The sequence below is a fragment of the Siniperca chuatsi genome, linkage group LG17 (genome assembly GCF_020085105.1).
Source record: "Siniperca chuatsi isolate FFG_IHB_CAS linkage group LG17, ASM2008510v1, whole genome shotgun sequence".
Taxonomy (NCBI): Eukaryota; Metazoa; Chordata; class Actinopteri; order Centrarchiformes; family Sinipercidae; genus Siniperca; species Siniperca chuatsi.
This window is the reverse complement of record NC_058058.1, coordinates 7,231,313-7,363,174: the sequence shown is the minus strand read 5'-3', so window position 1 is coordinate 7,363,174 and position 131,862 is coordinate 7,231,313. Positions and strand designations below refer to the sequence as shown.

The window sequence follows — 131,862 nt, the reverse complement described above, 5'->3', positions numbered from 1 at the left end:
TGGTCCAACTAAACGCAAACCGGATGGAATAGCATGCCGCTGCAAGATGCTGTGGTAGCCATGCTGGTTCAGTATGCCTTCAATCTTGAATAAATCCCCAACAGTGTCAGCAGCAAAGCACCCCCACTCCATCACACCACCTCCTCCATGCTTCACGGTGGGAACCAGGCATGTAGAGTCCATCCGTCCACCTTTTCTGCGTCGCACAAAGACACGGTGGTTGGAACCAAAGATCTCAAATTTGGACTCATCAGACCAAAGCACAGATTTCCACTGGTCTAATGTCCATTCCTTGTGTTCTTTAGCCCAAACAAGTCTCTTCTGCTTGTTGCCTGTCCTTAGCAGTGGTTTCCTAGCAGATATTCTACCATGAAGGCCTGATTCACACAATCTCCTCTTAATAGTTGTTCTAGTGATGTGTCTGCTGCTAGAACTCTGTGTGGCATTGACCTGGTCTCTAATCTGAGCTGCTGTTAACCTGCGATTTCTGAGGCTGGTGACTCGGATGACTCTTGGTCTTCCTTTCCTGGGGCGGTCCGCATGTGAGCCGGTTTCTTTGTAGCGCTTGATGGTTTTTGTGACGGCACTTGGGGACACTTTCAAAGTTTTCCCAATTTTTCGGACTGACTGACCTTCATTTCTTAAAGTAATGATGGCCACTCGTTTTTCTTTACTTAGCTGCTTTTTTCTTGCCATAATACAAATTCTAACAGTCTATGCAGTAGGACTATCAGCTGTGTATCCACCTGACTTCTGCACAACACAACTGATGGTCCCAACCCCATTTATAAGGCAAGACTGTGCAAAGCAGTAATCAAAGCAAAAGGTGGCTACTTTGAAGAACCTAGAATATGACATATTTTCAGTTGTTTCACACTTTTTTTGTTATGTATATAATTCCACATGTGTTAATTCATAGTTTTGATGCCTTCAGTGTGAATCTACAATTTTTATAGTCATGAAAATAAAGAAAACTCTTTGAATGAGAAGGTGTGTCCAAACTTTTGGTCTGTACTGTATATAATTTAATCTGTGTAATCTATTAAAAAAAAAAACAACCCTGAACAATGTACATAGTTCCCATAGATATGACAACTTCAAATAGCTTGATTTGTCCTAAAAAAACAAAACCCAAAAAGATTCAATTTACTATCATAAGACAAACGAAAGCAGGAGGTCTTCACTTTTGGGAGGCTAAAACCAGTACACTTTTTGATTATTTTTTTTTGCATGAAAGTACAATTAATCAATGGTTGAAATTGTTTCAGAAGAACTTTCTGTTGACCAACTAATTGATTAGTTGACTTCATTATTTCAGCTCTGTGTGAATGTCATTATTCTGTATATTCATTTATGTAAATGGATAAACTTTGGCCCTTCATCCTTTTCTTTCATTAATGCCATTAGAATATATTTCTCCTAACTGAGAATGTTGAAATCAAGGAACAAAGAAAGTCAAAATAAATAAAATTAAGTGAGTACAAGTCTCAGTTTATTCTTATTTAAATGTCAATGTCACTGTTATTGTTTTCCCTTTAGTTTTGTCTTGGATCAGCCTTCATTACCTTTACTTTCATTACTTGCCTTTTGTGTTGTAGTATTGCCTTCAGTAAGATGTTTAGACAGTGTACGTCACGGTACTTGTAAATGTTTTATGATCAATAAAAAAAAGCACAGCTCAGCACATTGTAAACTATACATAATAGTCATCAAAACATACTGTACTTAAAACTGTCCTTGATACAAAAGAAAAGTCCCTTAAAATAAGCTGCTCAACAAAAAATATAATACTAATACTATGATATTTATTATTATTTATTTATACCACGCAAGGAATTTGAAGTGTCACAACAGCAAAAGGAAGTACAAGAACAGATGCATAGTATAGATAAGTAACCATAAAAAACTAGAAAACTATATACATTATGTGCATCTACTGTATGCAAGATAAAGCATTCAAAATAGAAAAATAATAACTATAAAGTGTATTGAGACACAAAATATCAGAAATAATTGACTACTTTTGCACTTTATATTTTAATCTTTATAGTTTTGTGTGACCATGGATCCCATCTGCAGCGTTTCTGCTGCTCCAGCTGGTTTGACTGTCCAGGTGTGTTTCCCTGGGGCCCGTGCCGCTGTTTTGGACAATCTGAACCGCCAGCGGGAAGAGGGCAGGCTGTGTGACCTCTCCATCCAGGTGCAAGGTCAAGTGTTCAGGGCCCACCGCTGTGTGCTCGCTGCATCCTCGCCTTACTTTCATGACCAGGTAGGCCAGGGTACATCAGTGTGCAATATACTGGTTCATTCCTTTATAATAAGTATTTTTGTTTTGTGGCCACTTAAACCCACATTTCTGTCCAGATGTCCGAAACCGAGTATGTCTTTGTTCATTCTCTCAACAGGTGTTACTGAAGAATGTTACAACTGTTTCTCTACCCTCGGTTATGGACCCAGTGGCGTTTGAGAGTGTCCTGAGTTCTGCCTACACAGGCCAACTGAGCATCGTGCACGACGACATTGTTAACTACGTCACTGTGGCCAGTTTCCTCCAGATGTGGCACATCGTGGACAAATGCACTGAGATCCTGAAACGGCCCCGGCCCCCGGAAGTCACTCCTGGAGAGGCCGCTGCAGCTCACCCGGGCACTGCATCTCGCCAGCAGTCCCCAAGCAGCACAGACTGCTTATATCTGGAAAGGGAGGGAAGACGGAAAGAGAGGAAGCCCGATGCCTTGCCCCCCTTAGCTACATGGAGGCGCCCGCAACAGTTTCCTAGATGGGGGCGCCCACGGCCCTCATCAGCCCAGCACTTAGCAGACTCTCAACTGGACACTCTCCCTGGCTATGCAGAGAGTGATTACGCCAGCTGTGAGGAGGCATGGGTATCAAGCCATGCCAAAACTAGTCACTTTGCTCATGATGGACCTGGTCACAATACCCGGCACCATGGGGGGTTCCCTAGTGGTGAAGTTTTAAAGCAGAAAGTCAGGTTTCAACAGCGGGGAGCACCACCGAGCACTGATAGACTGCTTGATAAGAATAGAGAGAGCGGGGACAGTGATGAAACACGAGAGAAGAGAAAGAACGAGAAAAGAGAGATTGAGGCAGATGAGGGAGTAGGAGAAGAGGCGGTGGAGAAGAAGGAAAGCTTTGCTCAAATGGGACACTGTGGTAAGATACAAAAGCCTCATTTTACTTTAAAGACAAATAATATGTCTGTAAATTCTTATTTAGAGATACCAGACACACTAATAGCTGTATGTATAAAATTAAAATGTAAAAGTCGAATTATACTTTTTTCTTTTCAGTGATTATGGGCATAAATATAATTCTTTCCTTTACTACACAGCTGGAACAAGGGTCATTTCTTTAAACTAGGTCACTTATGTAGTAGAAATGTGCAGTTATTTTCAGTGCCTTATGGCCCGAGAAAACTTAGAAAAGGGCTGTAGATTTTCCTATTGCTATAAAGCGGAAAATCCTACAACAACCAGAATGCTTTGCGTGCGGCGCCTTCCAGACCGCTCCCAGGCCACTCCTTTTATGGGTACTTTCCACAGGGGCTTCCGCTCAAGGTGGTGTGTTTACGGGCGGCAGGTGGGGAATTCGTTTCCCAGGCTAGTGACCTTTTAGCAGAAAGAGGTTGGCATTGACCAGTATTATATCTCTTTACCGAGACTTTTGTTCATTTACAGCAAGTTTTTTTTACTCATCATGGAGTCCAGTTGTATTGTACCAGTGTGTAAAGATCACTGTAGTGAGTTACGGATCATTGCACACGTACCGAGAGCTACATGTTTTCTATCTAACCTTTTTTCTTTTTATTTAATAAAATAAGCCAAAGTTTTCAAATGTTAATTGTTGTCTTTATGAAATACAAAAAGTTTATTATAATTAGTATCAGGGCTGTCACGATATGAGATTTTCACTACACGTTTGTCATGGCCAAAAGAATTCACGATAATGTTATTATCGCGATATCTATATAAAATTTGAAAAAAGTAAGCTAGCTAAAAACTAGCTAAAAGCTAGCTAGTTACTGCATCCTCTTTCTTTTTTATGCTTTATGGCGGGTGGCAACCAGCGTTAAGATGCATTACCGCCACCTACTATGACGAAGCGAGAACGGAAAGCAACGGAAATTATTTAAGAGCGCTGGATTATTTACAAAATATTAACGTGTATTATTAACATGATATCAATATTTAATTTTAAAATATCACAAATATTGTTAATACCGGTATATCGTGACACCCCTAATTAGTTTAAGTTGGTAAAATTTAGATTTAAATTAGGAATCTGATAAAAAAAAGTAAACATGATTTTGAATCTCACCAGGCTTTCTAAGCCAGCAGTTCCCTCACAGTGACATTTAGATCAGTAACACCAAAAAAGTATTGTGATTAGATATAAATCCTTATAGTGTGGCTGTTCTTCTATGCAGGGTTCTGTATTAATTCTCCTTCTTCTGTGCATAATCTAAATTAATATACTGTAGATATATGCGTGTGATTTTGTTTTACATTTCTCCCACAGGCTTCCACCCAATTTCAAATGACAATGAAGGTGCCGGACAAGCTACGGGGAAGGCAAATGTGGAGGAGATAAAGGAAAAATTGCAGAGAAATTTGGTAGGAAGTGATCTCTCCTCAGGCCCGCCCAGTGTTCATGCTTGCCAAACAGGGGAAGGAGTTCCAGGCCCTTCCTGTCCAGCTTCTGCCCGGCCGCAGTGGCAGACAGGTCCCTGGTCTCAACAAGAGCAAAGGCTGCAGGAAGGAGAGGGTGGCAGCTACAGTAAAGACGAAGATGAAGATGAGGAGGAGGAGGAGGAGGATGTGGACTTTGAATGTTTCACAGAAGGGAACTTTAGCAGAGACACATATGATGAGATTGAAGATGGCACAGGACAGGTTTCCCAGAGGCCTTTAGTGCCTGCGTCTCCTGACTTCACCATGGCAGGCTCAGAGGTGAACTGGCCCTCCACCAGTGTGGGACAGGGTGGCTTGTTGACCCCTACCTCAAATCGCCATTTGTCTCCATCCTCTGCTACATTTCCACCACCCTCTTCACCCCCAACCCCGTCTTCGTCATCCTCAGTGTCCCTCGCTGGCGCCCCCTACACGGGCAAAGTACATTTCTGCCACTGCGGCAAAGCCTACACCCTGAAGAGTATGCGTGACCGGCACGTGAAGATGCAGCACCTCAATCTACGGCCCTTCGGCTGTCCTGTTTGCACAAAGTCCTTCAAGATGAAGCACCATCTAACCAAGCACCTTAAGACTCATGGAGGGCTGCGGCCCTACGAGTGTGGCCTGTGTGGGAAGAAAGTCATCTGGAGAGACAGCTTCCTCAGGCATCAGGCCCGATGTGAGAGACTTGCCTCCAGCTCTTCAGTTAACCGCAACAATGCAAGCACAGCAGCAGCGGATATGGACGACAGCTACAATTATGGATTTGAAGACGGGGAGGCTTTTCTCGCAACGGGAGGACAAGTGAAAGTTGAGGAGGTGGATTTTCATGGGGATATGGAAGACGGGGTGGGTGGCCTGTTGGGCAGTGTGTCTGGGATTGTGGAGGAGCTAAGAACTCAGTCACAAAATTTGGACACCGGTAGTCATGTTTTTAAAGAGGAGGCGAGCGAGAGCTTTAGCGGAAATTAAATGTTGATGTGAAACATAGGTTTACAGCACTTAAACTGTATGTACATAAATACATACAAGAAGGACAGTGAAACATGATGACTTGAAAAGTCGACGGACACAAATCATCGAAGGCTTCTTTTTTTATGTGCATTCTTTTCATGTCATGGGTATTTTGGAAAAATAGGAACAATCATATGCTTCATTCAAGTGATTCTTTTTCATTTGTGCAGTGCCATGGAGGCCCAGTTCTTGTTTAGTGATGCTGTCAACTGTATATCAGTAACAAGCCGTGTTGTGAATGTACTTCTTGAGCCCAAATTAAAGTTAATTTTGCACATAAATGATTTGCCACTGGTCTGCATTATAAAATAAATACAAGGTTATAAAAATGTTTTCTGTGCCATATTGATGTCTCTTCTACTATGTAAAGGAAATAAATCTTGCTATATATGGTAATAAAACAGTTTTGATTTTTCTGATTGATTGTGGAATGTTGGGATTTATTCTATAACACTCATTCTAGAACATTGTGGGTCATTCATTTTAGTGGACCATTCTAGAACACTGAGGCTTATTCTAGAACACAGGCTCATTTTAAAACATTGTGGGTCATTCTAGAACGCTGTGGCGCTGAGTTCCTTTGCAGCACAATGGCGGAGCACCAGAGGTCTCCCTTGCTCAACACTGCAGCATCCCTTTCCTGTGCTTAAATTGTGCAAAAGGTCTTCACTGTGTTTGAAGAAAGCATCCTCCATCAATTGTAAAAGACCCAGAGACCTTGAAAGATGCCATCTAATGAATGGGACTTTCATTTAATGTATTCAGGTGCATTCAGCGGGCAACCTATAGATATTTCCATTTCAATGGCAAACATGAGGTCGTGACAATCAAAGAGCCACTCTACAAAGAGGTGCAACAAAGAAAAAAAGGTATTGCATATGGCACTGTATGCAACCAGTCAAATTAATACAGTATAGGGAATTACACAGTTTTCAAAGTCTTATATCAGAAGTCTTTTTGAGATTTTAATACATTTGTATTGATATTTCCTCATACCAGACATCTGTATGGCCAGTGTAAAGACGAACCATAGTGAAATGCTCAGGGTATATTTAGCCCTTTATGTGGATGCTAAAATGTGTCAAGAACAGGAGAAATTACATTTCACCTCCTTTTTGTGTGAAGTGGATTTCGCCCCACTGAGCCAATTATCACAGGAACGTTGGAGGAGGAGAGATGGAGCTCTTTGCTAATTGTGGTTTAGGGGCAGTCGTCCTTGAAAAGTTCTATCTCAGCATTATTTCTAATGATGAGAAACATTGTTTTTCCCACTCCTGAGTATCGTCCTTATTAAATGTTAGGACAAAATGTACAGCTTGATGTAGTTGAGATCTTTCAGTCTGTAACGTTAGAACACTTTGTTATTGGGATTATTGTCTGAGTTACATGATTGGCCTCCAGAGGATATTTCAAGAGTGTGTGGGAGTCTGTTCACTGGTGGATAATCATACGTCATTTCTGCCCTCTTCAGTTATTCAGCTGCTCAGTAAACCTTGAAGCTGGTTGAGACATGATGTTGCAGCGTCCACTATCAACATGCCCGTCGTTTAGCTTAGCTTAGCATAAAGACTGGAAGAAGGGGGCTAGCCTGGCTGTAGTTCGGCACAAAACCTCCCTGTAAAACAACACATTTTTGGTTTAACACTTTATTTACACTAAACAAACAAGGTATACCGTATTAATTAGTGAGCTTTGGAGGTGCTGGTAAGCTAGCCAGGCTAGATGTTTCCCCGTTTCCAGTCTTTATGCTAAGCAAAGCTAACGGTCTCCTGCCTTCAACTACTTACCATACAAACGGGAGAGTGGTATTATCTCCTCAACTCTTGGCAAGAAAGTGAATAAGCATATTTCCCAAAATGTCAAACAATTTCTTTAAAGCAAATTGAAAATGAAGGTTGGTAAATGTGTATCATTCTGTTTTGGCTACAAAAATACCTAAAATGTGAAAAAATGGACGTAATAAAGACAACAGAATTGTCAGATTTTAAAACATTTATTAACAGAGAGAAGACATAACATGTTTATTTCCAATTAGGCTGAACATTAAAGACAGAGTTTTACATTAAGAGGAAACAAAACACTCAGTTTTCTAAGTATCAGTTCCTGTTACTGTAGCACCACCACGTCAGCAACCTTTACAGTGATTTTGACTATTCTGTTAAAGTGAACATACAAACAGAGCATGTACAAATGAGAGTGGCAATGTAATTTATCATGAACAAAATAAAATCATGCATCAGAACATTTGAAATCAACATACTGCCCTTCAGTACTACACCATCTCGGTGCTTCTGCCGTAAACCTTTGAACCACTTGCTATCTGACCGTCAAATAAAGCTTTTGTCTGTCATCTTCTAAATAAAACACAAATAACATTAAAACTTCAAACTCAATTTAAGATGCAAACAGATAACTCACGATAAATGAGATAGATGGAAAAGCTACTATGCTATAGCGAGCAGACCAGTTGTTTTTAGGACATTTTTTAGTTGTATTATTTAGTTGTATGTAAGAGTGCATTTGAAAAGGGCATTTTTTTGGATAGACTTGAATGATATCATACTGTACATGTTTATTAATTACACTGAAACATAATGAAATGACATTAAGACAATATTAGAGTGCACACTACTCATATACTGCAGGTTTCCCGTTGTATTTTCAAATGCATTTCTTTGCAACATACGAGCACAACAACGACAAACACTCTTCGTCTAGACTTCACATATGAAACAAAAACAATGATTTGTTTGGTGTGTGAGTTGTGTGAAAGCAGCGAGATACATAAAGCGTCACTCATGTACAAAATGCAGATGACAGGAGACAAATAGAAAAACAAACATCTGCCATGAACGAACCTCAGACAGCAGACAGCAGACACTAGCACCATGAGATCAAGATACTCGAATGGGTGATTTTTACAGTAAGATATTTTACTAAAAGCATGACCAAACCTCTTATAAACAGCTAAATAATGACTGAGACAAGATATGCTTAGAAGTAGGATTAAAAAGAAAACTGGCACAATGACCATCTACATGCCTGGAGAATGGATTTCATACTGTGTCAGTGTGGTCTCACTGTCTAACATACAGCTTGTGTTAGTGGGTTAACATTTTTTGAGGTTGTGAGTCCGCCGCTTGCAGATCTTTTCCTCCTCCTTTGTCTTGTCCCGTCGGCGTTGGATCTGTGCTTTGGTCCTCAGTGGAGAGCTTAGAAGATGGTGCTCCAGCGTTTGGGGGGGGGACGGGACTTGGTTTCTCCCTGGAGAGAAGAAGGACGATGATGATGTGGCTGAGGGCAACATTTTCTATCCCCAGAGATGACATGTAAGAGCAATCTGGGGGTGATGTAGTTTTCAGCTAAAACTGTGCTGAAAGTTCATGAAAGATTTGATTGTCAAATGCTTCACATTTGTTGGGATTCAAGGAGACCATCCACACTGAAAATAAACCCTCAGAAGAGTCGAGGTAGATGGAATATGTAGAAAAATAATCAATGAATACATGTCTGAGAAATTTAATATTTGGGTTTACATGTAGTGTCACTGTAAAAATACAAATGTTGCTCTTAAGCTCATTAGTTTATTATGATGACAGGCTGCTGTGAAAGCGTGTCGATGAAAGAAAATGAGTGAAAAGTATTCCAACTGAAATGGTGAGTAATTATACTGTATTTATTCATTACTCACTGGTCTCTGATGAGAGCATCACTGTTGCGTTTGGTCAAACACAGACAGGAAACAGTGTTCATGAAGCCCAGTTTTACAGATAAAAAGAGGAAATTTTTGAGTAAAACAAGGAGGCAAACATGCGGTAAGCTCACCAGGTTGAAGATTCTGGACAGTGTGCTTTGGTCTCTGCGTCTTCTGACTGGCGACTTTGTGCTCTCGGCACGTGGCGACGAGGCCTAGAAAAAGATGCTCTATAAGCACGGATGGAGACCTGAAACCAGGGCCTGAAACAACGTTTGCTGCTTTGTCATTGTATAACCTTTAACCAGACGTTTAATTCATTTTACATTGATGGCCTTTTTCTCTTCACGAGATGAGACACATTTTACCTCAGAGCATCAGAGATGTCCCACTACTTTAACAAAATGCCAAACAATTACCACAAAATTGCTTAAAAATGTTATAGAGAATAATTGCTGTTGTTGGACAAAAAACACATATCCACAAAAGAATACATCTTTCAAAAAAAGAAGAAAAGACAGCATACTTCCTTATTAGTGCCCAAACTTTTGCACTTTTTGGATATTTTGCAAATGTATCTCTTTGTTTACCATCCATCCTCTTTAATTGCATTGGGATCGACCTTTTTGTATTTGGATCTATGTTTTCATTGAGATTTAATGCACTTTGCTACAAGCTGAATTTCCACAATAAAGGTGGACTGATGTGAGGTTATATAAGTTTTAGAAATTATACACATATTATAAAGGTCTAAAGGTCACAAAATAGTTTCAGTATATAACCCTAATTTCACACGTAAGCTGTGGGGAAAACAACAAAACTGCAGGTATGTGGTTTCTCTGCAACAGCAGCAGTGTGATGTGGAAGAAACAGTTGTCTATGTTCTTTGATCTGTTGTTGTGAGAGAATAAGATGACATGGAGGAAAACATGAACATGTGACAGGACCAGACTCAGATACAGCAACCTTCAGGGGAAAGAAGATGGATGACAAAGACAAGGTAAGGTCCACGGTGAAGTGACTGACACTGAGGAAATGAGTGGATAATCACCATCAAATGACACACATATGGCTGTCCACAGTCGCCGGACAGATGAGAAGACGCAAAGAAGGTGGGAAGTCAAAATGGATCGGTGAGTCATCTCTGGCACAGAGGGGATGGATGTGTTACAGAGAACTAGAGGTGTGAAAGAGAAGAGGAGGAGGAGGGTGATGCAGGTCAAGAGGTCCTAAGAGAAAATGTTTACCGGTTGTGGTTCATAAATAGTCGAGCAGTTTCAAAGTCATCCAGAAGCAGCGAGTCGCTCTGGATTGAAGCAAAGAAGGGGGGGGGGGGTTGAAATGTAATAAATTTACCAATAAGCCAATACTTGTTAGTGTCAAAAATGAATAAATCAATCTTTTTGACTGATCAACCAGTGAATGAAAGTGATTTTCTGTGGCACCCAACAAGCGTGAGCTGCTGTAAGATTTGCCTTTCAGCTGTAAATGCTGGTGAATCAGCATCTCCTTTTGAATATGTCTTGATTCCACATGCTCAGGTATAAAAGATATTTTTCTTCAAGGTGCAAAGCAGTGAAAGACAAAGTGAGAAAGGGACAGAATGAGCGTGAAGGTTAGGTAACAGGTGCCGTGCAGACAAAGGACACATTGCGGAGGAGCTCTCTACAGACAGAAATGGGATCATTAAACACACACACACACACACACAGAGCGGTGCATTCAGCAGTGGGGCTTTTGTTTGATTGAAGGTAAGATTGTGTGACGTACCAAGCCCAAGACATCTCTCCACTGGACATGAAAAAAAAAAAAGACAGTGACATGATGAGATGAGAGTGTAGTGGAACACATCTGAGAATCATCCAGTGGCTTGATTAGCAGTGATGTGGTGGTAAAGTAGACTCCCAACATTTTTGGTTTGTGACCCCTTAAAATGAGTCAATAGAGTGACTTCCCCCCCTAACGCTTTCCCATTTTGGTGACCAGAAAAGATAAAACTATCCCAATTATGTTTGACAAGAGAAAAGTCAATATAAATGTATGTGGCAGAACAATGTTTTTATTTCTTTTCTTTTCCTAATAATCATCTTGTGACCCCTCAGATTTATCGTGTGACCCATCGGAGTTAATGGACCAATAATCCAATAATTACATAGTAGCTATACATAGAACAACATAAAAGTAACACTAAAATCATTACAATACAGTGATTTTTTGAAATATCCCCATCCACAACTTAAGCCACTATGTGTAGAATTTTTAGCTAGTGGTGTGAAATATCTTTTGCATGGATTGTAATGAAATTTGGTGCAGATGTTCATGGTCCCCAGAGGACGGAGCCTAGGCTACTAACTGGTGATCTCTTTGGTGACTTTTTATCTAGTGCCACTAATAGGGCGAAGAGTTCAATTATCCAGTGAAATATCACCACATCTACAAGATAGATTACCAATAAAGTTGGTACATTCATGTTCCCCACAGGATGTATCCTAATGACTCTGGTGATCCCTTGAATTTTCCTCTAGCGCCATCATCAGGTCAAAATTTCTATTTGCCCAGTACTGTGGCTTATGACGATGAAATATCTACTAAACTAATGACATTCCAATCAGTTGTGCTACTAGTGTTAAACTAGTGTTTAGTGCTAAATAACTAAACATTAGCTAAAAACCAGTGTTTACTGCTAATTAGCTAAACTAGTGTTTAGTGCTTATTAGCAAATGTTAGCATGGTAGCAAACCAAACTAAGATGGTGAACATGGATTATACCTGCTGAACACCAGCATGTTAGCATTGTGACTATGAACTTGTTAGCACGCTGTGCCTAACCACTAGTGTGGCTGTAGAATCTTAGTCTTGTTATTTGACTATAGCATATTTCAAATTGTTTCGTGGCATACATTTTTGTTTGTAAAAAATACGACAATGCCATTTTATCAGCTGCCTGAAGTGTCCCCGGGTCAGATCCACATGGGGGAGGGGGCTAGCGGCATACGTTGCTGTCTGACACAGCATCTTATGTGATGCTACCACTGGATGGTTATAAAATCCCACACATAATGGCTTAAAGGTATCCAATGTATCCTACCCCAAGGTATCCAATGAAACCCCAAGTGGATATCCAATAAAAAGCTTAAAACAAAACACCATTTTTAAAAAATGCAGATATTATATATATATTTGACATTGAGAAATATGATGGAGTACATTAGAATAGACTCAGAGAGTCATAGAGTCATAGCTAAAAAGTGATGAGAAGTCATCTCTGCTTCTTCACCCTGCGGCTACACCTCTGGAATGATCAATAAAACAGATATTGTGAAAAAATGAGACTCACCCTGGATTTAGGACGAGGAGAGGACCCCTGAGAAAAACCAAGCAAGAACAACAACGGAATGACTGATTGCACAGGGCAGGAAAACAGAACAACAAGCTGTTTTTAAATGAACAAATGATTGAGCTGCTGATAGAAACTTTCCTTTTTTTATCAGTATGTAAATGTCACGCAGCTTTGTGATCAGCGTGCTGTTTTTGAAACGCTGGAGTACTATTGATGCCAAAAGTTTGATCCAAAGTAACTCAAAAGAAAACACTGACAGTTCAACACTCATACAGTATAAACTGGAGGAAATTGGTTTGTTCTGTGTTCTGACTTATGCAACTCATGGCGGTCTTGTAGTGTAATACATCAAACTCAAAATCAAACAAAAAATGACTTTATGCACATGGTTAAAGGTATGTAAAACATGCGTATGATCTATGATATGATGTGTACAATATGACACCATTTAATCCAAGAAACTTACGATGCTCCTGAAGAAATGCACCACAGCGTTTTCATTGGTCCGGCGGCGAGCGGAGGATTGCTGGGGTGAGGTGGCCAGGTGACCCCGGAACGACCCCTGTGAGGATCAACAGAGGTCAAGTAACTGTATGTGTTTACATATACCACAAGAGCGAGTCATGCTACTGTGAAATCAAATTAATCAAATCAAATGTCATCAGTGTTTTTAGCCCCTTAAGCACCATGTAACTCAACAGCATTGAAAAATATTTTTATGCAGTATATTCATGATGGATTAGCATGGCATGAGCTTGAATAGACATCAGTTCTTTCCTGAAAGTTGGTCCCAGCTGCACCATACCTCCTAATATAATAATTACAGTAATTATAATCATTTCAAGGCCCTACTGGGTGTTAAGTCTCACATTGTGAGAGAGGAACAAAATTAAGTAGACAAGAAGTACAAGAAAGGACTCGAACCATGTTCTATGATGAGAAATCTGCTAATTGAATCAATTAAAGTTCATTAAAATACAAAACGGAAACAGCATGAAAGATTTACAGTAAGAGAGTGAAGGGTGATGTAGTCGAATACACTATGATACCACATTCAAGAGCTGTATCAGGTGTTGAGAGAGAACAACCTCACACATCTGACCTTCTCTGCCTGCACTGCTGACAGCTGATTCATCCTGTCAAATAAATACACTGATGTCTGTTTATCCTAATTAATGTGTATTTTCTGTCACTTGTCTTTATGTTTCATCAATGTAAATCAATAAACCTAAAAAGATACCTATATAAATTCCTTTCTTTGTGGTTTTGTTTTGGCACTTTATATTATATTAAAAGTGCAGGACAGAAAGCCTGTAACATATGAGGGAACAGATCTAAGTGAATACACACAATTTGAGATCTGACATGCTTGTGCTGCACCTACTCAGAAAAACTTGGATGTCAGATGAAAGGGGTCTGTACGAGAGCAGCTCTGACTCCCGAGGGCCCCTCCCATCACAGAGTGTTGACTCTTGAACTTGAAAGAGGTTTTGTCTGAGGTTTTCTATCTGCAGCTTAGGGCCAGGCCGACAACTAAATTTACCTGCACCGTGGTAAATTTTAGCGTAGCTTTACTTCTTCCTTCTTCTCACATCTCAGTGGGTAGACACATTATTTCTTTAACTTAATTTACTGCAAGTTAAAACTTACAATCTGAACTCAGATACAATTGTTTTTGAAAAAGATCTGAACTGAAGAATAACTACAGTTTAAAAAAATCAGGTGTTAATGCTTGAAGAAAGGTTAATAGTAATATAATAATGATATTATAGTATGTATTATAGTAATGATATTTTACAAACATGATGTGTTCAAGTATGTTAATGCAGCAACACATCTGTATCACTAAAGCGTCCCCTTAAAGTTCAGTATCTAAACAGTTACATCCACTTAAATATTTGGGTCCCAGTCAGCAGTCCAAATAATTTGATTTTCATGATTTTAAGGAACTGTTTTCAACTCAGATCAACTTTTATGAAAGATAAAGATAAAAGTAACGGAAAGACTTGGCTGGCAAAAAGAAATAAATCTATCAGAGAAAAAGAGTTCTGAGCATGAATTTTCTTTTCAATGACATTAAAATCATGTAGTATCTTGCTTCTTACAAAATAAAGTGTGGGCCAGGAGGAATTTTGCCTCAGTATTAAATGAAATGAGAGAATCGCCAATCCAAATCTCAAATAAGGAGTGTCTGGCTGCTCCCTTTAAAGGAGCGGAGAACTATTTTCTTTCTACCGATAGTTCCTACATGAAACTGCTCACAACAGATCTGTGGATTATCTTGAGTAACCGGGCCATGATTTCTGGAAAGAGACATTGCTGTTGAGTTTTTCAACGGCAATTTGAGCACCACAAGCCGAGTGCCATACAGTCCCATTATATTCAAAAAAGGCAGACATCTCTATGGCTGATATCTCCAAAACTCACAGCAAAACAATCTAGATGGATAAAAAGCACTACAGGTTAGAGGAAATATATGTATTATTTATTATGGGGTGAACTGTCCCTTTAAGCAGCTACTTTTAAAAAGCCCTTCAGCGAGGTGCAAAACCCCAAACTGAAAAATGCACTTTTCTCTCGTTAAAACTAGTATTTGCTCTTGCAGGGTGTTACTGTAACTGTTTTTAGTTCAGTTTAATTTGTCATTAAGTTGTATTTATTATTTCCTAAAAAAAGTCTTCTGAAAGCCATGGAGACAAGTTGAAGGAGATTAGAAATATGCTGTCTACCGAAAACCATCTATCTCCAAATTTGGTGATTTTGATTTATTTATTTTTTGTTCCCCAATGGGTTGAGAAAATGCTCTTACATCTTAAACTTTATTAAAACTTATAAAGCCAGTAGATAATCTTAAAAAATGCATTTTCACAAAGCTGAAAACAGAGCAGTTTTTCCTAGCTCATGAAAAGCATCACAACAATCCTTAGTAAATCAGATGATCAGGTAATTTATATGGAGGAGCTTAAATTCTTCAGTCTTGGTTTTAGCTTCACTGACTAACACTAGAATAGCTAACAAATGTTTCCAAATCCAACAAAGCACTAAAAACAAGTAGAATATAGCACAGTATTGTAGTACAATGAGGAAAAATTATCAAATTCTTTTTACGCTAAGTTAAAGTTTTATGAGGCTTCGGGAGCAGTGAAGTTTAACTGGAAAGAAACCTGAAGCATCTCTTTAAATGCATCGATGCTCACCTTGCTCCTTTTCTTTTTGTCTCCTCCAAAGAACTTGCTGATCTGATCCATGAGACCAGGGTTCTTCTTTTTCCTCCCGAGCCCAAAGGTGCTCTGCCCTGAGGTGCTTGCCGTAGCCATGCTAGCAGTTGCTGAGGTTGGGTGGGGTTGACCTCTCACTATCTATTCAGCAGTCCTCTTCCAAGCAAGTCCACAGTCCACAGTGCCAACACGAGGCTCTGCTGCTCCTTCAGGGTGGTTTGCAGCTCTTCTGACGTGCAGGGGCCGTCTTTGAAGGTGCCTTGACCCTCCTCGGTCCCAGGGCACCATGGGACATGAGGAGGGTCAGGTGGGGTGTGTGTGTGTGTGTGTGGGGGCTGCTGGTGGTGTGGTTGCAGTTGCAGTGAGGTCCATGGCTCTGGCTCGGTTCCAGGCATTCTTTGGAGCTTCAGTGGCTGTGTCAGTCACTGCCGCCCTCCGCATGGGCACGGCCATTGTTCCTCTCCCCATCTGCTTCACCCCGGCCGCAGGGACAACAAGGGTTATCTCTGAGTCTGCACTCACACCCCGATGCAAAGCAGCCTGCAGCTCTGTGAGCCCATTGTTGAATCAGCCTCATATATTTTCTTAATGGATTGTGTTTAAATTAGATGTACAGTCACCCAGATTAACACATGGAGAGGCGCAGATGAAAGGGAACGCTTGTTGTGTGAAAACCTGTGAACATGAGCCAAGTATCTGTGTCTGCACAGTGATAAAATAAACTTGTGGTGACTTTGCATGTTTGGACTTTCTCCATTTTTGTGTTTTCAAATTGAAACAAATGATATCCATACAACTCCGGCTATTACTGCAAGTTTATGACTAATGGAGCTGCAGAAGTTGTATTTTGTCCTTGAAAAATTTAAAATTGAATCAAACTTGATTTACTGTAATGTAATGGTAAAGTTGAGTTGGCCACTAAAGGCCGACATAATGTACTAATCCAACTGTCATGCTCAACATTTAAGCTAACATGGACAAAAAGTCTTAAAAGTGCTCAGAGTAATGGAAAGTTTGAACATCTACAATTCCATGACAACTGAGCAGACTTCATGTATTGATGAAGGTGATATGTGATATGGTTAAAAGTTCCACAACAAGTGAGTAAGAGGACCTTGAGTGAAGACTGTTTTGGAAACCACTGTTTCCAGGGTCAGGAATGTCAAGCTCAACATTTATTTTATAGTGACATTTGGTTAAGGTTTCTGTCAGTCTCAGATGCATAATTTCAAATATCTTTGAATGTTTGTGTAACTTTTGATTTAATTTGCCTTTGTGCCACATGACAACACTACAAGGAGTCCTAGATATGGTGTTTCACTCGTCGTGGCCACAGCAGCCAGTGAACAAAGCAGGATCTGTTGCAGGGTAAGTTGTGTTAGAAAACACCCATGCAGCATCAGAATATTAATATTTTAGAACAGATGCCTTTTGTTATATCTATTTCTTATTTCAAGCCAGAAAGTAACTTTTAGAGAGGAAAAAAACTCCTGTTAAGCTGAAGGAGTGTGGCAACAGAATAATCTGTTTTCACAGAATATATGACAAATAAAAGAAGTCTTTCAAGAACATTTCAGAGGTGGAAGCTGCAGAATTTCAGAAATACATTTTATCCTGTTATCCTGTTGCTTTTTTGATGTTGCACAAATCCAAATGAGCATAATAACAAGAGAAAATTTTAATTCTGAAAAACTGAAATAAACTGATTTGTTTTGACTCTGCATTCGAGTGGCAGCAAAACAGTCAGAGGTATGCTGGACTAAAATAATAATCAGTAAATATGCCAGTCCTCAAAATACTAAAGTGCATGAATACGTGTGGCACAATTTCTATATAAAACACTAAGAAAGCAGACAAGATGAGAGAGTAAAAGAGACACAGGAGAGATGATTCTGGCAGGATTTGATTCCTGTCTGACAGAGCCCATGTTGGGAACAGCCATATGATCTGAGACACACAATGAATAATACTTGACCTGATTTCCGTGTATGGACTCTCACAGAGGTACATTATGTGCTAAACCTGGAAACGAGATAAAAAATAGAGGAGGTTTTGCTCTGTGTGAGAGAAATATCACTTAAAGACACAAAAAGAGTAGTTTCTCCACTGCTATGCTGTAGTATCACTAAGCTTCATTGCAGGATAATGCTGGTGGGGTTTAATCATGTTTCTCTCTTCTCCAGTCCTCCTGCTGATGTCTGCACACAGTCACTGGAGCAGGATATATCTCAACAACCATTGGATGGATTGCCATGAAATTTGGATCAGACATTCATGGTCCCTAGAAGATGAATCCTACTGACTTCCCTGTATTTTCCTTTAGTGCCAGCAGCAGGGCAACACTTTAACTTATCCAGTGACTAAATGCATTGGCACAAAATTTTGTACAGACATTCATGGTTGAATGATGCTTTTGCTTTGTCATTTTTTTGGTTTTTAGTGAAATATCTCAAAAACTTGAGAGAGATTGGTATGAAATACTGTACATTAATTCATGTTCCCCTCAGGATGAACTGTATATCTTTGATGATCCCATGACTTCCAGCACCATCTAGCGCCATCATCAGGTCAAAATTTCAATTAGTCCAATACTTTGGTTTATGACCAAATACCTGCAACGCTAATATTAGTATCTAACATGCTATCAGATGGTGAACATGGTAAACATTATACCTGCTTAACATCAGCATGTTAGCATTGTTATTGTGAGCATGCTAATGTTAGCATTTAGCTCAAAGCACCACTAGTCTAGTGCCTCAAAGAGTCTACAGCCACTTCAGAGCCTTAGTCTTGTTTTGCCTGACCTGACTGTTTTCATATTTTTATTTCACATTATTTGACACCCAAAAAAGGAAATGAAAAAGTCTTGTCAACAGGAAAAATAAACAAATAACTTAATGTCATATCCACGTCTTGTTGTTTTTAACATTTTTGTCAGCCTGGAAACACAAAACAAATGTTCATTTCAAGCAAGGTTTGATAGAAAAGGATTTCTTCGCAAAGTGATTAAAACTACATTAAAGTATTCATTTGCAGAAAATCTAAGTAAATCTATAAATAGAATTATTTATGGCATGCTTTGCAGGATTGCTGAGAGAAATCCAAGTTACACATTAGCTGAATTTAATGGACTTTAATGGAAAACAGCAGTGTCCTTCTATAACATTGTTCACATTTAGCTTCCTTTTTAACATTGCTGATGTATTTTTAGGTTGGTGAATCATTTGAACCAGATCTACGAGCACCAGGTGAACCAACTGTTAGTCACTATGATACAGGCACTAATACAAAATTATTCATCCTTTGGCAACCACACATGACTAAAATACAACACATTCAGCATAAATTAGACACAATGATTCAGAGAAAATCAAAATCCTCGTAAAAGTGGAGAAACTCGAGGCCTTTATTTGAACTCATTCACTGAGGAATCCTGAATATGAAAGTGGGTGAAATGTTCATCTAATTATGAGAGCCCCATAACATTGAGGTCTATGGGGCCAACATGGCTGCCCAGTTTCCTGTATAAATAGAGTAAAATGGGAATAGACTCAGAGGAAGACATGTTTGTCCACTCTGCCTTGTACACAGTGCTCCGTCTGTTTGTCCTGCAGGTCCGAGCCGCAGCGCAGCACCCACGGGCCTGACAGAAGTAGGGTACAGGAATGCAGAGAGTGGGCTGACCACACTGCTTGTGCCCTCGTGTCCAGAAGAGTCTTGGATTTGTTCCTGCAGTTGGAAGGTCGAGGCTGAGCGCATGGGAAACAATAGCGGCCATGCAAGAGAGCTGTGGGACACAAACACGGGAGATATCCTTGAACCCCAGCAGGAATGTCGATCTAGACCAAGACTCCCACTTAGAGAGGCAGCTGAATATCTATCTGCTACTGGAGAGAGGGAAAAAGAAAGCCTTCCTCTGTTCCATCACATGTGCAGAAAATGAACATGACAGTTTGGCTTGTTTTACAGTACTTAGTTTGATGGCTTCTGCAACTTCTGTGAGTGAGAGGTTCCCAGAATTAGTTTGATTCTGTCATGTTTTCATCTACAGAGAGCGTTGAAGGTCACTTAAGTTGAAAGTAGTCACAGATGAGCCTAGATTTTGTTTCCCTTCATATAAATGGTTACTTTTTAAACAAAGACACATTTCAATATTAACAAAACGATCATCCCACCACCAAAACAAGACACAAGATTTGAACCTGCTGTTCAGTTCAAGTTTAAGTTTTAATTGTCTGGCGCCATCTTGACTCCTATATCTACGATGACTTATTAGGGCCATTGTAGGTTAAAAAAAAATACGGAGCCGGGGGAGGGGGGGAGATTAAAGTAATAAATTTATGAGAAAAAAACTTGGATGTTCTCTGAGATTAAGCCCGGCTGTATATGTACATATACAGTATGTACATATACAGCCGGGAACCAACTAGGTCCAAGGGTAAAATGTATTGTTGTGGTAGGATTATAATGAAGAAGGGGGGCCTACAATGACCCTAATACACCGTCGTATATATATCACTCTGAAATTTAATGACCAATCATTGTAATACAGAGACTCACACTAGATAACAACTAAATCCAATAATGTTTTATGATGTTTGAAAAACTCCACCACTTTGGTCCAAATTGAACTATCTCAACAACTATCGGCTGGACTGCCATGAAATTCTGCACATAGGGTTGTGAGCAGTTTCACGTAGGAACTATCGGGTTGAAAGAAAATAGTTCCTACATGAAACTGCTCATAACAAATCTGTGGATTATCTTGAGTAACTGGGTCATGATTTCTGGAAAGAGACAATGCTGTTGAATTTTTCTATCTATCTATCTACATAAAAACAGAGCTTTGTTTTTTCATTCAGTGATTCAGGCTGAGTCACTGTGACCTGGCCTCTGGACTCTGAGGATATAGAGACAAAAACATAAAGCAGCGTCATGGTTTTGTCGGCTTCATTTCAGAGGGACGGATGTTCATGGAGGAGAGGAGCTTGATTCTCTTGACTTTACCTGTGAAGCAGCAGCAGAGGAGAGTCCAGATGAGGACAGAGATCAAAGTCATGTTTTTGATGAGGAGGATTTCTGTGGCTTCTGTTGTCATGAAGGACAGCTGTCAGTCATCCAGTGTTCAACTCTCAGGACTATAAACTCTCCCAGAGCACTGGAGCATGGTGCTGCTGATGCAAAGTGGCTCTCTATGGAAATGCTCTAACTGACTCCAACAGGGACTTGGATTACTCTGATGATGCTGTCTATTAATGGAACAATACTTATTTTATTATTGGTCTGACATTTGAAATTTTATAATTCTTGAAGGCTTCACAGTGTCGTTAACCAGACTAAAATCCACTCCACTAAAGAATCTTGTTGCACTAAAAATGTAACTTTTATTTTTTGCATTCATTTCAGTTCATTGTATAAAACTACTCTGCATTACTCTGTATGAAGAAAATATTTTATATTAAATAAGTTAAATAAGTTTTAATATTTTGGCTCAAGACCTCTGGCAATAATTTTGTGTGTTTAATGTACATGGCTATTACTCGATCTTTCCCCCAGACTAATGATTTTAAAGTCATTCGACGTGTTTAATTGTGAAAATTTTATCAGTTTGAAAAAGTAGTTCAGTAGTAAACAATATTCATTTGAATGTTTCACTGTTCAGTGATGATTCCTGCTTACAGTGATTCAGATTTTCTACACATTTGTTTTAATGAAAACTTTAAAGCCTTGAATTCTACAGATAATTTCAGACGGTACTGATTGTTGAAGTGTCAAAATGCTTTGTGCTTTTCTGTTCAAGTGTCTGTCTTTCCAGTCCAGCAGGGATGACTGTGACTCAAGGTGAAATAGCAATACTTCTATCTCAAATCGTGGTCCACTAATTGGCTTTGAGAGTGAAAAGCCTTTGTGTTGTCGTGTCTTTGTCACCCTGGCTGACCTCTTTGTGTTGCATCCCGTCCCCTGTAGCCTATAGATAGATGACAACATAGCTATGATGCTCAGCAGCTGATGTCACCATCCAGTGGACACTCGGGCCAAGAAAAGTCACTTCCTCCATTTGATGAAACAACATCTAATTGTGTCTCATTTTACATTTTGTATCTGATAAATCATGATTAATAAAGAACCAGTGCCTTTAAAGCTGACATGTCGTCAAACCTTGATGTACGCCTGATTTTCTGAGGCATTTTGTGTCTTTGTCTCGGGAAATTCCCATTGTTTGAACTAATAAGATCAACTGTATGATGTGAATGGTTTCATTTCCCACAGCGATCCTTTTGGCTGGTAAACAACTCAATGCAAATGTCTTGGTGGTCCAAAGCCAATGATTCCATCAGCATTTGGCAGGAGCTGCCGCACAGGACTCGAGCATAATGCCATCATTTGTTTAGAATCTCAACAATATCATGCTCTCTTGTTTCAAACGGAGGGCCAGAGGATATTTTTGAGGCACTGCTGCTGTAAATAAAGGATTGTTGCAAACAGGAGAGTGAGAGAGAAATGGCCTTTTCTGATTTTACAGTAAATGTGATACACTCTTTATTTATTTTACTCTTCTTTTAGCCCTCTTCTACGTCTTTGCATCCACCTCTGGAGGTTCAGTATCACCATCATATGTGAAATAAAAGCATGAACCTTGGTGCACTTCAAATGGATGTAATTTCAGGCATTTCGGGTGTCAGCCATCTGAAAATGATCACGACTTTCTCTATGATATAATATGTCATTGTGACATAGATGGTCATAATATACTTCTAGTCTTTCTGTCACTTTTTTTGTTTTTATTTGTCCATAACATGTTTAAATTAATTCTTAAAGGACAATTTTATGGTTTCAGGTGCAGGAAACTATTCATATTAAAATTTGTGTTACTTCTATCTGATTACTCGACTAATTACATATTTCATTTCTTACTTTACAGTAAACTCTCCTTCTCTTTCTTTCTCTTTGCTCATTCTTCTGCCTCACACCTGTGAAATAATATGCAAATGAGATTTTCTCACAGAAATTCACACCGTCCTTTGATTGTCACACCAGATTTTTGATTGCCATCCATGGTGCTTCATAGTCATTAGATTCACGGATGTGTTTTCACATATCTCCTGCGCTGGGTAAAAATGGCCTGTTGTGCATCTGGTAACCCCACAGAAAGTAGGTGCAGGTGAGCATCCATCCAAATCTCTTGATGACTTTCGTATCAGAGCTTCCTGTCATGTATGAAAACAGTAAATCTCTCTCAGTATTGGAGGCAGATCACATGCTCAGGGTTCACTGGGTTTTGTGCAAGTGTAGGCATTGTTGGGTTGTTCCAGTCTGGTCCAGTCCACAAGAACATGACTGAAACATGTCGTCAGCTTAACACATTCATGAGATTGGCATGGTCAGAAACAAAGTACAGCCATATTGTTTTTATAATAATACAACTTAGCAGTATTTTCAGCTTTTATGCCAAAAAACATTTCACAGATTTCACTCATGTGCTGGCGATGATTTTCTGGGCTCATGTGACGTGTGGTTGAAAGCTTTGGGCCTGTTGTTTTCATTAATTCTAACACAACAAACATCTGCAGTATCCTGGCATTTGCAGTGTCCTTGTCATTTTTTTTTCTGAAGAGGGAAAAATATGTCCAAAGAATAGATTTGGAGAAATAATTTAAAACATTATCAGCATGACTCAGCATAGTTAAAGAAGAGTGAAAAGAACTCTCCTTCATAGGCAGGCCTCTGAATGCCTCTGATGCTGAAATTATATAAATACTTTGTATCTTAAGGTGGACGCAGACTTTTTAGCCTTCATCAGACCAAAAAGGCAATAATTAGGAACTCAATGTGGAGATGACGCCTCAGATTCTTCTCTTAAAGCCAAATCCTTAATTTTTTTTACCATATACATTTGAAGTACGTTTGTATTCATAAGATGAGTCTACAGCCATGCACTAAATGCTAATGTCAGCAGGCTAACATGCTCACAGTTACCACACTAACATGCATATGTTTGGCAGGTATAAAGTTTACTATGCTCACCATCTTAGTTTAGCGTGTTAGCATGCTAACATTAAATAATTAGCACTAAAGACAAAGTACAGGTTGAGGCTGATGGGAATATCATTTGTTTTGTAGATTTTTGGTCACAAACTCAAGTATTGGACAAATTACAATTTTGACCTGATGGTGCCGCTAGATGAAAAGTCAAAAAATTCCTAAAGTTATTACAATTCCTCCTGAGTGGGACATAAATGTTTGCACCATCTATCTAGCAAATGGTGAGATATTTCCCAGGATAGGTGAAAACTTTAAGCTGCTGGTGGTGCTAGAGGGGAAGTCACAAAAGTCATTAGAATCCATCATCTGGGGACCATGAATGTCTGTACAAAACTTTAATGGCAATCCATCCAGTAGTCGATGAGATATTTCAGTCTGGACCAAAGTGGTGGACTGACCGACCAACATTTCCATCCCTAGATCCACACCGCTAGCACGGCTAAAAACTTGCAAAAAAGAAGAAACAAACAATTAAAACGAACTCAGAATCAATAAAATCAGACTTATAATTTATCTAAGAACCATTTCTTTACCAAGAGTTTAAAACCATTCTGAATCTGCTTTTGATTCAGAGATCCTGGAATATTGTTTCAGAGACCTGCAGTCATGTATAACATGTTTTTAGCAAAGAAGGTGGATAGTGTGCACCTCCAACTCCAGTTGGTTACAGGTGCAGGACAAAAAATCAGCATATAAAGGAAAAGGAGTGTATCACACACAGGTTACAGTCCTTTCATTCAGGTTGTGTTATGTTTTTTCTGTGCATAGTTAAGCATTTGGGGATAATGGGTGTTATTTTGTATCATCTGATGTCCCATTGGATCTCCTAATTGTAAGTGGTGCAGTCATTTTATGTCTGTATACATGTCCTGCTTTTTGTTCACATTGATGTTTGCCTGATGAAGACCTTGTAGGCTGAAACAATACATCATTAAAAATATTGAGAACATGCTGCTGCCTTCACAACTGAGAATTTTTATATGAATTTCTCAGCTGAAGATGTGTCTGACATTTAGAACAAGTAACCTCAGATGCCATGTTTGAAAAACAGCAAGTTCCCAGCACAAATGAATATTTCACTTAAATACTTCATGAATTGCCATGTTGCTTCCTACGGTATGTTGAATATACAGAATATGTAAGCGGGTGTGTGTCACTGAGTAAACAAATTTAATCTGCATTTGCTTCAGTGGTAGAGCTCAGTGGCCAGGCTCGGGTTGTACTGGGCAGCTCCCAGTGTGTGTTACTGTGTTGAATTTGCAGACGCTGCTTCAACGCAAAAAAAGCAAATAAAGGTTTAAAAAGAAATTGCCTCTGGTTCCAGACAACATCTGATAACACAGTATCACTGATGGAAGATGGATCACATTGTAATGACATGAGTGTAGAGGCAAACCTCTCTCACTCCCTCTACTGCTGGTGTGAGGAACTGCGCTGTGCGGGACAGCACAGTAGGTGGACAAAATATCAGCAACACCTGATTTATTTAACTCCAGGAACCCTTCAGTGAACACTTACTTTGTTCTACTGAGACTGTGTTAGAGAGGTGTTATTTCGACTTAATGGTAATCAACACCTCTCTGACTCAGAATCTCAACAAAAACTCAACATAATACACTTTGATTTGATTTGACAACATTTGACCCAAAAATTAAAAATCAAACTGGACTTTCTGTACAGAATTAAAGGCTGTCTGTCTCTTCTAAACCGTAAAACTTTTGTTCATGTCTGTACTTGATTACGAAAGACATTTTGATAAACAGAATTTTGTACTCATCATTGTTCTCTGTATCACAAAGTTGGATGGACTTCGCTCCTGAAAAGACAGAATAATCATCTCATGATATTCATCTATAAAGGTAAATACTGTTAAATCTTCCAACCTCATATATCTTCTCTCATTTAAGTCTTGTAACTACATTTCATGATCCAATCTACTTAACCTTATATCCCCTATATACTGTAGGTACTAAGCTATACTAGTTTCAGGTACTGTGCATCCTTTAGAAGGGACTAGTAAGATGCAAGCTGCCCTGAAACTAGATTCTTTCATTCCTTAAATATTTTAAAGATTTTCTAACTGATGTTTTTTTTGTTCGTGTAATCTTTTTTTTTAATTAATTCTATTTTGTGGCTTGATTGCTCTGCCGGCTGGCTTTAAAGGTGTTGTTCTTGCACGCTGGTTGTGTGGTTGTCTGACTCTGGATGTTTCTTGTTGTCAAGTCTCTCTTTAAAAAAAAATTTTAATCTCGATATGAGATTAAATATAGTGTTTAACTAAGCTTGACACTTGATACTGGCCATGTTTTGTTTTGTCTTTGCTGAGAATAAATTAGAGAAATAAATAAAATTCTTTCAGTAATATTCATTACATAGTCCACAATGTGAAAATGAATCAGTAAATTATAAGAAATTAGTTTTTGAAGAATAATATTTTAAAAATGATCATTAAACTTCAGCCTTACACCTCTTCAATTTTCAGACACTGAAGATTGATGCCAGCCAGGAAGTGTAACAGACTTTAAGTGACATTATCATCCTCTGCATCTTCCAGACTCATAAATAACTACTTTTATATGAAGACTTACTGTTTGTCCAAAAAAAAAAAGAAAAGGACTCACCAAAACAAAACAGAACAAACACTGTGGTCTGCCAACGGTAAATCACCCAAATGAATCTGTGGCTCCCAGCTATTTAGCAGGCAAGGTAAGTACATTTTACATTATTGGGGTAAATGGATGTGCTGTTGCTGTGGTCTCCTCTCATGGCTCAGTGTCATGGTAACAACAGGTCTGACTCCGTTCTGAGCTAAAGGGCTAACCACCTGAGAGGAAGAGCAGCGGGGCCCTAAGCAGCTTATCCGCTTATGTCTCTAATAAGGTTGGTAAAGAAAATCACAGAGGTGGGAGGGAGGTGATGCAGTGACACTGGCTTTGTGGTATGATATCACGATATCACTGTCAATTAAAGATGAAATTAAGAGGAAGACCTCAAGCATTACAGCTTCATGATTCTGCCCTTTAAGGCTTCATTAATATGTATTGACAGAAAGACCTTAAATGGCTTCTTTGTGACATCTCTTCTTCTTCACTTTTTTATACTTTTTTGCAACAAAAGCAGATCGCTTCCTACTTCCTTCAAGTCAAGTCAAGTCAAGTCAATTTATATATAGCACAAAATCACAAATTTGTCTCAGAGGGCTTCACAATTTGTACAACACATCCTCTGTCCTTAGACCCTTGATTAGGATGAGAAAAAAACTCCACAAACCTGTATCAGGTAATAAACAAACAGAGAGAACCCTCTGGAAGAACAACAGAGTAGACAGCAGTAGAATTACAATTGGGAGAAACAGAATGACAATATTAAGAAAATAAAATACCCTATCTTAAGTTGCCTCGCAGTGCACAAAATCGTTTATAAAATTATGGCTGATTGTAAAAATTTAAATGATTTTAATAAAAATTTAGAGAGAGAGGCTATATGGAAAATCCTGTTGGCTAATGCTGAGGCACATTTGCACACCACAAAATTATACACAGTTATTATTATACACCAGTTAAATTTAACAAGACTCTGTGATAGCAGCTCTATCGCAGGTTGTACTTTGACACAGTGTTGCTTTGAGCTAAATGCTAACGACAGCATGCTAATGTGCTCACAATGACAATGCAAACATGCTGATGTTTAGCAAGTATAATGTTTAACATGTTTGCCATCTTAGTTTAGCATGTTAGCATGCATTTTAGCACAAAACATTTGCAGATTAGCCCTAAATGCACAGTACAGTACAGCTGAAGCTGATGGGTATGTCATTAGTTTTGCAGGTCATGAACCAAGTATTGGACAAAGGTTTTGACTTGATGATGGCGCTAGATGGAAAACCAGAGGATCACTAAAGTTGTTATAGTTCATCCTGAGGGGGACATGAATGCCTAAACCAAATTTACTGGAAATACATCACACATTTGACTAAAAACCATAAATGTTAACCTCATTTTGCTGCTAGGGGGAAAAGTCAGAGGATCACCACAGTCATTAGGATTCATCCATTGGGGATCATGTTGTTGTCGGGATACTTTAGTTTGGACTAAAGTGGTGGACTGACCGACCAGCATTACTATTGCTTGAGCCACACCACTAGTATGGCTAAAAAATCGGACACATGGACGATAATTACTGTTGGAACTTTCCTTCATTTGATTTGGAAATGTTCTTTTGTTAATCCTCTTCAGAAAACAGTAGTCAAAAGTACTGGAAAGTGGTTTCATGAACAGCTTCCAGAACCTCCCCAGCTGTGTTTATTAGGAGACAGATCTCTCCTACCACAGAGTATGTCCAAACAAGTATTTGGACTGGCATTGGCAGGCTTTATTGGTGCTTCAAATTGGAAGAGACAGACAAAGCCTGATTATGCTTTGAATCTCTAATCGCAAGGATTATCAAGGGAAATTCTATGCAAATTGGTCAACTTTTTAAATGCATATAAAGAAAGGAACATACATTTTGCAACTATGCTCTTTTGAAAATATGCTGCCCCATGTTTGTTGTATTTTTGTTGTATTTTATTTGTACTTTGTTGTGCTTATTAGCTTATTTTATTTGTATTACTTACATTTATATGCCCAGATTTGTTCTGTTATCTGTTCTTCACTGACTCATTGTAAGATTTTGTCTTGTGTTACAATAAGTCTTTATGTATGGAATTGGAAAAGTTAATAAAAAACATTTGAATTACAAAAAGAAAAAAAGAAAGTACAAACATATAATGTTCAGTAAATATTAAGTGTATTACATTAAAGACTAATTAGTATATATATTGCTAATGTGAGACTGATCATTCCTTAGACATTCTTAGGCACAGCAAAAACTTATGTTAATAGGCTTTATTTAGTCAGTCATATTGGTTTTGACCTCGCAGGATCTTCATAAGGGCGCAAATTATTAAAACAGATGGATTACACCTGGTACTCTATATACCCAACGCACCAGAAATAGACATTATTCTCTCACATAAGATCAAGCAGTGCCCGAAGAACTTTTTTCTTTTCTGTGTTCAGTTTTTTCTCTTTAAGAGCACCTTCAATAATTTTAACAATTAATAAACAATAGCACACACTGGGAAGAGTTATACAGTCAGTGAACTGACTCAATAATATCAGCTACACAGCAATATCAATCTGCTGTTTGCTGACATTAGCCATCACACAGTATAAGCTGTGAGGCTCTAGAGGCAAAATCCCTGAGTGTACTGAATTGAACAAGGAAGCACTTTGCTGCTTATGAGTTCAGCTTTTCATCTGTTAGAGGATAAATGTGCTATTTGTGCTTTCAAGATGGACATAGTCTCACTTTAAGGTTTCCTGGACTTTTGTGAAACTGAATGAAGACTTGGCTTCTTGTTAAGATTTCACTTTGTTAAGATTATTTTGATTATCCCACATTTGAATGTGCAGTTCCCTGATAGGGAAGGAATATATGATAGGGAAGTAGATTTTGTTTTCAGTTCAACACCAAATTGTTTATCAAGCTTGTATCCTATTGCACACATTCATTGGTAAAAATGAGTTGTCCAGGAAACAAAACCATCCAGAAAATGAAGTATAGGAAAAGTAAAAAATCATCTCTCTGTGGCTAATAGTAAATTGAACAGGACGACTTTTGCTGGTTTCAGCACCATGGGCAGATGAGCTGTCCATGGTTCTGAAATAATTAATCACCATGGACAGCAGCAAGAATGTAAAAGTACAGTTTACTCCATCTATGTTTCTTAAAACAGATACCACATTGTCAAGATTCTGCAGGAATAATTTATATATTTCTTGAAAAATTGGATGCTGTCTTGAGGCTTCAGTGTGCCTTTCTTCTCCCCAGTAGAAAGAGGGATAACATCTCGGTCGATGGAGTAAAGAGTCGCCATGGAAACTTCTGGCTGTTTCAGGACATGAACTGAAAAACCAATTACAAAACAACTGCCATGCTCCCAAAAGTGTAATAACCCTGTGATAAAAAGTAATATAATGACTGCTATTAATTTTCAGAAAGGCTCAGTCGGAGAACTGGTCACAAACACCTCAGTCGTCTTCATCATCAAAACCATCACCACCATCATCAACACTATCATTATCATTATCATCATCATCCTCATAATCCTTGGTTTTTCAGTACTGAAAGAGTATTGCTTCTGTGTTAAATTTACCTGATTAACACCAGCAAATTAACCAAACGTATATACAATAAAAAGCTTCAAATGTGTCTAATCATCTGAGGACAAATGGAACCCAAGATAACATCAACCTTTGCTCTCAGGTTACATAGCATGTGCATCATCTCTGTCGTCATTTCCAGATGGTTATCCCCCGATCTCTCGGCATTGGTCTGTCTGAGACTCATATGCTTGCATAATGATAATACAGCTGTTCTCAGACCTGGTCAGGGCAGATCAATAACGCAGACAGAAGGCTGAGGACAATCGATGGAAATGAGAAAAATGATCAACTATTTCCTAGCTGAGTCTGCACACTTTCACTTTGGTATTTGGCTCTTAAGAAAAAGCTATTTTAGAAGGATTAAATCAAAACTACAAATCCTTACATTGAAATATATCAACAATTATTGGATGGACTGTCGTGAGATTTTGTACAGACATTCAAGGGTCCCAGAGGATGAATCCTACTGACTTTTGAGATCCTCTGACTTTTCGTCTTGCTCCACCAGCAGGTCAAAGTTTTCACTTTTTATGTTAAATATCTCGACATTTACTTTATGGATTGGTACAACATTTGGTACAGACAGTCATTGTGCACAGAGGATGAATCCTTATGACTTAAGTGATCCTCTGACTTTTCCTCTAGTGCCACCATGAGGTTGCAATTTGTGGTTTTAAGAGAACAGTCTCAACAACTACTGGATGGAATGCCATTAAATTTGGATCACACATTCATGTCCCCCTCAGGATGAATTCAATTTGTCCAATACTTTTATGATCAAATACTTGAGAAACTGATGACATACTTTGTGTTTAGTGCTAATTAGCAAATAGCATGCTAACACGCTGAACTCAGATTTCACAGGCAAAGTAGTACTAAACGAGACAATAAACTGATCTTGATCTACCCTTTAAAGTCACACTATAGGTGATTTTATAAAATATGATACATAAAATACATGATGATTGTTTGTATGGGGATAGATCACCAAATATTAGTAAATAAGGATTATGAATCACAGAACCACCAACCACTTAATTAAGATAAGAAAATGGGATCAATAAAGTTGGAGCAAACACCAGGGCACAGTAGATGGTAGAACAGAAAAAATAAGTAGAAAAAAAATGCAGATGACAAATAATCAAATTTAGAAATGTATGCTACATGTATACTGCATACGTACAACATACATTCCTATTTCTTTTAACACACCTGTACATAACTCTGTTTGCATATACAGTAGATTTACTGTATAGTTTGTGCAGAATATTACCAGGCACTACCGTTGTATATATTTAGAGTATGGTCCTAGTTTTTAGTTTTAGTTTTTACTCCATAATTCAGATCAAACTGTAATTGTAGAAACAGCTGATTTGGAATAAATATTTATGTATAGATTAGCATTTATATGTGGATTAATATGTACTGTATGTATACTGAATACAGTAAATATATTATAATCAAACATGACGTGAAAAATAATATGAATACCAGATGAACAATGAATGAATTACAGACAGACAGTGAGACCTGACTGATATGGGACAAGAACCTCAGAAGTCTCAGAGCAGCAGAATTGATTTTCATGCTACACAGTATCTGTCTCAGAAGATGTCCAAATCCATTCATTATATTATAGACTGAAGTGGACTCTTGGCTTCTGTTTGTTCTTTATAGGTTCAATATAATTAATTATGATGCATTGTGGAATACATTGAATTTATATTTTATTTAACTATTGCCACTTTTCATTACTGTAAAAAGAATTGCCAAATACTTACCATATCTGAATATATGATACATTATGGTTGGTAACACATTCACGAATAATATAATAATATATTGATATGTAATGGAAAATCAATGTGGACGTTACCCTTCCATACCACATATTTCATCATATTTTTCAATATATGTCAACAAGTGTTTATTTACATGTTTTAAGAAAGTAAGACTGAAAGCTTCATGAACTGGCTTGTTAATGATTTAAGCAGTGTATGAGAGGATTTCTGTTTATTCCAGTTTTACTGGCTGCAGGTTCCTGGAAACAATGGAAAGGTATTGGTGGGATCGACTACGCACAGCATGGTGACGTTGCCTATGAAGGCAGGGAGCAGCCTGCAAATGCATGAGCTCCAGCCAACCTTTATTCAAGAGAGAATCCCTCCTCAGCCTGAGCTTCATATGGAGGATATGCATCTTTTATATCAACATGTAACTTTTCTTCAATAGTCGAAAAGGATGGAGCTACAAATGGAAAACCAAAGCCAGTCTTTCAACAGCAACACTGTGAGGCTGCCAGCTAAACACATACTGGGGATGGGTGTAGATAACTTTATTTCTCTTCTGATATTTGGACTTATTTTCATCCTCGGTGTGCTTGGGAACACCATGGTGATCACGGTGCTGGCGTGCAGTAAACCGGGACAACCGAGGAGCACAACCAACATCTTCATCCTCAACCTGAGCGTGGCGGACCTGTCCTACCTCCTCTTCTGCGTCCCCTTCCAGTCCACCATCTACATGCTGCCCACATGGGTGCTGGGAGCTTTCATCTGCAAGTTCATTCACTATTTCTTCACCGTGTCCATGCTGGTCAGTATTTTCACTCTGTCGGCGATGTCGGTGGACCGTTACGTGGCCATCGTCCACGCCAGGAAATCCTCTTCGATTCGAGTGGGGAGGCATGCCATGCTCGGAGTGGTGCTGATCTGGATCCTGTCTCTGGTCATGGCAGCTCCCGTGGCGCACTACCAGACCATCGTGGAGAGGGAGGACAACAACACCTACTGCTGGGAGGTTTGGCCGGATCACCAGAGGAAAGTCTACGTGATGTGCACCTTTGTTTTCGGATACCTCCTGCCTCTCACTTTGATATCTGTCTGCTACGCAAAGGTGGGTGCGCATGAATCAAAGTGAATGAATGCGCATACATGTACAGTGTTAATGACATATTTTCACAGTCTGGAATAAATACACAGCAAATTTAGATGCCAACAAAGTTAAATGTGATGCGTAATTGTGGTTTTGTTACCCATAAAAGTCACATTTTCTTTGTTCTTGAAGTGTAGAAATGTTGGCTTTTCAGCAACAGTGGTTTGGAATTTGACAAATGTGCACTGAAACATTATCTGTCCAAGCAGTTGGCATGAGTCTTGAATGTATCGTTAATATGCAAAAGTGTTAAATTGACTATGCATTGATTAATTGTGTTACAGGGAAATCTGAAGGTCTTTTTAAAATGGAGATAAATGGCACAATGGAGAAACACAGAAAAAAAATGCGCATAATCAGAACTAATTTAGGTCAACAGCCTTTATCTTTTATCATACCTTTATTATTGCAGGTTTTAAACCATCTGCACAAAAAGCTGAAGAATGTCTCCAAAAAATCCGAGCTCTCCAAAAAGAAGGTTGGTGGGAGATTATTTCTGTTTCTATATTTGCCAGTTGTGTGGCTCTTGAAAGGTAAGTGTGCACAATGCTCACTGAAAAAATGGCTATACTCTTGCATATAGAGCTGATACGATTAACTGATTGGTTCAATCGAAAATGAATGGCAACTATTTTCATAATCGAAATGCCAGAAATTTGCTGGCTCCAGCTTCTCAAATGTGAGGATTTGCTGCTTTTTTCTGTCATATATTATAGTAAATGTTGGCCGGACAGAACATGACATTTGAAGATGTTACCTTGGATGTGTGGTTATGATACTTTTTGACATGTCATAGACTAAACGATTAATTGAGAAAATAATTGGTAAATTAATCAATTACGAAATAGTTGCAGCCTTACTTTCTGCTCTATAAGTGAATGGGCACTTTTGTGAAAGTGACCTTGTGTGAAAAGTCTAGCTGGGAATGAAATTCAGTCAGTAGAAAAGCAGAAAATAGCCAAGTTACACTTATTTTACTTGACCACGTTATGTTACTCATCATTATCTCTTGTTACTCCTCCTCCGCAGACTGCCCAGTTACAATTATATTTGATCACATGACATATGATACTACCAATCATTAGCTCCTCTGTCCTCCCTCCGCAGACTGCCCAGACAGTCCTGGTGGTGGTCGTGGTCTTCTGTCTGTCTTGGTTGCCTCACCACATCGTCCACATGTGGGTGGAGTTTGGCTCTTTCCCCCTGAACCAGGCCTCCTTCGTGTTCAGGATGGTGGCTCACTGCTTGGCCTACAGCAACTCCTCCGTCAACCCCATCATCTATGCTTTCCTGTCGGAGAACTTCAGGAATTCCTACAAGCAGGTTTTCTGGTGCCGGATGCCCAGCAAGTGTCCAGGGAACGACACCAGGGACCTCCGCAGCCGAGTGGAGACAGCACCGTCCACTAACATCAGTGTGACTTACAAAGGTCATGACTCTCAGATCAGTAAAATGCTTTGATGCCTGATGTTGAGAGCATCTTCTGTGTTTTGTATAGAGCCTGCCCGATACTGGATTTTTGAGGCCGATACATATATTGATATTTGAGATTTTAAAGATCCAATACTGATATATCGGCCGATATTTGTTATATACATACTTTAAATAACTGTGGTTGAATTGAGCCACTAATCACTGGTACAGAGCTCTATCAAACTCAGTAACAGTACCTATTACTAAGTGCCACCGCATTTTAAACATTTTATCAATAAGGTACTCCTGATGGAGTTAGTCTAACTGTCAGGCAAGATTGGCCAGTTTCCTACTCGAACAAGCCACTAGAGGAGAACAAACTCTGCATCTGTGTGAGGTACAATATGTGGTCTAATTCAGTAAGAAAGACGTCAGATAAGAATTTAGATTTATGTTCACACGTCCATAAATAGTCTTTTCAGAGCCCGACGGGTAAATAATCTGTTGATAATTTAGGCACATGAAATAACATTTTGAATAAAGTAATAGTTCGATATTTTGGGAAACACACTTATTTGCTTTTTTGCTGAAAATTACATGATTCTATTATGATTCGATTTGATCGACACCACTGTTACGTCTGTACAGCAGTCGGTTAGCTTAGCACAGAGACTGGAAACAGGGGCAGTAACTTAGTCTGGTTCTGTTCAAAGGTAACAAAATCTACCACCTACCAGCACCTTTAAAGTTCACTTACCAACACATCATATTTTGTTTATTTAACCCTTACAAAACTGGCGTTTAAAAACGACAACTTGCCTTTTTATGGGGGATTATGTGCCAGATTTTTTCTTGGCTGAGACCAGGCACCAGACACACAGTTACTGCTCCTTACATACACAGTATAAATGTAGTCATCGAACTCTACGCAAGAAAGCCAAGAAGCCTATTTTCCAAAATGTCGAACCATCAAGACTTTCCAATTTGTACCATCAAATGAATAATTGTTGCTCACAATTCGTGTCCCCAAATGTTGAAAAATAAACTTGTCAGTGCCCTCTAGTGGAAAAACAATGTAATAATGTCACTTTTTCTAAATGTCTGTACTGAAATTCTTATTGCCTGACAAAAACACAGATACAGGACGATTTTTAAAAACCACCGGTTAAGTTAAATGCCAATGATTTTCAAAAATATAGCTTTCTACAATATTTGCACATTTTTCTACAATATCTGCGCATGAATCAGTTTGGTTATGTAATAACACAGTTTGTGCCATGAAGTCATTTGAAACTTCATTTTGAGAGGCACAGTTCGAAGTGGAATGTAATGTACTTAAATTGAGCTCTTGGTGAGACACCAAGCAGCCAGTACGAAATACTCCATCTGTAATGTGGTTTCTGGTCTCTGGCTGCAGATTTTCCAATGAATTCCCAACCACTGAAGGTGAAACTGAGACAACAACAACATGTTGAAGTAGCTTGTGAAAAGAAGCAGATGCAGCCACAGCCAAGGTCAGAGTACAGGCAGTTAGACATACAAACTATCGCTTTCAGTTTCAAACCAATGCATTCAATTTCTTTACCTTTCATTCAGGTCTATATAACCCCACCTACAGTCACACATGCTTCAAACCAAGTGTACGCTCTGATTTTCCCCATTCCTGTTCATGGGTACCCCTGATTTTGTGTTTGTACTCTTAAAGTTAATGTCACTGTAAAATGTTTTCACTTGTGCTGATTTTGTTTTCTTAATATGAGCAAACAAATGCATAAAAGCCCAAATAAATAAGTGAACAATATGTTTGTGAATAAATGAATTATACAAAGAGATGAATAAATAATATTACAAGCAAATCAATGATTTACTCATACAGCTGTATGGTACAGTTTGTTCGGATGTAGTCAGTTTTACTAGAGCAGTGTTGGGCTGGTTTAAGTAGATTTCTGATCGCACAGATTACATACAGTTTCCTGTTTATCCCCAAGGCTGAATTGGATTAAGATGACTTTTGCAAACAGGTAGTGCTGCATGCTCCTCTCCGCAATATCCTCCATCCCCTGGAGTCATTGTTTTACCGAAAAGTGGAAGAGCCTAGCCTTTCATATTGCCTCAAAAAAAAAAGAGAGAGAAAAAGGGATTTGCATATGAATACTAGTATTTTATGCATAGCATGAGAGGATGTATGAAATGAGATTTACTGTAACGAAACAGTGCAGATAATGTTTGGTGAGGTGTCTCTTATATGCAGGTACACTACATTGGTAGTCAGGTGTCATTTTAATATTCTGTGTTTTGCTTATGACATCCTGCTGTTACTTCAAGCAGGCAAACGCTTGAAATTACTTGTAAATACTGTTCTTATTACTGAAGAGGAAGCTGTGTTATGATGAGACTGTCAAGTCTAAATTGAAGGTAATTTAAACAGCAGGGTGGTCAGGTATGCGTTGTTGCATTCACATATACAGAGAGCTGTCAAATCCTCATCAATGTCAATATCTAAATAGCAGCAGTCGGGTTTTTGCTTACAGTAAACTGTTAATACAGGCAGCAGATACATGACACAAAAATCCCTTTAATGGACGTTGGATGTGTTGTTTTCTTGAATTTATGTGCCAGGAATATAAATGTGTTTTTACTTAAAGATATTAAACATATAACTGACAAAACTTTTATTGTTGTTTTGTTTTAACAATATACAGAGCAGAAATATAATGTTACATTTTTTTATGATGTTTTTTTCTGGTTTATCTGATGAATTTAGCTTACAACTACAATTTTATGTCTTTAAAAACAGGAAAATTTAGTTAGTTAGTACATGTAGCCAATAACCTCATTACAATATGAGATGAAAATTCACGTTCTGCTCACTCAGTTTGCTTTTAATAGTGTAAGTACAATCAGCACTACAGAGAAACAGTACTTAATGGTTAGTGGTTAGCTTGTAATCAGGGCCTCTACTGAGACATTATTAATCAGGCCTCACATTTTCTTGCTGTAAATTTTGGAAATAAAAATTGAATCACCTGAATCACCTGAATGTCCTTGTGCTTTGCTAAGTTGAATATAACTGCAACAATAAAATAAAGAGCATAAAATAAATAAATGTACGAATACATAAATAAAACTCCCAATGCATTCACAGTAAATACAGGGCAATCCCAAACTGAAATGGCCCCTATGTTTCATAATTTTGAGTCACAAGATCACTCACAAGTTACTCTGATAGATCATTTATGTAAAAACCTTCATCATCTATCACTTTAAATAAGCAATATTGTATATGTCGGTCTGAAAAAATGTACTTCAAACTGTATTTTCATTCTTGACACGTTCATTTATTCATTCGTTCAGTCAGTTTGTATGTATAGACTCACTTTAAAATTTGTTTTACAGCACCAGATGGAATATATGTAAGTTGTATGTATCAAAATATTTGAGATGCATAAAGAACTATTTCTTTTGTGGAATATTTTAGCATGGAGAGACAACGCTAAATGGGAACAGTAATCATAATCCTTTTTACATATTACACAAAATGAAAAATGTATATATGGGTTTCCAAAATCAACTAATTATCCAGATCAGTGGAAGGTAAAGTTTCTGATGAGATATAAGTTATTGTATAATACATGGTTATGTCTATCAGATGCATTTTATCAGCTCTTTTGTGACACTTTGGAGGAATTTCTGACAGAATGATGGTCTTTTCTTTTTAATCATTTTATTTCTTAGTTATGATTCTGTCTGTGAAGATATCCTAAACTTAAATAATGTTTCTGAATTAATAGCAACAAGTCTCATTTCATTTCACTCCTTTTTTTGCATTAAGGACTGTGTTATGTAATGCACAGTGCATGTTATTTTCCATTAGCTGAATAAATGAGTTACTGGCACAGTGTCACAGCCAGTGACAGAAGCTGTCATGACCTCAGTTGAACAGCAGATGTCAGACTTATACAAGTCTTCCTTTGCTTTCATTCTTTCTCTGTTTTTCTTTCTTTCTTCTTTTCTTTCATTCGTTCTGTCTGTCTGTCATTCTTTCTTCCTTTCTGTATTTTATTCTGTCTTTCTTGCTTTCTTGTCTTGGCATATGGGAATTTTGGGAATGCTTGCAGGTTTCACTTATATCTTTCAACCAGTTCACATTCAAAATTGTATGTTTAAATGAACTCTTTGGAATTTGGTTTCTGGTGCTCAAAGCCGTAAAAAAAAAAAAAAAAAAGAAAAAATGCAAAAAGATTTTGGTGGATTGGTGGTTTTCCTGTCTGTGTCATCTAAATGAACCTTGATTTCTCCCCCCACTGACGGGAAATTAATTTTCAGACCTTCTATGCTAATCAATACCACTGCCTGATAACCTCTCCCATTTCTCATTTCCCTCGGTGGCAGCTGAGGTCTCTATCCCTCCCCTGAGACTCCCACCCTGCCTTTTGAAAGTGTCATAAATAATACGGGCTAATTAGATATGAATTGATTGTGTGTAGGTTGCGGCCATTTTCATCCATCACTCTAAAAGCTGTTTAACAATAGATTACCACCCAATAATTCCCTGTGGAGCCACAGTGAATGGAGCAGTGGGCTACTTCAGCCTTGTTTGGTATGTGTGTGTGTGGGGGGGGCATCATAAATCTGCTGATTAATAAATATTACTCCAGTCCATTCGTTTTAGTGCTGGAGGTGGTGTTATTAATACAGAGGAGGTTATGAATCATCGCAGGACTTCACTGGAGGATTCTGGGTTGCAACAAGTAACACGTGAAAGTTTGTCTGGTGCAGATAAGTGGGTGTTTTTTTTTGCTCTACACTCTTCTCTAAGATTAAAAGTTCTCCACGCCTCTAGCCATGATTTCTTTTTGTTTTGAGATATTTGGATTCATGTAATTAAAGTTAAGGTATGATATAAATGTCAGCATCAAATAGAGATTGTATTTCATTTGACCTTTTCTTCATAATTTGTTGTGAAATTGTCTCATTTTACTGGAGCAAAGGCACATTTATACCGGGAAAGTAAGGCTGGATTACTAAATGGGTAAAGTGGGCAACAACAAATGAGCATTATACCATGGGTGGAGTTTGATGTTTGTTGATGTGAGTTGTAGCTGCTGTAGATGTTTTGCAATACTTCCTTCCCTTTTATTACTTTTAATATGTATTTGGTCAGGACTAATATATTTACAAAGCTATTGGCTGGATTGCCATGAAATTTTAATTTGTCCAATAATTTGGTTTATGACCTGAACACCTGCAAAACTAATTATATTCCAACCTCAGCATACTTTATATTTAGTGCTAATTAGCAAATGTTAGCATACTAAACTAAGACATCTAACATGGTAAACATTACCTGCTAGCATGTTAGCATTGTGGTTTGTGATATTAGCATGCTGATGTTAGCATTTAGCTTCCTATTTCTAAGTACATCCTCAGCATGGCTGTAGACTCTTAGTCTTGTTTAAACATTGACTATCATATATATTAAATTTATTTAATTTATTTCAAAAACAGGGGCTTTAATATGACCATTATGCTATTACACCCAGCTTTATTGTAGATATTGCATTATGACCTTTTCCTGATGTTTGTGCAATATTTCTTTTCTTCTTATTTCTTCTTACTGTGTACTTCCACTACTTTGATTTCTTGATTTCTTTCTGTATTAATTTTGTGATGTGTTGTGGAGCTTCATATGTATCTGGAGCTTTTGAACTACAATTGTGAACTGCATGTCCCATGTGTACTTGCATGAAAAAGCACAGACGTGCTCTTTCTGAAGTTATTATAAGCTTTAAGATTACCTTTTGTCAAACATTTGCCCCGATGAAGTGACTGAAAGCTTGGCTTTATTATTAAATACTTGAGTTGGGCCTAAAGTATGAAGAGGCTTCTTTTCTCCGTGCATTTCTAATTCTGGTGTGTTAGGGATATTTCTTTGAGTAAAAACTTCTAGTGAAAACACAAGTTTTGAGATAGAAATATCTTGGCTCCTATTGTGACAGAGATAACATGAGGTTTGATCTCTATCCACCTGCCCTGCACTCCTCAATTTTCTGAGTATGGCCGATGAAAAGGTGCAGCTCTCTGGACTGAAGACAACCACAGCAGGTCTGGCTGTCACCCTCTCTGATTAATGGCCCTGCTGAAACATGTCCAGCCACATTAGAGCCCCATGTATCTCCCAGAGTCCACACAGGCCTGGCTCTTTGTTCTGATGGGAAATGGTGTCAGCCGCTCACTGCTGCTCGCCCAGAAACAGATAAAGATTTACTGTCATCAGAGGCCAGATTAAAGCGCACAAACGCAGACATTGATTTCTGAGAGGGAGCGAGAGGGAGGAGGAGAAAAAAAACGACACATTTTGGGTAGGAAACTCATTCCAGGGACGGCGGAGATATGATCAGCTTATTTGGGAGGTGGATAATATGGAGCCCTCTCCCAGAATGAACTTTGAAAGAAGTAAATTGTAAATATTGATTTCTGAAATGAACTGTCAATCTCACTTGGCGAGATTATTCCTATCATCTTGTTGAGAGGGGGCCAGTGAATTCAAAACGGCGGACAAAGAGGAGGACGTGCTGGGTTTCTGTTAGGGAGCACTCAAAAGAGCTTTATTCGCTTAGTAATGGTTGTTCAGTTTCATCAGATAACAGCTGAGATCTCATCGGCGCTGAAAAATGAAATGAACTGTGACTTCACGTCCAGATCGCTGCTCTTGTCCACACTGAGCTCATCAGAGAGGAGCTGCTGGAGGAGCTCAGTCCACTTCATTACCAGCTGCAAACTGGTGGGAAGAAAGACCACTTTCCTGTCTCACCCAAAGGTCAAGTCTGAGGGCCAGTTTGATGGGGTGTTGACATGCAGAGGAGTCCTTCTGTTACAGCTTAAAGGGGTGGTTCACCCAAATCATAAAACAAAAATGTTGAAACTTACCCTTATAGTGGTATCTGGCCATGCAGGTTTGGTTTTGAGATTTCTGCTTCCACACAAATAAAATGGAGGTAAATGGACTTTTGTGGTGCTCAAAGCAGTAAAAATCAACAAAATTTTGAACAATTTTCAAGAAGAAGAACCTTCTACTGAAGAAATAGTCCCACTGATGGTCCTGCTGCGTTCCTGCTGTTTGTCCTCAGTTGTCTTTTATTGTTTTTAATGCTTATAAGTGAGGACAAAGACAATTTTGCACAATTTGGACAACAATAAAGTTACTAACTAACAGAAAACTGTTGACAGTGTGTTCTGTGGACTATCCAGAGTAACCAGGACTTTTGCTTCTGGAGAGACACGTTGCTGTTGAATTATTCAAATGTACTTTTTCAGTACACCACAAAAGAAAATCCATTCACCTCCATTGTATTGGGGTGGAGGCAAAAAACTCAGGCTATCTCAAAACGTGGACAAATAAAACCCAAACTATCTGTATAGCATGGCTGCATATCTTTATACGGGTATACGGACACTTTTTGTTAATTCTCAAGGTTCTTCTTCATTTGACTGTTTCTGGAGAGTGAAGTGTTTCCTACTTGAAAAGGCCTCTAAGTTTAGATAAAGTAGATGATACTGAGCACAAGAAAAGAGTACACTACACTACACACAAAGAGATTGTGCATTTGCTGCCAGGTCCTCCAAGCTCTCAACTTTCTAATTTTTTGTTAATTTGCATTTCTGCATTAATTTGTCTTTCTATGAGCTGTGTCTTCTAACTTTTTTTGATTAATTTGTGTGATCTTTATGGATCAAACCTCTCCTTCTTTGTATTGACCCAATCATTTATTTTATTTAATTGTTCTGGCGTGTTTTTGTCTGTTCTCCTGTGAAGCACTTTGTTACTTGAAAAATTAGTTTTATCATTATTATTATTATTATTATTATTATTATTATTATTATTATTATTGTTATTATCCAGTAATGAGTAAGTAGTAAAATGTAAACCTGATGAGTCTGTGGTTCTGCATATAAACTCTCACTAGGTGGCAGTGCGCTTCTATGCAAATCATCTCCAGTTGGCCTCTGTGAGTGTTTGAAGAGATAAACCAATGAGACCTGCTTGTTGTCTTTTCCTCTCTCTTCTTGTTCCTCTCTTCCTCACCCTCGTCATCTCCGATCCTTTAACAGAACAGCAGCATGTTCACACAGCCACCCTTCGATTAGACTGAGAGCTCTTTGAGTCAAAGTAAAACTAATGATGCTCATTTTCAGCAGCACACCACAGCACTCTGTTGACCATTTCCATCATTTATCAGTGTTTTGTTCAGGATGTGTGGAGTGGGCTCAAAAGTTTTGGTTTTGGACAGGCTAGGAAAGTAGGCTAATGTTTGCAGTGATTCTCATTTGTGGACTAATCACTCTGATCACTTCACTTTTTCATTACACTTAATTGATTTAATGCATAGGGCCAGATCCCCCCCCCCCCACCTCATTTTGACAAATGAATGTCAGAGGCCAGAGGCTCTCAGCAGCTGGGTGTGTTCCTATCAAAACCAACCGTGAAATGCAAGGACAACGCCTGCAGCACTAAGTGTCCTTTAATTGCCATTTACATAGTAGGCTAATCATTATTTTTTTTATGTCCCCTATTATCACCACTATCACCACCCTCTCTGCTCTCTCTCTTTGTCTCTCTGGGCTAAAACAATAAGCTGTTTGTCAGAAGTGATGCTCTGATGGTCGGGTCACTGATGGAGGACGTGATTTTGGGGGAAAGACAACGGAATTATTTTAGAGTGACACAGCAACTAGTATTTGGGTCAAAGCTGCATTTTTACTACTCAAAGAAGGTGAACTATTCATTTCAGCCCAAGGTGACATCTTCAAATTGCTTGTTTAGCCTGACCAGCAGTCAAAAATCCAAAGATATTCAGTTTATAATGATAAAAAACATAAAAAAGCAACACAGTTTAATGTTTGAGAAGCTGGGCAGCAAAATTATTTACATATAACAAATTATTAATGAAATGCTGCCACTTAATTTTCTGTTGATTGCCTACTTAATTAACTGACTAATTCATAAAACATACAGCAATGACGATGAATGTTTTGCAGCTCCTTGTCTCAGGCTGCGTAATGTGGATTGGTGGAGTTTGGATGACTTTTAAGAGATCAAAGGAGGCCTGGAGCCTGAAAACCATTCAATATTTCATAAAAGCAGATGAAAGTACTCTCAAAGGGGAAATTTGGAACAAATGGGGATGACGTTAAACATGAAAAATAAGAAATGTTCTTTAATCTCCTTATTCATATTATGATCCCTTTAAAAGTATCCTGTGAACCCACATGGGCACCCCAAACCCCAGATTCTGATTTTGTTCCACTCCAGCCTAAATCCAGACTAAACTAAAGTGAAACATTGTGCATGTAAATGCATATAAATTCATTCTTGAAACAATAATTTCACCAACAAACAAACGAAAAAATCAACTCAACAGCATCTCCAGTAAAATTAGCAGTTTTGAGTTTTACATGTAGAATAAGTAGCACAGAAAATGCATGTGTTTGACATTTACAACCAATTGTTGACATGTGGAAACCAACTGATTTTATAGTTCATATTGTCAGTCTGTTCAGTTTCACAATGATGATAAAACCAGGGATGGAAGAAGTATACAGATCTTTTACTCAAGTAAAAGTAGCAATACTATAATGTAAAAATACTCGGTTACAAGTGAAAGTCCTGCCTTCAAAATTTAACTTGTGTAGATGTGCTGAAGTATTAACAGCAAATTTGCTTAGAGTATCAAAAGTAAAAGTACTCAGCCCTTTCAGAGTGTTATATATATGCCCATATGATGGCATGCTGTTAAAATAATTAATTATAAGAAAAATGTATGCAAAAATATATCTGAATGACATTGTAGTCTACCACACAGGTTACAGGTAGCTTCCGTATATCTGCGAGCGAGTCAGTTAGAAATATGGTGTCAACAATCTTCATGTAATGATGAAGTTAGTTAGTTAGTTACAGTAATACTTACTAGTAATAAGGCAAACTCTGAAGAGGGAAATGCTTAAAGGGGAACTTCACTTTTTTTAAGTCTATGAAGTCTTTTGTGGCTCCAGAGGGAGCTGTGTGAAGACTGATAAATTTCCTCAAGTGATGTCACTTGAGTCAGTGTCTGTTGGGGCTGAAGACTATAAGTTTGAAAATGAAGATAGAAAAAGTCTAGAGAGAAGTGAGTTTAGCCAACCTCTGTAGCCTGCTCCTCGTCTCTGCTTGAGGCTAGCAGCTCATTAGCATTAACTGCTACTAGCATAACACACCTGAATCTGCGCCCAAACTGACGTAGATTTCAGTGTGTGTCGGAGTTGCATTGTGGGTAATGTAGGCGTCAGGTTTTGATAAGGAAGAGGAATGTGTGGATTAAAGAGTCTCTCTCTCTCTGGTTGTATTGATTCTGATCCTCTAAAAAAAATCCTTTTCATCTTAGATAAGAAAGAGCTTATGTTATGTTTGTCAGTGAAGGCTGACTCACGGCAGAAAACTCGTTAACATGTACACACAAGATTTGTCCATTCGGCATATTCAGTGTCATTCAACATTCTTGGACTTTCACGTCATATTCTCAGTTTACCATTCGATTTTCTCAATAATACTTTCCTGAGCAGCATGCCATACTATGTTGTATTATTGTATTACTGGTATTGATACATTGTAATGTTGCAAGTTCTCATGGAGGAGCAACATTAACCACTTTATATACTTTTGGGTAGTTTAATCTTTGACAATGTATTATATTTTGCAAGGTAATCGCATCTTTTGTATTTAAAATCTTAAGCTGCAAAGTAACTAGTACCTTTAGCTGTCAGAACAGTACAGTACTCGAGTAAAAGGACTAAACTGATTTTTCTCTGTCTGGTCAGAGTTTGTATTTGGACTTTCAGAGCTGTTTGATTCTCACTTTAAACTTTGACGAGCTGCATGCCGTGCCAGACCTGACCCCGGTTTATCTGCCTTTCCACGCATCACAGGGTAATAATGACAAATCGGGGCGATGTTTACTAATGATTAGTAGAGATTGTTTCAGCTCACTTGTAAAAGCCATGTTTAAGAGCTATATTTATTGTTCCATTTGCACATTTTGCAAGTGTGTTTGAGAGAGGACTAATCGTTATTAATTAGGGTCATTGTTTTTGTGTGTGTGTGTGTGTGTGTGTGTGTGGAGGGGGGGTTGAGAGTGTGTGTTTGTGTGTGCATGTCTGCTCATGTTTATGTGTGTTTCTTTTGTATGCAGATGTTTTTCTGTGTCTGTCTGTGCATGTGAATACGTGAGTGTCTAAACGTGCGTGTGTGTGTGTGTGTGTGTGTGTAGCCCTGAAGCCATACTCAGCAAGCTGTGACAAAGGTCCATTACCTTGTCTGATCACAATGGCCTGTGATCTATTAGCATCATCTAAAAGCTACATTAGGATGAAGTGGAGACACTCATAAACAGAGCGCTCTGATCAGGCCTTTTAATGGGTTCACTGGTTTTACACGGATCCTCTCTGGCTTATTCCCCCTGGTTTGTAGGTTAATGCATTTTCAAGTACCCACCAGACAACACTCAGTTAACAATGAGGCGTATACATCAGCCATTCAATCCGAAACGAGTGAAGATCCACCAGTGAATTCAGATGGAAGTGAATGGCAGCTTTTGTTGTATTATTGAGTTATTAATGATGTTCAAACCCAATCAGAGAATCGCAGATGTATACATGAATACGTCTCTGAAAATATGGACAACATACCACTCTATCATTTATACATTTTTTAATCAGTAGTTCCCATTCTCTTTTTTGCTTGTGACCCAAAGCTGCAATGTGTAAAAATTTTATGTGATTACAGCATCTTTAACATTAGTCTGATGATTTGGTGGGGTTTTTTTTTTTGTAGAAAAATGAGACAATCCCAGTGAAAATGTGTGCAGGCTACAGTATATATGGTATTCATTCATTCTCAGTATCCCAGGGTCTGAATCTGTTCGGGGAAGAGAGGTGGTTAGCAATGTGCATTGCTGATTGCCAGGGCGTCTTTTTTGATAGTACCACTAGGAGTCACCAAAGTCTGAGATTTTCAAATTTGAAAGGTTAAGCCAAAGAGTTGGTGGTTGTAGATTAGTTTAGTTGGAGGATCGGCCAATAATTACAGGGTTGGTGGTTCGATTCCTGCCTCCTCCTGTCCACACATACAATAGCTGTCCTTGAGCAAGACACTGAAGACACTCCCCAAGTTGCTCCTGATGAAAAATGTAAGTCGGTTTGAGAAAAAGTGAAACTCTAAACTGTATTTTTCCCTTATTAGATTGTTTCAATTGAGATTTTTTTACTGGTCCAAAGATGTAAAATTATGCGATATTTCACAAGAAAAGAGCTTAGAGAAAAGCTTCACATAAAAGTCCAAAAAACCAAACCAAACCATACCAAACCCAAACTTCCATTCTCGTGACTCTTCAAATTTATCTTCCGACCCTTTTTGTGGTCCACTATTGTAATTCTAAGAAGATAGAAAAGAACGTAAAACTTTGAAGATGAAACCTGAACCAACCCTTTGTTGAAAATACATCATTACAACAGCAAACAGAAACAGGATACTGTAAAGGGAAAGAAAGTGCTAATCGTGCCAATGAAAAATTAATATATTGAGAAATATTAGAAATGACAAAATTTTGTCACTGACTGACTATATAACTTCTCAGGTTCTGATCATAGGTTTTTAATGATCATGGATTAAGATGGATTGACTCCTGTCGTGAAACTGAATTAGTGCAACAGCAAATAGAAACGGTACAGCAAAGAAAACAATGTTTGGCTAATAGCAGCTAAACAATTAGCAGTAAAAACAACGTTTAATAACTTTAGCCAACATCTGACATAATTATCTAATACCAGTTTGCATGACTAGGTTTTCAAAAAATAAAAAATCATGGCAAACAAAAGTAAACTGCTCAAAGCTTGTGTAGAAATTATATTCAGAAAAGCCAGAAATTAAGGAAATTAAGGATTTATTGTTCGTCTATCATAGGCTATACAGTAGGCCTGTAAAATACATGCGTGCATTGTTATTTTACAGGTTGGTGCTGGTTCTGAATTGAGCAGTCAGTCATTTTTAAAAATATAGTATTGGTGAGTTCAAGTTTGATGTATGTTTCTGACTTAAAAATAGAGGTAGTTTAGCTTTGGTAGTGGTAGCTTTGTTTAAAATTGTTTGCAGCTTCCAGCAAAGCCAAATGAGTGCACATCTTTTCTAAACTTATTTCTCCTTGTAGAAAAGGTTTCAGTCGTAGTCATCTGGGCACTGTTTTCAGAATCAAGACGACTGAAACCTTTTCTACGATAGAACACTCCTGGACGAATGAGGGACTACACCGTCTTATTTCTCCTTGTTTTATTTAGTGCTTTCTCACCTCTACCTCTCATTTCCTCTTTCTTCTTCCTGTAAAGCACTTTGTAATTTCCGTTTTGAAAAGCGCTATATAAAACTTGATGGCTTGCTTGTTTAATCCAGATTTAAAGAGTCTCTGATCCTGCTGCTGCTTTACAGTAAATGATATTTCTACCTATTTGAACCCTTATACAGAAAACTTTCTGTTTGTGTCTTTTACTGACATATGTTGTCTCTTTGTAAATTTTATGTTTGTGCTGAGCTGATATATTTGACCAGACTTCCCTTAAAAAAGATATTCTTGAATTCAATAAGACAGCCTGGTTATAAAAAAAGGTAAACTAAAATGAATAAATCATATTCACCTACTTCAAAGGGTTTATCGTGTCATTTGTGGAGCTTTCGACCTGAATGTAAATGAGACCCACAGACTAATGCATGAGGTCTGACAGACATAAAAGAAATGTTGTTAAGAGGGAACAATGCTGAAATCAATGGAGTGAACTTGAAACACGATGGAATACATTTACAACAGTACGATAATTAGTGCACAGAGCTCATATCTGCAGCTTGGAATCCCTTAATTAATTTTTGCATGATTTCATCTTTTTCAAAACTATAATGGTCGGATGAGTCTTCAGAAGAGGGATGAGATGTGTTCAGTTGTGCGATGTATAAAGGTTGTGTTTTTGATATGCAGAGAGGGAGCATTGAGGCCTGCTTATGTTATAAGGCTCACAGCAGCAGCCTTATTGTGTGTGAAATTATCATAACCTCCTGCCACCTTTAGAGTCCTGGAAGATCAGGCTTTGAGCAGTCGCTAAGAGCTTCACTTTACAGGAAATGCAAATGGATTTGTCTGCAAATTGGATTCTCATAAAAATAAAAAATGGGGGCAAATAGAACAAGTGTCACCAAAAAAAAACCCTGGCCAACACAATAAACAAATAAAACATGACAGTCTGTGGTGATGAAAATAACAGCTCTGGCAACATGACAATATCAACAGACATTTTCAAAGTGTAAAACCTGAGGAGTTTATGTATTACTGCGTGTTCTCCATTAAGGCCTGTCTCAGTGGAAGAGAGGCCAGCAAGCGGCTGGGATATTCTGCTGATTGATATACTACAGTGAGCCATATGGACACTGTGCTAATCGAATGAGGGAGACATCTGTGAGATGATTTATGATTTTGTTGTGATTTGTAAGCTGTGAGTTGCATCAATGACATCATCAGCATTACTCAACCCTTTGCCTGCGATGCCAACACATTTCCTAATTGATGAAGAAAGACGACCTGCAGAGTGTGAAGATTACAGCAGACAAGACAAAAAACACAGATTGCTGTACAGTGTGCAGGAATATGACATTCTTTGTTTAGTGTTTTTGTTTTATTTATTATTAAGAGAAAAACATTCAGTAAAAAAAAAACTGTTGTTCATACAGAAATACATGATTTTAAATAATGCTAATCCCAATCACTTGGACAAAGTGCAGTTACTGTAATACTGTTTAACAGTTAATAAGAGATACATTTATTCAGAATTAGAGTTAATTAATCATGTTTTACCATATGTTTAAGCTGCATGTGCATGTAGTCAGTTAAGAGAGAAAGAGAAGGAAAGGGAAGACACTGGTGGAAAGGAAAGGAGAGAAATATAAGAAAAGAGAAGGAAATGAAAGAAAAGGAAATGAAAGGGAAGGGAAGTATAGGAGGGATCACATACATATATGTCTGTTGACCCTGAAAAATGACACTTTGATAGTCGTGGTGTGACCCAGCTCTCAGGCGAACAGCTCTCCAGGTTCGTCTCCCACTGGGACGCCGTCACCTCAGCTTTTCAGTGATCTGATGGCTGGAAGTGGACAAACCCCCTCCACACTCCTCAACCCCCCCTTTAACCGTTTATGGATGGTGCCTAAGTTTGAGTCTTCTATTAAACCATTAATTTGGCTGTAACCTTTGGGTTAAACAGAAATGTCAGAGACCAACAGCACGAAATTATTCAAAGTGACTTATTTGTCTGTATAACTTAAATAAGACATTTTACATAGATAAACATTTTGCTACTGACTGATGCATCACATTGATTCCACCTAATCATCTGGTGTGCAGGAAGTGATGCATTTAGGTTATACCGCAGCAACAGCAGGAATGTGTGGGGAACACAGAAGAAATGATTGATAGTTAGAATGCAATGGTGGAGCGATCATAACTATACAGACAAGAAACTTAACTGAATCTTGCTTAACAGATACTTAAACTATGTCAACAGATAAAATGGAACAAAAGCAACTAATTAAAAAAAATAAACACAAACAAAACAAGAATTTCTGATTACCACTTTAAAGAATTTGTGCAAAGTATATCTGTCCCAGCTCATCCTCACTGACAATTGACTTATTCTGTCATTTAGCTACGAGGATGTGTTGCCTTTAAAATGTGGAATAAAAGTTACCTTGAAAGCACTGTGAGATGTGATCTTCACAACTTCATAAAATCTAAGGGACAGATTATTTTAAGAGGAATTCTAAGGGGGGAATGATATGCAGCAGAATCGAACCGGTGACGTTGCAATATGGTATGCATTTTAACTACCACCACAACACCTCAACCTGGTCTTATTTTCATGTTATTACAGTATTTTGCATTGAAAAAGTGAAAACAAAGATAAAAATGTCTGTTGTAATCACTGCATTGTCCCCAAAACTCTGGTGAGCCCAGTACGTCAAAGAAGTAAGTCAAACCATAAAGTTGAGCTGCAAAATTTACTAGACATTTGCATCAGACAGGTTGGGTAATTATTGCAACATTCAGCTTTGTTTTCACTTCCAAATTAATTATTTAGCTTTTCGTTTTAACTGTGGATTTGTTTACAATCTGTCTGATCGGCTTATGCTCATGTTGCTTGTCCTGATTCACTGATTGACTCCATTATAGCAGGTCACTGCATCTCCAGATCTCAGCATTGATATTGGTGAGTTATATGGTAATATAACTAATAGGAATGATGGCAAAAACTATGAAAATGAGATCCATGTTGTTTCCAAAGAAAAACTCCCAAAACCGAATTTTATTTTTAAACATCTAACTTTACAACACACACATGACTTTATAAAACATAAACTACTCAAGTACAAGTACATAGAAGTAAAAGTGTGCAAAAAAGTTGTTTTGCAATACATTTATTTCTTGACTTGGGGACAGATCATGTATTTTTATTTACTCAAATATATTTTAAAGCAAAGAAATGTATTTTTACCTACAGTTGCAAATCATCAGTAAAAGAACAGCACCGATACTTGAGGATGTTTAGCTTCTCATTTCTCCGCTGACTACCTGCCAGCTAATATTTTACTAACACAGCCACAATCTGTTCAAGGATCCACTCAGACATCACATAATAAGAAAATAATTTAGTGTACATGTGAGATGATCCTGCAGTAAACTGAGATGGACGGGGCGTTATGCAATTACCACATACCAGCATTAAACCTGCCAACATTCAGGCACCACCAGAGGCAGCAGACACGGTTCCACTCCCAATTAAGATGAAAACTCCTGGTTAGCATTCTCCACATAAGAGAAATAAATACCATCTCTGATTCATTTAGGTTGATCCTAACTGTAGGTTTTAAGCAGATCCAAATGGATTGTGCGTGTGTGAGTCTGGGAAACATTTGCTGTCAAAGACAAATTGATGTTTGTGTGTTAAATGAAAGAATGTATGTCACTTTGGAAGCAACAATAGGAGCCTCTCCATGGGGCTGACAGATTTTCAGCCAAACATACGAAGAAGAAAAAAACAACAACAAATCTCTCCATGCATCCTTTTCAGGCCTGGGTCTTTATAAGTAACAGATCAGACACATGACAACAGCATCAGCAGCAGCATCTCCCACTGACGGCTCAGAGTTTCCTGGAGGGAAATCCTCTTTGTCTGGGCGGTCTGAGCCCGCCGTGTCTTTCAACAGGATATCCCAACAGAAGGTGAGGTCAACTATGAGCAAACTCTGCACAATAGGATCTGGAGCTGGATTTGATGTTTCACAAAGCAGTGGTCATATTCTTTGAAGATTTTGCCTCCTCCCCACGTCAAGTCTGTGAGAGTTAATTAAACATTGAACAGCTTGCGGTCAAGCCTCGGCTCAAAGTGAAAAAGAAAAGGACTCTTTTTTATATCATCCCGTCATCTTGACTGTACAGTATGTTGCATTAATTATTTTATAAGTGTTGTGAAAAAGAGACTTGAAGATTGCAGCTCAGAGGAAGCAAATAACCGTCAGCTTCTGCTTAAATGTTTTCAGTTCTTTCAGTTTTCATGCAAAATTAATATTGGTAAATGTTTCAGTGTTTGAACCAAAGTTTTCCCCCCCTGAAAGTTCAACTACTTTGACCACTTACACGTCAACTGACATTTCAGCTGCTTTCACCACTTTCTCATTAACTGTAATTTTGACTGTATTAATCCTTTTTTTCAACTGACACTTCAACTCCTTTCAATGCTTACACTTCAACTGACAGTTCAGCCCCTTTCAGGTCTCAGGTCTTGAACTTTGAACAAAAACAACAACAACAAACTTAATTTAACTCCTACAACTTCCACTGTTCATACACAATTTACTTCAACTGCTTTCAGTATTTACACTTGACCTGACACTAACATTAACATTGTCTTTCAGTTTATACCCTTGAACTGGCACTATTTTCTTTCAGGACTTCCACTTCCACTTCAACCTTTTAGCTAAATTTATCGCATACACTTCGTCTAACATTTCAACTCCTTTCAGTGCTTGAACTTCAACTCTTTGAAGTCTTTAACTACTTTCTGCACTTTTATTTCAACTGATACTTCAACTTCTTTCAGTATTTGTATTTTGACTGCCACTTTAACCACAACTTCAACTGTTTCAATATTTCAACTATTTCCAATATTTCAACTGCAAAATTGACAATTGAACTGCTTTCAACACTTTCTCTTTAAGTGACATTTCAGCTCATTTTAGTTCTTACACTCCAACTGACACTTCAAACCCTTTCAGGTCTCAGGTCTGCAACAACAACAAAAAACTTCTGCTTTACTAACTCCCACAACTCCCACTGTTCATACACAACACAGCAACTGCAGTGCTTACACTTCAGCTGACACCTTAGTTTATACACTTGAACAGGCACTTTTTTCAGGCCTTCCGCACCAACCGACACTTCAAGCTCAATTAATCACCTACATTTCGTCTCACATTTCAATTCCTTTCAGTGCTTGAACTTGAACTGAATCTTCACATTCTGCACTTTCATTTCAACTGATACTTCAACTTCAGTCAACGCATACACTTAAATTGACACCCTTAAATTTCATTCAGTGCTTACACTTAAACTGAAACTTCAACTTCTTTCAGCACTTCCATTTTAACAGCTATTTCATCTTCTTTCCCTTCTTTATCTATATAATTCAACTGCAACTTTAACAACAACTTCAGCTCTTTCAGTATTTCAGCAAATATTAATACTAATTCAAGCTGCAAAATTTCAGCAAAATTTAAAAAAAGATGTTTTAATTTCATTATTCTAAGGTAAAAACCTTAATGAATATTGGTAAATGTTTGAGTGTTTTAGTTATTTCTCATTTCCCTCTTGACTGAGTTTGGCAGGGCATCCATAGAAGCTGAGCTGTTGGCTGCCCTTCCATGTCTTCTGTTGTTGTTTTCTGGAGGCCTCAATGGGATGGGTAGTTTGTGAAATGACAGGACATGCCAACAAATTGCATCACTTCTGGCTCAGCGGCCAAGGACAATGCCATGCCATATGCCAATCGGGGGGGTTTAGGGTAGAGGGATGAATGGGTCTCATTTCCATGTGCTCCCTCAGAAGCCAGACCCCCCCCCCCAAAAAAAAACTGCCGGACTCCAAACTCACTGTTACCACCACATTCACACCCAAAAAGCTCTGTCGGGAGGCTGCCTTGGCCAGTGGTGTGACACAGACATACGAGCTGACACATCAGCCATTAGCCAAAACAAAACATCCAGAGATTCATTTCAATACACGGGCGGGCCTGAGGAGTGTCATTGTTCCTGCTGATTTTTCTGTTCCTGCAGTCAACAGAGTCATCAGAGCGACACAAACTGTACACCCTTTCACTTTTCCCACAGATTATCTTCTTTTACTCATTTCACTTCACTCACTTCTTTCTATTTTGTATCTGTTTTGTGCAATTTTTGTATCCACATGTAGTATCTACTTCCTTTGTATCTATTTTATATCTATTTTGAACATACTTTCTACTTTCTATTTACATTCAGTGTGTATGTATTTTGTATCTACGTTCTACTTTGTATTGATTTTGTGTCAATTTTCTATTTTGTACCTATTTTATATGTACTTCCTCCTTTGTATCTACTTTGTATCAATTGTGTGTTTACTTTCCACTTTTTATCTATTTTAAACTTAGTTTCTACTTTGTTTATTTTGTATCTCTTTTTAATATAAAATTCTTGTGACTTTTATGATGAAAATTTTTTCCAAGAACTAAAATTTAGTTGCAACACCACATGTCTCACTTTACCCAAATCCATGTTTGGTAAATATTGAAGTTGATTAATTGTATTTTTCATGTGGACAAAAGTGAGATAATTATTGACAATCTAATGTGATTTTTTTTGTTTGTTTTACTACTCCAAATGATAAGTTGTTTTTCAAATAAGATATCCACCATAATTAAAAAGTTATAAAGTCAAAAGTAATTTAGGCTTTTAGAAGTGTTTTAACCACAATTGATATGATGTATTTTGAGATGTGTAATTGCTACTTTTTTCTCTTAATTATTAAGTGTGAACTTTCCAAATTTTGGAAAGTTCACTCTTAACTGTGTCTCTTTTCTGTGTCTTTGGGATCACAGATTTAAATAGTGTGCGGTAATTTGACCAGGGAGTGAGGAGCAGGGATTTAGGAGCTGTTTTTTTTTGTTGACACGATACAAATGAGGATGGTACTAGAAGGTCAAGCAGCCTGTGCCATCGCCATAATCGTGCTAATTGGGACAATATGTGCGTGATAAATCACCACGGCCTGGCATCGGATCCTTTAATCGCTTTTATTTTGTTAAAAAAAAAGAATCATTATACTCACCACTATTGGTTCAAAGTGGGCATTTTCAGTGTTTTCATTGTTTAAAGAGTTGAAGTTTTGTTGCTGACCATATGTTTTTAAAGAGCATATGTTCAGTGCTGCTGCTACTGAGGGAGGTAGGAAACTGTGAAAGGGGTTTAACCTTCTACGTGGGGGAAGTTGTGCGGTTAATACTCCAGCCACCTCTTCACTGGGCCGGTGCCAAGGGTTCCTCCAGCCTCAGCTCCACGTGGGGGGAGGACGAGACCCAACAGATGCTTTCTCTCAGTTCCCTCTACCTCGCAGCCAGATGCCAAGAGGATAAACTCTGGTAGCTTCAGGACCACAACATCAAGGTTGTGTCCAAAACTGGAGCCTGCGATATTAGTCACAGGGTGTGATGTATGATGCCAGTTTGTGTTCTGGCTCAGCAACATCTGAAATCACAAGACAATAAAACACAAAACAAAAGAACAGAATAATAATATAATATGAGGTAATTAACCAAGATGGAGAGAGCGCCAAAATGTCTGACTAAACGTTTACTTAAAGGTCCAGCGTGTAACATTTAGGAGGAGCTATTGGCAGAAATGTAATATCATGTTTATAAGTATGTTTTCATTAATATATAATCACCTGAAAATAAGAATTGTGTTTTCATTACTTTAGAATAAGCCATTTTTATCTACAGAGGGAGTGGGTCCCCTTCCATTAATGTTACACTACAATTTTTGCTTTGCCATTAGCTAGCCAGCAACATCTAGAACCAACCAATCAAAAACCAAAAACAACATAGCCTACAATCCTGACACTGAATGTACATTTGAGAAACTGTTATTATAACTAACTGAATCAAATGTTTGACTGTTGGTTTGGCTAATGTGGTTAGCATATGAAGTTGCAGTTTGAAGGGATTTTGGATGCAATAATTAAATCAATCAATAAATTGATATGAAAATTTGCTAAGTTTCTTAATGTAATAATATTGTTACTTGATCTACACATTCCAAACATTCAGTGATGTTACTTTTGAGTGTTATGCTAAGTAGTTTTTTGCTTTATCATTTGCTAGCCAACAAGTGAGCAACATCCAAAACCTATTAAAAACCGCAAACCACTAACAATACTGTTGCTGAATGAATATTTGCAAAGCTAGTATTGTAGCTAAATCCACCAAATGTTAGATAAATGTAAGGCTAATGTTAGCATGTTTGTTAAGCTAATGTAGCTAGCATGGTTATTAACGCAGTTGAGTTTATGGAGATTTTGGATAGCCTACAAGGTTTACAAGGAACCTATGAAAAAAATAAAAAGGCTAAAGAAAGAATGTGTCTCAAAATGTGTAGTCAGACAACTACAGTTTAAGGCTGTTGTGACCATTAATAAACATTTTGACCTGACGAAGATCGGTGTTGGATCGAAATGTCTATTTAAATAAATCTGTGGTTTGGAGTCAGACTGCAGGTGTTACTCTTCTCATCAATGCTGTTTTCCAACTGCTTTGCACCTGCATGTGATGTGCATATAATTATGCTCCTTCTACACATACAAATGCAACAAACAGAACTCAGTTAAGAGAGTAATTGGAAGCTTCCAGCTTTGCTAATTAGCCGTTTACAGAAGTCTGCCCAGACAGTTGTTGCTGTGTCCTGTTTGGAGAGAGAACATGGAGAAATAGAGAAAAAATGTTAAATTAAAACACCAAATACAGGATATTGAGTATAGAGAAAGTGTTATAATTGAAATGCCATCTTCCTTTGCTAAAGCCTAGCTGGGCTGAATTTTTTTCTTTTCTTGGCAATTTTATACGAACTGATGTTCACTTTAGCTCTGCATCTGTCTCAGTGTTAAACTGACATAAAAGAATTAACAGTCATCAGAAAAGCTGTCTCACGAATGAAGAAACAGCACGCAAATGTGGGAACATGTATAATTCATAGTTAGACATGCAGATTTATTCTATCAATCTTACATAATCTTTTTCTCTCTTGTTTTTTGTTTTTTACAGATAACTATGGGGAGGGAGGGAGGGAGGGAGGAAGGGAGTGGGGGAGACAGAGGGGAGACCTGTGGATGATTAGCTTCTTTTTGTCCTCTGTTTTTTCTCTGCTTTATTTTCCCTGAGAAGATTAAATATTTCTGCTTGAGAAAATCTTTTTAAACTGCCACTGACTGCTGTCCTGGCCCCCTCTGTCACTGCCTGAGCACACAGGGTCCCCCTCCAAAAAACCCACAGTTCTCCCCCATTTTGTCATTCCAAAATGTGGTGAAAAAATGTAATCTTCTAACAAAGAATAGAAAAGGGTGGCTATAGAGGAATTTTTTTCTGCAAGTGGCCTCTTTATTGGGTGGGGGATGGGCGGCGGAGGGCTCCTTCACAGTATCCACACACAACAGGGCTCCAATCTGTCAAATAATTAGCCAGTGTGGGAGGACAAAGGTTTTTATTTGCCCGAATTTCATACATCACTGCTTGAATACATCATCACTGTATTGTGACGGGTCATGGGAACTTCAGCTTAAAAACAGAGAGACGGAGACAGAGACATAGAGAGGTCTAGAAAACTGATAATGAAAAGACCAAACTGAATGAGGATTTTACAAGGGTTTATGTCGACGCTATAGATATTGTAGACATACGACAAGCATTTTTGTGTTAATTTGAAATAGTCATAATTGCGAAATGTCTGTGCAAAAATACTTTGCCTTGTGAGCGCCATATGAGAAAACCACTGTATCTGAGCTGAAGTGATTGACTGATTAAAACCTTTATTTATGCAAAGCAAACTCACTGAGAACAAATTAAAGTTTCCTGTTCCCAAAGGCTAAGATAATGTCTTCAAATTGCTTGTCCGACAAACAGTCCAAAACCCAAAGATCTTCAGTTTACAATGATATCAAACTCAAAACTAAAATCTCACATATGAGAAGCTGGAACAAGATCATTTTTGACATATTTGCTTGATAAATTATTTAAACAATCACTTAACCACCATACTGGAATTTTTGTCCAGTTATGGGACTGTTTACCTTGGCTACACTCTCCTTCAAATCAGAAAAGACAATGATTAGATGTCATATTGCTTAAATTATAGCAGACAACTCTTTGTAAGGTATAAAGTGACCAAAAGCAGATTTTATTAAAAAACAGTCAATAGTAAAAACCAAATGATCAGCTGGTTGTTAAAGACTTTCAGGTCAACCCTCTGATTGCAGTGGCTAAAAGGTCCACAGCTAAAAACACAACTAACTCAGGCTACAGTTCACATCATTAATAGCAGAGATCAAGTTTTAAAAAGGTGGCGTTTGAGTAACACTTCATGAAGTATTTTGTGTCGTATAAGGAGGATCATCCTCCAGCATGTGATTATTTGAGGTGTCTGTCAAAATAAGCTGTGTTCATTGGATATTTAGACAAGCGAGTTGGGGATTGAACTGTAATTGGCTCTTAGTGAAACTCTTCTTCTGTGGTCACTGAAATCAGAAGAGAAAAGTTATCAGGAGCTTGATATTGTCTGCTTTTATAGCAGCTGCTCTTTTCACCTTTGAGTTCCTGTGTGAAGGGAATAGACCTCTGTGTGGCCATTGTTTGGCGTGATTGCACCGGTCCATCACACGTTTCTCTGAAGGATTAGATTGATCCACTGACTGAAGATGAACTCCTGGTGTCTGTACTGTACAGAGCAGCACAAGAACCAGGAGGGGTTTGTGGTCCCAAAGCTGTTTTTTGTTCTTTTCTTTTACTGGGAACTGAAATTAATTACTAGTTTAAGGCGCCTGGGAATCAGTTCTGGGTGTGGTGATGTATTTTTATTGTTGTTAAGTGGGTCTCTGCAGCTGTAAGATGAAATATGTTGACTCTGTAACCCTGACAGTTGATCCTTTAACATGTACAGGAGTGAAGGTGCAAGGGTGAATAAAGTGATCAGACATCCATAGAAGTTAAAGCCTAAGAAACAAATTATGAAATGAAATACTGAACAAAAAGAGACTTTTTACTATAAAATATGCCAGAAAAGATTAAAGTAGGTTTAAAACGATGTATTTCCGTGGTTTGTATCCTATCGTATGAAAATGGATCTACCAATTTGTCATAACGTTACCATGAAATTGTATTTTCATCAAATAACCACAACATTGCCATTATACCTTCTGGATTAGATCGTGGCTTAATGTTTTTTTAGGTTAAGATTTCACTTTGTTTTACATAATAACAGGCCTGCTTGATTTTTTTGTGGATATTAAACCCACACACACAGTATGTAAAGAATATTATTTACAGTAATACACAGTATGAATTTCCAGAGGACGCAGGAGTATTAGATGCTCACAACACTGTAAAATGCTCCCTTTTAATTATTTCTATTATATTTAATATTAAATTTTTAAAGAGACATTTTGGGCATTACACTTTGTACTTTTTCTAATGTAATCAACATTAAAATTTTAAAGGCCGCATTCAACAGTGTTACGAGTCAGAGATTACAGTTACCTGGACAACAGGATGTATGTGTGTTTTTCACACTGATTGCATTAAAAAATGTCTCAATAATAATTGAAATAATTTGTTCAGATTTAAAATAAGGTCTCATCATTGTCTTTTTTGATCTGATGGAGTGTTGTGGCTTTTTGGCCTGCTGGGCCTCTTTAAAGCACATTTTATGTTTTCGTTTTTCTCGACTCCTGAGCGTTGATATTTTGGGGGTGCAAGGTTTTCATCCTGAAACAGTAACATACATGAATGTCACAATATAGTGCAAGCATATGGACAATTTTGCAGTGCATTGTGTTCATGCCAGAGGAAGATGATCGTACTTACTGGCAGAAACATCACAGCCAAGACAATGAAGAACAGATATCTAATTTATATTTTCACATGTTTTAACACATATGATATTAATACATATAATGAACAATAGCAGTGTTTTGTTTTGTTTTTTACAAAAGATGCCCAGATGTGAAATTGTTCTTTTTCTTCTTCTGTTTATTTCCTGTTCTTTCCTTTTTCTGAAAAAAGAATAAAATAATGAATAAAATCAAGCTTGACAAGAGGACAAATGCCACCATAAAATCAGAAAGTTAAACACAGTCTGTCTGACTGAATGTCATTCAGTCACACATTGTGTGACTGAATGACATTCTCAAATCTCGTCTTTGACTGAATGTTTTACTTTCTCCCTCGTCTTTTTTTCTCTCTCTCTCAGACTGTGATTTATACACACAACATGTTGCACAATGGGAGCCTTGTTTGCTAAATGGGATAGCCTTAATGGAGACTTATATTTCCAGGATTATATCTGTATTCAGTTGCAAATGATTTGAAGGGGGGGAGGGTGGCGTTTCAATACTCTTCCTCTGTCTATGAATAATAGTATCATTTGAATTAAGTGGACACCTGGTGCAGTGGGTAAGGCTCTGAGGCGCGCTGTTGACCCGCTACCACTGCCAACTTCCCTTTTTCCCAGCCTGTCCTTATCCGTCCCTCCAAGCCTCCAATTTCATTCTCCCTCCACAAAATGCCACACACTTGTAACTTTAGTCTCCCTTCGGCAAAAACTTGCTCTCTCCTGAAAGGCAAAAGGGGTGGAAAAAAAAACTTTAAGAGAAGAGGGATAGAGGGGGAGGGAGGGAGAGAAATTCTTATCAATCTCCTCTTAGATTTGGGCAAAGTCATTTGAAAGTGCGGTGTAATGTTTCAGGGAAAACTTCCAATTAAATACTGTAAAAAGATAAAATAACAGTACCCTGGACCTGCCCGTTGCTGGTATTAAAGCCCCCTTTTGTTGATTTATTGTACATTAGCCACTGAGCCATGCAAGGAAGGGGACGTTTCAGAAGGGATTCTATTTGTATGCATCCTGCGTCTACTCCACACACAATCAGGCCTGTATTGCGTTTTGCAAATTTATACCAGGATGTAGGTTTAGAGTGTTCTCTCCCCCCCCCCCGAAAGAAAAAGAAAGTTTTTCAAGTAAGTGTCTGCTTTCATGAGCACAAGTGATTGAGGCTCACAAACAAAGCTTTGTTTCTAAACTCACAGATGTACAGCCCTGCCGTAGCTTTGTCCTGTGCTCCTGAGAAGCATTCATAGATTTCTATAAGAGCACAACATTGGATTGTTTGGAAATACTTTTAGAGTGGACGTCTAATAATAACCCAAAGCTTTCCCAGGGCTGTATTTTTCACCCAAGAGGAGAAACGAAAGAAGTCTTTTCTGCCCTGATATCAGATAAAAAGGAAGTAGCCTTTTTTTTAAATGTCCTTCTTTTCAATCTTTCCTCACGATTTCACTTTGTAAAATGTCCTGAGAAACTAATGAGACTTTGAGCTCTGTAATTGAATGACAGCAATAATATTTGCCACTCTAAACTTTGAATGAGATTCTGGGAGGCAATACAAGATAAGATTATTTCCTAAGACACTGGCGCAATATTTGCCATCTACAGTGGTGGAAAGTAACTGAGTACATTTACTCAAGTACAATTCTGAGCTACTTTACTCGAGTATTTCCATTTTATTTATGCTTCTACTCATCTACATTTCAGAGGCAAATATTTGTACCTTTCACTCCACAACATTTATCTGACAGCTGTAATTACAAGTTACTTTTGAGATAAAGATTTTACATGAAAATCATATGATAATCTTATACAACACATTGTTAAAGATTGAACCAGCAGTTTCCAACCCTTTTGGCTTGTGACCCCTTACAAAAACAGTGTCTAGTTGAGGCCCCTTGCCATATTTCAGATGTCTGAGTTGTTAGACAACTGAAAGAGACATTTCACCTCTAATCTTCTCAGATGTTTTCATTCAATGACTGTTTACAATTATCCAATACATCACAAGAAAAGCAAGGATTAGCGAAAAAAATTAATGTGTGTTTGTGTTGCAGAACTTTGTTTTTTTCTTGTTTTGTGCTCCAATTATCATCTCATGACCCCCTCCAAATGTATCTTGTGACCCTTTAGAGGGGCCTGACACATAGGTTGGGAAACACTGGACTAAAATACCCAACTGTATATATATTAGTTAAAATTAGCTCCACTTCGACAAGCTACAACAGTAAAATGCATGATAATGTCATATATGATATCAGTCACAGGTGCCAACAAGTACTTTTACTTTTGATAGATTTTACTTATAATACTTCTGTGCTTTTACTTAAGTAGGATTTTGAATGAAGGACTTTGACTTGAAATGGCATATTTTTACTCTTCTTCTACCACTGAACATTTAACTCTAAAAGTAATATCAAATTTGCACATAATTTTCAGTTATGCACACAATTTTCACACAAATAAACTAAAAACAATTTGCTTGTCTGACATATATTGATATAAAGACTATTTTTGTTCAGTTTAAGTGCAAGTACTACGCTTTCTGACAACAGATGACACATTAACCTCAAGAGAGTCCTAATGTCATTCTTTGTGTAGACAACTACAGCACAGGGAAAACACAATCAAGCACAGAGAGAGAGAGGACAGTCACATTAGAGTTAGATGACAGAGAAACAATTATTCCTCTAATTCTCTTGTCGATACAGTTATGTGTTATGTGGTCGATGGACATGTAGTTGTTATCCCTGATCGATACTGAAACACTTCAGTATCTGAGTGTGATAGAAGCTGATATCCTGCGCGACACCTCCTGATCCCTGTTTAGCTATGATTGCAGGCGTTGGCGTGATTCTGTTTGGATGGTTATGGATTAGCTACTTTGGCCCTGAAGAGGCTGCAGTTGATGATGTGATTAAATCAATGATCATCTCTCCGAAGGCTCTTTGATTCGTTCTCGTTAGGCTGCGCAGCAGAACAGACCCGACAGTCTCAGCAGTAGTGGGACAAATTACATAGGCTGCACTTCAAGGGCATGACGCGTTCACTGTCTAAATATTTGAAGAAAGGCAGGAAAAATGAATTATACAGTTTATTATATAAAGTCAGAGTAGTGTAAAAGCACAATCCGTAATGTGTAAAACATCAGGGATTTTGAGGGATCTTGGCAGTTCATTCTTGACTTTGTGAACAGACTTGTGAATGTGTGTCAATGAAAAATTTAAACCCAAGGTCCACTTGCTTGCTTTTTCAGGGCTTTTAACCACATTTCATGGTCTTCATCAGTGAATGGATTTTTAAGGGATTTTCAGAATCTCTAGATTTTTTAAGGAGATTTAGTATGTTTTAAGTTTTTTTAAAAAAGATTTGTATGTTCTGGTGGTATTTTTTTTGGATTTTTAGCTTTTTGTTTAGATTTTTTCTTTTGTTTAGGGTTTTAAGTTTTTTTTGCATTTTAAGATTTTCATTTCCATTTTTAGTTTATTGTTTGAGATTTGAGGTTTTTATTTTGGATTTTTTTCTTTTTTGTTTAAGTTTTTTGGGGGTATTTTAGAATGTTCAGGATTTTTTGTTTTTTGGGGGGAATTTTAAAGATTCAACGTGAATTTTCTTCTCCAACTTGTCTATTTCTTTTATCTACATCTCTTCCTTTGTGACTGATATAAGTTTAATAATGGAACTGAGTACAGTTTAATGCTTTTTAACAATATTTTTCTCATTAGTGTACTTCAAGAAAAGAGTGAGATATCCCAGATATTCGGTAGTCAACGCTTGTTAGCATTTTGACAAAATCTTTATCATTCCAGTTGTTTAACAGTGGTAAAACATTTCTGTTTCTCCACAGACGATGAGTGAGCACTGCTGCAACTCTGCCTCAGTTGTGTCTAGACTACAGGAAATACAAAATTGCATTTGTTTACAGCCACACGTAGCTCAAAGCGGGTGGTGGTTTAAAAGTGCAGCAGCCAGCGAGGATGGCAGAGAGCTGGAGAGGGTGCAGCAAGCAGGCCGGATATGAGAGAGGGTTTGTCTGCAGGCAGCCAGTGAGGCTCGGCCCAGGATGTGCTGTAAAACTGTTGTAAAGCAGATTGGACTTTTTACTGTTTGCATCGCCCCACCTCACCCTCCTGGTCCTTCCCCTCCTCTTTCTTTGAATGGACTGTTTGACGCACATGCTGCCATTTTGTGGCATGGCCCACTGTGTTGTGGCTGCAGGAGAACAAGGGCGTGAGGCAGGTAGAAACAGAAACATTTACTGGGTTTAATTGAGGCCACAGTTAGTGAGAAAATCGGCCCTTTTTCTTTCTTTCTTTTTCTCTCCTTTATATTTCTCTGTAAACACAGGCCCAGTCAAAAGGTGTCAACGAGCCCCGGCAGTATCATGATATTTGCCAGTTCCTACGCCTCAGGACCAGAGTCAGACATAATACAAACATAACCCTGATGACAGATTTTGTCAGCTGTCTGGCTGTCTGTCTATCCAGCTATTGATTATCCTTCAGCAGGAGGTCATAAATGACCCATGATCATCTGGCTGAAAAACATATTCCCAACATCTGACCTGTCACTGAGGTTAATCAAATAAAACATGCCGGCCCTATGGAGCATGACTATGCAATTACCCGTAACCTGCTCCTCCTGTACTGCCTTTTATAGCATCATTAATACGTGGGCAGCTGGGATGACAACTGAGAGTGATGGCAACTCTAAAAAACACTGCATGGTGTCTTTACTCCCTTTAACTTACGGGGAAACATACAACTAAAATGCACTAAAACCTGTGAACTTTTAAAAAAGACCACGAACATCTCAAAGCTTCAACAGAGGAAAACCAAACTAATGCCAACAAAAAACAAATTTACCATCTATCTTAACTCCAAAGTTGACAGTGACTTTGGAAAGATATTTATTTACAAAGAGACAGATGAACGCATCACCTCAGCATCTGCTGTGATGGATGGGGCTGCTGTAACATTTAGGATAGCGTCAATAGGAGATGTTAATATCAGAGAAAGGAGGATGGAGGGCAGCTGTCATGTTGTTTATGTCTGCTACCTTCAGTGTCACCTCCTCAGTTTGTTTGGATGGAATTAAGGACACAAACACATTCAGAAGAACATTTCATAACATCAAACTCTATGAAACAAAGGCAGCGTTTTGTGTGAGAAACGTAGACAAAGACAGACTTATGAAAACTTAAGATGAAGTTGTAAATTTCCACAAAAATGTGGACTCTTTTAAATATTCTGTGCATGAGGGTGAAAAAATTTAGTATAGTGGGAATATACTACACAGATATATATAAATTCAATTCAATTCAGTCCAACTTTATTATCATTACAATTACAACAAAACAAGGTAGTGCAACCTGCTAAACATAATCAAAAAGTGTACAGTAAATAAGTAAACATTATGGGAAATATTCGCCAAGATCATTTAAAGTGTACACTGTTTATATTAATATATTATTGCTGCAACCCTGTGTTAGAAATTATATTTGTATATTACTAAATTGTTTTCATAATTACATTGTGGTGACAACGTAACTATGTACAAAGTGTAGTACTGTAACACCAGAATCCAGGGTTCATTTTGGCTAAATGTCAATAACATAACCATAAAAATGTTGAATAATGCTGTAGTCACTACGAGTGGATAGTGTATTGCAGGATTGCCTATTTTGGCGTATTTTCTAGGAGACCAGGCTGTATCCATGTTGCCCTGCTAACAGGTTTAGCAGAATCTGGAGAATCTGAAGACTCCAGAAATGATCAAATAATTGGTAACTGTGGCTTTTTCCAAAGGATTTTTCCAAATGTCAGTTTTAGCCGGCAAATAAAGTGATGGAATTACCTCAGTTGTAAGTCTGACAAGGACTAACAGAGGCTGAAACATTACTGGTTGACCACTAATGAGAGTATCTGGAGCTGAGTTGAGTTACTCTTCCTGTTAATCCACTTCTCTATGCAATACGTAATATCTAAAACATATTTGTAATGTCTGTATGTTTGCTGTGGCAACGAATAAAATGAAAGAGAAAACAATCTTACCTACAAATGTGAAAATCAGATCCTGGTATTTTGGGGCAAATAACAATTAAAGCGTTGCCTCTCAGCAGGCCCGAGCCAGAATAAGAGACCAGCAGCAGTCAAACCGTAACCCTGGGAATGTGTGCCATCGTGCATGATAAATATCAGTGATTTGCTCCAGGCTTCAGACTGTTACTCACAGGAAGTCACTGTTTGAGTGGGTTTACACAGATGGAGACCATTCTTAGTCAACATTCACATAAAATTCAGTCTGGGCCCTTTTAGTTTCTTTTTTTTTCTCGCCTCCTTTTCATTGTATGTAGACAGTGGCAGGGCTTTACTCTTTTACTGGGAGGGAGACAACACCTTTATTTGTTTGCAGGATCTTTGTGAGGTTTAACTTCAAATTTCACAAGCATCTGCAACTTCACACAGCCATGAGTAAGCTTGACCTCATCATTCACATTTTGGGAGTTACAATTCTGTGTCCTGATGCAGTTCCTTAAGCCTAATATCATGAAGAAAACCGGTTTCACTTTCTTCAGTTTTGTGCTCCCAGCTCTGAAGATGTGGCAGGATTTAGGCTGTGGTTACCAGCAGTTATTGGCCTTTTGGTTACGAGGACACTCTGTGTTTTTCCTGGTGGGCTTCAGGATGAGTTTCCTAATCATTATTCTGTCCTCTGTCTGTCTCCTACTGAGAGCCATGCTGGATCACATATGTTGCTTCAATGTGTCACAGATGCCGGCAGACCTCCTCTTACTGCTCCAATATGTGTTTGTACCAGTGGTGGAAGATGTATTCAGATCTTTTAGTGTACATCAGTAAAAGTAGCAATAGCACAGTAATCAAGTCCTGCAGTCAAAATTAGTAATAAGTATTATCTGCAAAGCATATTAAAAGTAAAAGTTCCAAGTGTGAAGAATGGCCTTAACATGTCAGCATTTTAATGTTGTAGCTGGTGGAGGTGGAGCTTATTTTAGCCATTTCATATGCTGTTGGGCATTTTTATCTATAACAATGCATCATTATGTTATAAGTAAATAACATGGTTTTATTTAAAGTCTGTATCTGCGTAACATGTAACTATGAATATTCTGCACAGTTTACACATGTTGGCATTTACACTAAATCTTTATCATTTCAATTATTTCGCAGTGGCAAAACTTTTTGCTCCAGTCAAGTACAAGTACCTCAACATTGTACTTAAAAACATTACTTGAGTCAATGTATTAAGTTGCTCTACCACTGACTGGTGCTGCAAGAAGTCACATTTAGGTACAAAAACACAATTTGAGAAGTTGCTTAGAATCAGAATCAGAAATACTTTATTGATCCCTGAGGGGAAACTCTTTTGTTACAGCTGCTCACTGTCACGTCAGTGCACACAGGGATAGAAGTTTTAAGCAAATCAGAATATAATACACTATAATACAGGCAAGATAAATTAAGTACAAAGTGGATATAAGTATAAACTTGGTACTTCATTTATCTTGCCTGTATTAAGACGTTTTTTGTTTTTGTCACGTCAGAAAAATCCCAGTCTCTAAAAAAATCTAAGCGTTAAACTTAAATACTGAAATATAAAATCATTCCAGGAGAACCTCTAAATGGTTCTCACATTAAGTGATTGCCAACTAGATTATTTGTCAGAGTTAATATGAAGTGCTGTTTCTGTTAATGCTGGAAACGAAACAAAGGGCTGCCTGCAGGTAGTCTGCTTTGTTATTCAGCTCTGAAAAGACTTTTTACTTTCACTTTGATCTGGAACAGTCCATTCTCATTCGAAAACTGTCTAATTGTGTTTTGGGATAAGAAAGAGGCATCCTGCTGCTGCATTCAAGACTATCTCCTCTTTGTTTTAAGAAATCTATTGCCTGAAAAGTCTTTCTCTTAATTTAAAATTTGATACTTTCAGCTAAAATACTCCCAGTAACTAATCCATTCAAAGATAGATTATCTGTCATCACACTGTCTGGTGTATTTCATGTAAAGGAGGTGACTACATTAGTTTTCCTCTACTAGCCTCAGATGTTACTTGCTCAAAGGTTGTAATTAACTACTGTTTTATTGCATCCATTGTTGTAATTGGCATACAAGTTTGTGAGAAGGAATAATTTCCCTTTTTTCCAGAAATTTACAGCTCTTTTTGCCGTTAGGTTGTTGTCATGTAAGCTTGCATGTCAACAAAGTCCCAAACACATCATTATGAAGCTTTTATGTGTAAGAAAACAGCAGCTGAGGTGGTGCTTTAGTCTGCGTTCCTGTTTCTCCCATGCTGCTCTAAATGGAGAGAGATTAACTCAATACCTTCCTGAGTTTCCTCAAACAACAAAACTCCCCTGAAGGAAATATTTTCTTTTTACTTGCCTTTGCTCCAAAAAATATTTACACCGATTAGATATTATCCCACACTCTTAAGAAATGTATTTAATTTCTGTCCATTTATTTCTACCTCTGCCAATTTCCTTCTTTTTGATCCCAGTCCACCGGTATCATCAGCTTCCTCATTTACAGCTTGAAGGCGATCCTGACACCAGGGACGTCATGTGAAACCATGAAGGACAGGAGGCAATAAGCCAGAGAATAGCAGCAATCTTTAAGAAAGTTCTCCATTCACTCTCACTCCCGTAGTTCTCTGTCCTCTTATCCAGCCTTGAAGATAAAGAAAAAAAAATCAATACAGAAACACAGTGTTAGATAAAAGCAGAGAGGGGGAGAGAGCCGAGCCAAGTAGGGTGTAGTGAATCAAAGCGATCAGAAATTTCCCGGCCACTCAGCCTTCAGTCTACATAACCTAACAGCCCTGTCGTGGTGCTGTCTATCACTCTCGGCTCTCCGTTCAATCCCTCTTTGTTCACTTTTGATTTCTTTTTGGTCTAGTCCACGTTTGCTTTGTGTTTTGGGATGAAGGACCTGCTCCCATTCAGCTGCAATAACTGCTGAGTGAAGGTTTTGGATATTGCAAGGGAGGGGTGTCTGAGCTTCCATATCAGGTTTGACAATTGCTGGTCTTTCTGGAAGGACGTAAGGATTGGACTCTTGTTTTTAGCCGTACGAGCGGCGTGGCTCTAGGGATGGCAGTGTCAGTTGGTCAGTTCACCACTTTGGTCCAGACTAAAATATCTCAACATCTATTGGATGGATTGCCAACAAATTTTGTACAGACATTCATGGTCTCCAGAGGACAAATCCTAATGACTTTGCTGATCCCCTGACTTTTCCTCTAGAACCAGAAGCAGGTTGACATTTGTGGTATTCAGTGAAATGTCTCGACAGCTATTAAATGGATTGCCATGAAATTTGGTGCAGATATTCACGTTTCCCTCAGGATGAACTGAAACTTTTTAGACCCCCTTACTTTTCTTTTTCATCATCCGGTCAAAATTTTCATTTGTCCAATACTTTGGTTTATGACCAAATACTTGCAAAATTAATGACATACCCATCAGCCTCAGCTCAACTTTGTGTTAACAGCAAATGTTAGCATGCTAACACACTACACTAAGGTGGTGAACATGGTAAACATTGTACTTGCTAAACATCAGCATGATAATGAATTTAGCAACATATCTGGACATTAAAATCATTTGAAAATAGAATACTTCTACTTAACAAATCTATGGCTGATTAGAATTTGGTGTTTGAAATTCCCATCATACCACATTTTAAATATCTTGGTATTGTCATGTATAATGCTTTCACAAACTTAGCTTAAAGAATTATATAGTTATGCAAATCATTAAAAGAAGACATTAATTATTGAAATAATGATGCCTTAACATCAGTATCTTGTTATTGCCATTGCAAGCATGTTATCTTGCTAATGTTAGCATTTAGCTCAAAGCACCACTGTGCACAGCCTCATAGAGCTGCAAGCTTGACTGCAGAGTCTTAGTCTTGTCCCTCTGTCTCTCAGCTCTCCGTTCATTCAGCTCCTCAGGTACCAGATCACATTGACATCTGATGAGCTGTAGCATGTGATGCTCTGCAGGACGTATTTTAAAAGGGGTTGAGGTCATATTTCACCGTTTCAGGGCTGAGGCGCTGTCATGTATTAATTAAAATCCAAATACCCTGTATTGATTGTGTTATCAGGCTAGTGCAGCCTGGGCCCGGTGTATTGATCCGGCCTGTGATTTATGATCATTTTCAAGAAAAATCCTTTTGTGTGATTATACGAGGAAACAGAGCCTGAGTGAGTGTAATTCTTTTAGATCTATTCTGTTGCACGATGCTGGTGGTGGGGGGCAAAAATCATTGCCACCCTGAAGCCCCCCAGAGGAGAGATATATTCAACTAAAAAATTGTTATGATCCAGTTGGTTTCATTGAAAAGTAAATCAAATGAAGCAGCAGGCTCCAGACTCAGAAGTTACAAACTGAGGCTGCAGCCTGTGGCTTTCAGCATTGCACTTCTTACTGTTAGATACTTTTAATCTTGACAATTTAGAAATTCTACCCCACTAATTGTATCTCTGTAATCTGTGTTAATACTGCTGTGCAATATGCACTTTTCAGTTTAAAATTCCCTATTTATTGATATTTATTCATACTTCTATTACTACTGTGCAATATCCACCGTCTCATTATAATCTTAATAGGCTACACTTAACAGTTCATGCAGTATTACTTACTACGTGTATTATTACATTGTATTATTATACTGTATTATTATCATCAACCCGTAAACCCACTTTGTACTTATTTTAATTGTATTTACACCCACTTGGTACTTGGATTTGGATTTGTTTCATTTCAATTGCTAGACAGAACATGGATATTGGATGATTTGGCAAAAGCCTGAATTATATTTGATTAAAACATTTTTTTAAAGTCCAATGCCAACATTTTAAAAATTCGTTCTTTCTGCAGTATCTGCACATGGCAACTATGGTATGGTTAGGGACAGAGGATGACTGTGGGTACATTTTGAAAAAGCAAACATTAGCTGTTAGATTGATGGGACGAAAACTCTGGTTGCCCACATGAAAGTCAGATGCGCCACATGCCCCTCCACCACTCACAACCACACCCATACTGTCTGCCTCATTACATAAAGGGTACACCACTTCCTACATTGGCACTGGACGTAAATTGTGGGCTGAATATGAACATAATTTCTGGAGATACTGGGTTGGCTCAAAGCACTGAAAATGACATTTGAAGAGGTCAACACCAAGATGTCTTTCCAAATAACTCAAAAAGTGAGTGGATGAGACTGAGTCAGAAAAATGACAGCATCTGTCATTTGACAAATGACCCTATTGTGGTTGTGTAAATAATGGCTGTTTTTTCTAAGAAGCAAAGGTGGAAGTAGCATGGTGTCGTTTTGGAGGGCACTTACAAACAATGTGGTCCTGTCAATAGGGGCGCCAGATACAGAAAACTTTCATATGGGTTGTACTGGAAGGCAATGACAAACACCTATTTTGTTGTTTAGGTCTCAAGACTTGTTGTTTGTTAGTTAGTTGTGATAAGTAACCTCACTGTGGACAGTTTTTATTGAGACTATACTTTGTTAATGCAGCTGTCCCCTTTAATTTCCCCTTAAGTTTCTTTATTCCACACTGTCCGACAATGTCATATATATTCTGTACATAAGACTCTGGAATGAAATATTCTGAAAATATTCTGGATGTCTTATGCATAATTTTATACACATTTCCCCTAAATTCAACCTGACAAATTTGTTATCTTTAGTAACTTTGGTATCTCACTATAATTTAAAATAAGGGCGGAACAATATTTGGCTGCAGAGCAGGAGTTTGTAATAACTGGTTCTCCGGCAGGTCAGTGAGGTTTAAGAGCATAAAATGTAGCTGAACTGACTCTTTTAAATGCAAAATCTTGGCCCAAACTTCCCATGCAGATATTTACAAAATAGACCTCCAATGGAATTAAGTTTTTCCTCTTAAATACCTCAATATGAAGCCACAGGACTCTCAAAGTCTTCTCTACAACTCTTGTCATGTCTTTTAGCCTGACATACCTCTGCAGAGCTTTGCATTTTTCTTGTAGCTGATCTCAGCGGCGGGTCAGGGGCCATTAGCTTGTCACATCTCCATCTGAGGCCTCATGCTCCGTACAGCAGCTCTCACATTCCTCAGTTGGCACAGGCTGACAGGACGCTGCTGTATCTGCTCTTGAATTCAGCTGCTAGTAAATCACAGACTCTACTGTAATCTTCATATGGACAGAAACTGCTCGCAGGGAATCTTCTGCAGCCTCAATTTTCAGTTTTATATGCGCAGTACTTCAGTCTTGGTGACAATCTCTTGCTCAAAAAAATGACTCACACACCAGCTTGTACACAGAGAGTGGGACTTAAAAGTAATTAAATAAACTGTAACTAAGTTTGTAAACAGACTATTAAATCGTTTTTGATGCATTTTTAACCTGTTATTGCATGTGCTGGTTTTGAGTTAAAGTAAGTGATTAAAAATTGTATTAAAAATATTCTATTTACTTGCTATCACTTAGTGAACTTTGGTGTACAGATCCCATTTATTTTTCAGCTTTTCAGTGTACTTGATTCGTGTTACAGCAGCCCAGTGAAGTGGACAAAATACCATGAACACCTGTATGCTCTAATGCAGAAATTTGTGAGACTTAAGGTTTTCCATTTTTGAGACTGTTTCAGAGGTGTTGATTTATGTCCAGAGGGTGGTCAAAGTAACAGAAACAACTTGCAATGTAATGCACTACTTGACAAAGTAACAGAAACACCTTGAAGTTCAATGCACTATATAATATGGGTGTCTGCATTGTTCTGTCCGTCCCCTGGACAACTGAAAAGAAACACTTTTTACCTTATATTCAGGGCCCTAGTTACAACTGAGGTCACGTCTGTATTTTGGGAGATGTGGGGGATTTAATTTCAATGTTTGGTGGGAATCAGTGTGAAAATATTTTGCTAGGATAATGATCACTGACTACATCAACTTATAATATAAAAATATAACTGATCCATTATATCAGATGCCATGGCATATATGCAATTTTAGGAGGGTGTAGTTTTAAGAAAATAGTTACATAAAAACATCCAACATGTCTCTGGCACACTGTTGACAAAAGTTAAACAGTTTAAGCTTCACAGTAGTATTAGTATGTGTTGCATGATGTTTATTCAGATATGTATGTTATTGTGTAAAACTCCTGTATGTCTGTTTCTAGTATTACTATGTTATGTGTCTATGTTTGGTGTATTTTCATGTATTCATTTACATCCAGCAGCACTTTGATAAACTAAAAAGTTATATTTGGAGTCATTTATTATGAAATTAATGAATATAATTTATTTAACTTGAATTGGCCTTGTTCAGATACATTTCCTTGCTCATCATACTAATGAATACAAATTGATACATTTGTTCCACTAACAGATGTACACAATAATTAAATTCAAGTGGTGCTTCAGGCCGTGAGTGCAGTCTGCGTTGCTGTAGGCCAAGTTAGAATCTGGAAGAGATCATGGTCAAGTAGTTGGTAGTTTGATTTTGTGTGCCGACGCTGGTTACAAAGAATCAATATCGAATCAAGGAGGGTTGAGTTTCCAGATAAGCGCTCTTGGCCACTCTGGCTATTCATCATAAGTCTGTAGAAACCTGATAGGTCAGAAGAAATTATATTCCAGCAGGAGTGGGGCCTCCTTATCTCTCCATAGCAGGGGAATAGGAGACATGCCGATCAATACCAGGCTGTTGTGTAGCACTTGCAATTATCAACAGCTGATTCTGTCCTCCCCCAGCTGCATCTTTTAATACCACATAATTACAAGTTTTAGGACAATGCCTGCTGAAAAGGGATTACAGCCATGCTGTAGTATGCTTCATTCTTCTCTCAGCTTTGAAATAGTTTCTGTGGAAGGGGGGATCAAACAATAACATCAAAACAGATTTTATTATACACTTCATACTCTGATATTTGCCTTAATTTACCACTTTGATCTTTTGGTGATAGTTGTAGTGACAATTAAGAGTTTTAACTGAAAACTGACCTGTAGTTGGTGATTGTATGCTAACCAACCAGCAAAACTTAAACAAAAACTACAAAAATGAAGGTCTAGTATGCCTATTTTTTATTTCAATACCCTTTTCTCATTAAACTCTACTCCACAAGAAGAGGCTTTAAACTGAGTTCAGGTGGGTTTCTCCTCCACACATCCCTGATCATCACTCAAAGGAAGATTTCTTTTCCAACATTGAGACATTTTTCAGCCTATTATGGCGCCAAATTGTGGGAGGTCGTAACAAATGAAGCAAGGGCTCCAACACCTCCTGTGGTATCCTGGCAGTAGCCTATCGCAGGCGGCTGAAGGGCATCTAATGATGGACCGGAGGCGGAGGCAACAAGGAGAGCGCCGGTGCCTCGGACAAACCAGGGAGTCTCACTTCCGACAGCAACCAGTTTGAGACCAGATCAGACCTATCTGCGACCTGAGCGAGATTTTTACGCACAAAGTTTGACTTTAGGCATTTATTTAATCCGCCGATATCTGGTCTGCGAGGTTTTCGCCTTTTACGCAAGAATTACCTCTTCTAACGCGTCGATTCCGGACTTTACGCAGTTTTAGGAGACTCAACATGAAGTCTATCCTCCTGTGGAAATATAACTGGTCCTGCTAGTGTTGCTCTGCTGTCTTAAGTGCGTGTGAGGCGACAGATTCAACCGGGACATCCATCCATCCACATCCTGAGAAGTCAGCTCAAACGGGAGCGTCTCTTTCGACACAGAAGTCAAGCTTAAATCTAAACGGACTAGGCTATACCGAGATGCAGCATTTGGTCACAAAGTTAAACCCAAGATTTCTCCAAAACGCATGAGACACTCACAGGAGTTCAGGTCGGACTAAACCATGTTGGAGCTGCTCGGAGTTGTGCGTAAAAGCAGCCGCACACCGGACAGGAAGTGAACTAATTATTATTAAACCCCATCCCTCATTTCCATATCTAGCGTGTTGGCTGGACCGCAGCCAATCACCCACCGAAGGACAGCAAGAGTCGTAAAAGCATTATCCTTCCTCCATCACAATTACACTGACATGCGCAATCTGCACACGGGCATCAGCACCAGCCACCGTACGCTTATTTCACCGATCCCGCTCCCTCTGAAGGGTCCCATTCGCTGCTTGTAGATGAGTCGGCGAAAGGCAGCAGCGAGTCGCAGAGAGAGATCAACATGTCCCGCCGCAAGCAAGCCAAGCCGCAGCACCTTAAGTCAGATGAAGAAGCGACACAGACCGGATTCCCCTGCAAAAATGGTACGTGTCCTGGAGGCTTTAAAAGACTTTTACTGGGTTTACTTCAGCTGCTGCTAATAGACCACCGGTAGAAACAAGAACAACTATCGTTTAAAAGCAGCTTACTTTAAAGGGTTTTGTTGCAAAGAACATGTTTGAGTAGCCTACAGGAATATGACAATTGGACAATAATGGTGGCTTTACGTCTACAAATATCTAAAAGGTGGACAAAGTTTATTTCGATTAAACGGACAAAGTGATTTAGGTTGGTTTTACTTTCCTGTTTCTGCCTGACTCCTAATTATTATTTTTTAACATTTTAACATTATTTAGTTTTAAGTTTTGAAGTCTGCGAAATGAAACACTGTTAGTCTAAAAAGTCTAAAAAAAGTTTACGATCTGGTCATGAGAGGGAAATGTAATGGTGCATATTTTAATACGTTTTTAATGTTTTATCAAAAATCAGATCCAGATTTATTAACTGAAGGCTATGTTGGCACTGTACGGAGTACACACATCTCATGAATTAAACCAAATCAAAACTATTTTCATATTTAATATAATTTATGTTTAACAGTTTTAGGGGAATAAGTAGAAACAGGGCCTGTTGTGAACTACAGTACCGACAGAATCCATCAAAGACAGACTAAACCCATGGAAATAGCCACCAGGCGATAAGGGGTTATTTCTGTGTTTTGGCTCGAGGCCTACCTGTCAACTGTTAAAACATTTTTAATGAGATTAGAAACCAGGACAAAATAATCTGAAATGATAACGAAATGACTTGTATGATCATAATAATGTATTTACTTCCATGGGGACTCCTGTATTTTACTGTTATGTTTAATTAACATGTTCTATATTTTCTGTACAAATTATTTCATAAATAATATGAAAAACAAAAGAGATCTGAACTTCCAGTATTTCTTAATCTTAACATTTTGTCAGGAGTGTATAAAATAATTATTAAAAATGATGAGCCTTGGACACCTTATTTGTAACTAGATCTCACTTCTTCACCATATTGCCAGCCTATATTATGGTACATCAGAAGCCTATCATCATTTCTAATATTTTAATATTTAATTAAATGATTTAATTTTCTCCTCATGTATGTGCAGCTTGGATGTTATTTGAACATTTTAATCAACACTAACAGCTGAATGCTAACTCATATCAGCATCAATATTTTAACCATAAATTAACCTTTTAACTATTGGCTATGTGTTTATCAAAAATGTACTTAATTTTAAATAGAATTTGGCCTGCGCTCTCTAAATTTGGTGCAAAATCTTTGGTTTACATCCTACCAAGCTTTAACTGACAGTAAATGTTAAATTAATCTAATGTAATATGATTCATTTTTACATATGTGTATTTATTTATATCAGTATAAGACTTTGTTCACCGGCCTCTGTTTATTCTCAAGCGCAAAAGGCCTGCAAAAAACCAAGCCAATTTCAAAAATTAATTCAAATCATCATCATCACATTTCTTGTTCCATAATTTTCAATAAAATTACATGTCACTTTATTATTATTTGAGGCAGTGAAAAGGTGTCGAGTGTGGAGGAGGCCCTCCCACAGCCCTGCAGCCAGGCGGGGGGGCTCTGCCACTGAAATGGGCTTTGATTGAGCCTGCTGACTTAACCTTTGTCAGCCTCACCCTGCGAAGGGCAAGTGCTCCATGTTTGGATCATAATACAATTAGTACATCTGAACCATTGACCTCTGCAGCCCAGAGGTCACACAAAGAGCCAAAGAGGCATTAACGCTGGGCAGAGAGTCTGTTTGCTTTTCAGCTGCAGCTTCATGATTTTTTTCTCCTCTCATCGCCAAACTACACAGCAAGAAACAGAGATAAATCTGTTTTCTGCTCCTAACAGTATGGATTGAGTGAGGGTGACATTTTAAAATAAATTTCGATCAGTGTTATTATATTTGAAAATATATTCAGAGCTCTAAATCATCAAGATCTTTGCTTTGCTTTTTCTGGAAGTAAATCTTACAAAGCGCAGACAAAATCCTGAGCTAAAACAGTGAAAGTGTTTTCACGCCTGTGTTTGCTGAATCGCCCTGGTGATCTCCAGACCACCCACTTGGTGAGCCAGCGACTCTGATTATTTACTGGCGAGTTTGACTTTTAAATAGATTTTACTCACTCAACTGTGGTTGCACTCTTCTAAACTGAAAAAAGTTAAAATCAGTTTTTAGTATCTCAGATGGGAGACAGTTGGAAGCTAAAGCCTGTAATGTATTAACAAACACATTATCTATTAATACAGAGATTGCACTGTGTGTTTGCATGAGGATTTGTTGAGTGTACTTGTATAATTGTAAATACACCATGTCTCAGTCTATGTTTAGCTTGGGCACACTGGGACACCATTCTTTCAGGTGGTGAAACATAGTGATAATTGGAGTGTATTGACTACACTTGGAAACACATACACACACGTACACACAAATTACGTGCACATTCGGGCGCACATACACACACACGTACATGTTAAATTTGGCACAAACGTATGCACGGTTAAATTGCTTTATGTCCACATTTACTGTGTTTAAGAACAAAGGTGCAGCACATTTGTCGCACACACACACACACACACACACACACACACACACACACACACACATACACACACAACACGCACACAACCTTTGGCGTCTTATTTTATGATTCATGATTGTGATGATCATGTGGCAGAAATAAAATATTTTTTTATAAAATAAGTAAATTATTGGGGGGGGATCTAATTGCATAATCATACCTAAACCTTATAATATCCATATTTCTACTTTTGGTCCTTTTTGAATTGTTATTCTTAAATTATTGTAACAATAATTTACTATTGATTTCCCCAAATCTTTCCATCTGGTATTGCTGTCTGTTTCCTAATGGGGCAAAGCCTGAACAGCTGCAACAGTGATTCTAAAGTGTAAAATCTTTTCTCAAAGAACGTCACATATCAGCTACTGAAAGAGGACAAAAGGAAACTGATGTCAAAAGATCACTGTCAAACAGAAGGAAAAATAATTTCATTGAAATGTGTTAGATATGTGATATGTGTTGTATACAGCATTTATTTTACAGATATAACCAAATGTAATAATTTGATTTAAAAAAGTAACAGTGGATTGACATTAAAATGCCACACAAGTTAGGAATAAGAATAACAAATTCATATGTTATATCCTTCTCACATCAGGATATTCTGGGTCTTTTATTGGTTTCCTCTACTTTTAATTTCCTGTACATTTAGAGCTTGATTACATGTAAAAGTGGCAAACTTTGCACATATCATTTAGGTATTTACTGTAATACAAACACCATTATGCTGTCTATTGAAGCTATGATATTATAGAGTGAGGTATATCATTAAGATTAACACACTATCGGTTGTTGTTGATGCAGACTTATTATAGGAAGAAACAATTAAGTTTATCTGAGCATTCAGTATCAGTGATACAGTAATAATGATCAATTTATAACGTGTTTCAAACTACTTGGAGTATCAAATGGAAGCTATTTACTGCATAAAAACACACAGGGAAATATTTTACAGTTAAATTAGTGATTGTCAGCTGACATGCTATTTGAATAAACCCAGGTTTTCTACTTAGGTTAGACTACTTCAAAATGTTTTAGTTTTTGAACAAAATGTGGTAAGCGCACAATTATTTGTCTAAAGATGAGACACATTACTGAAATGTATGAATGCACACAAAAAATATATATATACTGTATGGAATTTCATTATATGTCAGAATGCACAAATGAAAGGTCAGATAACTTCACTGAACTTTATTGATTTTTCAGAAAGATTATTAACATCTGAAAACAGGGGGTGTGAGTTTAAAACCTTTGTCAACACTTTAAAGTGATGTAATTATGGCGCCTGATGACTTTTAAGACAGAAAGTGGTATCACAAAATAAAAAAAAAAATACAACTGCACAAGCACTCTTAACAGCTGTAAACATTTAAATAGTTGGGAAAACTTGATCTCTTATATAATAAAAGTTCAGAGAGAAAAATAAGTGGCTATTATTTGCAGTTACAACTTGGAATTCCCCTTCAGTAGCTTCATAGTTAGAAAAAATACTGTCCACACTATATGACAATGTTACATATACAGTATGTATAGACTGTATTTGTATTGGGCGAAATATAGAAATCTAAGATGTTGTCTTTTACAGCAAATGATCTGTTTTAAGATGTGTTTTGCATCATTTTATAAAAACCTCTTTGTAACTCAGCTTGACATGTTTGTTATCTTTGGACACTTTGGGATCTCTTGTGGAATATTAAGTTCAGTGGGTTTGAACAATGCTTGTTCCACACAACATGAGTTCGGAAAGATGGACTCATTGTGTGTGTGGATTATTTATGATGTGATAAAAGAACATTTCTCCCTCTGGTGAAATATCAGGAAAATAAATGATCAATTTTGCATTCTCAACATCTTTTTTTTCGTGCTTTCAGGCATCGTGGAGGGCATGGAGAGAGTGGAAACCAATGGTGGCTGCCACAGCAGTGAGGAAACACACATCTGTGACAAATGCTGTGCTGAGTTCTTTACTTGGACTGAACTGAGTGAACATCAGAAAGTCTGCACAGAGGATCCCTTGGTGCTGATAGTGAAGGACAATGAAGGGATGCCAGTTCCTGAGGAATCTCCTATCGGACCCTCTCCGGTTCCTAGTGTGGTGTCCAGTGACTCATCTGCAGCAGAGTCCACAGATGCTGGCTTTGAGCTTGGAGAGACGCTGGTGAATGACAACGACAGTCTGGATAACTTAGAGGAAGGCAGGGAGCGGGATGAAGCCATGGAGCTTGAGCATTGCCCACAGGACAAATACACCACAACCTCCAGCCCTCAGCCTCCAGATTCAGCTGAGTCCACTTCCCCCCAGAGGTCAGCTGCTGGCAGTTACAGCATGCCGAGTACAAACGTGACGCTGGAGATCCTTCACGGCACCAGGGTGGCTGTTGCCCAGTTCTCCCAGGGGATCAACAGCAGTGGTACTGGAGGGAAGGCAGCTTCAGCAGCCATCCCGGTGATCCTGGAGCACCTGCTGGCTCTGCAGCAACAACAGGTCCACCAGCTGCAGCTTATTGAGCAGATCTGCAGCCAGGTAGCCATCATGAACAGACAACCAACACAGGCAGCGTTAAACCCAGTCTCCAGATCGCTGTCTCTGGCACCTAACCCTTTCCCTTCTCAAGGCATCATCCCTCCTCCCATCCTGCCACTGTCTGGAGCGATGCCCTCAAACATAAATGGACAGGCTGCTGTTTCTTTGTCTTCAGTGCTTGAAAAGTCACAAAGTCTCTCCTCACAAACTGTAAGCGGGCAGTCCACCTTTAGAGATGTAACATGTACCTCAGTTTCCTCAGAAAATTCAACCCCGGCTCTCTCCAGCTCCAGCAGCAGCATCTCCACATTACTGCCTCCTTACACAGGCTCACACACCAGCAGCATTAGCTGTACTCAGACATCAAACTCCTCCAGCCCGCTCTCCCTGGGGCAGAGCGGCCTCCTCAGCTCATCCTCCAGCCTGCCATTTCTACCTCAGAGCCCGCCCAGCAGCGTCATTTTCCCCAATCCCTTGGCTAGCATCGCCGCTACAGCTAATGCACTTGACCCTCTTGCAGCCCTGATGAAGCACAGGAAAGGGAAACTGCCTAACATGTCCTTGTTCGAAACGAAGCCCAGCCCAGAGGAGCCTTTCTTCAAGCATAAATGCAGGTTCTGTGCCAAAGTGTTTGGCAGCGACAGCGCTCTGCAGATCCACCTGCGCTCCCATACAGGAGAGCGGCCCTTCAAATGCAACATCTGCGGCAATCGCTTTTCCACAAAAGGGAACTTAAAGGTGCACTTCCAGAGGCATAAAGAGAAGTATCCTCATGTTCAGATGAACCCTTACCCGGTGCCAGAATATCTTGACAATGTGCCAACAAGTTCTGGGATTCCCTATGGAATGTCCATCCCTCCAGAAAAACCTGTTTCCTCATGGCTGGATAGCAAACCTGTTGTAGCAACTCTGCCAGCGACTATGGGTCTTCCGCTTTCCTCCACTATTACCAGTATTGGAGGTTCAAATGACCCTGTAAGTGTAACACCTACTGTTAAATCTCCCTACCAGCCAGCTCCTTTTGAATGTGTATCTTTGTCACCTAACCACAGAGGCAGTGAGGCTCACTTCTCTCCTGTTTCAGCGTCTCCACAGTCTAATCATGAGACAGAAGCCTCCAATATACTGAAAACAGAGGGGGTACACCTGCCCCAAAACTGCTCCCTGAGACTGAGAGCCAACCCTGTAACAGAGGCAACCAGCACTACGATCCCATCTGTGGCCACCACACCTGAACCCGTCACCTCAGCATCTCCTGTCTCCAACTCTCCACCCCTCTCGCTCAACTCAGACGAAACTAAATTCCCAACCGGTGGCCTCCTGGACTCTATGCAAACATCTGAAACTTCAAAGCTTCAGCAGCTGGTGGAGAACATTGACAAAAAGATTACAGACCCCAACCAGTGTGTCCTCTGTCACCGCGTCCTCAGCTGTCAGAGTGCGCTAAAGATGCACTACCGCATTCACACTGGGGAGAGGCCCTTTAAATGTAAAGTGTGTGGCAGGGCTTTCACCACCAAAGGCAACCTGAAGGCTCACATTGGTGTTCACAGAGAAAATCCACCTGTTCAGGTGCAACACTCATGTCCCATTTGCCAGAAGAAGTTCACCAACGCTGTTGTCCTTCAGCAGCATATCCGTATGCACATGGTTGGGCAAATTCCAGACTCAACTCTGGTGGATGGGCTGCAGGAGATGGACAGCGATATCTCTTTCAACGAGAGGAACTTTGACAGTCTCAGCAGCAATAGCAATGACCTCACTGATGATATTTCAATGGAGGATGATAATGAGGAAGAGGAAGAGGAGGTAGAGAATATAGAGGAAAGTGTAAATCCATCTAAACCCTTGATCTCTGATTGTAATTCTCCTCCTGAGTCCTCCTCCATTGTATCAAGTATAGCTGCTCTGGAGAACCAAATGAGGATGATTGACTCTACTGTAAGCCTAAATCATTCCTTGGGTATGAAATTCATAACAAATGGTTTTAATGACAGCAACCAACTCAATGTTAAATGGTCTTTATCAGAGAAAATGGTGGAGAACTGCAGCGCAAACAGCCCAAATGTGTCAGAATCCTCCTGTTCACCTCATGTATCAGCGTCTCCTATTCAAAGCAACTCAGAAGGCATGACGATCAAATCACCTGCAGTGAACAACAACAGGCCAGAATCCCAAGAGGCTTTGGCAGCCTCAGTGAAGAGTGAGCAATCTGAGTCTCCGACCTCGGCATCAGCAGCTGCAGTGGCCCAAGAGCTGAGAGGAATACAGGCCAGCAAGCTATGTGTGAAAGAGGAGACTGCTTATAGCATGTCATTCCAACTGAGCAGAGAAAGAGGTACATTTGCAATGTTGTGTTAATTTAGTAAAATTGTGATAGCATACTGAACTTCAATTCGTGTTCAAATAATTTTTCTTTTTAGGATGTCTCAATAATCTATTGAAAGTATGAATAGTGTTATATTTTAAGGGAGGAAACTTCACCTCTGCGCTTTCATTTCAGCTGCAGGTCAAAGCATTCCCAGCCTGGTTACCAGCACATCATCAGGCATGATAAAAACCGAGGTGAACGGTCACAGTCAGTCAAACAACCTGTCCGAAGGGCAGCACCCACCATTTAGTGTCCACATCCCTCCGGCTTATGCAGCAGTCGGCAGCCCAGGAATGACCTCCCTGCTCGGGCCTGCTCCTCCTCGTCGAACACCGAAGCAGCACAACTGCAACGCCTGTGGAAAGAACTTCTCGTCAGCCAGCGCCCTACAGATCCATGAGCGCACACACACCGGAGAGAAACCATTTGTCTGCTCCATCTGTGGCAGAGCTTTCACCACAAAAGGCAATCTGAAGGTAGATAATGGATGTTTTTTCTCTGTTATGCTGTCTGGATTCAAGCTGATAGCTTTCTTGACATATCTGGTGTCAAATATCTGATGATGGAGTGTCATCCACAGTTACAACTAAAATATACAAATGAATAATCAAATAATAATCAATCCATTTTAAAATTATATTTTTGTTTAATTGTTTCCAGTACAAGTGTAGTGAGTCTAACTCTGTGTTGTGTTGTATAGTGCATAAGACCACACTTCCTTGGACTGTCTTTCAGGATTTGAATGCATGGCAGCATACTTGGAAATGACATAACAAAGCATTCACAGCTCTGTCCCTTCCCCACGAAAAGTCCATAACGAAAAGAGAAAGTAAAGCCAGTTTGTAGATTTAAACTGTCGTTAAACTTCCTGTTAAAACACAGAACATTCCCCTTTTATCAAAACGTGTACAAATTCTACATTACAACTTATTTATTCTCATAATACACTACACCAGAAGTGTTAACATCCACTAAAAGTCTGCCAAATCCACATACGATTCAACAGGAATTTATAATGCCCTGTTCATAATTTAGCAACACATCTGTTCCATCATGTCTGTTTCTAGGTCTTTTCCTCTCCACCAAAAAAATAAAAATAAATCAGAGGGAGACCCTCAAGACTTTTCTTTTTTTCGCATGTGAACAGCATGTCTGCTATTGACTACTTGATTCTCTAAAAAATCAGTATAGGACTGCAACTTATAGTTATTTTCCCTATCAGTAAGTCTGCTGATAAATAATATATCAGAAAATAGTGAACAATGTCCATGACAATTCCCCAAAGCCAAAGGTGACATCTTTAAATTGCTTATTTTGTCCAACCAACAGGCCAAAACCTAAATATGTTTCAGTTTACTATCATACAAGACTAAGAAAAGCAGATATTCTTCACATTTGAGAAGCTGGAGCCAGCGAATATTTGGCATTTTTGCTTGGAAAATCACTCAAGCGTTAAATCCATTATCAAAATTGTTGCTGATTGATTTTCTATCGATCGACTAATGAATCGACTAATCGTTTCAGTACTGGCATTCAGAAACCCATACTAGTGGAGCTATGATATTGTCAGATCTTGTAAACACAGATTCCCATGAAATGTCTTTACAAGACGCAAAATATATCTGAAGTTTTTACATTTTTCGATAAGCCTATAAATATATCAGTATAGAGAATGGAGGAGTATAGTTCAATAGGGAGAATAAAATACCAGCTCTTTCAGTGTAGGAGGCTTGATATTTACTGGGACCATCCATGCTAAACATGTTTGCATTTTGAAATAAAAGCATCCACTAAATCTAATATCTTCAATGTCATTTTCAGGTTCATATGGGAACTCACATGTGGAACAACGCACCAGCCAGGAGAGGCCGGCGGCTGTCGGTAGAGAACCCCATGGCTCTGCTTGGTGGAGAGGCCTTGAAGTTTGGGGAGATGTTTCAGAAGGACCTGGCAGCTCGAGCGATGAATGTAGACCCTGGATTTTGGAACCGCTATGCGACAGCTATCGCCAACAGCCTGGCCGCGAAGAACAATGAGATCTCAGTGATTCAGAACAGAGGCATCTCTCAGCTTCACCCTCTGACTGCAGGCATGGACCGAGTGAGCACCACAGGAAGTCCAATAACCAGTCGAACCAAGACAGGCATGGACCTGGGAAATAATAGGCATTTTTCTATGCTGATTGATGACAGCAAAGAAATTGGAATCAATTGAAAAAAAGCTGAATGGGGACTTGATACTTATGCAATCTATTATGGACGTTAAAATATTTGTAAAACACCTTGTTTGTTCTTATGTATTATATATAGACATAAAAAGAACTTTTTATCAATTGACAGAGAATAGTAGGGTATTCACATTTTGCTATTTTACTTTGCTGTCATTTGTGAATGTTTTTTATCTATACATTAAATAAGTTGTTTAACTTGTACCTGAGAATTCCTACGGTGCTTAGACGAATGGCTGCTCTGAAGAAGGGAACGTATGCTCAAATCAATAATGCAAACAGTCTGCTATCTCCTCCGTACAGCTGCCCAGTACTGACAGCTGGTGCAAAGCACAAAACACGCTCATAAATACCCACAATTACGAGTTGCAATGAGCTATTGTCAATGTTATGGTGAGAAATTGTCATTCTTAAACAACAGTTGGACTGAATAAAAACTAGAACAAACTGTCTGTATGGTCAATTCACTACCTCACTCTGTTTGAACACTGAAACGAGCTTACTTGTCTTGATGTTATTTCACACACTACTTCATAGAAATCACAAAAGAAGTTCAACATAGACTGAGCTCTTTCATTTCATTTAGCTTCATCTTCATAACTACTTTTGCAAACTGTACCTCTCTCTTGACCTACGCATTATCTTAGCAAGTAAGCATGATTTTTTTCTTCTGCAAACAAACAACTTCTGTATAATGTTAAACAGGAGGGGTCAAGCATGTACAGATGTGCACTAAAACAAAATGCATTTGTTAACATGTTTCTGTATCTTGTTTATCTTTGATGCTCTTGTTGTAGGCCTGCAGCAAAACTGTACCCTTGTCGAGCTGCAGCATATAATAATAGCAACAACAACAATAATAATAATAATAATGATGATGATGATAATAACAATAATAATAAGCTACTATAGTTAATTGTTTTGATGCAATCAGTTTGCATAAGCATGAATCAGTTTGTATAAGTTGGTGTTTTGTCAAATGATCTCTTTCCAAATCATATCCGCTGTTTTTCAGATTAATCGAGATTTCCTTGGCTGTTGCAAATTATTTTGGGAGACAGGTACCAATTAAAAACTTATCTGGAATATTATCTGGCACTTAAATGAAAAATAAACAAAGTAAGACACAATGGTCAGCTTTAGACTTATTGATACGAAAAGGGGTGGATTTAGGGAAGACAATTAACTATTTTAACTATATGTGAAAAGACAGTCTCAACTCTGGTTCGCTTATTAGCTTTTTCGGAGCTTTCAACCGCATCTCACGGTCTTTATCAACGTATATCTGCTCTAAAGTCGTTTACAGTTTTTTTCTCATTTGATTCTAATATACTTGACACCATGTGCTATACAAAATATAACTATCATTAACGATTCATACAATGCTTCAAAGTCTCATTTAATCATAAACAATACATTTTACTGGACCACACAGCGACCACAATGGATTTCTGCAACGGGCCACTTATGCTGCCTTTTTGTCTCCTGGAAAGCGCACACTCCCTTTTGTTAATTTCAATCAGGGCTACTTTTGGTAAGAAGACACATTCTTTGTTTATTTTGCTTAGTTTTAGAGATCCGTCACCCAAGAGCTAAGTTTTGCTACAGCGACAGAATGGCGGAGAGAAAATGGAAAATACGCCCTCTATGCTCTAGCATTAAACCTCGCACCACAGTAACGTTACTTCTTCTTTGGTCGTGAGTTTTATAGTTAGGATATTTTCCCACAGAACGTGAATGCAGCAAAAATCCTCAACGGTTTTTTTTTGTTGTTGCGTGACGTCAGGATGTGTACTGTCCAGCCAAGATGGCTGACAGCATCCCGTTAAATCCGGTGCGGAAGACCTCGAAGAGAATCCCATATTACAACTCAGCCAGACTATCAAGGTATGTGGGGGTATATGGGTTGTTTCTTCGGTCGCGTACTGAAGAAACAACCGTTTGTCTAAAACGTTTACATTTCGCTGCCTCGCTTGCTCCCGGGGTCCGTGTCTGTGTGCGGGTCGTGGCTGTTAGCTTGTGTTGCTAGCACTGCTGCTGACAGCTCCTTCGCATTTTCTCCTTTGACAGCTGCTTGGTTTGCTCACACCATCATCCATGAAGCTAAAATAAATCGTCTAATGTTTAATCTGCCTTTATTAGTCCAATACAACAAACTCTACAACCTCTTAATGTGCGTTAGCGACAGATATACTGTATGTTATTCACTGCACTGCTCAGGCCCCTCTGGCATTTAACTTAAAGTCACATGATAGCTTATCTGTGTTAAGTTCGTCACATGTTATAAAAGTGTTGTTGCATGCTGTAGACATCATTCACCAGCTTGTTCATTTTTCAGACTGGACGAGGATGAGCTAATAAAGCCCGTCAGGGTCAGGAATGGACAGGAAGTGAACTAGTCGCATGACCAGGTACTTTTAGACCAAGTAGTAGGTTGTTACTGACTGTTTACATAGTATAAGTGAATATGTTTAATTGGTAGCCCACCTTAAAAGTATCTACCACAATTGGCTTTGCATATAAGCAGCTCTTCTTGAGTTGTGATGGTGTTCTACCTCACATTTATAAGGGACACCTCAGTCATTCTGTATTTCTTTCTCTTGCTCTCACTAATAAAAATTCATGTGATAGTTAATTGATAAAGCCTTTCCACCAACACAGGAATCAATTGTTGGCAATGATGCCTGTGCTGCACCGGAGAGCCAGAAAACCATTTACAAACCAGCCCACGTTTCCACTGGATTTAGAGTAGAATTACTATGTAATCAGATGTGGGGGTTCCATAGCAAGAAACACTGTGGCTATGAACGTACCTGTAAACAAAACACAAAAACTACAATCAAAAGTTGCTGGTTGTTGGTGAATCATACATTGCCTCAAGCACAGTGATTGCTTAGGTCAAAGCCTCAAGAGTTGATTTGCAGGTTTGGAGGCCAAGTCCAAATTTACTCTATGTTTGCACTACCTAACACCAATTATTGAGTATTCAGTTTGTGTAATCCTTTTAGTCTACAGTCCCTGTGCTTTGAAAAGTGTCCACTTGTTGTGGACACTCTCTCCCGTATTTGGCTACAGTGTAGATCTTTGCTTTTCTTTGCAAACTTTTCAGTTTACCTTTCATCTGTCTTGAGGCCTGCCCAGTTAAACTATTCAGTTTGAGAGAGTACAGAATTAGAGTTTTGCTCTGACCTTCAGCCATTTTCCTCTCTTCTTGCTGCTCGCTGTCTTTCTGATTGAACAAACAATTTAACAATGCAAAATTTATGTGGTGACAGCATTAACCCACTCTTGATGTCATGCACTTCTTAGTTCTAGACCAGCAGAAATAAGGATTACAATACATCCAGTTTCACTAGGTGAGATCCATTATTTTGGTGGTAGAAACACTTGCATCTTGCATCTTGTTGGTGGAAATAACAAATGCGTTGCTTCAGAACTCACATGCTTTGAATTCTGCTGCTCTATTAGGTTACTCTGTAAAACTGGACCAGCAAACATTTTACCCACAAGACCTTCATAACCATCTTATTGTGTTTGTTTTTATTTTCACTGTTAACATCTCAGGGAGTTTTAGTTTAGTGTAATTTGTTAGAGTAAGTTGCTTAGCATTAAGTGTGTTAATATTATTTGTGTATGTATGTACTGTACTGTATGATTTAATGAGTGTATGTTGTGTTGTGTGTAATCATGTTTCAGAAGGTGAATCACTTGATCCTCTCATTCCCAGCAAACTCACACCCTCCCACAGGGAGAATTCATACAGTCAAAATTGCATGACTTTCAGCGTTTTTTCAGTTTTAGTTTTTAGACATATTTATATGGGGAAATAAAACTGATAGGATTAGTAAGGAAGGTTTTACAGACGGTTCCTAAATCAGATGGAGGATTTAATGTTCCAGATTTAGAATTAAGTCATCTCACCACCCAAGGATTTTATTTGTGCCACATAGTCAGATATAAAAAAGCAGGTTTATTCCCTGTACATATTTGCAAAACAACTTTGTTCTGAGCAATGCAAAATCTTTCACCCACATGCAAAGTTTAAAACAAAACTTTGATCTACTTTTCATTCAGACAGCAGTGGAAGAAATAATAATTTGACAATAATTTGCCTGGAAATTCTCAATCTCATGGAAATCATACTTTTGTTAAAACCTTTTTTTTCCCGAATCTCAAATAAACTCTTGAAATTAGGACTTGTAGAGACCAAACATCAGTTTGAGAGGGAGAGAATGCTGGAATTCAACAGAGATATTACAATTAATAAGAATAATCTGTGGTTAATCGGTTATTCCAGTATAATTATAGTGTGAGATAATCAGACTGAAATGCCATTTTGTTTCACTTTATTCATTTCACTGTTTGAATTGTTATCAAAATTGGAGATGTGGACAGAGATTGAGAGGTCTTGAACCAAACGTATATAAATGAATGTATAGATAACATAAAGTGTATAAATATTCTAGTTGTACACTATGGATCTGTGTTGTATGTAGCACTACAGATTAAGTAACGCATGCTTTCTGGGATTGTTGTAAATTCATTAGGAATTGGTGTGACTGGGGTGAAATATTTCAGACTTATATCACACGATGTAGTGAGATATTGAAATGTATATAAGAAAAGTAAAAACCTGGAATCCACAAACCATCCAGTACTTGCCTGAGCAATAGTGGTGCAGAGCCTTACTTTGTGTATGACACAGTCCATACAGGCCAATGTGGTGCACGGATAGATAACATGTTGTATTAGGACTGAAAGTGCTCTTAATTAGAGTATCATTATCTCTCTGGTTCTTAAACTAAAGTTGCTGGAGCTCTCAGCTGAAACAGAAAGTCAGGCTGCACCAGCTTCTGTGTGTTTTGCTTTGGCATGCTGAGCAGCTCTGGAGGGACGTATCAGTGAGAACTAGTGTGGATGGTTGATCTTAAGCTCATAATCCCGCTGATGCTAGTTTTATGCTTGTTCACATGTCCATGTTTTTTGTAGGTACAAGATGCTTATTCATGTACAGCTCAGTGACCATTCATGCTGCTTATATTCCAGAGTTTATCAAATTTAGATTTTCTAATTTTTTTTTTGGGCAGCCTACCCAAATAGATCTGCCTCCACCCAAACATATTTTCTATATTTATTATGTTGTCCTTTTTAGAAGTCTGGAAATGAAGTTTGAAGTGCAGACTGATTGAAACCTTCCCAGAATTGTGCATTTGCATGCAACTGAATGAAATGGAATTTTAAAAAAAAATCACAATTTAGCTTGTGATGCATTGATGTTTTGTAGTCAGCTTTCAAGCGTTTGATGCTAAAGCTCCCTGCCACAAATAACTAACCTGTGAGAAACACTGTATCCACACAGCAGTAACATGTTCAGTGCAGAATCTACAACATATGCACACCTGTTGTTCAGTTAGTTATACTTCATTTGTTGTGTTGTGAATCAAGAAGTCTTTGTACATTTAAAACTGTGGAGTTATCATCAGTCCTTGGCTTTTTCAAATTCATACCCTGTGTGCAGAAAACACTAAAACATTCATCAGCAAATACTCAGCAAATCTCAACACCTGCAGTTACCACCTTCTCAGGCAAATGACTGGACTATGATTAGAAAATCTTTAGCCTATGATTTATTTCTTTATGTTAGAGTGGTTTTCAACAAGTGGTTGCTGGTAATGGAAGCAGTCAGGCATTGGAGACACTAGACTTGTATTTTGGTTCTAAAGGTATCAGATATGAATGTTGATGTTTTAGTTCCTAAAATGTCTCATTGTGCTGGATCAGTGTGCTTCCTTCACATCCTGTTAACACCAGATTTCGGTTTGCACCATAATTAATTGACAATAAATATTTCATAACAAGAGGTGGATTCTCACTTGTTTTTCATCAAAAGGTCTGTCTCACCAACCACTGTAAAGTATCTGCATCACGACATTCAGCAGATAGTTTCAGATAGTCTGACAGAAGACTGAAAGAATGAAAACAGTATATTGCTTGTGTATTTTTTAAGCTCACAGAAAACAGATGAAAATTTTAAAAAAAGTCAGTATGGAGCCCTGCTTACCATGTGTGGAGTGCCTTGAGAATTTGGAAGTGTGGTTGTGCATGCAGAAATATTACAGGTGTGAATATGGTTGTTGGTGTTTTTTAAGCAGGCAAGGAATAGAATAGACTCAACTACATGCCAGCAGAATGGGAAATGGCCTTGACTTTATAGCAACCAGAGAGAGAGAAGTTCTTCTTATAGTAAACCTGAAATCCCCTTTGGTACCTGATATTCATTGCGTTCTACAGCAGGCTATCTGTCACTTTTAGCTCTTTTCAATAGAGGACTGTAGACTTTTACTTAATTACTTAAATATCAATATATTGCAAAAGATTTTCATTCAACATTATATTTTCAGTTTTAGGTGCGTCTTTCCTTTTCATTCTATGTCCGTTGTGGTTAGATGCCCGTGACCAGTTTGTTTTGATGTGAGACGCAACAGTTTGCTTATCTCTGTATGGAACTTGCATCTTCCCCTTTAAGCGTTTTGATAGTTGTAACGCATAAATTGCTTCTGTGTGTTGTCAGTGTGCAACTAGTTTGGGTTTATGGTGACTAAGCCAGCAGTGTGAGCTCATGTAGGTTTTTCCTGTTAGGCTGCAGACATTATGTGCTTCTCAAGAGCATTTCCAGTGTTTCTTTATAATGTGAATAGACGTGCTATGCAATACTTGCTTTTCTTCAGTCTTTTGCTAGATATTGCACACCTGGGGCTATGAAGTGCATTCTCTCATTCTTGAATCTTGACAGAATGTCCATTGTTGGCCACAAAGCCTGTACAGTATGTAGATCATGTATAATTCGGCAACCATGTGGATTAAAAGAGGAATTTATCGAAGTGAGAAGAGTAATTTTGGTTTAAGTGCAGAATGTATAATTCTCAATGTAACTAATTGTTCATTAAATTTTAATGAAAAATTATCATGATTCTATTTATGTCTTTTTTGATGTGTTGCTATCTTCATTCACCTCCTGCAAGTATTGTGACATCTAAAATGTATAAACTGTGAAACTGTTTTTGTAATTGTACCTTAACACAAAATGTTATCATTCCTCATTCAAAATAGTGGATCCTGCTGAACACAATCTATTGCAATTCCATGTTTCTTTATATTTTTTACTGTATTCTGTCCTCACAGATACTCCCTAGAAGATGAGCCCTCTAACTTAGATGAGATGCCTCTGATGATGTCGGAGGAAGGCTTTGAGAATGATGAGAGTGACTACCAGACGCTGCCCCGGGCTAGAGTCAATCAGAGACAAAGAGGCCTCGGCTGGTTCCTCCTGGGAGGGTGGAAAGTCCTCTGTGGCAGGTATTTCTATAGCATTGCATTATTGTTGTTTATATGTTTTTTTAACGACTTAATGAGTTAATGGTCATCTTTGCATGATGACTCAAAGAAATGATGCATGGATCACATTCTTGTCTCATGTAGCTGGACCTTTTTCCCTTGCTTCATTTCAGTCCTACTACTGCTCAGGAGACACGTTGCTGAAACCATTTCTAAACAAACAAAAATGATATTCTCAAATAAGTATATGTTTTTACTTTCTACCACATACTGCCTCCTCGGGTGTTTTGAATATAAACTTTGACATCATTTTCTTACTATTATTACACTACTTGTATGAGATTTATACTTTACAGCCTATATATAACAGTTCTCTACAAATAATGGGCACAGGGCATCAGTTCAAGTTTGACTGTAAAATTGATGTTAATCATAGTCCAAGAATGGTTTGGAGGTCAGGTATTTTCAGAGAAAAATACACAGATATGTACTGCTGTCAGACCTAAATAAATTCCTCTGCTGCACTGCAAAGTCACTATCTCTAGATTAGAGTTATTGTATTTCCATTTGGACCTTTAACCACTCAGAAAGTTGTCAGTATTTTGTCATTCTGTAAATGTATGTGTAATGTATAATGTCAGTAAGTATGCTCGTGATGATCAGTTTGGATTTCAAACGCACCGGTAGTTGTGCATGAAGTGCAAAGAGAGGATAAGGGCATGTTTTTGGTCGAGTTCCTCGATGCGCACCATCAGTCCAAAAAGATTTTCAGGTCAAACAGAACGGTGCGGTTTATCCAGCTAATGATTAATTTGACAGGTTTTGTCCTCTAAAGATGCTCCTTTCTGGCTAAGAGAAGAGTGTTTTGTTTATGCCAGAACAATAGTGTAACATTTCTAAACAAATGTTTCTGCAGCACGTCATTGCCCAAAAAGTAACATTTACTGATGTAGGAATTTCATAGAATATTCTGTTTTTGGTGTTGTTTCGTTGTTAGTGGTGCATCTCCAGTTGAAGCTGCATATTGATCCCCCCTCCCCATCCCCCCATTAATGAACAAATCGGATTTTTCACAGCTGACCAGTTTGATGCTTTCCAGTAATTTTATGTGTGCTTAGTGTGGGATTATAAAACACAAATAATTCACACTGAATAAGCCCTGACTGTTCAAATGGCATATTATTTGAATAGCATTCATTTGCTCAAATAATCGCTCTTATGAAACTGGACTCAGAGTGCACAGAGACAGAGAACATCGAGGCCAATACAAACAAGAGTTTTTACCAAAGTTGATTTATTTAGTTTTATGTTTTGCCAACTTGCTTAAAAAGTGGAAAAGCCAAGTCGATCAGCATGACGGTATACACTGACACCCCCCCAGGTGCTCTCATTGTAATTTACCCCCACTCTACACCTCTGTTTGCATTTGATATTAGATATGCTAGATAAGCCCCAATGTAGTCATTAGCAGGTTGATAGAAAGTCAAATACTTTTTAAAAAGTAAATGTCAATCTACAACCCATCTCTTCTCTCTAATCTCTTCTTAGAACTTTGATAATATCACAATAATAACATAAGTACACATAAAAGGGCTGGTCTTGTTGCATGTTAGAGTCGACATGAGGAAAAAGTAACAAGGAAACAAGGACAAATACACATCATATGGTGCAATACAGTATGTTTGTCTGCACACGTACAGCGTATCTGGTTGTTAAGGCTTACTGGCTTATTCGGCTCTAAATTTGTCTGACTCCCACAGCATTAGCAAGGGAATTCCCTCCTGGAGAGATGCTAACCTTTTGAGATCATTCAAAGTGCTAAAAGCTTTTTTTGTATATATAAAATTATGTCAAAAGAAGCCTTGAAAATCTAATTAACACTGACAAGACTAGGAATATAAATACTGTAGGATGCAGCAGGGCACAGCTGCGGAGCTCAGTGGCCACAATTGATTTAACAGCTGAGAAAATTAATGAGAATTGAGGTTATTGAATTGAGTCTTGGCCTGTAATAAGGGGTCATTATTTTCTTTTTTTATTACAAAAATCCATGAATTTATTGGCATGATTGTTACAAATCAGATGAAAAAATGCCTGAAAAAATTTTAAATCTAGGGTATTATTATTAATGATTAATTAGCTGCAAAATAATTTTATCTTGACTTCAATTGACTGATGTGCTAGATAATCAGTTGCTCTTTGCTTTTTCTCCCCATTTTCTAAATTTATTTCTTTTAACTTTCTATGACCAGAAGCATATTCTGAGCTGTCCTCCTAGTTAGAAGACTGTTTACTGTGAAGTGTCATGAAGAGTCTGTTGAAGAAACAAAACAACTTTGTATGACCATAAAATCCAGGTGAAAATCGGTTTCAAGCGATCTACTCCTGGGTATTTTTCAGTGAAAGTCTGTACAAATTGAAAAGGATTGGACTCACCTATATCTTCGTTTTTCATTATAATTTTCATTATAATTTCAACTAAACACACATTTTTATTGCTTTAGGTCCCTAACTTCCCAACTTAATTCTTGGATTGTTATCAGGTGTCAAAATCAGCTTTTGCTTACAGCTACATAGATTACTTGGTAAAATCCAAGATTCACAGGCATCAAGTCAGTATTTTTCATTATTTTATTAGGTAACTACAAGTGAGAGTGTAGGACACAAACTAAACAGTTATACTATAGATAGAGCTGAAACAATTAGTAAATTAAACGATTAGTCGATCGGTACAAATTTAATCTGCAATATATTTTGGTCATTGATTTAATAACTTAAGTCAATTTTCAAGCAAAAATGGCAAATATTTCCCAGCAAGAGCTTCTTAATAAGGATTTGCTGCTTTTCTTTGTTTTATGTGATCGTTAATTAAATCTCCTTTGGTTTTGGACTGCACAATACAAGCAATTTAAGGACTCCTAGGCTTTAGGAAATTATAATGGGCATTTTTCACAATTTTCTTTGATTAATCAGGAAAGTAATTGGTGGGTTAATTGATAATGAAATTGATTGTTAGTTGCAGCCCTATGCATTTAGTAGCATGTGGTTGGTGTAATGTGTTTGCACTATATCATGTCGACGTCTTCCCCTCTCAGCTGCTGTGACTGCCTGGCCCATATATGTCGGAGGAAGAAGGAGCTGAAGGCCAGGACGGTTTGGCTTGGCTGCCCGGAGAAATGTGAAGAGAAGTACCCCAAAAACGCCATCAAAAACCAGAAGTACAACATCTTCACCTTTGTGCCTGGGGTGAGTTGGATTTCAGAGAACAGCCTTTAGCCACTGTTAAGTTAACTGTCTTTCCATATGTAACAGAATTCACATTTCATGCTCTGATCTTTGTTCCAAACACAGAAGTTATGGCTTTTATTGAGTCAATTTTCCCACTGTTATTAACTTTTATAGTCCCTACAGTGGCAATTCATCCTTCCAGTTGGAATATGCTGATCTTTTCACAGATTAACAGTATGTAAACCACAGTAGCATTCACTGGGTCTAATTGTTAACTATTCTGTCATTAAGTTAAGGGTTTACACTGTAGGGGACATTAGAGATCCATCAGACTTACTTATTAATAACCAAATGGTTCCATGATTAAGAGGGCTGCCCTCGGCCCAGGCCATAAAATGTCAACTGTCTATTAGAGACGTAGATATTCTCATCGATGGTGAACAAAACGGCTCTATTTTTCTCCTTCCACTTTGAATTATTAAATACACACAAATTGAGTTTAGCAGTGTGCATTTTTCCCTAAAGGTCAGGGGGTTCATTAACTGTAGAGCATCGTCCATTGATCCCATTGTCTCTGATAATCTGTGACTAGATGCTAGACTCTCATTATTGCAAACATTATTCAAAATTTGACCTTAGATGAATAGAATACTAAGGGATCCCTGTTGATGGATAGCCCATTAGCGAAGAGCCCTCAGTAAGTCACAGGTGGTATGTGTGATTTAAGAAAGTTGGCCTGTTTTCCTTCTTCATTTATTATTGTGGTTTTCAGGCCTGTTTGTCTTGTGCTGTATGTTTATTCTGCAATGCGTCGGCACCAACCAACATTGTACCAAGTTACCGTGCCATGTGAAGTCTGAATGCCGTTTGAAACAGAAGTTCTCAAAGTGTCAGAGTTTCCATTAGGTTAATGTAAAGTTAACAGTATTAACATGTATCTTATTCCACCTTGGAACATGTACAGTAACCCATCCCGCCTGCTTTGTTGTTGCTGCATCCTCTTTGTCTTCTTTGGCAGCTGTCGTCGTCTTTGACTCACTTGCTGACATGTTCACTCAACTCACTGAATCCTTGTCTTCTGCTCCCCTCTCAGGTTCTCTACCAGCAGTTCAAGTTCTTCCTCAATCTCTACTTTCTGGTGGTGGCCTGTTCCCAGTTTGTGCCATCACTGAAAATCGGATATTTGTACACGTACTGGGCACCTCTGGTAAATGCACTTCAGTTTTTACTCTGTAATTGATTTGTGTGAAAAATATTTTGGTCTCCCAAAGCATGACCACACTGGATTATGCCACAAATGTTGTTCGTATGTATTTGTAGGTGTTGTTATTGTTTATTTAAAACTGTTTTTATTTTGATTAATAAATATCAACATGCAGCAAAAACCAGTTAGAGCTGAAATGAGTAGTTGATCAAATGAATTGCCAAATATTTTGATTATTAAATAGGAATTTCAGTCGTTTTTTAAGCAAAAAATGCCCAACATTATCTGGTTACAGCTATTCAGATGTAATGATTTGCTGCTTTTCTCTTTTTTGTATCTTATCTAAATTGAATATCTTTGGGTTTTGGACTGTTGGTCAGGCAAAACAAGTAAATTGAAGACATCATCTTGGGCTCAGAGAAATTGTGATGTGCTTTTTTGTCCACTATTTTATTCACACTTTATAGGGTAAACAATTAAACCATTAAAACAATCATTTTATCCCACGGAGACAGAAATTTTAAGTTTCTGGTTTTGTGTTGTATTAATGATCAAGCTGTTTTGAATGTTTTCTTAGAGAAAGAGCTAAAGGCAAACAGTTTGTGTTATTGTGACCTCATTTGAGAATAAATTATTTTTTTTCATCAACTGACAGAGTTTTTAGAGTCACAGTTAATAAAGTGAGACATGAACCTTTCCTGTGTGTAAAAGTAAGCTCTGTATGTTAGGTTAATGGATTCTGATATTAATGAAGCTTTGTAAATTATCATGGTGTGATTGATCTGTTTCACTCTTTTGTCACTCAGGGTTTTGTGTTAGCCGTTACAATGGTGCGAGAGGCTGTGGATGAAGTGCGACGGTACCAACGGGACAAAGAGATGAACTCTCAACTCTACAGCAAGCTCACAGTGCGAGGTCAGTGAGAGGACTGAAGGAAATCTATCTGCACTCCTCCTCATGCCTGTAACTGTTTGCTGACATTATGATAATGGATATTCCACTGTATAGTCAAGCTCTCCCCATGCAATTAAGAGACGGCACTCCACTGGATCTACACTTGTAACAGAAGTCATTCTTCTCGCTGTAATTGCATTGATTTATTTCTCTCAGTTTCTCAAGACTGTATGATGGAAGATCTGTCTCTTTGTCGAATGTGTGGTAAAATCCCCCTGTGTGGTATCTGTGACCATGGCTGAGAATGTCGCTTTCACACTCTCTGTGTGCTCATGTGCATGTACACAGTTATGTGTGCTTGTGAGCACAGAAGGAGAAGGCTCGTAGCGGATATTGAGGCAATATAATTGAGAGTGACCCTATGTGCCATTGTTTTTGTCTATGCCTCAGACCAGAGATGAAAACAGAAGGGTATCACATTATCATGCTGGAGGTAATCAATCTGTTAGAAGGTGAGAGAGAAAGAGAATAGCAATAGCAAAAAGTGGGTTGTGGTTTTAAGAGTCAGCGTCATTTTCAAGGGCCAGAAATCAATACCTGCATTTTATTTCATAGCTATTTAAAAATTCACAGTCTATCTTAAAAATGAAGAGTCTAATTTTAATCTGAAGTTACTTTAGGATTGCTGTCTGTTGTCTTTCACATTTTTTTTAATTCAGCCTGTCTTTTTCCTTAGGTAAAGTTCAAGTGAAGAGTTCAGACATACAAGTTGGGGACCTGATCATCGTTGATAAGGTAAAGCTTTAGTGTTTCCTGTAGATATCTTTGCATGCAAGGATTTTGAAAGGAACAGTTTTGGGCAGTTTTCTGCTACAAATGTTACTACTGCAGGGTGTCCGCAGGGTCTTAAAAAGTATTAAACGTTGATACATCAATTTATCTACAATTAAGGCCCTTAAAAAGTCTTCAAAAAGTCTTAAACGCCATTTTCAGAAGTATTCAATTTTGTAGCTTGTTTTCAGTATCAGGGATGTGATTTTCCTGGATGAAAACAGAATTCCGGATTTTCCGACATGAAAATGTGACCCACATGAATCATGCGGATTCAGATCCATTAAAAAATATTTTATGGTCGCAGTAGCTTCTCTGTCCTCTCCTCTGCATGTTTGACCGAGGGCGGGGCTCAGCTCCTAAACACACACAGTGGACAGCAGAGCAGAGAGGCCGCGGTGGAGACAGTGAACCAGGTGAAGTGAAGTTAACATTTAGAAAAAGTCGAAAAGCGATTTTGCACCTGCTTAGTCCACAGTTGTTGTTACAACCACATTGCGCTTGTTAAGCTAATAGCTAATTGTTATGAACAAGCTAAAATGAAAGCTATCCTTATGTAGCCTAACTGCGTTTTCCACGAATCTTAAAATTTGGCATATTCTTGAGACGGCAGCCCCCCCTCCACACCAGCTCCTCCCCTCTCTACAAGCGGTACCTGCAGCAGAGGGAGGAGGATAGAGGACAGGAGGTCCTCCATTATCAGTCCCTCCTCCTCCTGACTGACATCTGTGGTCGTCATTCTTTCTAAAATTCACTCAGTACTCGGTATGAGAGCAATTGTCAGTGGGGGGTCCCGGGCCTTGTTGATGAGGCCAGCTGCAGACGGAAAGAAACTGTTTTTGTGGTGTAAGGTTTTGGTCCAGATGGACTGCAGCCTCCTGCCGGAGGGGAATGTCTGAAACAGTTTGTGTCCAGGGTGGGAGGGGTCAGCCACAATCTTTCCTGCATGCCTCAGGGTCCTGGAGGTGTACAGCTCCTGGAGGGAAGGTAGATTGCAGCCAATCACCTTCGAATGATACACTGCAGTCTGCCCTTGTCCTTGGCAGTGGCAGCAGCGTACCAGATGGTGATGGAGGAGGTGAGGATGGACTCGATGAAGGCGGTGTAGAAGTGCACCATCATTGTCTTTAGCAGGTTGAATTTCTTCAGCTGCTGCAGGAAGTACATCCTCTGCTGGGCTTTACTGGTGAGGGAGCTGATGTTCAGCTCCCACTTGAGGTCCTGGGTTATAATGGTGCCCAGGAAGCGGAAGGACTCCACAGTGTCGACAGGGGAAGCCAGAGAGAGATCCACAAACAGGATCCTGGCGTAGGTTCTTGAGGAGTCCTGTGGCTGGAGGATAAAGTGGAGGGCCATGTTTACTGCATCGTCTACAGACCTGTTGGCTCTGTAGGCGAACTGCAGGGGGTCCAGAAGTGGGTCTGTGATGGATTTGAGGTGGGACAACACAAGGCACTCAAAAGACTTCATTACCACAGAGGTCAGGGCGACGTGTACGAAGTCATTAAGTCCTGTGGTCCTTGGTTTTTTGGGGGCAGGGATGATGGTGGAGGATTTGAAACAGGCTGGCACATTACCTACATTTTCTAAAGCAGTGTGTTTATTACATAAGAATCATGTTCTGCTTTTAACTTTAACGCCTCTCTGCATTACTGGTATTAAATTATGCTGTGACTACACTACCCCATTCTAATTAGAGTAACGCAGCACAAAAAAAGTTAATAGTGTAATACAGAATCTTGTCACTGAAGAATTACTACTACATTACTTCACTAGCTTCTCAGGTTTGAGTTAATTTAAAGAGTATTTGCCTTTCCCTAATTTTTGCAAAGGTTTTCAGCATAATATTACTCTAGTCTTGCTTCAGATCAGTGATTTTATGCATTACTACATTTTCTCCCCACCTCCAAAAGAAGACAAAGGGGATTTTAGGGGGATTTTGAATAGTTGACCAGCTACTTTAATGTAGATAGAATAACTTATACTGGATTTGAATGCACAGTGTACAGTGTTAATCAGAGTTTTTCTTTACTGTAAAACTGATAATGCACTTTTGATACTATACAACTCCCACTCACCTATAAAGCATGTGATCTTGGGTTTCAGCTCAGCCAACATGAAATCTAGCTGCTACTAGAAAGTGGACAAGTTAAATTTCCATTCCTGTGTGTTAGACTTTAAAATCTGTTTCTCCTTCACCCTCTGGTCAAGGTATTGACCTTGTTTAATTATTCAGGAAGATTCAAAGGGCTTTTGCCACAGTGCTCAATAACACACCGCCATTTGCATTTTTTTTCTCTTTCTTTTTGTAGAACCAAAGGATTCCTGCAGACATGATATTCCTGAGAACATCAGAGAAAAATGGTGAGCAGGCAAAGTGTTGGTGTAACTTTATCAATGTGAAGCAGTAAATTGCTGAAAAAAGTAATCATGCTCAGCAAATCTCCTCTTGGATTGATAGAGGTTTTAAAATGGAGAAAAATATTTTGAAAAACATAAATAAATAATTGCAATAGATGGAATAGTAATGCAAAAATACAATATAACAGAATGCCTTACAATTGAACTTTGTGTGCCCTGTGGCACTTTAACAAACTGCGTCAAGATCATTTGGGTGAGAAATGTGACTTTTTCCTACACGTCCAGTCCCTTGACATCATCTGATCAAGGCATCAAGTGATTCGTATGATTTATTTCACATTCTTCTAGTGACTGATGATGCAAATTCCAATTAATCAATGAGCTGCGTCAGATCCTGGCTCTTTTCTAAGGGGTATCGGAAGGAAATGTTCTGAGGACATCATTTCCATCAATCTTTTATGTGCCAATATGCTTGGCAGGGAGTTGTTGATGTCTTTATGCCTCTAACACACACACACACACACACACACACACACACACACACACACACACACACACACACACACACACATAAACACATCTTTATCTCATATACTTTGTCTTTCACATACTCATACACACACACATCTCAGTGATGTTATGTGAGGAGCTGAAGTGCCATTGCAGCAGAAGGAAAGCATGAATCATCCTCCCTGTGTTAATGTTTTCCATCATAGTTAACCCTCCAGGGATGGTTTATAGCTGCCCTTTACCCTTTCTGTCAAATAGTTGCTCTCATCCATCAGTTTCATATGTAATATTACCTCAGATCAATATAGGTCATGACTGCTCAACGTTTATCGGACCTTGCAGTGTCCACAGCAGCCACAGATGCTCTGGATTGTGCTACAGGCTATAATGTACTGCGCTGTTGGTGGTGCACTTTTACATATGCCGGTTTATTACAGTAACATAATTTTTACATGCTACATGTGTTTTAATTTTTTAATATACAGTGCCTCACAGGGATGTGTTACATTTAAGCATTATATGCTATATTTAACCTCTTCAACAACACAAACACCAAATTCATCAAAACAGTCTCATGTTTGTTGGCTGAACATTGTTTAAACCTTCAGAACTTCCTTCAGAATCTCCCAGGGTTTCCAAAAATGCAAATATTTTTTGCTGAGTTTCATTGAAATATGTATAAAATCATACTAAATTCAAAATTTTCTGTGTGAAATTGTGATACAGCCATAAATACTTTTGTCTTAGATTTAAAGTGAGACTATGCAACTTTTAAGAGAAGAAATAAGTGTTCCTCGTACAAATGAAAAATTCAACTCATAAGCTATAAAATGCGCTCTTCTTCACTTCAATCCACTCGGGTTTTGCTGCTACAGCCTTACTTGGTCTGGTATAACCAGTAGCTCATAGTGGCTAACGTTAGCGTTAATAGATATGTTAGCAAGCTACACAGCGTTACTGTGTAGCTAATATTACCACGTCAGTTCACTGACTTAATGACTTTTCTCTACTTGTGCTACTATTAGCCTATGTTTTAGCATTTACCCTTATCCTGTAATTGTAACTTGAGGCCAAAGGTTTCGGTGTTCAGCAAAAGTTACATAGGCTCACTTTAAGACGGTGTAGTCCCTCATTCGTCCAGGAGTGTTCTATCGTCATTCTCAAGAACGACTTCCAGATGGGAGCCGAAACGTCTTGATTCTGAAAACAGTGTCCAGATGACTACGACTGAAACCTTTTCTACGATAGGCTCACTTTAAATATTCTAGTTAATAAGTGTGATATAGATTCAGTCAAACATTGAAACAAGTAGATAAATAACTTAAGATAATGTAATTGACCATATTGTTTTGTTCTGCAGTGTGGGAAAACTGTTTTATCTGGTTACTATACATTAATCTAAGGGGAAATTTAAGGGAAGCATGGGAACATGGGATTCAAGTGGCTACCCTTGGATGCACCTGAGGTATTTACTTAAGAGTCAGAATTTATTTGTCAAATGGCATGGATGTACAGGAATGTGCAGTATCTGTGTATTTTGGAAAGAAATATATCCATAGGTAGCATAGCTACATAAATACACTGATCACTGTATGGTGACAATAAGACCTCACTGTCAGTACGAGAGAGCTGTGTAAAGCATGCAGCAGACACAACAGAACATTCTTGATAGCATTTCTGTCCTTTTTTCAGGTTCATGTTTCATCAGAACAGATCAGTTGGACGGAGAAACAGACTGGAAACTGAAGGTTGCTGTTGGCTGCACACAACGACTACCGGCAGTGGGGGTATGGATACATTACAATGTCGTGAATCTCTGGTAACAGACAAACCGATTATAAATAAGTGAATTAGTGTTCTGTTATCACTAAAAGCATTGCTCATCAAATGAAGTTGTCTAGCTGTGATGGAAACCTAATCACTGATGACAGACAACAGGAACAATCTGAACCTGACAGCAGCTTCCTTTAACTGGAGGATTTAAGTTGAGTTGATGGGGGGTTTTTTTTGTTGCCACTTAATGGGATCAGAGAATTAAAGTTTCAGCAAGTCATTTGATGCCACATTGAGCCGTGGCATTCATATTGGATTTCAAGAGACGTGAAGATAGCAAGAGTTGTCTTCACTTTAGCCATTCTTCAACCTTGTTAGAATGTTATCCCTGAATTTGGGATGATTTATTCAGAGTATTTGAGAATGTCTCCCAAACCCACCTTTCGTCAAGACGGATCAGTTTGATGCTCATGTGTGATTGTTCTCATGCAGAAATAGATGTTTAATTTCTCTAATGTTGAAAAAAAATGAGTACACACATAGGCAACATGTTATCTCAGATTATTTGTCAGTTTATTAGTAAGTCTGCTGTTCGTGAATAATAATGGATCAGGTCATACTGTATATACTAGATAGTAATTGGTGTTTAATACTCAATGGTACTTTGAAATTTTCATAAAGGTCATTCTGCTTCTAATTATATGATGTATCTCTGCATTAAGTTTCAAAACCACTAACAACTTGAGAGTACTGACTAAATTCAGACTCAAGTGTTATTATTCCTCTGCGTCTGCTCTCAATCACTAAATAAGTCCAGTTTGTTTGAACATACGGTGTATTTTCAGCAGCCACATTGATGTCTCTGAATGCATCAAGATTCCACTGAGTCTCTGAGCCTTCTTCTGTATAATGCTGGAGCAACACTACTCTCCATTGGGGGTTCAGTAAAATAATCTTCCCTGCTCCTCTTTAACCGCTCTGCCCATGTTCTCACCAGGAGAACACTATCTGAGCATGACTGAGGGTTGCCTGGCCGCTGCAGAGGCTGCTTGCCTGCTTTCCTGAATAATTTAATATTTACAATCAATTTTGTTTCACTTGGGGCATAAAAGGCTGGTGTTAGGTGCTTGACAGGCCAAAGGCTGCAGTCTTACTTGTTGGGATGACTGTGAGAAACAGATGATTGAAGACTTTCAAGGTTCATTGTTTATTATTGTGTCTTCATTAAGGTTCTGTTTCTTTTTATTAATATTTAACTGCTTCCACATGTTTATGTCATTTCTGTTCTGTTACGTCCAATAATACCAAAATGTATTTTAACACAAGAGGGTACAGGTCGTTTAGCACCAGAATTCACAAAAAACTTGGAGAATGGAGAAAATGTATTGTAGTTTTACATGTATATCTTTTGACAAAACAAATTCTAACTGAAAGTCTACTTACCAGAGTTTTCTCAATTTTCTGCATGACAACTGCATTTTCATGCTCAAGTACATTTATATCATTGTAGGAATTTACTTGATACTCATCTAAAGTAATTTTAATGATTAGAACAAGCATAAATATATAGACTGTAAACATGAAAGCATTGTAAAATTTGCAAAAATCATAAACAGCACCCAGTCAAAATGAAAGTTTGTCCTTCATAAGAAAAAAAAAATCATGTATTGTAGAAGAATAACTAACTGGTTAAATAAGACTGAATTTTATATTAATTTATTTCTACTGAATCCTTTATCGCCTCCCTCTCTGTCATGTCTCCTTGTCTCAGGACCTCTTCTCCATCAGCGCCTATGTCTACGCCCAGAGACCTCAGCTGGACATCCACAGTTTCGAGGGGAACTTCACAAGGGTACAGTAGCTCGTTGACATATTTATAAGCTGTAAAACAAATCTTAAACACATCCAGGTTTTTCTATAGAAACTGGATTGACATAGAAGATGTGTATCACTGCAATGTGTTGACAAGCGGCAACAATGAGAGCTTGTGTGTCCATCCGGGCCTGTTGTTATCTCCAGCAGGCATACCTCTTACATCAGAGGCAGGTTCTTGCAGCTCCAGCTCCATCCATCCCGTCTTGCTTGTTGCTCAGTGATTATTTTTTTCTTCTTTTTTTTTCTTTTTTTTATTAATAGCAGATTAGCGCAGCCCCCACAGAGAGGAGAGCTCCAGTACAAAGGGAGGCTTTGTGGCCCGTCTTCACTCTTGGCCACACACCAGGCTTAGTGAGCGAGCACTTCCTCCGCTCATTCATCCTCCGCGGCCTTCCTTTGCATAGCGTGTGCTTTTAGTCTGAGCAGGATGGGAAAAAAATGGGTTCCCACAGATCCGCAGCAAATGAACTTACCTATTTATGAGGGTTTCTTTTTTCCTTTTTGTTTCCTTGAGACGGATATGGTTGCTTTGTTTCTGTGGTCTTTTAATGAGACCCTCTGCAGTTATGAACACAAGTAGTATGATGCCAATGTCAGAGCGGTCAAGCATTCTGCAACCTGCCATTTATTTTTCATGCACCTCTTCCCATGTTTGAGTGGATTGACAGGATGTGGGTGCTTAGGTATCATAATTATCATATCAGACAGGCAATTTGAGCCGAAACTGGAGCCTTGACTCTGCACTCCTGACTCAAGCCATTTTCAGCTTTCGTCTTTATTTAAGAGAGAGGGGTAAAACGGGGGGCGGGTGAAACAAGAGGCTCTCCAGGGGCTTATTTATCACTGAAATCTCATCTACATGCACTCTCTATACTGTTTTTAAAGGAGCCTCTATCGCCATGCCAAATCTAGTGAAAGTATTGATAAAGGGACTACTGTATTGCTACAGTCTGCACAACTGCGTCAGGTGCTTGTGAAAACTAATGGCACAGCAGAGCCCGGCCATTCTGGTCAGGCTGTATACTCTCTCAACTGAGCTCATGTTCCTCAGTTCTGTTCAGCTGAAATCCTTATTTTCAGGGAAATTTTCTGTGCCTTGACAAAGTGTTTTTCCCGAAACAGTGAATAAAATGTCAAAAGAAATTATTTCACTGTGCGATTTTACTATTTTGTGTGAAATTTGATTTTCAAATAGGTTTTAAAACTTCCTAAACCACCACCACAGTAGACACACAGCTGAAAAGATTGTATTGCTCAAATAAAACACATACAACTAGACAGTTGTACTGCAAATGTTCACGTCATTGCCATATTTTTTTTTTTTGAGACATCACTACAAATAATATAAAAATATAAACATTTCCATCACTAAAGAAAGTCTCTGAATGTGACCCAAGAAATTGGCATAACCATAGCACAGAGCAGCTCTATGATAGAAAACATTTCACCATCTTCCTTTTTATAATAATTAATGTATGGGCTCTCAGAATTGAATTCAATCAAAAAGTGAAAGCAGAAATCAGTTTCAACTTCAATTTTCTTTTAATTTTTTTCATGGCTTCTTGGTTTTGTTTTTCTTATCTGCTCCAGGGCTAATAAAAGTTGGCGAATAGCAGAAATAAATTAAAATATAAATAAACATTGAGGTATTTCTTTCAAGCAGGTATCTCTCCTCTGCTGTTAGTTTGTTGAGCAGAAAAAAGCCTCAAATAAAGTGTTTTAATAAGGGACATTTAAGAGTTCAAATCTAGACCAATGCTGTCACTTTGAAACCAACATATTTACAAATTTACAAGCACTGAAAATACTTGACCATTTTACAAACCTGTAACATGTACTTATGTATTAATTATATTTGGGTGTCCTGCTGAAGTAGCTGCCCATGTGCATTTTTGTTTGGAATTTATGTTTTGTGCTGTAGTGCATTGAGGTAACAAATTTGACATTTCTTGTTAACCATTTTTGAACTATAATGCCTGCAATTCATTGGCTATAGTGTTAGTTAGAGTTGCATGCACACACAGTGCCAACACAGGTTCAATATAAAGATAAAGTTTGAAACATAGCTTCCCTGCTATACTCTACCATACCATAGTCATAAAAGCTTACACAAAGCTACACAAATTGTAAAGCAACATTTTTCCTTTTTCATTTCTCCTGTAGGAAGACACAGAACCACAGATCAATGAGAGTCTGAGTATTGAAAACACTCTTTGGGCCAGCACAGTTGTTGCGTCTGGTAAGTGAATGACAACTTTTATTTCAAGTCCGTTTTTTCCAGATGATGCCTTGCAGCCACAGTGTGTTGGTTTCAATTTACGCATTTAAAAAACAAAAAAAAACAAAACTGGAAGTGCAAGAAATTAGAAATTAAAAAGGCTTAGGTGAAAATGTTGACACATCAAACACCTAGACTTCACAGTACCCTATTCTGCTTCAATTGTACACAGAGCCTTCATGTCCTTCTGGGTCTCACCATTACATGCAACCACTCCACCAAAAAAGCAAAGACTAATAAAAAGAGTGAGGTTGCCGGAAGTGTATGTAACCTCACTCCCCTCCACACACCATAGTAGCATGCAGCAGGGTCAATTGGATCAGAAGAGACACATTTTGTAGCTGATGGAAACACACGCTGATTCACATTTTATTTTGCTGAGATTTTAGAAATTCAAACTCAACTAGTCTCCAATTCCAGCTCATCATCGTACTTAGTTGTGTTGCACAAAGGATTCATGGCATTAAACCTTGAAAGCATTTGATTTGATACTGCTGTGTGCTTGTATGGAGAATACCCACAGTTGAGGTAATCCTCCCTCGCTCCAACTAAGCGATTCCCCACAGAAACGGTTGTGTCAGTCGAGAGTGTTTGCGACGCTCCCAGCGATGGCCGCACCATTGATTTGCGGTGTTGCTCTCCCCTCTGACCTGACCTTGACCAGAAGATCAAACACACACACACACGCACACACACACAAAAACCCTGACTTAGACCCCTTTCATCATCTCTGCTTGGGAATGTCATTGTCCCTCACAAGCCTCTCCTTGACAGACACTTCATCGCCTTTACAGTGGCATTCTGGGCACTTGATCTGGCCCGGATCACCATGTATTCACTCTCTTATAGGCCCCAGTCCAGCTGTGACAAGGGAATTAGTTGTTCGCATATTCAAATTGAAGCCCCTCTGCATGCTGAGCCACACACCATTTGTCACATCGCTCAATATTTCTGAAGATAGAAGTCAGCGAGAGCAATTCATCACCTTTTTCCTGAGGTGTAACCATTCGTCTCCTCTCTCTGCCTGCACTTCACTTTCCTCTTTTTGTTTTCTGTCCATTTTAAACTTTCTTGCCATTTTTATAGGTTGGGGATTTCAGAGGCTGTATTTAGGTTTATTATTGCCTTTGCTTCCCCATTAAGCTCATTTAATATTAATGACTCATTAATCCTTTGTAATAAGGCCACCGTAATGAATTGGCAAATAAAGATGCCGGTGTATTGATCAAGTTTTATGAGCTTCCATAGGGTGGCTGAGAGCCCTGAGACTCTAAGCGTATTAAACTCCTCTCTGTTGGCTTGAGTGGCAATGAGACAAAACTGCCTCAGCTCAGCCTTATTGTGTTTCCTCTCATGCAGTTCATTTTACTTGACCAAGATGAGTGTGTGTGTGCATGCATGTTTGTGTGTGTGTGTGTGTGTGTGTGTGTGTGTGTGTGTGTGTGTGTGAGAGATGGTGGGGGTGGGGTGCAGTTAATGAGTAGCATTACTTTCCTTGTCTCTTTCCTTGGCAGGCACGGTGATAGGGGTGGTGATCTACACAGGCAAAGAGACCAGAAGCGTACTGAACACGTCCTATGCCAAGAACAAGGTGAATGTTTTTTAGTTTTTGTATTTCTGCAGGAAAGACTGCAAGTTCTGTGTTTTGTTTGAGAGTTTTTTTTAATAACAAATTATGTAGTTAGGAGGGTAGTATGTCATGATCATATACTATGAATATTGTCATTACCGATTAATCTGCAGATTCATTTCTTGATATATCGATTAATAGTTTGGTGTATAAAATGTCAGGAAACTGCAGAAAAAGCCCCAACAATTTACTAAAACCCAAGATGACATCTTCAGATGTCTTGTTTTCTGCGAATAACTGTCCAAAACCTAAAGATATTCCGTTTACTATCACGTAAGACAAAGAAAAGCAGCAAATCGTCACAGTGTAGAAGCTGGAACTAGGTACATTTTTGTAATTTATGCTTAAAAAAGACAAATAATTGATTTACCAAAACAGTTACTAATTTTCTGTCAATCGACTAATCATTTTGGCTCTATTTAAATCACATCTCTGACAGCACTAAGATGCACTTCTGAGTGTATTTTTTTTCATTCTGCACTTATAAGTAAATAAATAAATAAATAAATAAATACATACATTTTTTCCCCCAAATCTGTGCAAATCTGTCAAAGATTTTCATAAGGATATCTTGGTTTTGCATCCTGGCAAACCTGAGAAATTAAGATATTTTTCACACATTTCCCAAAGCATTAACAAATTCAAAAATATTGAAGGCCTGTCAGGTGATAAACATAAATGTGCCAGCATAAACATAAATGTTTTGTAAAAGCTGTGAAGTGTGAAACACCTCACACAAAGTAACATCTGTTCCAAGTTCCCCTCATGCCATCTTTTTTCCCCTGCCTCTAATCACTAATCAATCACTATGGCGAAGTGTTTTTTTTTTAACCTTGACTTTCTAGATAAAGTTGGACCTGTCAATGCAAAAGGTCAGTGCCAGTTGCTAATTAACCAAAGGGAAATTAACTAACAAAGGATTTAAATTACATTTTCAGTTGAAAGTTAATCCCACAGAATACCCATTGCGCGTTTTGTCCCCAGATTGAGGAGATTAATTAAAATTTGATTCTAAATATAAGATTTTACCTGGAAGATGGTTAGGCTAGATAGACGCGGGTTAACTGATAGAGGCAGGCACCAGTGAGATCTCAGAGGTAGTGTTTTGGCTGCAGTGAATCTGCCATGCAATGACTTTTACACACAAAGTTTATCACCTATAAATGTCTGCACCGCTAAAGCTCTCTGTGGCATAACATAACCCCTTCCTACTGCAGCACGTTTTGACACCAGTGTCTTTTATTAAGAACGCTGATGTGGCCGGTCGAACAGCGGGGGCCACTGTTTTGTGTAAGCTCGACAGTTGAGAGGAATTCAATATTTCAAGGAGATGATGTCAGAAGTGCCAATATGGAGACTGGAGATTGGGGGAGAAAGTCGATACAGTGTGGTTGAAGTCACAAGAACGTTTTGGCCTCATATAATGTGTTGTGACACCGGCCAGGACAGTGCCTGCACTTGATCAATCTGACAGGACGTCAGACATAGATTCACTCTTTGTCTCAGTATTGTTAGACAAACCTCTGTCTGAGTAAAGAGACAGAAGAATGTCATTTGACAAGAGGCTGCTCTTCAATAACGACTGTTTGTTTGAAGTACATATTCGACTCCCAATACTCTGCTCTCTTCACAGCTCTCAAACTGTTACTGAAATGGAAGGTGTTTACTAAGATCTCAAGAACCAATTTCAGTGTATTTTCTTGACTTCCTTGATTTGCTGGTGTCACAAGCACTGAACAATACATTACTTACTGACTGAAGTCCTGATATTCTTTGGTTTTAACTCAATGAATATTCATGTCCTGAGGCTGCAATTCTTCATCAGATTTCACACACATACTAAGATACAAGCCACATAGGCAGATCGAATCATTCCTTTCACTTTTAATGGCTTGGAGATGAATGGAGTAAAATATGCACTTTTTTATTCATTGATAGCATCTTTAGGTTGAGGTAATTGAGTCCTTTTTCCCCCCTTGACTGAATGAATAATGACTTCATCTGATCCCCGGCAAGGCTTGGAAAATTTAGACCAGCCATTGTTCAAGCAGAAGGGGATCCTTTGCTTTTCAGGCATGCACTGTGCTCTCTGTCTTAATTTTTCTTCATTTTAATCCACCCAAACCCCCTATTTTTCTCAATAGCTCAACCATGAACCATGTAGTGAGGCAGTGGGGTGGGGAGATACCCACCCACCCGCTCGCTCCCCTTACCCTTCCTTTCTCCGCACTCTGCTACTGGGAGTTTAACAGCAACTGATAAATCAGTCACACTGGTCTCCCAGCTCTCCCAGTCCTCAGGGGAATGGGCTTGGTGGGGGTTTAGGCAGTGGAGGAATTTTGCTGCTTTTTATATGTGGTTGCCCCCTCCCCTCCTTTTCAGAGCAGTTCCTTTATTTGAGGGAGGAGAGATGTTATGTTCTGCTGTTTTTGTAAGCGTGGTGCGTCAGAAGAAAGCCCTCTGTGTACAGGGCTTTCCTGTGAGTGCTGCCAGAAAGGGGAAGGGCACTTCTTTATTTGACATCTTTTTCCCACATGCTCTATTGGCTGGGACATACACTCGAAAAATAAAAGACAACTCTGACCCCTTTTTTTTTTTGTCACTTTTTTTTTTTGTCTCCAAAGAGCCATCTCAATATGGGAACTTTTTTTATTTTTTAGGCCTTTTGACCTTGTGTTACATTCAAGGACGATACTTCAGCATGACAATAATGCAGCTTATAGTTTACCACAAAATAGTGCCACCAATAAACTTATTTATGTTGTACACACGATTTGCATGATAAAAGCCTGCAGCCAAGAATGTCTTTCATTGGCTTTGTTTTTTCTCCCTGTGTAGCATATCGTAAGGCTTTGGGAGCAGATGGGAAAGTTTCAAAGAGTCTTCTCTAGTATAAGTTGTCAGAAAAGGAATAAGATGTTTACTCTAAATCTCCAGTCTGGACTTAATATTGCATGAATATGTTTATGAATTGTGTGATTCCAGCTAAAGAAAAACATAACTGTCATCAAGCTATGTCATCATCTCATTTTACTAGGACTATCTTTATAAATTATTCCATGCTCTAACCTGCTTGGAGGAAGAGTAGGACAGTAATATTGTAATATCTGCTGTTTTGACCTCTGACCTCTTGTCCCCATAGGTTGGCCTACTGGACCTAGAGCTGAACCGCCTCACCAAGGCCCTGTTCCTGGCCCAGGTGGTTCTGTCTATTGTCATGGTAGCACTGCAAGGGTTTGTGGGTCCTTGGTTCCGCAACCTTTTCCGATTTGTCGTGCTTTTCTCTTACATTATTCCCATCAGGTACTTTGTGATTTTCTTCATTCTTTGAAATGCCGTTGTTGTTTGTTTTCTGTTATTTGTGACCACAACTAAATAACCATGACTTTACAGTGATATCTTTTGATCCATTACATGTGGTCTTAAAATGGAAAAAAATGCATAAATTAAATTAGAAAATCTTCCACCCCAGCTTTGAAACTCAAGCTCCCCGTCTGCTCTTTACACTGTACAAAGACATTTTTTAGAACATACCAGACCTTTAATTCAGTTTGCACTGTTATTGTTACTTTTTCTGTGATAGATTACAGCTTTGTTTTTCTCATGTGTAGTCTGCGTGTAAACCTGGACATGGGGAAGTCAGCCTATGGCTGGATGATCATGAAAGACGAAAATATCCCGGGCACTGTTGTGAGAACCAGCACCATCCCAGAAGAACTGGGCCGGCTAGTCTACCTGCTGACAGACAAGACAGGTAGACGTCCAAACATACTGAAGAAAGATTACATTTACATTAGATTTTTGGTACTTAAGTTAAAGCTAAATTATAATTCACTTCAGAAGGGCAACTGGTTTGCATACAAGTATAGACTGCGCACATTCTACTTGATAGCAGCATGCCAGTGGACTCATGGTTAGCATCATCATACCATGAAAGATCTGTGATTGACTGCACAGGAACCCAATGTTCCACTGACATAGTGTATTAAAAAAGAAGCACATGATAAAACAAAATAATGTCATAAACCCAATTAAACGCACAACAAATCACCACAACTTGCCTGTAAACTTTAGGGACTAACATCTCCTGTAAGACCACGCTGACAGTAAGTTGCTCTTCATTGAAAAATTACCTAATATATTGATACATCATTATTTCAAATGGCAATTAAGCCACTTAATTTTAGTTTAATAAAGCAGTTTAATCATAGGATTAATCTAATCTGATTTAAGACTGTCAACATTGTGAGTTGAAGAAAAGTGCTAAGGACAAAAGTGTCAACAAATCTTTTGAATTTCCAGATGTTCTTTAGGCCTCCTTCAACTTCTCTCATTTCACAATCAAGGCCTGATTCTCTAGTGACAAATAGCTGTTGTTTACTAATGCTAGACAATGTCTCAGAGTGATAAACTCCTCCTGTGGTCCAAACATGCTTCTTTGTCTTACCGTGCAGATCTAGGTAGGAATAGATTAGCTGTAGAGCCTATTTATCCAGGTTGATAGTTAAAGCACATGGAAAGAAGAACAAACAATCAGTCCAATAGAATTGGTTAACCCTGTGGCCCTAATGCTTTTTGGAAGTTAGATGCCCTCTAATCAGCTTTATGCTCTATCAGCACCCATTCTGGCAACCAACATCCATTAAACAAGGCCATTGCCCTTGTTTCTTTATTTTTTTCTTTTAGTGTCTGAACATTCACTCAGTCTTTTTGTATGCAATGTTGTGTCTTGTCTGTTGGTTAGAGAGGACATGCAGTCCATATTGGTAATGAGATTAGGTCAGTGAGAAGGCACACACACAATCCTGCAGGTCCCATGATGCATTGTAGGGAGCCCTCTGAGGTCAAATGCTGTGCTTTCTGTGTGTGTGTGTGTGTTCATGTGCTTTCAGAGATGATGAATATCTTTTATTTTTGCCATGAAGTAGTGGCAGTGTGATTAAGACAACTCTGATTTTTTTTTTTTTATTGCCCCTGACAGTTTTAAACAGACATAAATATAGAAATACTTTGTTTTACTCCACATATTTTCAAAGCTTTGTGTTTACAGAACAGAAGATGCTAAGTTATTGTTTTACTTTGATTTAATTTTCTTATAGTCAGAAAGAGTTTGAGAGCAAACAAAAACCAAAAATGTAATTTAAATGGGGAGCCGAATTAGGAATCCAAATGTTATTGTGGCAGAATTTTACTAGCCAGTGTGACAGACTAACTATAGACTGTACATACAGTATGTCCTCGAAAAACAACTTTTGATTAGAGCCAGACAGGTAAATCAGCCAGAGCGATATATTGCCAGATTAGCGCTTATTGCAGGTATATCGTGTATATGTCAGACGATAATAAGAAATTGCAGTACAGAAATGCCAAACATACTGTAGGTTTGAGTTCATTTGGAAACAGTGTCACTATTACATAGTTTGTCCACACTGATAAGTTGATTTTTCAGCTGTAAAATGTCCTACTTAGTATGTATCTGAGTCACAGTTCTTTAAAAGAACAAACCTAAGGTATTCCTACCAAAATTGTTATGTTAAAAAAAATTACTATCTTTCGATATCGTTACATATATCGATATCAGTATCGGCCTCGAAAATTTCAGTATCAGTCGAGCTATACTTTTAATGCTTTAGAGGGGTCTTTAAAAAATCGGCTCTGACGATAACACAAATAACAGCAATCATGTGAAAAACATTAATGGAGGAGTCGTGTATAGGTGATGTACTTCTTTGTTGGTTTGTAATGTCTAAACTGGTCTTCTGAACTGCAGGCACTCTGACACAGAACGAAATGATCTTCAAGCGGTTGCACCTGGGAACAGTATCCTATGGCACGGACACCATGGATGAGATACAGAGCCACATAGTCCAGTCATATGCACAGGTAATATTTATTATTGTCCAACAGGTCTGCAGCTAACGATTATTTTCATTATTGATTAATGTGTCCATTATTTCCTTGATTAATCCCTTTTTTTTAATAAAATGTCAGAAAACAGTGAAAAAAGTCTATCACCATTTCCCAGAATCCAAGGTGAAGTCTCTAAATGTCTTGTTTTGTCTTGACCAATGGTCCCAAAACCCAAAAGATATTCAGTTTACAATTATATAAAATAGAGAAAAGCAGTAAATCCTCACATCTTAGAAGCTGGAACCAGACAGAGTTTTTTCCTTAAATACTTAAAGATGATTAATTGGTATCAAAATATCTGCTGATTGTAATATATGGGCTCAGTTGCCAGTTTATTAGGTAGACATTAAGTCTTGCAATAAATCCTACCTTTTAGAAAAGTGTTAATTCAACTTTATGATAATTTTGGAGGCTTTTAGAGTTATAAAGAGAGGTGTCTCTAGTATTTTGTCCACCCCATGTATATCAATGAGGGTAGACTAAATAATAGAAACGCCTCTCTGCCAGGTTACAGTGCCAAATTAGTTACATAAAAAACATTCAACACAGTCCTGCTACCCACTTAGCTTCTTCATTTGAATTGTCCTATGTTATATAAATTATATAACCACTGTCCAGAAAATTGTAGTGTAGAGTTTCAATGCTAATTTGGGAGTGGCTCTACTTTCTCTTTTTCATACCCTTTGGAAATTCAAAGTTATTCATTCCCATTAAACAAAATCTCAATGATCCAGTATGTAACACTGGACAGAACCAACCAAAATTAAGCAAAACTTGTCACTTACAATATTAAAATTTGTTTCCAATAGGGGAGTGGATACATTGAAATACAAATATATACCATATTTCACTCCATATTTGTCCTGCTTATTCCTGCCTCTCCCTGTAGAGTAGTTTAATCAATTTTTATATTTAGCTAAGGATACGTTTTCCAGGAAAGAAGCCTATATTGTTCATTCATCATGGAGTGTCCCTGAGCGACTCCTCATACTGTAAGCAAGTGTTTTCCTTACTGGGTGGCTCAGATCTGGCTGCGGTCTTTACAAAATGATATTGTTCGTGCTCAGCCAGCTCCAAACAGCTGGTCGACACTGAAACCATCTGCCCCACACCCTTATGTGTAATCTCAGCTAATGAAAAATGACTAGTCTTTTTAGAGCTGCACAACCGAAGCAGGGCAGCTGGTTTTTACTGTGTTGTGACATAATTACAAGGCGCTATTATTGTTTTAAGCATTATTATTATTTTAAATGTTATTCCATCCAGATTAGGGAAGCAACTAATAATTATTGTCATTTTCATTATTTTCTCCACAAATAGATTTATTTTTGGTCTATAAAATAAAAAATAGTGAGAAATACCCATCATGATTCCCCAGAGATAATAAATTCTGATTGCTTGTTTTTGTTTAACTAACAGTCCAAAATAGAAATATGTTTCATTTACTGTCATATATGACAGGCAGCAACTCCTCACATTTGAGACGCTGGAACAAGCGAATATTTGGCATTTTTACTTTTAAAAATTATAAGTAATTGATTAATTAAAATAGTTGCAGATTAATTTTCTGTCAGTCAACTAATTGATTAATTGTTTCAGATCTAATCCAGATGAGGGCATCTTTAATCATCTATCAACTTTCTAGGATACAGTAGAATAAGTAACATCCTCTACATGTAACTCAGACACTAAACTTGTCTGACAACATAACTTAATGATCTCTCCATTGATCTTTCAGTCATTCTTGATGAAGGTTGTCATCTGGCGTCCTTACTGTACTCCCCACCACCCCTCTTTCCTGCCTGGCGGGATCGAAGGTTATAATAAGCCAAAATCAAATGTTTCAGTAGAGCGCATCGCCCCTGTCAAACGCAGCTGGCACAGTGGGCTGTGTGGTGCCTGCTCGCTAGTCACCACCCAGTTAAACTGATGGTTAATGTGAAAACAGCAGAACGCATTAAAGATCCTCAAACCAGATATGACACGATAAAGATGGTGATACAACAGTTCACGTCGCTGTGTCATTTAGCCTGAAAAGGGGTGAATTGGTGTAGGATTAGATCTAGGTGTCTACCATATGCAGGGATCCTATAGTTAGGAAATGACGGCAAAGCTGTTTAACATTTGAAATACAATTTCTAGCTCTGAAAAGAAGAAAACAATATATTTCATATGCAGTTTTTCAATTTATGTATTTTACTTGGTAATCATTAGGCAGCTTTTTCATTAAGTTTGGTTTGCGGTAGTTTCTCTAGATACCTTGTAGGAATAGACCTATAAAACAATATTGAAATGTAATTTGGCACTTGCTAATTTTGGTACACAACCCACATAATTTGGCTATGATAGCGTTCTAAAACTATCACTCCAAATATAAATGATTAAAACATTGCAACCTTTTATCGTAGAAAAGGTTTCAGTCGTAGTCATCTGGACACTGTTTTCAGAATCAAGACATTTCGGCTCCCATCCGGAAGTCATTCTCAATTGTGAAAAACACTCCTGGACGAATGAGGGACTACACCGTCTTATTGCAACCTTTTGTCTATTTGGGCAATCTGAGGTCAACTACATTCAGCTCATATGTGTGTCATAAATAGATTGAAAAGTCACAGATCATTTATTGAGTCCATGGTTCACATTATTTATTGTGATGTCAGGTGCCCTCCCAGCCCTCCAATGGTAGCACCAGTGGCTCCACTCCATCGCGGAAGACCCAGGCGTCAGGCCCCAAAGTCCGTAAGAGTGTCAGCAGTCGCATCCACGAGGCTGTGAAGGCCATCGCCCTGTGCCACAATGTCACGCCCGTCTATGAGTCACATGCCAACGTAAATGGAGAGACGGAGTCTGCTGAAGCTGACCAGGACTTCAGTGATGACAACCGCACCTACCAGGCCTCCAGCCCTGATGAGGTAAATATGGGATACAGTGAAGAGTTTTAGCACTTCCAGCTTGCAAATTGTTGACAGTTGTTAAACATTGACAAATGGTTTTGCTTTATTAGATTCCATTTACACTTGTCACTTAAAGTGTTGGATTAAATCCAGCTATGATTTTATACACGTTTGCCCATCTGACAAGAATAAACATGGGAGATAATCAGGAGCAAACCCTGTGTGCCCCTCTCTACAGTTTCCTCTCTGTCTTAATTTTTTATTGGTGATCCTAAATAACCCTGGTTTGTCATAATAGTCTTTTCATGAACAGAAAGTTAGAGGTCATGAACTACTCGTAGAGGTTAAGCTATTTAATCGTCTGTGTTTGCTTCCTGAGAATTTACTGCTCCAACTGAAGGAAGAATGCAGCACAAAAACGATCCCCAAAGGCATCCCTATAGCTTCCTTTCCTTGGCCGTTTCTCCATGTAACCCAAGAGTTGGAGCTTTTATGACTGAAGGTGCTGCTAAGCCTATTATATGTTGCCCTTGCTAATCATACTACAGAAATTAGCATTTGAGAAATCCAAGGAGAATGTTGATGATAATTGAATACTGGGAACACGGGAAAAGATTTTTGATCTGGAGAAGTCAGTATTTATTTAAAGATGTCTAAAGTATATTGAAGGTTTGTTCATTTTGCCATACATACCCAGTTGAAGACTGTTGGCATGTTTATCACCCATGACATGTGAGGCTTCGTAAAGCCTTTGTGAGACTTGCATACTTGGTGTCAAACCGCCAGCCAAGTCTAGCAGACAAAATGAAGATAAAAGGGTGGTGAAAGATAAATCTCAGTTTTCCGTTTTGCCTGTCTGTCCTCCCCCCTGAGTTGATGTATATATTTATTTATATCCCTGCTCACTCTGCTCTGTCTCCCCTCTCTCCGTTGTCTCACACTGCTTGGATTGATCAATATTTAATTTTCTCTCAGAGACGATGAGAGGTGGAGGTCTGTGATTGTTGGTGGATCTCTCCCTTCCCCTTCTACTATATTCTTTGTTCTTTGTCTGTCCTTTCATTTCCACCCCTCTCTCTCTCCTTGTCTCCTCACTCTCATTGTCTGCAGCATCAGAACTCGGCCACCGTACCTCTGTTAGCGATAGTTTGCTTGGCCCTGGCTCTCTCTAATGTAATGAGCCATCATTAAGGAGATGAAGTGGGCTGGCCACCGAGGTCAGAACAGGGGTCATCTGACCTACTGGTCAGCCATGCTGTGAGCAGAGTTCTCCTGTAACCTTTGACCCTTGTAATATCAGACAAGAGCATTTGACTGTAGCCTTTAATGACTGCCATGTCCAGGGAAGCGGGTGCTTTATCATTTCCAATAATGGGTCAGCGCAATTAGACCCCATATTTCAAACAAAAAGATTGATATCTAGAGTGTTTACAGATATAATCACATATAGTAACATACATGCACATACTCAGACAATTAATTTCAATGAGAAGTGGCTAAGCTTCAAAAATAACTTAAATAAAAATATTTTCAAGGTAATATATTTAGCACAGATAATTAATAGAAGGAATAATGACCTCTATAAACAACCGGGTCTTGTCAGTTGTGCCAAATAGGAGTCATTTCTGAAGAAAAAGGATTCAAGGTTCTATTTATTCGTCTATAAAAGCATTGACTTACAGTACTTCCATCCTAATTAACCAGCACTAATTACAGAGGAAATAAATACCCATAAAATAAAAAAATAGGTAAAAATAACATAAAACAATATTCCACAATAAAAACTATTAAACGTTTTGATAATGTATTAAAAGGCGTTTTACATTTTACCAGGATAGCCCAACAGAAAATTTTCTACGCTCATATTGCCCAAAGTGCCATGCCAGTCAGCTCCCTGTATGCTCCTGTTGTCTCACTCTCTTCCTTCTGATGTTGTGTTTGGCTTCTTTCTCCTGTTAATCTAATATAGGTGTCAATACTGTACTCCTAAGAATTAGTTTTTTCGCTGATGAAAGTACTGTATCTTGTACACAGTTTGTTTTTCAAAATACTGGGATACTCTGCCTTCCACACTGAAGTTCGTACTTCATACTTATTTGTTAGGGTTAGACTATTTAAGTATTGTCATGTAGGTTATTTGTGATGCTAACAGGTTTAGACCTTTTTAATATTCACTCAAATGATTTTAATTGTCTTGCTGTTTATAATGAAACTTTGTATTTATTTAAATACACAGCAGAAGTAGTTACCAGCAAGCGCAGCGAGACTGCACAAAGTGGTTGATACATATCTAAATATGCTGTTACTTTTGAGCCCTAAACTTCAATCAAAGACAAAATAGTATATAGAGATGTAGTATTAGAGATAGTATTACTCCTTCAACATCCATAGTAAAACTGTGTTAAACTATCCCAAAATGAAATCAGTTGAGTGTGTGCACCCTTTGTATTGCCGGTGACATTACAGGAGAAGAATTTAACTGTAAAGGGTCCATTTTCATCCTGAAGTGCTTTAGCTTCTGTTAATTTTAAGGCAGTGCTGCCATTGTGATTTACATGATCATTAGAATATTGTGAACACAGTTGAAATGATTGATCGGGTTGTTTAAGGCAGTCTGCCATTGTCATAAAGTGATCTTTTCTATTACTGTCGTAACACATGATTCACGTGCAGTTTGTATCAAAGTTGACAAAGCTTTAAATAGTCTCTGTAGAGCTGATAAAGTAGATTGAAGAGCTAGCTTCAGGATCCTCAGCACACAGTGTATGTGTCCATTTGTGTGTAAAGACACACACGCACGCACACACACAGGATAATGACACACAGATGTGTGTTAAGTAAATATAGGCAGCCCTTTTTACGTAGCTCAAAGGGGGAGCAGGAGAAATGATGGGGTATTAACAGGAAGTTCCAATTTGTAGGTCAGAGTATAATAACAACCTTTGAGTGAGCAAATTGAAAATGAACCCATTGAGAATTGAGTCGTGTGCAGCTGAACGCTCACTCGGGGGCTGCAGTTCCTGCTGAGGAGAAAAAGAGGAAAGAGAAACAGAAAAACACTTATCTGGAGCTGAATGAGAAGAGCTCGGCAGCTCTGGAGATACCGTAGCTCTCTTATGCCTTGTCTTTCAACTGCAAGTGAAATTAGATTCCATCAGCTTATGGTCTGCATTCGTTTTGGATTTTATTTTCTACAAAAAGTAATTTCTTGTTAACCTGTTTTCTATTTGGGAAAGAGTGATCATCCTTAAATTCAAAACGAAATGTTATTTTTATTTGTTATTCATAAATGTTTGATGTTTTCTCAGTATTGAGTAATTAAGTACTGTATTTGCAAGAACACTGTGCAAAAATGGATTCAGTGCATTATATCTCCATCCTATACCCTTGTGTTGAGGTGTCAGTGTAAAATTGGCAAAATGCATCACCCTGCTATGTTTTATTAAAGCATAAGTTTCATTGTGTAGAGGTCAAAATGTCAAAGTCTACACTTCTGTGAGCAGTTTATTTTCATATGTTTTCCTCAGGTGGAGCTGGTGCGGTGGACACAGAGCGTCGGCCTGACCCTGGTGAACAGAGACCTGACCTCCCTGCAGCTGAAAACTCCTTCTGGACAGATTCTCTCCTTCTACATCCTGCAGATCTTCCCTTTCACCTCTGAGAGCAAAAGGATGGGCATCATCGTCAGGGTGTGGAACTTGTAAATAACAATATGATGTGTGGATACTCCTTCCTGTGTGGTGATTTGGTTGCTGAATCACGTGTTTTACTGTTTTTGTGTCCAGCACAATGCCTCATCGAACCAGACTTACATATTGTTGTTCTTTTGGTGTCAAACCCATTATCACCTTGATGTTTTGTGCCCTCTTGTATCTTTTGAACTGCACAGAACCTGGCTGCTGAAGTTAACATGCTGCATGATGATTGGTATAGAAATGTATTGTTCTGCTGTTTTAAAGTGTGCTGCAGTTGTACACAGGAAGTGTACTAATTGACATTTGTAATTTGATTTAGGAGGAGTCAACAGGAGACATCACTTTCTACATGAAGGGCGCTGATGTTGCCATGGCGAGCATCGTCCAGTATAACGACTGGTTGGAAGAAGAGGTAAAGGCTCTAGCAAATCTATACTACAATCTATACTACAGTTATTCCTACCCTAAATTAGCTACTTTTGAGGTGTTAAATATGTGGAGCAGTTTGTTAGAAAAGCGAAACAGATACAAACAAACTGTATACCTCCTTTTAAATTAGCTGAGTGGACGGTACTTTTATATTGGATTTTATGTAGATGTAACTGCTAGCGAGGCTTTGCAACCATTTTGCCAACAATCTGTTGACATTCCTGTTATATCGTCACTGTGAGAAATTCCTGATAGCTCAGACTCAGAGTTACAAGTCTTGGGCTCACTTGAACGTGAACGCTGGAAAAACAACAAAATAAAGTATACTCAAAACATCTAAAGAAACACCTCAGAAAACTTAAAAACTGTTGGAATTTTTGGAAAAACATTTTTCTGTCTCTGTTAAGTTCAATTGGCTGGTTGGACTCAGCAGCAAGTGTGTCCACCAGCAGCCATGACTCATCTTAAAGTGTCTTTTAGCAAGACCATAAACCTTTATCTGTTCACTTAAAAAGAGCCGCTCTGGATGAAAACATTAGCAAAATGACAGACATGTAAGCATGTAATCTCATGTTGCATAAATATATGCATTGTCACACAAAGTGATAATTTTGTAGTCCAGTACCTTCTCGTAATGAGGACATTCATCGAGAGATCAGTGGACTGTGTCTACACCAGTTTGGTGGTTGAAGGTCTTGTGTGTGTATGTTCATAATTATATTGGCATTATTGAGTCATTTAGCACTGGGGGCAGCGTTTGATTTAATTAGTGACCTACATAAAGTTGAAGTAATTACACTATGTCATATTCTTGAACAATGGTGCTAATGATGTTCTGTTGGCTGTAATATCCTGCTGTCAAATCAGCCGGCACTGCGGTTACTCTGCTTGTCAATAACCAATCAACAGGACAGGACCATTGGTGTTTCATATAAAAAATAAACCGCCATCCATCCCTTTGTTTTACTGTGTCCTCTGAATTTCACCAGAGGCTATGTTATTCACTATTGATTTCTTTGGTGTTGGTAACAATATGCGGCTATTGACAGTACTGAACATGGTGAACTTATACAGCAGCTGCTCTAATATAACAGATGATCTGCCCTATATTTGATTTATAGTCATCTTGGGGAAAAGACTTGATTAAACATACACAAACTTTTTTTTTAAATAACCCAAATCTTCAAATTCAGCCAAGAAATAAAGCTTTAGAAAACTGCTAGAAAGGGAAAATATAAGTAAAAAACTGTATGTATATCTGTGATTACTAACATCATCGACTCTTTTCTGTCAGTGTGGGAACATGGCCAGAGAAGGCCTGAGGACGCTGGTGGTGGCCAAGAAGTCCCTGTCTGAGGAGCAGTATCAGGACTTTGAGGTATGATGAACACTACTGTATGTATGGTACAGGCTGTTTTATGCTGCTCTCCACACAATCCAGTCCTTTACTTCAATTAATCTCATGTTTTCTTGAAATGGAACTACAGGATAGTTTTATATAGTATCAACATAATAGTAACATGAGACTGTTTCCTCTTGGATTTTGGTTGTCCTAATATTTTCTTTGATGCTTGATTTTTCATCAGTAGCAACAGTAAAAACCGGAACCTGATTATGACGTGCTTGTTTTCTCCCTTTATATAGAAATGTTTTATAGCAGCCATATTGAACAAATCTGTTCAGCGTTCTCTCTTTTTATTTCTGTTGTCTTTGACAAGTTTATTTGTCAGTTTCCTGGTCTGTTGCAGCCCTTTTCCCCCCACAATTTCCTCCTCATTTTTTCTCCCCTTTCCACTTGCTTCTATGTGCAGAGCCGCTACAACCAGGCAAAGCTGAGTATCCATGACCGAGCCCTGAAGGTTGCAGCAGTGGTAGAGAGCCTAGAGAGGGAGATGGAGCTCCTGTGTCTAACTGGTGTGGAAGACCAACTTCAAGCAGACGTCAGGCCCACACTGGAGCTGCTCAGGAACGCTGGCATCAAGGTTAGCAAGGAAATTAAACACTGGCCACTAGTCTAATGCTGGTAAATTCTGTACCTGGCCAAAAAGTTTTCTACTACGAGCCTGTTCTGTTAGAAAGAAAGAAATCCCCCACACCTCAGCATTGATTTAGGAATGGAACAGAAACACAAAAAGAAGGAAAATCTCCCTTTGGTAATTCATTGCAATTGTGTATCCATTTAACCAGACACCATTAAGGAAAAATGCCTGATTGTCTCAACTCATCAGTAAAAGCAACTGCACAGATGAAAAAATACCCTGAATGTTTGCACTCTGTTCCTTTGCGCCACATCCTGCATGTTGATCTTGTTTTTTTTTTTTTACATAGATCTGGATGCTGACAGGGGACAAGCTTGAGACGGCTACGTGCATCGCCAAAAGCTCCCATTTGGTCTCCAGAAACCAAGACATCCATGTCTTCAGACCGGTGTGCTGTTTTACTTGTCCTCTTTACCGGCACTTTGTAATCCTAATGCTCCTACTTAATGGGAGAAGGCAAAAAGCCCTAATGTCCTCATGGCTAATTGTATTGTGTGGCTCTTGAGCAGGTCTCAAACAGAGGAGAGGCCCATCTGGAGCTCAACGCCTTCAGAAGGAAACATGACTGTGCTCTGGTCATCTCTGGAGACTCCTTAGAGGTATTACAACACAGCGCAGCACATAGTGACATTTCCTTGCACAGCAGATGATGCTGAGGATGTAGCCAAACAGGCGATGAAAGAATAAAAAGTACTTCTCAGCCAAAACTAATACGTCAGAGTTCAACCAAGGGCATGAGGATTTGGAGAGGAAAACAAATCACCAAAACATATTGGTCATTTTTTTGTGAGGCAGAACAATTAGAACTTTTGCTGAAAATTTGTAACAGTTGAGCAGTTGTTGGAAGAGGAACAGATCAGTGTTTTCACTTATTTGGTCTACAAGCTTTGGCAGTGGTCTACTAGTCAAACTGATATAATCTATCTATCTATCTATCTATCTATCTATCTATCTATCTATCTATCTATCTATCTATCTATCTATCTATCTATCTATCCATCCATCCATCCATCCATCCAGTCATCCATCCTTATATTTATATATATAAAACATGTAAATACATGTGGAACTTTTAGTGTCCAGTAAACTGTGTTGTATCTCCATCTCTGTTGTGTTGCAGGTGTGTTTGCGGTATTACGAGCATGAGTTTGTAGAGCTGGCATGTCAGTGTCCAGCGGTGGTCTGCTGTCGCTGTTCCCCGACTCAGAAGGCCCAGATCGTCACGCTCCTCCAGCAGCACACAGCCAACAGAACCTGCGCCATCGGTGAGTGTTGACAGATAATGTGGCAGCAGCGTTACAAGCCTGGACGGTTGTTGGCTCCGGTCCACAGACAGCCTGGGAAATTCTGTCAGGGGGAAAAATGTCTCAGTCCCTTAGGAGGAAAATGTTAGACAACATGTAAAACAATCCATTGGACAGATTAATTAAATAACCTGCCCAGTGGATTGAGAAGGTGAACTGGTTACTACTGATGAAGTGGTTCAAAACTGTCTATATACTGAACTACCATATCCCAGCTGTGACTATTTAACTGCACTTATGTTAAGCAAGGGGCTGAAAATGTATTAAAGCTCAGAATGGACGTGTATTACTGTAGCACACACAGACACCAGAGCATATATATATATATATATATATATATATATATATATATATATATATATATATATATATAACTTCTTACATCCACAAGATGGCAGTCAAAGCTCACTAAGAGAAGCACCCAGCAAAGTTTGCTGCTTTTATAACCTCAATCATACATAGTAAAATAATGTGTAGCTTTTTCTTAAATGTGTTTACTTTTATATTTTGTGACAGGTGATGGAGGAAATGATGTCAGTATGATCCAGGCTGCAGACTGTGGTATCGGAATTGAAGGAAAGGTAATAATAATCTTGAATAAACATGAAGGCCACACGTCTTACTAAAGTGTAAAGATCTTTATGGGCACTGGAACAACAGTTAACATCATGAAGAAATGTCTTTTGATTGCTAACAGTGTATCTGCCTTTATTTTCAATTTTTTGAGGTTTGTATCCATTGCTTTTAGAAGCAGGTGGTACTTAAATAGTAGTGCTTTACAACCCAGCAGTAGCATTACATCTTTATACTTGTGTGCAAACAGGAAGGAAAGCAGGCATCTTTGGCCGCAGACTTCTCCATCACTCAGTTTAAGCACATCGGTCGCCTGCTTATGGTTCATGGCAGGAACAGCTACAAGCGCTCTGCGGCGTTGGGTCAGTTCGTCATGCACAGAGGCATGATCATCTCCGCCATGCAGGTACACTAATATTTAAAACACTGACACAATATCTTTTTTTGACAAAGCTTGTTTTGCTGAATGAAGGTAAAATAAAAAAGTGTGTCGCCTCATAATTTAATGTTTTGGGGAATTTGTAATGATTTTTTTAATGACTGCATCTATGTCTTTTAAAGTCATGTTTGCTGATGTTTTGTCTGTTTTAAATATTTTTTTTGTGCTTTGTGGTGAAGCCAAAGACAATTTAGTAAAATAAATTTCCCAACTAACTTTATGACACAATTTTTGTTTTCTATCATCAGGCTGTTTTCTCCTCCGTATTTTTCTTTGCCTCTGTGCCCTTGTACCAGGGTTTCCTCATGGTTGGGTATGTACCTTTTCTAAATTTCTATGAACCTTCTTGGTTATGACTTAATTTTTTGGACAAAAAAAGGAATTCAAAGATACACCCATCACAAAGTTAATAATTACTTAAATACTAGTCTTTGGATAGCTGAGATATGAAAAGGCTAATAATGACTAATATCGCAACAGCCTCACAACAACACAGCTCAGATGTGTGGATATATTTGATCATGTAAGCATTTAGATTTGTTGCCCATCCTCTCCATCTAAACTTTGTTCATGTCTCTGTACACTGCTTTGTTCTTTGCAGGTATGCCACCATGTACACCATGTTTCCTGTGTTCTCCTTGGTTCTGGACCAAGATGTGAAGCCAGAGATGGCTCTTCTCTACCCAGAGCTTTATAAAGACCTCACCAAGGTACAATGCCATTTTTTAAAATGTGTGTGTTTGACAAAATAAATTCCCTTTATCTGCATTTTCTTTCCCTAACCATGTGAAAGTACAGTATGTTGCACTCATCGATGATGCTTCTCTCTTTCAGGGGCGTTCACTATCTTTCAAGACATTCCTCATTTGGGTTTTGATCAGTGTGTATCAAGGTACGGTGCACAGACTCATTCTAAAAGTTATATTTGACCATCAGTCACTATATCTGGCAGATGAATACATTAGTTTTTAACAGAACCAACTACAACATGTCGGTATCTGTAAAGAATGACCAGTATGGTATTGTAGACTGTCAAAGCAACTCTTCAACCACCATTTCATCTTTTCTACTGCGGCTAATACCAGGGTCCCCGGGCCCCTTCAAACTCTCAGACAGTCAGTTTCTCAGTATCTTAGGTTTCCAACCGCCATCCGCTTTTACATGCAGGCTTTTGTCTGTCCAGTAAATCGATATTTCTGTAATCGCTAAGCCATGCAGCGTGTGAGAAAGATCTATGTTCCTGCTCGAGCGTGACTTCCTGACAGCTCGAGGTTTTTAATTAAAGGGCAATACAGGTCTGTGGAAAAAAAAAAAAGAAACATGAAGACGATATGAGAGGATGACAGCAGAGGAGGAAAATATTAGGAACCAATCTCTCTTAATTTATTACAGAGTTTGACTCGCTGGAATGCACTGTATGAAGACTGTATGAAAAAGCAATTATGTGACCAGTTATAGGCTATTAAGCTCAATTTGTGTAGTATTATGATTAAATGAAAGGCTATCAAGATACGGTAGGCGCCCAAAGATGAGTGAGTGTCTGGACACTTAAAGATGTTAATTGTTAGTGAGACACACTAGAGCACCTTGTCCATCTTTTATCCTCATAAATAATGTTATTGAATCAGTTCTTATCATCTCCAGACACATTAATCCTTAACTCAGTATCCCAGACAGCTGTTTGTACTGTGTCTAGCAGACCTGAGAAAGAATGCATGAATAAAAATGTAAGAACTGGTCTTGCAGGAAAATACTCAAACACAGATACAACCCCTATTCATTGACTCTGGTTTAGCTTTTTCCACCTCTTCAAGCAAGTAAACTAAATTGGTCTGGTAATGTAATGTGGTTGATTTGTTTCCTTTGACGCCACCAGGTGGCATCCTAATGTACGGCGCACTGGTGCTGTTTGAGTCGGAGTTTGTGCACGTGGTCGCCATCTCCTTCACTGCGCTCATCCTGACCGAACTGCTGATGGTGGCGCTGACGATTCGTACCTGGCACTGGCTCATGGTCGTGGCCGAGTTCTTCAGCCTGGGCTGCTACCTGGCCTCCCTCGCCTTCCTCAACGAGTACTTCGGTAGGTATTCATTTTTTTCCCAGAGGTTTCCAGTTCTTATTTTTAGAAATGATATTATATCTTTGAAAACTTCAGAAATTAAAAGAAAAGCTTCATTTTTGATTCAAAAATGCATTTATGAAATTTGTTTTGAATAGTTTGAAGTCTGATGAAATCGACCTACAAAGGACTTCAGCTTGAGTCACAAATATTTAGGAGAAAAGTTACACATGACAAGGTTTTTGGCACAACAGCAGTTTACTGGTTTATTAAGTCCAGTATTGAATGGACTGAGCACTTTATTCTTCACTGCACCTGCTTTGTGTTGATTTTGACGTTAACCTGGCACCCAAGTGTTGTGCAGTAGTTCAGACCTCAGCTCTGGGCTTTTATTGCTTCCTCCCTCTCTCTCTGTCCCTTTCTGTTTCTCTCTTCACTGCTAACCTTTGTACTGCGCTCACTCTATTTCTGCTGCTTTTCTTTTGCTTCTGTATGTTGGCAACAGGCATAGGCAGGGTGTCCTTTGGAGCTTTCCTTGGTAGGTGTGCAGCCTGTAAATTCATCTCCACATTCCTTCATCCATCTCTCTGTATTTGTTATTTCTGTATGTTCCATTGATGTTTTGCAGAGTCATCATTTTGTCTATTTCATTTGAGTCATATGTACTGTTGGTGTTTATTATTTTGTGTCATGCCATTCATTCCACTGTTTAGTTTTCATTTTAGTGCTGTGACAAATACACAAAATCCAACGTTGTGGATTCAACGTTGTGGATTCAATCCATGTTGTGATTGGATTCAACACATCAAGACCAGCATCTGATTTTGACTTTATAAACTGTATCGCAACTGTTCATGTTGCTTTTATCTCTTGATGTTGACTCTTGCATTACTTGATTAAATACCCATACTCATCACCACACAATACTAAAACATGTGTACCTAAGCTGCTTTTCTTCTGTTTGCTCTCCCAGACTTGTCGTTCATCACGACTTGGCCTTTCCTGTGGAAGGTGTCCGCTATCACGTTGGTCAGCTGTCTTCCTCTCTACATAATCAAATACCTGAAGCGCAAGTTTTCACCTCCGAGCTACTCCAAACTATCTTCATGAGCCAAACTTGGATAACTTGTGTTTGTTTTGTAGTTTCGTGCTTCTCCAAGCTTTCTATTTTCAGCACTTTTTTTACTCACTGATCCTCAGTGATGGACAGGTGACCTGTGGAGGTCAAGGAACCACTGGAACAATAGAAAATGGAGAGAAATTAAATAATTGTTCTTTGGGTTATGTCACTGAGACTTGGGATAACTTGAAAAAATGGAGCACATAAAAAAGACTAAAAGGACAGATTTAGCCACACAGAGCAAAATGATGTGAGTGACCGCACTTAGAAGGCCTGAAACACTTGATCCCATTGTGTCTGAAAGGGTCAATCTGCCTTGTTTTGTTTTAAAGCATTTCAAACAAATCAGATTCACGTGTCATTTTATACAGTTCTGATGCATTACTTTCAATGTTTAAATTTTTATATGTGGAGTTCAGAATTTTTTTAGGTGTTATTTTTTATTCTAGGTATTAATTACAGTTGCTGGCCTGCATCTGTGAACAGTGTTAAGTTGCTGTAAGGGATAAAAAAAGATGATTTATGTTAATGTTTTCCTACGTTACTGTAAATACAGCCTTTACATGCAGCTTTTATTACTACTGCTGTCAATGTAAACCTCACTGCGCTTAACTCTGTACAAATGTGCATTACAACAATAAGACCATTTACAATGACATTCAAAAAGAAAATGCTGGAACTTCCTTCAAACTGAACTTCTGTGATTTGCTGCTTTATGTTCTTTATGTTTATTAAGACAGTGAATGACATCATCAGTCCATCATCTCCGTAGTATAAAACCAGCACTCCATAGGAACATTAAATGTTGTATTGTCAGCATATTTGGCCTTGATTATACTGCATAATTTTACATTTTATGATGTCTGTCAGTGGCCACCAGTCATCTTGCCAGGACACGGCAGCTCGATTTGTGCCTCATGATGTATTTTAATGTACTGAAACCACATCTCACAGCATTGGATGTTAAACAATCAGTCAGAGGTTTTGGTTAGCGTTTGTTTTTGTTACCTCTGCAGCCAGATGTGAACTTCCAGGAGCTTGAGCCCTGCTACTCTTCTCTAAAAACATTTTTCTGATAGTAAAACTACTTCAAAAGTCACAACGAAGGACCCTGAAACACTGTCAGCTGTGTATTTTTAGGCCTTTATAGACAATGTGACTCCCCTGGGCCTCTATGTGACTTTGGCCTGTAGCAGACGTTGACATTCAGCTCTTTTTAAGGAGGAATGAGTTTTATCATTCACTCCATGTACTGTAAGGGTTGGACATGTTTTGAGCACAGTGGGAAAATGGAGATGGAAGAAAGTTAAACTGATCTTTTAAAAGTACAGTTCAGTAAACAGGGTGTAGCTTAGCTATGTTTATTAGTCAGGTTCTTTTTTTTCTGAATCATAATTGAGTTGAACTCAGGTTGATCATTCCTAAACATAGTATAAATATATTATTTTCTTTAAATCGAGGCAACCGTACTGTAAAATGTAGCTACACTATAAGAAAAAAGACAAGTAGTGGATGTAGTTATTTGGGAATGAGTTGGTGCGACTGCGACACTTTAATGCAAATTGCAAAATTTCTGATTTACATTCTTAGGAAGAGCAATTCCAAATGTCCTGTGTTTTCTGTTGAGGTCTTTGTTCTGTATATGATGTAAAAACTTTTCTTTCTCCGAAACTTGCTTTCCATGTCCTACAATGCGATTTCTAACAGTATGTCTTTTATTTATAATATTGTTATTGATTAATGAATAATAAAAAGAAACCAGAAAGTTCCCTTTTGCAATAAGTCTACAGTAACAGCAACTCAAGACAGTCAAGCTTTTATTCATCGTGAGGTTCATCATGTGGCCAGTAGATGGAGATAGAGACTAAACCCTTGACAGAAGAGGATGTGGCTCAACGTAAAGGAGCATTACAGTAAAATGCACAGTATTATTGACCTTTAGAACTGTTGCTCAAGTTTAGTTTATGAAAATACTGCTGCTCTGCTAAGAGTACAAATACCACATGTATTACTGTTGAGGGGCTCATAACTGAATATGAAGACTTGACCACTGCTTTTCAGCATATATATTTATATTATTATATATATATATATATATATATATATATATATATACATACATATACACACACACACACAAATGCACATGATTAAACTTTGGAAGCCATCTTGACTCAAGTTCCTACTGCTCTAAATTGACATGTTTTTAAGGCAATTTAATGAGAAATTACTTACTTTGTAGATGGAACATACATTTTTGGAACATATTAAACCCAGAAAAACAAAATTATGTATTCAGTTTGAACAAGTATTGCTTTTTACACTTCTCATACTCATTACACACATTTAAACCTGTCACATACTGACAGCTTTTAAATCAAAATGTCCAAAAGTTTCTCTGAGCTCCCCTTAAAGCTCAGTTTAAGATGTGTACGTACAAGTAGGATTTTGTGACATCAGAAGTTTGGAAGCCAATTGTAGTCCAGTATGCAACTCGAAACCTCCAGTGCACAAACACTGAGAATGGACTCAGTGAAGTAGGAGACATCTTGTTCAGCAGTTCTGCAACTTGTGAAATGGAAAATATTTGCAAATTCATAGATTATGGATTT

At 38.5% G+C, this 131,862-nt stretch overlaps 5 protein-coding genes across 15 annotated transcripts in view; 4 read left to right on the top strand and 1 right to left on the bottom strand.

Moving 5' to 3' along the window:
* Positions 1-6,124, top strand: part of zbtb22a (zinc finger and BTB domain containing 22a) — a 7,976-nt gene extending 1,852 nt beyond the window's left edge. For 2 of the 3 annotated variants that reach the window (XM_044171355.1, XM_044171353.1), the window contains exons 2-4: positions 2,051-2,269; positions 2,406-3,174; positions 4,540-6,124. In XM_044171355.1, the coding sequence (XP_044027290.1) occupies positions 2,063-2,269; positions 2,406-3,174; positions 4,540-5,663 (2,100 nt within the window). In that variant the 5' untranslated portion in view covers positions 2,051-2,062 and the 3' untranslated portion in view covers positions 5,664-6,124. Of the gene's footprint in view, positions 1-1,407; positions 1,475-2,050; positions 2,270-2,405; positions 3,175-4,539 lie in introns of those variants that run through there. The other variant, XM_044171354.1, reaches the window with a different exon arrangement.
* A 1,558-nt stretch (positions 6,125-7,682) lies between these two features.
* On the bottom strand, positions 7,683-16,257 carry mbpa (myelin basic protein a). Of its 7 annotated transcripts, XM_044172411.1 has the most exons (8): positions 15,937-16,256; positions 13,206-13,301; positions 12,737-12,763; positions 11,170-11,190; positions 10,647-10,705; positions 9,531-9,614; positions 9,397-9,417; positions 7,683-8,969 (listed from the first exon to the last, which is right to left on the bottom strand). In XM_044172411.1, exons 1-8 carry the CDS (start codon positions 16,054-16,056, stop codon positions 8,807-8,809), a joined length of 591 nt encoding a protein of 196 aa, XP_044028346.1. In that variant the 5' UTR covers positions 16,057-16,256; the 3' UTR covers positions 7,683-8,806. The 7 variants fall into 7 exon arrangements, with proteins under 7 accessions (XP_044028346.1, XP_044028347.1, XP_044028348.1 ...); XM_044172412.1 differs by lacking the exon at positions 9,397-9,417 and having other exon boundaries at positions 15,937-16,257; XM_044172416.1 differs by lacking the exon at positions 10,647-10,705 and having other exon boundaries at positions 8,903-8,969.
* A 15,991-nt stretch (positions 16,258-32,248) lies between these two features.
* galr1a (galanin receptor 1a) lies at positions 32,249-37,760 on the top strand. The gene is made up of 3 exons (XM_044172539.1): positions 32,249-33,104; positions 33,556-33,621; positions 34,251-37,760. Exons 1-3 carry the CDS (start codon positions 32,451-32,453, stop codon positions 34,602-34,604), a joined length of 1,074 nt encoding a protein of 357 aa, XP_044028474.1. The 5' UTR covers positions 32,249-32,450; the 3' UTR covers positions 34,605-37,760.
* Positions 37,761-74,178: 36,418 nt separating this feature from the next.
* sall3b (spalt-like transcription factor 3b) lies at positions 74,179-85,321 on the top strand. Its single transcript, XM_044170967.1, has 4 exons — positions 74,179-75,149; positions 79,619-82,609; positions 82,775-83,118; positions 84,464-85,321. The coding sequence occupies exons 1-4, from the start codon at positions 75,068-75,070 to the stop codon at positions 84,854-84,856; spliced, it is 3,810 nt and encodes a 1,269-aa protein (XP_044026902.1). The 5' UTR covers positions 74,179-75,067; the 3' UTR covers positions 84,857-85,321.
* Positions 85,322-86,604: 1,283 nt separating this feature from the next.
* atp9b (ATPase phospholipid transporting 9B) lies at positions 86,605-131,018 on the top strand. 3 transcript variants are annotated; one of them, XM_044170970.1, is made up of 31 exons: positions 86,633-86,756; positions 87,208-87,280; positions 92,052-92,225; positions 95,300-95,450; positions 96,526-96,639; positions 97,443-97,551; positions 98,267-98,325; positions 100,674-100,725; positions 102,925-103,019; positions 104,777-104,857; positions 107,044-107,119; positions 108,673-108,749; positions 111,931-112,091; positions 112,400-112,542; positions 114,559-114,671; positions 117,359-117,610; positions 121,120-121,281; positions 121,607-121,699; positions 123,011-123,094; positions 123,528-123,698; positions 124,045-124,143; positions 124,265-124,354; positions 124,876-125,020; positions 125,576-125,640; positions 125,883-126,038; positions 126,320-126,384; positions 126,673-126,781; positions 126,906-126,963; positions 127,948-128,151; positions 128,636-128,668; positions 129,104-131,018. In XM_044170970.1, exons 2-31 carry the CDS (start codon positions 87,273-87,275, stop codon positions 129,238-129,240), a joined length of 3,336 nt encoding a protein of 1,111 aa, XP_044026905.1. In that variant the 5' UTR covers positions 86,633-86,756; positions 87,208-87,272; the 3' UTR covers positions 129,241-131,018. The 3 variants fall into 3 exon arrangements, with proteins under 3 accessions (XP_044026903.1, XP_044026904.1, XP_044026905.1); XM_044170968.1 differs by lacking the exon at positions 87,208-87,280 and having other exon boundaries at positions 86,605-86,756; XM_044170969.1 differs by lacking the exons at positions 87,208-87,280; positions 128,636-128,668 and having other exon boundaries at positions 86,605-86,756.
* The last annotated feature ends 844 nt before the right edge of the window (positions 131,019-131,862 follow it).

What these genes read in the sequence shown, in the direction of transcription:
- galr1a (XM_044172539.1), top strand. Translation starts at nt 32,451, where the DNA reads ATGGAGCTACAAATGGAAAACCAAAGCCAGTCTTTCAACAGCAACACT. An exon ending in TATCTGTCTGCTACGCAAAG is followed by an intron (nt 33,105 to 33,555) that starts GTGGGTGCGCAT and finishes TTATTATTGCAG; the next exon opens with GTTTTAAACCATCTGCACAA. An exon ending in CCGAGCTCTCCAAAAAGAAG is followed by an intron (nt 33,622 to 34,250) that starts GTTGGTGGGAGA and finishes CTCCCTCCGCAG; the next exon opens with ACTGCCCAGACAGTCCTGGT.
- sall3b (XM_044170967.1), top strand. Translation starts at nt 75,068, where the DNA reads ATGTCCCGCCGCAAGCAAGCCAAGCCGCAGCACCTTAAGTCAGATGAA. An exon ending in CGGATTCCCCTGCAAAAATG is followed by an intron (nt 75,150 to 79,618) that starts GTACGTGTCCTG and finishes TCGTGCTTTCAG; the next exon opens with GCATCGTGGAGGGCATGGAG. An exon ending in CCAACTGAGCAGAGAAAGAG is followed by an intron (nt 82,610 to 82,774) that starts GTACATTTGCAA and finishes CTTTCATTTCAG; the next exon opens with CTGCAGGTCAAAGCATTCCC.
- atp9b (XM_044170968.1), top strand. Translation starts at nt 86,677, where the DNA reads ATGGCTGACAGCATCCCGTTAAATCCGGTGCGGAAGACCTCGAAGAGA. An exon ending in CGTCCTATGCCAAGAACAAG is followed by an intron (nt 108,750 to 111,930) that starts GTGAATGTTTTT and finishes TTGTCCCCATAG; the next exon opens with GTTGGCCTACTGGACCTAGA. An exon ending in TCTTACATTATTCCCATCAG is followed by an intron (nt 112,092 to 112,399) that starts GTACTTTGTGAT and finishes TCTCATGTGTAG; the next exon opens with TCTGCGTGTAAACCTGGACA.
- mbpa (XM_044172411.1), bottom strand. Translation starts at nt 16,056, where the DNA reads ATGGCTACGGCAAGCACCTCAGGGCAGAGCACCTTTGGGCTCGGGAGG. An exon ending in CTATTTATGAACCACAACCG is followed by an intron (nt 9,615 to 10,646) that starts GTAAACATTTTC and finishes ATCTTTTTCTAG; the next exon opens with GCCTCGTCGCCACGTGCCGA. An exon ending in GATGCTCTCATCAGAGACCA is followed by an intron (nt 8,970 to 9,396) that starts GTGAGTAATGAA and finishes TCTTCTCTCCAG; the next exon opens with GGAGAAACCAAGTCCCGTCC.